Source organism: Toxorhynchites rutilus, chromosome 1 (genome assembly GCF_029784135.1).
Source record: "Toxorhynchites rutilus septentrionalis strain SRP chromosome 1, ASM2978413v1, whole genome shotgun sequence".
NCBI classification, from domain to species: domain Eukaryota; kingdom Metazoa; phylum Arthropoda; class Insecta; order Diptera; family Culicidae; genus Toxorhynchites; species Toxorhynchites rutilus.
The window spans coordinates 115,095,911-115,230,061 of record NC_073744.1 but is presented as its reverse complement, the minus strand read 5'-3'; the positions used below and the strand labels follow the sequence as shown (position 1 = coordinate 115,230,061).

Below are 134,151 nucleotides of genomic sequence, written 5' to 3'. Positions count from 1 at the left end.
CTATAAATATCTTGGATTCCGACAGCTCACCGGGATTCGCCACTCCGACATCAAGACGGAGCTGCGAGACAAGTTCTTGAGTCGAGTGAACTGTGTCCTGAGGACTTTCCTCAACGCGGGGAACAAGGTACGCGCGATCAACACATTCGCGGTTCCCCTGCTGACCTTCAGTTTTGGTGTAGTCAAATGGAGCAAAACTAACCTAGAGGACCTTGAGAGGAGGATGAGGAAAGCATTCAAAGAGGCCGGAATGCACCATCCTCAATCGGCACTGGAGAGAGTTTCACTACCACGCAAAGAAGGGGGACTTGGAATCGTCGACATTTCTGCACTGTGTGTTGCCCAGGTACGACAACTGCGCGAGTACTTCGCAGAACGCGCCAACCAAAACGCGCTATACCGGGCTGTCTGCGCCGCCGACAGAGGATACAGCGCTCTGCACTTGGCGCAAGCGGAGTACCAACTCAACTGCAATCTGCAGACAGTGGAGGAGAAGATTGCAGCTTGGAAGCAGAAGGCAGTGCATGGTGCCCACCCCCATCAACTGGACCGGCCACACGTCGACAAGGCCGCATCTAATCTGTGGCTAACGCGTGGTGAACTCTCTTCAGTAGTAGAAGCCGACATGATAGCCATCCAGGACAGGATAATGCCGACGAGAAACTGCAGGCGGTACGTCTGGCATCAAGACGTTGATGACATTTGCCGGATGTGCCATCAACCAGGTGAAAACATAGAGCACATTATGGGAGGCTGTCCCGTTTTGGCCAACGCAGCCTACACCGAGCGCCACAACAACGTGGCCCGTATTGTTCATCGACAACTGGCGCTCCAATGTGCTCTACTGGAAGACAACGTACCAAACTACCGGTACCTGCCTGCACCTGTCCTGGAAAATGACCGTTTCAAGCTGTACTGGGATCGCACTGTTCTGACCGACCTCTCGATCCACCACAACCGCCCAGATATAATGGTTTACGACAAGAGCGACCGCAAAGTCACCATCATCGATGTCGCTATTCCACTGAACCAGAATCTGGAGGAGACCCACGGTCGCAAAATCTGCAAGTACCGACCATTGGCCGTGGAGCTCAAGGAACTGGGGGGGTTAAGGGAGGTCCCAAGAATTGTTCCAGTCGTTCTCTCTGGAACTGGAATTATCCCGAAGACACTTCTGGAAGCGCTAAAGGTGTTGAACATCGAGAAGGAATTGGCCGGCATCCAAAAGTCGGTCATCCTTAGCACCTGCGCGATTGTCCGACAATTCCTCGGTCAGGACTAAAACAGCACGAGCATGCAGATACGTGCATTCCGCAGAGCCTAGTCCCCCTTTGGCATTCAGAAGCCCGGGGGCAGGTGAAAATTCTGGCTAGGTTCGCCTAGTTAAGAAGTGAGATAAGTCTGCCAAAATTAAACAATGAACAAATAATTGAATAGTAATATTAATAATAAATATGTGTACCTTAATATAAAAGTTGTTCCAATAATGCACTCTACTGCCCTAATCAGGGAGAGACAGAGGCTACGCGCTACGGAGACAACACAATAGCGCAAGAATAGCTTACGGAGCCACGTGATGATGAATCCCGTTTGCGACAGTCACGCGATGGCGATCCCGTTATGTCGAATCAATTCAACAGCCGCAATCCGGCTCGCTGCAAGAGCGCTGCTTCCTTTGTTCCTTCGTTCCACTTCACAAAAGGTCAGGTCGCGGACAGCAATGACCTTCACTCGTACACGATACACTCGTACCAATAGCACAATAGCAAAAGTGGCAACGCACAATACCGACACTGAACTTTACTCATCAAGAGTTGGATAGCGAATGTGAAAACTGTGAGTAGTAATAAATCATTTTCCAGGATTCTTTGTAATGAAGGAACAATTTTAAATATTAATTTTGTAACTTTTTTTATTTTTATTTCTTTTTGTTGCTCCAAAAACTTAATGAACTTTTCATTGGAATAACGAGGCTTATTTGAAGCTGACATTGGACTTCATAATTAATTAAAACAATTACATTATCCCCAACAAAGAATACTACTAATTTCCAATTTCATCCTGCTTGAGAAGTTAACCAGTAGCGATGCTGACAACGAACGATACTATATCTCAATAATTAACGCTTAATCACAGCGGAGAGAATGATTGTTGTATCGTAAACATCATCATCACGAGACATCAGAACGATAAGAGCCTGTTTAATTGGTGAGCCAAATCCAACATGATTAAGCGCCATTAATAAACCTCGTCCCAATTTGTCTTATCTCCGGAGTAAGCAGGAAGTATCTTATTTATAGCTGGGATGTGCTGTGTGATCCTCAGTTAGCGTTGCAAGGCGATATTAGCCAAGCAGCGTTTTATTTCACATTTACTTTCATTATCAACAGACCTGAATAGAAGTTTCCTAATGATAAACTTATCTAAATCCATACCAAAAATATTCAAAATTCATAAGTGCGGTAGAGAATCATTGTCAATGCATTTTTCATCTTGCAAATGAAATCACCATCTTCAGCCACCGCAGCCAAAATTTACCCACCCAACGAATGGATTAGGATTGGACGATCTTGGATCGATTTTCAGAAGATTGATCTTTTCCATTCCGATTTCCGATTTTTTGGATCGATCTTTTTCACTCGAGAAAATCGAGAGAATCGATTTTTTTTTTTTCAATCTCACCAAAGACCACCTATAAATTTTGTTCAAACATTATGTCAACATTTGGATCGCTTCTTCTACGATTTACTTCCGTACAAAAGCTGACAGAGACAGAATTAGCGGCAGCTACTGAAGGGAATGAACTGTAACTAGTGGCTCAAGGGATCACTAAACTAGATGTTAACATCAATTCCAGACGAAATGGTATTTTATGAACTGGCGGCCAAAATCAAGAATCGGCTTCGACTAAATGACAGACGTATGGCGCGATTGGCTTTTATGGGATCATTGTCAGCTGAGTTCAGGACAGATACCAGTTGTTGGATTTCCAATAATGCTTTTTCAATTAATGTATTTACTCAAACAACTCCTTTACGACTCAAGATGAATGTCCTGGAAAATGTTTATTTTTCTGGACTTATAAATTTACTGTGACCTGCATGCTGAGGAACAAAAAAATGCTTTTGATGTTTGAATATAAATATGAAATTTGCATTCCCCGTTTAAAAAAAACGACACTCCTATAGAGGATGCAGATAAATTGGGAAAAAAGATTTCGATGTTTCAAAGATCGATTCTTAAAGGGTGTGTCACATCAAATTGCATCACGGAAAAAACGCTGTAGAAATTCGCCCAGTAGACCGATCCTTTTGAAAATTTTAGACAGTAAAATAAAAACTATTAAACAACTTTTGGCATTTTCTTTTTACTCATACTTCGAGCCCAAGCCCGTATGCTCGCACCTTCCTCTTTATCCCGTCCATAAGGTTCTGTACAACGTCAGGTTGTAGTTTTTTTTGAACAGAAATCCATTTTCTCTTGAAGTCCGCCTCCGATTTGACAATTTTTGGGTTCTTCCGGAGGGCCTGCTTCATAATCGCCCAATATTTCTCTATTGGGCGAAGCTCCGGCGCGTTGGGCGGGTTCATTTCCTTTGGCACGAAGGTGACCCCGTTGGCTTCGTATCACTCCAACACGTCCTTTGAATAGTGGCACGAAGCGAGATCCGGCCAGAAGATGGTCGGGCCCTCGTGCTGCTTCAATAGTGGTAGTAAGCGCTTCTGTAGGCACTCCTTAAGGTAAACCTGCCCGTTTACCGTGCCGGTCATCACGAAGGGGGCGCTCCGCTTTCCGCAAGAGCAGATCGCTTGCCACACCATGTACTTTTTGGCAAACTTGGATAGTTTCTGCTTGCGAATCTCCTCCGGAACGCTGAATTTGTCCTCTGCGGAGAAGAACAACAGGCCCGGCAGCTGACGAAAGTCCGCTTTGACGTAGGTTTCGTCGTCCATTACCAGGCAATGCGGCTTCGTCAGCATTTCGGTGCACAGCTTCCGGGCTCGCGTCTTCCCCACCATGTTTTGCCTTTCGTCGCGGTTAGGAGCCTTCTGAACCTTGTATGTACGCAGGCCCTCCCGCTGCTTGGTCCGCTGGACGAATGAACTTGACAAATTCAGCTTATTGGCGACATCCTGGACCGAACTTCTCGGATCACGTCTAAACTGCTTAACTACGCGCTTGTGATCTTTTTCACTGACGGAGCATCCATTTTTGCCGTTCTTCACCTTCCGGTCGATGGTTAGGTTCTCGAAGTATTGTTTTAGTACTCTGCTGACCGTGGATTGGACGATTCCCAGCATCTTACCGATGTCCCGATGTGACAACTCCGGATTCTCGAAATGAGTGCACAGGATCAATTCACGACGCTCTTTTTCGTTCGACGTAATTTTTACAAATTTACGAAAAATTGACAGTGGAGCGTGGCCAACGTGATCTATACACTCTTATCTGATTATAAGCGAAAGCTGAAGTTATAATTCCTAAAAATTAAATTTCTACAGCGTTTTTTCCGTGATGCAATTTGATGTGACACACCCTTTAGTACCGATTAAATCAATGGATCGATTCTACGCCGTTTGGAAATTTGATTCGTCAAGATCGAGATTATAGAGATCGCCCAATCCTAGAATGGATTATCCGTTTTTTGTTCATTTTTATTCTGCGTCGCGAGTGACATGATATAACAGCAGCGCTCGCTCTATTCTGGGAGTCACCTCCTATTTTATACCAGAAGGGGACAAGACTTCGGATCTTATCTAATGACCACTAGTCACACCATTTGCCATCAAGAATAGGAGAAGCTGGCCCTGACACGACCCTCTAAATTGTAACGAAAAATGATCACATAAAATCCTTGATTTTTGGCCACTTCGGCATTTAAATGTATACTCTTCTACTGTATACTGTAGAAGCCTTAAACCACTGCGAGCATTAGTTTGATCTATTGTAGTTCTATGTATGCACTGTCGGTCCGTTCTATCACTCAGGGAATAAGTGATAGTCGCACTAGGTCTTCGCATATCCCTCCACGAAGGTATGACTTCCTTTATCAATTTCCTTACCTTTTATGGTTCAGCAGACCGAATCTCGTTAGGTATAAGAATAACCTTTCCAAGAATCCGTAGTCATCCGACAATTATCATCTGTCAGTCCATTAAAAAATGATCTGTGCAAAGTTTCAGCTCGATCGGACATGATTTAGGGGTGCCTTAAAGCGCTCAAAGTTTTGATTTTTTTATCCTCGAAAATCTTCCAAGGGGGAGGCAAAGGAAATTTGGAAAATAGATTTTTTTTCGATGCCAAATGACTCAAAAATGCATGAAACGTCAATATCTGGTGTCATCTCAAAAAAAAATTTTTGGCCGTAAATCGACCTTCTGGGATTTAGCCTGAGAGGCAATGAAGGTATGGAAAAAAATAATTATCGAATTTAAAGAGAACCATCCATGTACATTTTGTTTATTGGTCCAAAAAATGATCTGTGCAAAGTTTCAGCTCAATCGCACAAGATTTAGAGTTGCCTCAAAGCACTCATAGTTTTGATTTTTTGATCCTCGAAAATCTTCCAAGAAATTTAGAAAATTGAAATTTTATTTTCGATGTCAAATGATTTAAAAATGCATAAAAAGTCGAGATCTGGTGTTACCTAAAAAAAATTTTTGGCTGAAAATAGATTTTTTGGGACCTGAGTGGCCAAAAAATCAAAACATTGAGTGCTTTGAGGCACCCCTAAATCATGTCCGATTGAGCTGAAATTTTGCACAGATCATTTTTTGGACCAATAAACAAAATGTACATGATCGGTTCTTTAAATTCGATAATTATTGGTTTCCACATCTCATTGTCACCCTAATGTTCATATATGTGATATAATGAAAACATTATAATTGCTAGTAGTATTTCAGGTTTGTCGAAAAAGATTCATGAGATCACAAAAATGGGAAAGAAAAAATGTACTGTAGAAAACTGTGAAAGTTTCAATGGTTTTATTTCAAGAGTCGTTTCATTTTATAGTATAGAAAGACGATAAACTTTAATTTCGATCGAATGTAGACACGATAAAGATCATTTATTTATAGCCCTAGTCAATTTTGTTCTCGGTGGCTTGAATTCTGTGGAATAAAGAGTTCAGAAAACATTGTAAAATTGTATTGTAAATATAAGAAAATATAAATAATCAGTCATTTCATATAAAACCGATATAGTGGAATAAAGGGAAAGGGAATGTATAAAGAGAAAAAATGATTTTCGGACCACCGGTTACCATTTAAAAATAATATCTCAAAAACGAAAAAAAAACCTCTTTGCTATCTAGATATGTAAGGTAAAAAATCCTCAGCTTTAAAGAAAAAAAAATTAAAAAATATAGCACCCTTCAGTCATAGCCATGAAAACAATAAAGAACGACTACAATCAATTCATCAATCCATCCATTTTTAAAATCCATATTTTGCAAGTTATATAATATTTTTGAATAACAGTATGATCATTGCCTTCAATTTGATATGTCGATCATCTAAATCAGTTCAGTGGTTCAAAAGTTATGTTTTTTTTAAAGTTATTTTCGGAGGAAAGTGGAAACTATTGATCGGACCACCCTAAAATGGAAATGGCCACCTTAATAAAAAAAAACCAAAAAAATACGGGTTTAATGTTTTACGATAAAGAACAAAATGACCACTTTTGGCGAAAATCTGAGATCCACTATATCGGTTTAGCATGGAATGACTGTATTTATATTTTTTCAAATTTTTTTCGGATATCGCCATCCTAAATGTAATACGAGGGTCACTATTTATATTTCGGGAATTGGCAACACTGATGTCATGTGAGTCCATCTGACGGTTCCATCGTAAAGTTTGACATTTTTGACGATATACGTACTCAGAACATTTTGTCATACGGACGCTATTTGTTTATTTTATATTTAGTTGAAAGTTTGGTCTCGGCAAAAAAATGGAACTGAATCGTGAACATTTTCGTGCGATGATTTTTTACGACTTGCGACGTGGATTATCACAACAAGAGTGCGTCAATCAACTTAATTTGACTTTTGGCGATGAAGCTCCATCAAAAACCACTGTGTATCGCTGGTATAGTGAATTCAATCGTGGTCGTAGTTCGCTGCCCGACGAGTTTCGTGAAGGTCGTCCAAAATCGACTGTAGTGCCAGAAAACATCGATGCTGTGCACGAAATGATTAAGCAAGATCGTCATGTAACCTATTGTGAGATTGAGGCATCCCTAAGCATTAGTTCCACCAGCATATATGCGATTTTACATGAACATTTAGTTGTGTGAAAATTATGTTCACGTTGGATCCCACATAATTTGACAATCGCTCAAAAAAAGGCTCGTGTCGATTGGAATAAATGCTTTGAAAATTGGTTTAAGCGTATGCAAAAGTGTATCGATCATCGTGGCGAGTACTTTGAAAAACAATAAAAATATATTCGCAGCTTAACTATTTGTTTTTGTTCCTATTCCCGAAATATAAATAGTGACCCTCGTATTTTTTATATATGATTAAATTTTATCATATAATATTTTTGTATCATTACATTTCTTACAATCGAAAACTCCTTTTGTCGTTTTAAGTTAGGTTTTTTTTAGTTACTACTAAGCATGTTTACGGATTCATAGAAACATAAGATTCCATTTGCTATGTCGATCCTTGAAATAAGTTCGATGGTTTGAAAGCTGAGAATTAAAAAAAACATATAAAACTCATGATTTCATCCAAAAATTCATAACTTTTCAACCATTGAGCTGATTTCAAAAATAGACATATCAAATGAAATCTTATTCTTCTGTGAATGAATCATCTTCGATATGTCATTCAACAAACTCAGAAATTTAGGACTACAGAAAAACTTTTATTATAAATCTGAGAAAATTTGCCACTTAATTTTCCACAATTCGTTCTTTCACAACAAATTTCTATCTTGTTTCCTATTTCTATCTTGGGTGTGAATCTACTCAACATAACACAGTTCGATGTTTTGTCTTCCCTGATAATCTGAGACGAACCAGCCCAGGAGGCTGAAAGTCTCAAAAATAAAAAAAAACCCTGATAATGGTTGACGATACCAAGAAATCCAGTACCGACAATCTTTCACCAGTGTTCCTGAAAGAATGAGCTGAGTCTCTAAATAAATCCGTAGTCAACGATTCTCAATAGATCGCTTCATCACAGTGCACACTGGATCACCGAGTAGCTGCACTCATATCCGGCTGAGCTTAAGGTATACGTCAACACGGTTCACGTTCTCGTGGGTTCCTCATCACACCTGGTGTTCCACAGGTGAGAAAATAAACTTTTCATTGCGGATAACCTCCTCTGTGGACAATTAGTGGTTTGCACTATCATGCCGGGGGTTCGGGTTAAAATCCCGTTCTGGTCGGTGGACTAGAAAACTCTTCTGGCTTGCACTGTGGTCACGCGTATTCTAGAGCTTGATACTCCAGAGTACATTCGAGGCGTGTTATTCGGCATAGAATTCTCAACCAAGTACTACTAATAAAAATGACGCAAGTAATGCTACGTTGACAAGGCAAAAGTTCCACTGGAACGTTAGTGCCATCCAAGAAGAAGACACCAGTAATGAAGTCCGAATAAGTTAATATTTTGCATAGAGTATATTATCGCGCAAATCAACATTTCGTAGCATGTTCCGAATGAAAAATCGAGATAACTATTTTTATTGGCACCCAAAACCATATTTTTCGTTTCGTATTCCGGAAAATGTCCCAGAGTGCCGATTTTTGCAAAAAAAAATTTTTCGAGATGACCCTAGATCTCGACGTTTCAGGCCATTTTAAGACATTTGGCATCAAAAAATTTTTTTGAAAACCCCGACTTCTTTTATTCCCCCCTAGGGTGATTTTTCGATTTTCAAAAAAACCAAACTATGACCGCTTTGCGCCACTCTCCCTTATGGCCGATTTAGCTGATATTTTCGAGGTGGTGAACATTTTTATGGTGCAACCTTTTGAAATTCGAGATGACCATTTTCATTGGCACCCTAATCTCTATGTACGAGAGCAGTCCGATAAGTACTTAGCCTACAAAAAAAGTCACAGGAGGTTGTGTCCGAGACACGACTGCATAGTTGACGTAGGATTCCGTTAGGCTATCTGTTGATTTTGTATATGTTTGAAGAATTACATCGTTAAACACTTTGATAATGATTTGGTGACCCTGAAAAGGGTCGTTTTGTTTGGTTGTTGGATATTGTTTGTTCACTCCACCAGTGTTTACCGAGTGATGATGACATGAAGATGGCAAACAGTCGTTGGATGGTGCGTCCGAAGTGGAACGAGATATGATGAAAACCGCCCCCTGTGATCTTAGACGAGATGACTCCTATGTTATGTATGGATGAAATAAAGAAAAAAAACTAACCAATGTAATATAAGATAATTACCAATACCGAAAACAATTATCAATTTTTCTTATCAGTAAAAACATGTTACTTCAATATAGAGAAAACATTTTTGAAATGCGAAAGGTAATTTTCTTTTATAATTTTTACTTTTTGAATGTTTATTCAACCCAATGCAAATTTCAATTGGACTAACAGCACCTAATACTATATGCAGAGCTTGGTTTTGATGGGTCTGTTAGTGAATACATTTCGGTAGGAATAAAAACTTCCTCTACTTTCATGTTTTTGCAATGTCGATTTACCCAAGGCAGCTTGGTTTTGATGTCTCTGATGGGGAACACATTTCGGTAGGAACAAATACTCCCCCTACTTTCATGTATTTGCAATGCCGATTTCCGCCAGGCAGCTTGGTTTTGGTGTCTCTGTTGGGGACCCGCCGCATGTGTCGTCAAGTTCGATCAATCAGAAGTGGGCATCTCCGTTAGGATAGGGGTTGAGATTTTTCAATTGTTCGATAGTTAGTTACATGACATATATTATTTTCTTCAATATAAATAATTGTTATAAAGTGTCGAAATCGATTGACGCAAAAATTTCATCAATCCGTCATGAAATGACTGAGCAATAAGCGTTTGAAATTGGACAATTTTCACGATGTGCTCAATTTTCGATTTTCAATTTGTACCCCAATATGTTCCCGAAAGACGTAATCCTACGTCAAAAACAAAAATTATGGAAAAATAGCGATTTATTTTTCAACATAGCCTCTTTTTAGCTCGATACACTTGACCCAGCGATGCTCCAACATCTTTAATCCATCTGAAAAATACGTTTTCTCGAGGTCCTCATTCGACTCAAATTTCTGCCCGGCGAATGACTTTTTCAAGTTTGGAAAGAAAAAAACAGGAAGTGGGTTATATCTATGGTATAACCGCAAGGGTGACGTAGGACTATCGTTGATTTAGAGATCATTTGTTTGAAGTTGAATCAAAATCCATTCTTAATGAATGAATAAATGAATATTTGGGGGACTTCGAAAACGAGAGCGTTATGTTGGAGGCACAAGGTTTTATGCATCCAATATAGGATACGAAAAACCTTGTTCTGAAGAATAATCTTCAGAAGCTTTCCTGCTAACTGCACTTGATTGACAAATCACAAAACCAAATGTATTATATGGATATTTTATGGATAGAAAACATTAAAATATACTCTTTCGCTTGAATGTAATTTTCAATTTCAAGGGGAACTGGCAGGTTATTTTCCAGCAACGATTAGATATTTCCACATTTTCCTTGATACTGGAAGCCCACCAGTGGTTAATACTAACTCGATAACCACCTGTTAATAGCACTTGATTGAAAAATATTTGGTCACAGTGTTACATGGATAGAAAACATTAAAATAAACTCTTTCACATGAATGTATTTTTAAATTCCCAAAGGAACTGGCAGATTATTTTCCAGCAATGATTAGATCTTAGCTGAATGGTATCCAAACGGAAAGAATTCTGCGCGTGTATGTGTCTCCTCCAGCACGTTAGGCAACGTTGTTGTCTTGTCGATGTCCTCACGAAAAATGAATGCGTCTCACCACCAGAATATCGCTTAAGTATGATTTTTGTGTGTGATTGAATCGAGAGAAGGTGTGATTTACGATGGTAATTTGGAAGGCAAACTAGAGGGGAATGAACTCTCTGTGCTCGAAACTTTCGGCGACTGAGCAATAATTGATTGCGTGCGCATACAATATTGGATACGGAAATATCCTACTGATGGGGAAGAATAATCTTCAGGAACTTTCCTGCTAATTACACTTGGTTCAAAAATTACAAAATCAAATGTATTTGATCGCTGTGTTATATGGTTAGAAAACATTAAAATAAACTCTTTCACATGAGTGTATTTTTAAATTCCCAGAGGAACTGGCAGATTATTTTCCAGAAATGATTAGATCTTTCTGGAACTTTCTCGATGCTGAATGGCATCCAAACGGAAAGAATTCCGCGCGTGTATGTTTCGATCTTTCGCCGTCCACCTCCTCCAGCACGTGATTGGTGATTGGTGTATAAGAGGAAGGCGAGCGAACGAGTGATAGACAAATACTGCTGCAAAGCAAATAGTCCTCAAATTAACGAATGGAAACAAACGATAGCTCCATGAAATAACAAAAATAAGATGTCGGTATTGTCGTTTTCATAATAAAATGCAATATTTAAGAATACGATGGTTCTTGAATTGGATTGTTCGATTATTTATCAAATAAAGTTTTAATTTGAGGATAAATATTTCAGTAAGATATGCTAATCTACCTCACAAAAAATACAGTTGAAAGCGAAACGATTCAAACAGTATTTTTCAGCAGTAAATAAACAATTGTGTCGCTGATATGAATTTTTTTTATATTATACCATATCGGTAATTTCGAGAAAGTCTTTCGCGTTTTGGTACAGTTTTGCTATAGCAGTTATTTCAAAACATTGAAAAAAAAGGCAGCGCAACGCTAGTTTGTGCTGAAAAGAATGTATCACGGCTCAAGCTAAAACAAAATTTTGATTTTCTATTCTGCTAAGATATTTTTAACAAAATTCGGACATCTAATTATTGATAACAAACAGCATTTTATGAATGAAAAGAACAGTCCTACATAATGTGTATGTGTGTGTGTAGCGATGTCTTCCCGGGGAATCGTTTGTGGCATCACCCTCCTCCTGATGGATTCCCTTCTGGCCAAAGGTGCACAAACAGGCTCTTGGTGACACCGTTCATCCGTGCTTTCATGATAAACGAAGAGCTTCACCACAACAGCGACAACATGATCCAATCACTGTTCAATTAGAACTGAGTGAATTTCCGGGCGGCGTTCACTTATAAACCGATTGGTGATTTCAATAGCCTGTTTCGAGAACAATTTGAAGGCTATTGAAACAAGTTTTTGGATCAAAAAGTAACAAGTATATAACGCGTAGACATCTTATCTTTCGAATGAAGTGTTTATCATACCATTTCGTTCAGTTGTTCAGGAGCTATCAACGCTCAAAATCTCGGTCTCCGGCGTAACGCTTTCGGTTTCGAAACTTTGATTTTACACCCCGGTATAGAAATGAAAGACGTAGTCCTACGTCAAAAAATTCCCACGGGCCAAATCTGTAGGATACGGTGGATGGGGCAGCAGTTCGTAGTGCAATTCGACCAATTTGTCCGTGGCGACGGCGGAATTTTCATTTTTTTTCCATCTTTCTAAAATCCGCAGACACGCCCGCTTCCACATACGGTCAAAACAAAACTGATTCGGCTGAAATTTTGACAGTAGCTGTTTACGAGAATGTACTATAAGTAATCTAACTTGCGATACTGACACCATCGGGCGATGAGGCTAAGTACTTATCGAACCGCCCTCGTAAATTTGTTCATAAGTTATATTCAAGAAAATAATGAAAACCTAATCCCGAAGGGGTAACCCTCAATAAATAGCAACAAGCTTAAAAAATAACCTCAATTAATGATAGACACTTATTGTATTAAATGAGAATTAAGACCATAAATCATAAGATTATTGTAAAAAACATATCCAAATTCACATTTGCCGCAATTAGAAGAAAGACACTAAAAGAATATAATCTGAAATATTGAATAACAGTGCCATTTATCACCAATTATCGGCGAAGGAAATAGGTTATTGTAATCATTTGACACGCGTCATTATCTTCGTTGTCGCAATTTCTTTCGCCAGTCCAAAAGCAGCCTTTGTTGCGTCGTCCTTTCTCCTCTAAATGTGACATATATTGTACCACCTTTTTATCCGGATACCGCACATTTCTAAACGAAAATGGGTGGTTCTATAATCGTTTCCTCGCTTGCTTGCTTGCTCTGGCTATTGTTATCCCGCCTGCCAAGCAGAAAGGATCATCGCTTTTTCACTACTTTCCAAATATTTTTCCACCGAAAGTGCTTTTTCGAGCAGACAAGCTTATAGAATATAGGTTGAGTGCATTGAGTTTTTCTCTCCACTTCTATCGGTGTCAGAAAAACATTTGTTTGGACGAAAAATTGCATGTGGGAGCATATTTGTTTAGGAATAGCTCCCGGAAAAAAAGGTACGCGAAAATGGGACTGAACGAACTCAGGGAGAAAAAGCATTATGTTTTCGGAGAAATTATTCTTGAGCTACGTTGATAGAAAAACAAAAATGTTAATTTGAATTGGACTCGGATTTAAATTGAATCCGCTAGTAAGCTATTATTTGAAATGGATTAGTTGTTCGGTCATATATAGAATATAGACTAGCCGACGGCGTCCGAACTCTTATCGTTCGAGTATTATTATTCAGCTGCAGATCTATTATTCCAAGACAAACCGCTCATAATCTTGAAAATGGTTCCTCAACGGAAATACAAAGATATCAAAATAAAAACTGTGGAGTTTGGTCGTTATTTAGATATCATGACAGCCTAGCATCCCAGTTTATCTAGGCCTTACCCAAGGGTTTTGGACGGCGAAGAATTACAGATAGCGTTTCTTTCCGAGGGAAAAATCGAACTATTACCTCGGTTCATGTGTACTCTTGTTCAACGGGAGAAAAATGTCCAACTATTGTACGAAATGATTATAACCATAATCGCCGTAATGTAGACACACCACACATCACAATATTCTAAGGGAAATGGAACTGTGGGTTAACAACACTTTTACTCGACAAAAATATAAAAGCAATAACTAGATGAATACTTGAACAGATACTTTGACAATACAGATAGAGACAATATAGTAGTGTTTTAACAATTATCCAAATAAAATCGTAGTTTCCATAATATATCTGTTAATTGATATAGAGTAGTGCGGGGCAAAGGTGCGCACCTAACTGATGTCGTCCAATAACTCTTGAAATAGAAGCAAATAAAATTCAATTTGCTTACCAAATTGTAACTATATATATTACCTTCGAAGCGTAGTACAAGATTTTCCCGAGTTTTGTTTGTAGTTAGACAAAAACCTATTTTAATACAAAATGGCATATGCGTACTTTTGTCCCATAGTGGGGGCAAAGATGCGCACCGCACGCACTTATTGAATTGTACTGCTGAGGTGAATTGTAACAAAAATTAATGCTTTATCATTACCAACGGAAGAAGCATCATTACCAGAGTGTGTAGGCACCATCCAGTGGGGAGGAGGGGGTGCTGTATGATGTTTTATGGGTGAAGATGAGTGGGTGTTATGGTCGAACATACCACGTGGAAATTTTAGGGAGGAAGGAGACTGACAATATAAGATATCTGAAAATGTCCAACATTTGAAACAGAATTATTTTTTATTAACAAACTAGCTGACCCGGCGAACTTCGTCCCACCCACAATTGATATATTGATATAAATCATTTCGAACACTCAAGTTCCCACAGAAATTATTTCTATAATAATAATACATAATCTATACTCTTATATATTCTTTTTTGACATATAAACCTGATGCAGACTAAGACGCATCAATCCAGATACTGACTGTTTAAATCCGTTGCTCGTGAGGAACGGACATCGAATCATTTTGACGTGGGACTAAAGGGTGTGTCACATCAAATTGCATCACGGAAAAAACGCTGTAAAAATTTAATTTTTAGGAATTATATCTTCAACTTTCGCTTATAACCAGATATGAATGTATAGATCACGTTGGCCATGCTTCACTGTCAATTTTTCGTAAATTTGTAAAAATGTCGTCGAACGAAAAAGAGCGTCGTGAATTAATCCTGCGCACTCATTTCGAGAATCCGGAGTTGTCACATCGGGACATCGGTAAGATGCTGGGAATCGTCCAATCCACGGTCAGCAGAGTACTAAAACGATACTTCGAGAACCTAACCATCGACCGGAAGGTGAAGAACGGCAAAAATGGATGCTCCGTCAGTGAAAAAGATCACAAGCGCGTAGTTAAGCAGTTTAGACGTGATCCGAGAAGTTCGGTCCGGGATGTCGCCAATAAGCTGAATTTGTCAAGTTCATTCGTCCAGCGGACCAAGCAGCGGGAGGGCCTGCGTACATACAAAGTTCAGAAGGCTCCTAACCGCGACGAAAGGCAAAACATGGTGGGGAAGACGCAAGCCCGGAAGCTGTACACCGAAATGCTGACGAAGCCGCATTGCCTGGTAATGGACGACGAAACCCACGTCAAAGCGGACTTTCGTCAGCTGCCGGGCCTGTTGTTCTTCTCCGCAGAGGACAAATTCAGCGTTCCGGAGGAGATTCGCAAGCAGAAACTATCCAAGTTTGCTAAAAAGTACATGGTGTGGCAAGCGATCTGCTCTTGCGGAAAGCGGAGCGCCCCCTTCGTGATGACCGGCACGGTAAACGGGCAGGTTTACCTTAAGGAGTGCCTACAGAAGCGCTTACTACCACTATTGAAGCAGCACGAGGGCCCGACCATCTTCTGGCCGGCTCTCGCTTCGTGCCACCATTCAAAGGAAGTGTTGAATGGTACGAAGCCAACGGGGTCACCTTCGTGCCAAAGGAAATGAACCCGCCCAACGCGCCGAAGCTTCGCCCAATAGAGAAATATTGGGCGATTATGAAGCAGGCCCTCCGGAAGAACCCAAAAGTTGTCAAATCTGAGGCGGACTTCAAGAGAAAATAGATTTCTGTTCAAAAAAAGTCACAGGAGGGTTGTGTCCGAGACACGACCACATAGTTGACGTAGGATTCCGTTAGGCTATCTGTTACATGCTGATTTTGGATATGTTTGAAAAATTACATTGTTAAACTCTTCGATAGTGATTTGGTGACCCTGAAAAGGGTCATTTTTTTGGTTGTTAGGTATTGTTTGTTCACTCCACCAATATCCATAACCGATTGATAATGATAGAAAGATGGTGATTAGTAATTTGATGGTGCGTATCCCGATAGAAGATGCCTAAGTGAAATGAGATATAATGAAAGCCGCCCTCTGTGACCCTGGACGAGCTGGCTCCTGTGTTATGTATGGATGAAACAAAGAAATAAAACTCATCAATGTTGTATAAGATGATTATCATTATCAAACACAATTATCAAGTTTTCTCACCAGAAAAAAAGTGTTATTTTACTATAGAGAAAATATATTTGAAATGGAAAAGGTAATTTCTTTTATAATTTTTACTTTTTGAGTGTTTACTCAACCCATTTCCCTTTTCGCTTAAAACCCAACGGAACACGATGCTACATGCCCCAATGCGAATTTCAATTGGACATTGATATCGGTCATTGATATGAAATTTCACGAAGCAACCAACATAAAAGTTCCAAATTTAAATTTTATTTATATTCTATCAAACATAAGTTCTATTCAGTTCATTGAAATATCATTCTTCAATTAATCAATCGAAAGATTCTTATTGAAACGAAAATAAATAAAAAACACTCATTCATCACTCCCTACTTATTCGCCAGTACGTTTGCAATCAGTAATGTCCACGCTAGTTACAATGAGCACTATCCATTTGTACGCGTCGTTAGTTAAACTGTCGACCATGAGGGTATTTACATGCTGATTTCCCCCAGACACCTTGGATTTTAAATCTCTGTTAGGGAATACATGTCGTTGGGAACATAAGCTCCTCCTACCTTCATTTATTTGCAATGCCGATTTCCCCCAGGCAGCTTGGTTTCAATGTCTCAGTTAGGGAATACACTTCGGTGGGAACAAAAGTTCCCTCTACTTTGATGTGCTGATTTCTCCGTATCTTCAATTTCGACCAGTCAGAACGAGGTATTTTCATTTAGAGATTTTTTGATTGTTTGCTAGTTAGTTTCATATGATATATTATTTGAATTGTTCAAATATCTCGTAAATCTATCAGGAAATAACTGACCAATAATTGTAAGAACATGAGCCGCCGCTTGTGTCGTCAATTTCGACCAATCAGAAGTGGGTATTTCCGGTAGGATAGGAGTTGAAATACTCCAATTATTCGATGGTTAGTTTCATAGCATATATAATTTTCTTCAATGTAAAAAATTGTTATGGAGTGCCGAAATTGATTGACACAAAAATCTCAACAATCCATCCTGAAATGACTGAGTAATAAGCGTTTGAAATTGGACAATTTTCACGATGTGCTCGATTTCCGTTTTTCAAGTTGTACCCCAATATGTTCCCGAAAGACGCAATCCTACGTCAAAATTTTCTGCAGAAGTTTCGTAACATTTGGAAACCTTGCCGTGAATTATAATCCCAAGAATTCGACGAACGGGAAATTTCTAACAGAAAAACAGTACGTTTTCCAATAAGAATTATGTGAATTACGTTGGTAATGGGTTTATTTTTCTATCGCCGCATGAATCATGAATTGTTAATATATTGGATCAAACTGAAAAACGATTTCATTAAAAATGTATTATTTATTTAAAATTATATTTGACGAAACTTTTATCGATGTCTGATCAACGAATATTCGCTCGATTAATCGAATACTTATAGACATTTCCTCGAATGAATCGGTTATTGCAATATGCCCCTACGAAAATTTTAGACATTTCTAGATGTGATATGATGGTTCCCTGTTAGTTGTTAGTAGAAAATGTAAAAATAAACAGTATTTTTGTTCATAGTTTTATATAGTTTTTGTGGTAAGTGGAAAACAGTAAAATAAACTCTTCTGTTTCAAAACAAATTGATAGTCCTGAGAAGGACTGGAATGGTTTAATGGGTTGTACGGAATCTGCTGCGGATGTAGCAGTTTAGTTTTGGGAGCGGTAGCTTTTACGGATTCGCTGATGCTTTCCTTGACTTTGGCGCCATCGGCTTCTGTGCGTCGATTTGCGAGGGTTTGATTGGCACAACCACGACGAACTAAACGACGGATAGCGAGTGTGATACCATGCACTTCGCTCCTCGGCCTCCTTTGCCGCATTCAATTGTTGATGTGAAGAGGAGCGCACCAGCAATGCACACTAGATTTAATTCGATGCTCTCCGCTGCTTCCTCTTCTTTGCTCCCTTTGCCGCACCGCATCCATCGTTGGTTGCCGATGGCTTCCTCTCCTTTGCCGCACCGTATGGTGTTGGTTGATTTGTAGAGCACTGCACATTAGAAGCTCAGATGTTTGCCGATCTGAGCGTTGAACGAGAATGAGAAATCCAAAAATGCTACCGTCCTTTTATATCAGTTGGTATGTGAGAAATAGGCGCCCCCCACTCGCTCGCCATGCAAATATTTGACTTATCGGGGAACGAAAGAAGCGAAGCAGGTGAAAAAGAAATGACGTCAATTTCGACCAATCAGTACCGTTTGGATAGGGGTTGAGATTTTTCAATTGTTCGATAGTTAATTACATGATATAAATTATTTTATTCAAGGTGAAAATTGTTATAGAGTGCCGCAATGTTTTGATGTAAAAATCTCATCAATCCGTCATGAAATGACTGAGCAATAAGCGTTTGAAATTGGACATTTTTCACGATGCGATCGATATTCGTTTTTCAATTTGTACCCCAATATGTTCCCGAAAAACGTAATCCTACGTCAAAACTACAACCTGACGTTGTACAGAACCTTATGGACGGGGTAAAGAGGAAGGTGCGAGCATACGGGCTTGGGCTCGAAGTATGAATAAAAAGAAAATGCCAAAAGTTGTTTAATTTACTGTCTAAAATTTTCAAAAGGATCGGTCTACTGGGTGAATTTCTACGGCGTTTTTTCCGTGATGCAATTTGATGTGACACACCCTTTACGTCTAACCGGAGTATATGGGGGGTAAAATGGAAACCTAAACACAGAACATGCAGGAAAAAATGAAAGATTCCAAATACTTATAACTCGAACATTTCTTACTGGATCGGAAAGATGTTTGCATCAATTGATACGGAATATTTCTACGCTTCTATCGCAATCAATAAAATGTTATTTTTCATTAGATAAACAATTAAATAACTGTGAAATGTCAAGCGTTATCTAAACGTCCTAACTGCCTCGTTTTGATTGGCCCGATTTACGGTTTCCCGAACACAGACTTCAAAATCAATGTACCTGTGGGAATCCGCTTAGCAAATATACATGCAAGTAGGGGTATTTTTGTTCCAACGGAGCTGTCTTTCCCTAACACGGACTTCTAAATCAATGTGCCTGGGGGAATCCACTTTGCAAATACATGAAAGTCGGGAGTATTTTTGTTCCGACTGAAATTTGTTTCCCTAACACAGACTTCGAATTCATGGAGCGTGCAGAAAATGGCATTGCAAATACATGCAAGCCGGGTGCATTTTTATTCCGACAGAAATGTGTTTCCCTAACACAGACTTCAAATCCATGGAGCGTGGGGAAATTGGTATTGCAAATACATGCAAGTCGGGAGCATTTTTGTTTCGACTGAAATGTGTTTCCCCAACACAAACTTCAGAACCAGGGTGTCTGGGGAAATTGACATTGCAAATACATGCAATTCGAGGGCATTTTTATTCCGGTTGAAAGTTGTTTACCTATTACAGACTTCTAAACGAAGGTGTCTGGGGAACTCGGAATTGCAAATACATGCAAATTGGGGGCATTTTTGTTCCGACTGAAATGTGTTTGTCTAACAAAGATGTCATCATACCAAAAGTAAATGGACTGTCAATCAATTTACTTGTAACGAAGAACATAATCTATCCAAATGCATGAATTGACCTCACATGGCATTATACAACTTTTTACTCACAAAGAAAATATATTGAATTCAATTGAATTCGGAAATTGTTTCATTCAATCAAAAATTAAATCAATACAAACAAATGATTGCTAAGCTAAGATAGTCCCACGTCAACCTTGCGGTTATATCATAGATATAACCCACCCATTTTTTTATTAATATACATCAATTTTTCAAAAACATAGTTGCCTTCACTGAAACTCATTGTTGCAAAAAAAACATTTATTTTAAGTTCATTGTGAAAACATAAACGAAACATAACCGTGAAACGTAACATTTTTCATTTGAAATTCATTTTGAATTATTTATAAGCAATTGTTTATTTTTCTCCCTCATCTTGGATTCGGTTCTGAGGATTCCGACGCTTTGCCTTGGAGCGCTGTTGTGGGGATCGAAGAGACAGAAGATCCTCATGAAGCTAGAATCCCAATCTCTTCCTGCCAGTTTTGCAATCCGATACTTCGACTCCCTTCCGAAGTCTCTGTCGGGCCATTTGAGCATTTCTAGGGGGCATTTCTTCAAACCAGTTTTTCTTGCGGGTCCCGTTAAAAATTTGGTTGAAAACATTTTATATATTTTTTTTTCAGAGCGAACTTTTGCCCCACAGCCAGTGCGCACCTTTGCCCCACAAGCAATTTTTGAACTAATCGAAAAAGCTCTCGAACTTTTTCACAAAGACGAATACACACTATTATCTACTATAGAATGAAGGTTCCCTTGACAGTGTAGTTTCGAACTTTCCAGTTATTTTAGGTAAGTTAATCATCATCTCCAAAACTGAAAAAATAGATCAAAACATCGCAAAACCTTTTACCTCATAACTTTTTGCCACTTTCATGAAATGTATCTTGTTTATATGTGTGAGCTGCTGGTGTAATAATGTATCAAATGAATACACTGTTGTCGAAATTTTATGCTCGTTTGCTTCAAAAAAGCCAATGCGCACTTTTGCCTCGTACGCACTACTCTACTCACTTTCCATTCAAAAGGCATCTTCACCCAAAACTATATGCTTAAATTTTTTTAAGGTAATTTTAAAATGTATTATTTTACTATTCGTAAAAAAGAAAGAAAGTTCAATTTATTTGCAATTTTAATAGTTTTCCGTAGGTATTCAAAGGGTATCCTAGTCTACAAAATAAAAAAAAAATTGGTGGGTTATATCAATGATATAACCGCAAGGCTGACGTGGGACTACCTTAGCTTAGCAATCATTTGTTTGTATCGGTTAAATTTTTGATTGTAAATTTAATGACAATCCTTTTACGTTTGGTATGATGTGAACGGAAGAATTATCAAACGCTTATTTTATTTTACATTTCCGTCTGAAGTTTGCATCTCTCAAGTACATGTACTTCTCGAACCGCAAATTTGCTTGATTTGATGAACTCCAGGCACTCAGTTTCGATTTAGATATGTACGTCAAACGCATATTGTTTAATCAATGGGTGTTATCGCAGCAAATAGTTATCAACATTTTGCCTAATCATGAAATGGTATGCGTAGAAATTCAGTGAGCTGAAGATACGAAAGCATATCCTTCTATATCCTTCTATATCTTCTATATCTTGAATAACCGAGCCAAATAGTTGTATTCGTAATCGTTTTTGTGATCCGTGTTAGAAACACACTTTTCGGAGTCCAAAAAAATATTGCGGGTACAGAAGTACCCTCGGCTTGCATGAATCAACAACTTCAACTTTCACTTTTTATACTATAGAAGCTTTAAACTTGAAAGTTAATTTTCCTCTAGTGTCTGCACGATTTTCCCAGGTTCCTAACTTTAGGAGACCGTGTTGAGGAAACATATTCTAGTCTGCACAAAGGCAAGCCAGTACAGAAGCAGTTTGCATTTATTTGCAAAGCCGATTACCTCAGACATATTGTTTTGACGTGGGACTACGTCTAACCGGAATATATGGAGGGTAAAATGAAAACCTAAACACAGAACATGCAGGAAAAAATGAAAGATTTCGAATGCTTATAGCTCGAACATTTCGTACTGAATAGGAGAGATGTTTGCATCACTTGATAGGGAATATTTCTACGCATCTATCGCAACTAACAAAATGTTGTTTTTCATTAGATAAACAATTGAATAACTGTAAAATATTAGGCGTTATCTAAACGCCCTAACTGCATCGTTTTGATTGGCCCGATTTACGGTTTCCCTAACACAGCCATCAAAACCAAGCAGCCTCGGGGAAATCGGCATTGCAAATACATGAAAGTAGGGGGACTTTTGTTCTCATCGAAAAATGTTCCCTAACACAGACTTTAAAACCATCGGCATTGCAAGCACACGAAAGAGCCTAGAGGCGAGTGAACTGAAAAGTTTAAACCCTCTTAAAGCCAAAAAGAAGAAAAAGAACACACGAAAGTAGGGGGAGCTTTTGTTTTCACCGAAATGTGTTCCCTAATAGAGATTTCTAAACCAAGGTGCCTGGAGAAATCGGTATTTCAAATTCATGCAAGTCGGGGGTATTTTTGTTCCGACTGGAATGTGTTTCCCTAACACAGACTTCAAATCCATGAAGCGTGGGGAAATCGGCATTGCGAATTCATACAAATCGGGGGTATTTTTGTTCCGATTGAAATGTGTTTCCCTAACGCAGACTTCAAAACCGAGGTTTCTGGGTAAATCGGCTCTGCAAATAAATGCAAACTGCGAGTACTTTTGTCCTCGCTTGCCTTTGTGCAGAGTGGAATATGTCTGTCCTAACATGATCTTCTAAACTTAGGAACCTGGGAAAATCGTGCAGCCACTAGAAGCGAATGAACTTCCCAGTTTCAAGCAAATTCGAGATTCGAGAAGTATGTACACTTTTGGGATGTAAACTTCAGAGGGAAATATAAAATAAAATAATCGTTTGATAATTATTTTTTTTGTCTTTATTGGAAAGATTTTCAGCCTTAGGCTGGTTCATCAAACGTTTGATAATTCTTCCGTACATATATTTTGTTCTAGTCATCATACCAAACGTAAAAGGTCCGTCATTAAATTTACTTGTAACGAAGAACAATCAATCACAATAAATGAATTGACTTTACACGGCATTTGTTCATTTTTTTTCACTCACAGAGCAAATATATTGAACTCAATTGAATTTGGAAACTGTTTCATTCAATCAAGAATTTAATCAATACAAACGAATGATTGCTAAGCTAAGGTAGTTCCACGTGAACCTTGCGGTTATATCATAGATATAACCCACTAATTTTTTTTGAAGTCACATTTCAGTCGGAACAAAAATAACCCCGACTTACATGTATTTGCAATGCCGATTTCCCCAGACCCCTTGGCTTAGAAGTCTGTATTAGGTAAACACATTTCAGTTGGAATAAAAATACCCCCGACCTGTATGCATTTGCAATGCCAATTTCCTCAGACACCTTGGTTCTGAAGTCTGTGTTGGGGAAACACATTTCAGCCGGAACAAAAATGCCCCCGACTTGCATGAATTTGCAATGCCAATTTCCCCACGCGCCTTGTATTTAAAGTCTGTGTTAGGGAAACACATTTCAGTCGGAACAAAATACCCTCAACTTTCATGTATTTAAAATGCCGATTGCCCTAACACACTCTACACTAGAATACCTCCTTAAGCGAAACCGTTATTATGATATATGTTATACTATATGCCATTAAAAGGCAAATTTATTCAGCAAATTTTGCGCCTCAAACACAGACAGGGAAGATAGTAAAACAAGTAAACAATATAACGAATAAAGTACATATTTTTTTAGGTTTTACTATCTGCTTGCGCAACAAAAACCATGTTTGCATACAATTTGGGCGTTAGCCTTTATTGTCTGATTTCTTTATTCGTTCAATCCTATTACACTTTCTATTAAAACTATTATGACCACTTAAAAATACAATGATCATTTCATATTTCCCTCAGAAGTTTTTGCATATCTCAAGTATCTCTTGAACTTGTTTGATTTGATGAACTTCATGCACTCAGTTGACCCCTTTCACGTCCGGTGTTCCCCAAGGTAGTCATCTGGGCTCATTTGTATTAATACTATTGGTGAACGATCCCTGTCACTCAATCAATTCCCCAAAGGTCAACCGAGGACTTGAAGTTCTACCAGGTAGTTTCATCATTAGTTGAATGTTATGCCATCCAAGCTGAATTTCTTTGACTCTTTTCAAGCCGATCAAGGAAACTATCATCGCTAAGGAAAATGGAGTTCCACAATTCTTTGTCCAGAATGCAAAGCAAAAGCAAAGCTTGAGAGGTGCCAGGCGCACCAGCACATAGTTCACAGGATGGCCTTCTGTTGGCCCCAGGCCAATGGTTGCAAATCAGTGTCCTTCGAAGAGGGCGACTGTTCTTGTTCTCCTTTTCGCGAAGCAATGATATTCGAGGTGGTAATACACTATGAACATCATAAAAAGTATGTGCTTTTCGCGATTCTTTTCAACGAGAAGATAAATTGCTATGATTAATCTGATATCACATTTTTATTAGGTATATATTACTTAACAAACAAAAAAATGGTGGCAATTGGACTGTCCCCTGAATAGCCGCAACCAGTTTGTTGAACCCTTGCAGCCAAAACCTTGTAAACTGGTGGGAGTTCTACAAGTTTTTCTAGTGGGCCGATTTCGACCAATGATTTTTTTACGTAATCCTGGATAGATTTCCTGTCATCGTACGTAGAATATTTTCGAAATATTGATTTTTGACGAAATTGCGATACTTTTTGTAAAAAACATTCACCAAAATTATATTTATTAAAATATCGAAAAAAAATCCTGCGTACGATGATAGTAAATTTAGTGGAGAATCTGGGAAAAACTATTTCACCAAAATCCGATGGTAGATCTCCCACCAGTTTGGAAAACTTAGTTTCAAGAAAAACGCGTTTTAAATTTGGGATCCGCGCTCCATACGCAAATACTTAGGTCCTCTAATTGGCTTATAACTTTGGAACGAAGCATCAGACAAACCTGGAACAAAAACTACAGTAAAGTAGACATCCCAGAGAACATTTTAGGCCGATATTTTTCAATATTTTTTTTACGTTTCCCGCTTAAACCTTTCAATATAAGTCGTCATTTTTTAGGAAACACTACAGTGTAACAGCTCTCGAGCGGTCATCGCTCAGGACACCACGAATGCTCCCGTTGATCCTGTAAAATTCTGGAGGTTCTCATATTTCGGGCAAACACAAACGATGTGTTCGACTGAGTTGTGAACCTGGCAAAGATCACAAAGGGATGGAATGACCCTCTGTTGAAACTGTGTGATCGGTTTTTAGTCTGGACAAAATTCGGTGCTCTCTCATCGGTTTCACGTCTTCAAACCAGGTTATGGAGCTTTTGGTTTTTAAGAAGAAAGGTTTCTTCAGATTTTTTCATCACAAAGTACTGAAAGTGGTCGTATTGAGGTATTTGAGGTCGTCCAATGGCACTTCACGCTTCAGAAGCTTTCCTAGTTGTCCGATCCTAGCAAAGCAGTCAGCCGCTTCGTTGCTGAGTAAACTCGTGCCGCTGTGTCGAAGAGAATCTCAATCGGAAGCTCTCCTACTTCAGCGAATAAAGAGGTGGACCCGAAAGATTAAATGGGATTACAATAAGCAAAAAACTCCAGTAATGTGGACCCGACATGTTTCTTTTATGGTATCTGTTCATTTCATCAGGCTCATTCAGCAATTCAGCTGTAACAGAACCGGAATTATTCTTGTACATTTTTATCTAACGATAATTGTATTGTAGATTAACACAGTAGCCATTTAGGCGTAAGAGTATTTCTATTCTATCGATACACATGTCGCCTTTTTTTCGGCGTGAGAATATTCCTATTGTTCAAATTTTCACAGTTGGGACTGTGGGACTGGTGATATGAGGCTTTCATTGTTGTGTTATACATAGCACCATTTACCGATACAGCAGACCGTAATGAGAGCTGTAAGCGACTGGTATTATTGTCACATGATGATTGTTACATGGATATAGTAGCCAGAATAACACACAAAGATGGTCAATTGAGAGCCTTGAGTTATGAGCTCATGATCGTTCGCTTAGTAGCGGACATGCAACCAATTAGGCTACGAAGACCCCCTGAAAGAAAAATTGAAAAAAATTTAAATTTAACTTTAATTTTTGACGTGGGACTTCGTTTAACCGGGATATATGGGGGGTAAAAAGAAAACCTTAACACAGAACTTGCGGGAAAAATGAAAGATTTCGAATGCTTATAACTCGAACATTTGGCTCCGCCAAGCTTCTGCGATTGAGCCTTACAAATAAACGATTTGGAAAAAAACTCGAATATTTCTCAATAGATCGAAAAGATATTTGCATCAATAGATAAGAAATACTTCTACGCATCTATCACAATTGATGAAATGTTTATGTTTTATGAGATAAACAATCGAATAACTGTGAAATGCTAAGCGTTATCAAAACGCCCTAACTGCCACATTTTGTTTGTCCCGATTGACGGTTTCCCCAGCACAGACCTCAAATGTTACATGTTACATGTACATAATTTGTACTCTGCGTGGACTGCGATGCGATTCTGTCAACGTAAAGGATCCTGAGTGAACTTTGCCCTTCCTGATTGTATCTCGAAAAAATATTTGAAGGTTTTGTTGCGAGTTTTGTAAGTTCGCAGGAGAACGCTACGTACGATATCGAAATTGAGTACTGTACTGCCGTTCTACGCCGTTGTCCCATGTCACTTTATGACAATTTTCACTTTTCTTCATAAAACGATGTTTTTATGCATAATCTTCCGAAAAAATACAAAAAAAACTTATTGTCACACCATGCATTTTGAAGCAGGAAATTCAAGGAGGCTTCAACAAATTGTCCCCAGCTGTGCTATCACCAATTCCACGTAATCTTCAACTTAAGGCTCGCAGCATCACACCTAAGCGCACTCGCGACGAGGATGTCTCGGACCAAAATGATCAGCCAACAAAAATGTTTCGTGGCACTGGACAATTCGCAGAGGTCTAATGACAAGTGTGAGGTGTACTTAACCAGAATTCCTGAATTCCTCCTGAAATGACAACCTCACCTGTTGCAACTCCAGTCCAGCCAACAAGTTCCATCATAGGTATACATTCATTCGATCTTCGAAACCATTCTTCTTGTTTGTCTGGCACTTACTCTAAATACGATACGATTTACTACCAGAATGTTAGAGGCATTCGTACTAAAACGCAGGATCTATTTCTCAAGCTATCGTCCTGTGACTATGATGTTGTTGTACCCACGGAAACGTGGCTACGCCCGGATATCAATAACGCTGAGCTAGCTTCATCATACAGCATTTTTCGTTGTGATCGGAGTATTGCTACCAGCGACCTTCAACGTGGCGGCGGAGTTTTGATTGCAGTTAAAGCCTCCTTAAGTTGTAGCTCTATTGTTCTGGAAGACTGCAGCAATCTCGAGCAAGCCGTCGTTTGCATAAAGCTTTTGAAATCAACAGTCTACGTTTGCGAAATTTACCTCCAACCCAGCACGCAACCGTCGTTGTATTCTGCACACTCCGCAGTAATTCAACAACTTCCCGAACGCATTGCGGACTCTGAGATCGTTGTAATCGGTGATTACAATCTTCCACGTCTAATATGGGAAAAAGACGACGATGTCAAAGGATTGCTACCATCTAACGCATCTTCCGAACAAGAGATTGTGCTGATCGAAACTTTGGTTGCTTCTGGTCTACATCAAATCAACAACCTTTTAAATTCGAATGGTCGGATACTCGATCTTACTTCGTGGACGAACCAAGTGAAGTTGAATTGATTGAACCACCTTTAGCTCTCCTGAAACTAGACAACCACCACATGCCGTTCGTGCTTCGTATTGACGTTGATGACTTTTCTATGCAGTTTGCTGTGAGCCTGGATAATACTGACAACTAAGATTTTCGACGATGCAATTACACGGGGCAGAACACTGCCATTTCCGCTATAAACTGGGATATGATTTTCCACGGCCATGATACGGACGAAACGGTATGTTTAGTTTATGACAAAGTGTATGAAATCCTGGATCAGTTTGTTCCGCGTAAAATATGCAGACAGCACTCTAACAAGCATCCTTGGTGGACATCCGAGCTGCAGCATCTCCGCAATGTTGTACAAAAATCTAGAAAGCGCTTTTTCCGAGCAAGGACAGACGATAATCGCAATCATCTTCGTTCAATTGAAACTCTGTACAACGACTGCCAGATTGCATTGTTTCGTAGCTATCTTTGCCTTTTGGACGCATGTACGCAATCGTAAACCGTTTAAACAATTCCCCGCTGAGATGACATTAAGAGATAAGTCTGCTTATTCTCCGATCGGTATAGCCAATTTATTCGCAGATTTTATCGAAAGTGTACATAGCACTAACTCACCAGCATTTTCGTCTGTCAGCATTAGGGACTGTCCTGCTTTAATGTGAATCTACCACTTTTCAACATAACACAATTTGAAATTTGGACTACTCTGAAAAAACTCGACGCTTCCAAGAGACCCGGAACCGACAATCTTCCGCCGTTGTTCCTGAAAAAATGTGCAGAGTCTCTTAAAAAGCCGCATTCGACGCTTTTCAACGAATCTCTCCGTCACAGGGTTTTCCCGAAGCTATGGAAGACAGCTTCAATTTGCCCAATATACAAATCAGATTCGAGGCATCTCGTGGAAAATTGCGTGGTATCTCCATTTTGTGCTGCTTGGCTAAAGTGTTCGAGGAATTAGTCCACAACGTCATCTATTCAGTGTCTCAAACAACGATCTCCGAATTTCGACACGGATTTGTGAAGGAGCGGTCAACCACAACGAACCTGATGACGTTTACCAGTTTCATTTCAACAGAAATCGAGAAAAAGCACCAGATAGACGCCATTTATTTCGATTTTCCCAAAGCGTTCGACAAAGTTCCTCACGACCTCGCCGTTACGAAACTTCGTTACCTGGGTTTCCCTCTCTAGATCACCGAGTGGCTGCGTTCTTATCTGGCTGAGCGACAGGCGTACCTCAATATCAGCGGGTCACATTCTCGTACATTCCCCATCACATCTGGTGTGCCACAGGGCAGCGTGCTGGGGCAACTCATTTCTTTGATTTCGGGAAACATCGACTGTCCATTATTGTTGTCTAGTGTTTCGTTTTATGCGCCAGCCCGTCAACTTCGCGAGTTATTGTATATTAGACGACATAGACAATAGTTTACTGTTTATAAAAACCCGGTGTATTGCTAAATTGAAATGCTTAAAGCTTCTGGTTGACAAATATGCTAAAAACTTTGATTGCGTTTTTTTCAGTTGTTGATTTTGAAACATGAGACAACAATGCGTAGAACGGCAGTGTAGCTCGTGTGATTAAATCAATCAAAATGTGTCTAACAATCGAATGGAAGGATGTATGCTGTTCCGATTTTTGACACCACGAAATGGTTATAAGTACATGATGAATATGATGATGAATGTAGGGAATCAATCTGCTCATAAAGCGTGAAGGATGAGTAAGGCAGAATCACTATTTTCATGAAAATCCCGACAAGCCTTACAAACTTGGTAGTTGTCAGTATAAATGGCTATACGTATTTTCCGAAACCCGAACTGGATAACCCTATAGGAGAAAAAAATTATATCCGTGAAAAAACCTCGTTGTTCTAATGAAAACTGTTATTGATCTCTTCATTCGAAGAGGTTCCTTCGTGGTTTTACGAAGAGTAACGATAGCGACCATTGTTCGCGCATCAGAGTAAATCTCTGGGCCAATGGCTCCGGTATGCGGCTGTTTTCGGTAAATTAAGTATCTCATCTTGAATTTTTATCGATTTGTTTTTTTTCCTAAGAATATTCATAAAATATGCTATTACAATTTACATGTATAATAAGTCTTATTTAAAGATAAAATAATTTCATAATTTAAAGCTGACGCAAGTTGCCTTCTCATCAACTCACACACAATCAGCTGTTCGCTTGTGCTAAGATGGGAACCTATTTTCAAATATGCTATCTAGACTACACTCAAAGGCACTAAAACATACGATAAGCTTCTATCTCATGAATTTTGTTTTTCTGTTTATCTTCTCACAATCACAGCTGCAAAGGGTTTTGAACATCGGTACGCACTGTACAATACTGTTCTGGCTTTAATCTTCCGCACAACCATTCGTCACTTCAAAAGTGTCACGTGTACATCGATGATAATCTTTTGCGCATCCACACCGCTCGGTCGTGTACCGCTAGTTGCTGGTTATTTTTGGTGGTCATGTGGGTGGTCATGTTCATGGTCATGATCATCCTCGTGATGTCCACCCGATCCACCGTGGCTGTGTCCATGTCCGTGCCCATGAGCTGCAAAGAGAAAGGAAAAACAACAATCATTAATAGCATATCAATCATAAGAAAACACAAAAAACGACAGGATTTGCCTGACGGGAAATTCAGATACATTCTGTGTAGCCGGATGGACAGATGAAAGGGAATCCGGTACGGGTGTTTCCCCTCATGAAACGGAATTTGATGCATACAATTAAATTGTACACGTACAATGCTTACTCAAATTTGCATAATGATGAGTTTATATCGCATTCGTCTATTTCAATTGCAGAAATGCGAAATTTACTGGATGACGACTTGAATTTGTTGGGATACGGAGAACAATTCTGATAAAGTTATTACCACCCGACATCATGTCGTAAAAATGTGAAGAATACAAATTTAGCAACATTCTGCGACACCGGTTCTATGTCAGCAGCATCTGGACTGGAAGGAATTCGAAAAATTAAGTAATAAAATGGTAAACTGTATCTCGTGCACTATCCGCTTCCAGCAACAACGAATTGTTTGAGACAACGGAAGCTGTGTGGACCCAAAACAACGTACAAAACGAACGATAATATTTCTTCGTTGACGAGACAACATGTTTTGGCCTCATAAAACGGTTGCGAATGATGTCAGAGCTAGATTTGATAAACAAATTAGGTCTAACAAGGCGTGTCATAATGGCGAACAGAAAGAACCACGCCGCAGGCGTGCACTTTAAGGATCGATTGACCTTTCCGGCTGCTCGCTATTCTATTGTACCCAAACGTAAAGATAAACAAAACGCCAAGGTGTGTGCAATTAACTGTAGAACATACCGTTCTGAATCATATTTCGGACACTTTGTTCTAATATCTTGAAATGCTCAATGCACTGATGATATAACTATCAAATTAATATCACAATTGCTTCTTTAGAGTAATCCCTTGGTTTCACTATCATTTCACATGAGAACTACATTTGAATTATAACATAATCGGCAGAAATCTCACAACACTACTCATTATTGTTTGTGTTTGACGTTTCCTTAGCGTGAGCACGTAGAATTTACCCGTTCATAAATATTTAAATTTCTCCCGTATTTCATCAGTTCACATAATCGTTAACAGTTTACTGTGATTGCTTGGTAAGTGTTTCGCAGTTGATTATAAAATATAATCAAGTGTAATGTAATTTTCGTCCATAAAATTACAAAATAAAGTGTCCGAAATTTGAATTCAATTTGTCCGAAATTTGATTTAGTGTCCGAAGTTTGATTATTATTCGCTCCATTTGAAAAGCATTTTATTCGATGATTTTTTATGTTTTCAATCAAATAGGTACCAAAATAGAAAGCTTAAAAGTATATTGAACTAATTTAATAAAAATATCAAAACAGGTATTATGTGCATAAAGTTTAGATCTGTTCTCTGCATCATATGCCTTAAGCGTTCGAAATATGATTCAGAACGGTACTCAAATGTGTTAAGATCCTACTCGATCAATAGCGCAGTGGAAGGAGCAAAAAATAGAAACGCAAGATATCAAAGCGTCTAAACGATGTTGTGTCAACAGTTTCAGAGACCTGTGGCAATCAAAATTGTCTTGAACATGAACAGTTGTTTGCAAAATAATTGAAGATTCTCCATCAATCATAACACAAATCTATATGAGATCATGGTTGATGATCTCAGATGATGTAGACGTTTGCGAATTTCATTCAAGGGTCATAGCAGGTTTCATGATACTCAAGAGCACCATATTGGAGCTCATCCATCGTCTATCAGCAATTACTGTACACCATCTTTCACCGTGCTATGAGCACACTCAAAATAATCTCGTTTTCGGGTTCGAATACTATTGACAAAATAAACTTGAGAGAGTCCTTGGCCCATTTTTTAAACGACCGCATTTGGAAAGAAATCATGAAATGAAATCATGGCGGAAAGTATTTGTGTCAAATGCGTGCTGGTGATTGGATACCAATTATGGAAATCTTCCGAACAGCTAAATCTTATAACTGATTTCATTCCAAGAATATAACATGGATTTCTGCATGGATGTACACATAATAAATAAACGTTCAAAACGATCCAAATTGTTTTATTTCTAGCTTAGACAATATGTATCCGTACAAGAGGGCAAGATCAAAAATCTCAGAAATCAGGTTTAACCTTCATCAGTAATGGGATATAGTTGCTGTGGAGTTGTGAGATCGGTTGATATTATCGGGCCGTGTACCACTAGTCGACGGATCATGCGGACACCCGAGTTCATGAAAGAACTCATGGGACTTTCCGTGCGGTCTGCGTCTGTTCCAGTGGACTGACAATGGATTTTTTGTAAAGAGAGCGTTGGTCGCTGGAGCCGCAAGTTACAATATGAAAAAAATAAGTTTTTTTAAAAATGTTTTCGGACGTTATACTATATGTGACTATTTTGACGCAGGAGTACGTCTTTCATTTCCGTACCAGGATGTAAGTTCAAAGATCCGCAAAGATTCTGATTGGCGCTTGGTGTTTCCGAAGAGAAATCGATTCCTCTTTCAATTATTTTCCAGCTTTATGAAGTGGATGATTATCATCGTATTCGAAAGATAAAGTGTCTAACAGTTATATGCTTGCTACTCATTGGCCTGATTAATTGCTTAAAAATAGCTTTGAAAACTATTGAAAACACACGAATCTGTATATAGGCGGGTGCCATGTAGTAATAATTGTGATGCTGGTGTAGAATGTTCTCATTTACTAAAGCACTATTTTTCGTCTACATTCTATTCTACGATCTGAGCCTCTAGTTAAAACGAATTACATATGATATTTCGATATAGATTGTGCCATTGGCCATAGATTCGATTATGGAGAATACGAAATGTTTAATATAGAGAATATTCAACCAAATTAAAGAGATCGTACTGTTTGATAGAAACAACAGTGCTAATGTTGAATGTTCACGAAAGCTTTGAGTAGATTGGTGCGGAAACTTACATTCCTTGCATCGTTAGTTTTCATAGTGTTATTACCGGTATTACCAGTAAAACCGTTTAACAATCCCTAATACGAAGTCGTGGGTGCTCCCGCGGTCGAATTGTTTGTCACTGATTATCTTCGAAGGTCAACATGGGTTTATGCAGCATCGCTCTACTACAACGAACCTTATGTGTTACATCACTGTACTGTCACATGAAATTGAAGAGAGTCGACAAGTAGACGCGGTGTATATTGACTTCGCGAAAGCCTTTGATACTGTTCCCCACATTCTCGTTGTTGAGAAGCTAAAGTGAATAGGTTTTCCTGACTAGAGTACGGAGAGGATTTTTTCATATCTTCATGATCGTACAGCATATGTCGTGATCAACTCAGCTAAACCCTGTAGTTTCAGTATCACATCTGGTGTTCCGCAGAGGAGTATGTTTGGACCGTTGTTATTCAACATGTACATCAACGATTTGTGCTCATCACTTTCATCGTCCAAGCTCGCATTTGCAGATGATCTGAAGATCTACAAGGTGATTTCATCCCCCATGGATTGCCTAGTTCTTCGGGAAGATGTAAATAATGGCCAATAAGAAGAAATGCAAAATAATTTCCTTTGGTCGCTCGAATCGCTCCACCCTGTTTCAATATAAAATGGAAATGGCAACGTTGAAACGTACATCGTCCATATGTGACCTGGAGTCATGATCGAAAAAGATTCTACGTTATGCTCTGAGACGACTTCCATGGAACGACCCTACCAATCTTCCGACTTATTCCAACCGGTGCAAACTAATTGAGTTGGAGCCACTATCGACCAGACGCGTTACAATGCAGCGGATGTTCATTTTCGATATAATCCTAGGAGGTATTGGCTGCCCCGAACTTCTTGCACAGATTCCGTTGAACGTTCCTCCTCGACGTTTTCGGATACATGTTGATACATGTTTTCGTATGTTTCAATTTGACTAAAAATGTGTTTAAATCTAAGATTATAAACTATACCTAGTTTGTAAGCAAACAAAATCAGTCTGTACGAATAGTCGAAGACGGTGTTAGAATAAAATAAAATTTTGAGCTTAAACTGCTATATTGATCAAAAAGTGGTTTCACATAATATGTTTTGGGTGTGATAACCGAACCTGATAGAATTTTGAGAAAAACAGTTTTTAGCCTTTTCGCGCAAACGCGTCGAATGGAGGGTTTTATGGAGTTTCTCAAACAAACGATTCAATTGAAATAGACACTGTAGATGGCTGTTCATAACTTGAACCTGCAAAGTATTTAATTGAATTTCAACTCATTAACGACCGAGCTGTAAAAAATAGTTTTTTGGAGAAAGCTTTAAGTGCAATTTTGATTATTGGCGCTGAAGAAATGACGAGAAACAGAAAAATCTTCAAAAAAAAAACGTTGCATTTTTTCTCTTCTGGGAGATTTAATCCAAAGGATTTTTTCCTACATCACAATGTGTGTTCTTTCATCAAAGTAATTCTTTAGATAAATTTACATGTTATTTTATTTTATTAGGTTTTGTAATTTGTTAGGTTATGTACTTTCCGCACATGCACATGAAAAATTATCAAAATCATTGCTCGATTGTTCGAACATTTGGCTCGATATGGGTTAGTGAAAAAAATCGTCTATTTCCCAGTTAGTTAACTCAGTAACTTCTTAGACGATACATTATGCCGTTGAACATTGGTGGACATTAGGAAAATCTACTTACAGCTGCAACCCGTATGTCAAACAGAACAGAAAGCTCTAGAGATGATACACATAATGGGTGCCACACAACATGATCACTTGATATTATGTCATTTCCATAATAAACCAATTTAATTGCTTCATCAATCGTAAACCCGTTAACACGTTGAGCCTAGCGTCGGTCCCTGAGGGCAGACGTTAAGCTTTTTGGTAGGAAAGTACATGACTGACTGGGACTGACAGTTATAAAAAAATAAAATAAAAATATATACGGTTTGTTTTCAGATGTTTTACGACTACTTTCTAGTCGAATTGCTGACTTTTTTCTATTTATACAATAGGTATCTTTACGAACTGGGACCGACACTGATTGTTGGGAACACTGCACTGAGCGCAAAAATCCCGCCGCTGAAAATTAGGTATGTTTACTAAGTGATCGCAGACAACTTCGGGAGCTATATGTTCTGCGGTGTAAACAAAACAAAAGGAGGAAAGTAAACAAATGGAATTTGAAAAAAAAAGAAAAGTTGGAGTAGAGAAAGAATAGGTATTCGAAATCAAAGTCAAAAGAAGTTGGAAGTAAATGAGATAGAGGTTTTCGTAGAGATTTTTTATTAAGTAGTAATTATTTGAAATCGCTGTAAGTAATCATTATAAAATTTACTACACTATTCAATGTATAAATCAATTTAACTTACAGCAATAGAAAATTGAATAGCAGCAGGAGAATCGAGAATTCAATTCGATTATTAAAAAGCTGATAGTGAGTAATTAAAATATTATTATATTCATCCAAACTCATATAATTAAATCAAAACTAAACTCAAATTAGGTTTGAAAAATAATCCGTCGTTATTTGAGCGGCATCTGCAAGGAACTTTAGAACGAAACTATAATTGTAAGTTTTATTATAAAATTTGAAAACAAATTGTTACTAAACTAAATGCAATAAATTTCAGCTTCGATCTGTCAAAAACCAGACCGATTCAAGGAGTTTCGAACTAAGTCCGAACACTGATATTGTGCAAACGCTCTTGATACGCGCTGGAAAGCGCAGCAAGAAAAAATCGGAGTTCATCGTGTTAAATACGATTCTTCATTCTGACCTATATTTGTAGATGTCCCTGAAATATAGGCAAATATGTTTCTACACTAAAGAAAGGCAAAATGAGCCCTCATAAAGCATTTTTCGGTTAATTGCACCCGATATATAGAAGTTACTTGTTTTGGCATTTTTACACTTCATGTAACCCAAAAAAAGGTAAACCAAAATGGGAATGGACAGTAGGGTGAGACGGTCATTTCAATAGTTAACTGATGGATTTCACATTTATGTGGACGAAGTAACACCACTACCTTTAACTAAGTTAACATCAGAGACCGAAATGCTCTCCGATTTAAGAATTAGCCGAATTGGTAGTGTCATATACAAGAGTATAATTTCGAATTATTCAAATAATTCGGACTGATGCAGTAAGACGGTCAGCATCCAGCTCGCGCTCTCTTTTAGGCTTTCTATTTACACTTCAGTTGCTGAACAGACAAATGATGAGACAGACTATGAAATTATTCCTCTCGCGAGCGATAAGCCCTTACCATTCGCGTATTACATTGTCTGTCCGTCTTACCACCATGTCTTACCACTTGTCTGATTTTATTTCACTGAAAAGATTGAAAAACACGTGAAACATTTGACAGATTTAAGTTTGGGAAACATAGTTTATAAAGATACAATCGAAGTTCTTCTTGAACTGTTCATCTTACCCCCGGCCAATGCTCGTTCATAATTATTATTTGTTTCAACTTTGCCTGATGAATACGTAAGTACAAGTCGAGATGCTTTCATCGCGAGAACGATCTCACTAGAACATCATTCGACAAAATCGCATTCCCCTCCAAATGAATAAATTTGCAAATGCATTCCATTCTTGGTGTCAGTATCTCATCCGTCCAGCTTTATCTGTACATTAGAGCCCAAACCGCTCGAAATACCTCTAGAGCGTTTCCTAGCAAATATTGGCACTGAAAATACGTATAATTCATTAACAATCCACGCACTGCTGGCCGACTGGCCGAAACGGGCAAATGACAGCCAATTAGTCATCTCTTATCGTCAACCTGTTTCGTCAATCTCTTTCGATTTGCTTATTTCATCGACACGAAGGAACGTTTTTGTGGTGGCCGTTGACGCTCTTCAACAGTACATAAATACAGCGCCCGGACTCTTTCCGAATGTGGATGTTTTGTGCACTCGCGCTAATTTTCATCAACATGCAAATTGATCAAAAATGTGTTTTTGCTACGCTACCATTTCTTGCATCCCCCAGCTAGTGTAAACTGCGAATTTCGTCCGATTCCAATTTGTTAATATGTTTCCCTCCACTTGTTTCAATTTGCAGAGATAATTGATAAGGCACACTGGGGAAATGATTTTTTTCGGAAAAAAACTGAACTTGTGTTCCTTTGCGACCGAGATTATCAAATAGCAAACATTCGACCTCCGTGTCCTGAGCAATGCCGAGTCTGCGATTGATAGACATAAAACGAGCGTTGACGGTAAATTACATACGCATTTCACACCAATGTACAGGCAGAAGCGATTTGAAAAACTGAACGGGAACGCCCGAGAGTTGTATTCCGCTAGCTCGACGAAACGGAATGTATCGTGGGACTCATTTCACTTAACAGTTTTTGTTCAGAGAGAGAAAAAACGTGTTTTGTATACTGAACACAACCCTCGCACTTGACAAAAGGAAATCAAACTGAAAAAAAGGCTAAACCAGAATCAGTACGAACCGCAATATACAGCGAAAGTTATTGGGCGTGCAAATGTACGTTCATTTGAATACTCAAATTTCCTGGTTTGGTTCGTTCACTCGCATAAATTTACAAATCCCATTGTTACCGATCAATGGTCTAATAATGACGGGGTCATGAAAGGTACAGTGCCACAGTTTTGTCGCCCTTTATGAGTTCAAGTGAGAATGTTTCAAATATAATTCGGGATTGATTCTCGTCATACGAACAAGCGTATTTTACACAAAACTTATCGGAGCATTTTACCTTTCTTTTCTCTACAAGATAATTAAAATTCAAACACATAAAAAATCAGCTTTTTATTCATAATATGTGTAAAAATTTTCAAATCCGCTCGTGAGTATGTTGAACTGTTGAATTATCCCAAAATGATTGCGCATTGCCCTGGATCGATTTGGGAAACGTCTGACCATCGACGGAATGTCCGGAAATAACGAATAAAAGACAACTGATTCTAAAACTCATTCAAAAGTGGTGGCTCTTTTCAAATGGAACCCAAAGTTGTCATCTAGTGACGTATTTGAGAAGTTTCAAAGCAAAAGTTGAACCGAACCATTACGCAAAGCAAGATTTGGAGGGACCGAAACGCTTAAGAAAGCTTTACGAGAAACTACTGTCAGAATACGTTCGTGTCGTTCTTGGATGATAAAACGTATTGCTAGACCGTTTCCGTACAAGTTCCTGGGCAAAATTTTTATACCTCGTTCGAACGCAGAGTGCCCCGGAGAACCACAAATTTAAAATAGGTCGAAGTTACCACAAATGAAACTTAACAGGAGTTACTTTCTGGATGATTGACGAGCCGTATTCGGGGAAAAGTTGGAGCAATGGGCTATGATTAAAAATAAGGCTGAAACCATGGTCTTACAATAAGCACTAACATTCAATATTGTATACAAAATACTTAAAAAATTTAAAATAGAACGCATCATTTCGAAGCTAGTTTTGTTGTCCAATTTTTTTCGTACTCATCCTCCTGTAATATATTTTTGCTCCGTATGCGTTTATCTAATATATTTTTGCTCCGTATGCAATTCTGATTCAATCGATATGTCGCGTATTTCGAGTCAGAATTAGAGCCAATCCATATAACTTGCGACTCAATTAGAAACCGGAATCATGAAACCAAATCTAAATACTTGTCAAATTCGGCCAAACCTCAACAGGTTTTTGTGCACACCAAAATCTACTAAAGACTCAAACCTGAATTTTTTGACTGCAAATCCTTTTCCAATCAAGAAAAAATATCAACGAAAATGAATTAACTACGGACCTGTGCTAGAACAAAAATCTTATAGGGAATGGCCCAAATTCTTCATATAAACCTGAACGTTAACTTAACCTGATCGTTAACTAAACCTGATCGTTAACTAAACCTGAAGGTTTAAACCATTAATCATAAGCCAACCTTTTAACACTTTTACACTTTAACTCTGCAGTTTCTATTTAAGCTTAAAAATGAACTGCTAGATGATGGCTCTTTATCCTCTTTGGTCAAATTTGATAAATAAAGCAAAATAACGTTAGTACACATAAGTGACAGTAAAAATGCAATCATCTCACATCTACAAGAGATATGCAAAACAAGACAATATGCTCTCAAGAAGATATGCACCATCCATCATTAAAATCACACAACATAATCAGTTGGTATTGTGTCATTTTCATAATAAATCAATTAAATTATAAATGACAATAAGTTTCATGACCTTCTCAAGTAATCGCTTCATCAACTGTAAACCGGTAAACTGGGAGTATCTAAAACTCTTCATTCTGAGCTATATTTGACAATGTCTAAGAAATTTAGGTAAATATGGCTACACTATAGATAATACGTCCATAATAAAGCACTTCATGATTAAATGCACCCGAGTTATAAAAGTTATTTATTTTTGGAAGGTTTCACATTCTAAGTCACCGGATAAGATAAACCAAGATAGATTTATTGTTAACATTTTTGTACCAGTCTTTGGCCTTTCAGCAAAAGAGTTTATTTTGATGTTTACATTTTCTCTTTTGTTATAAAAATTACGTTCAATCAAAAGGAGCGGCGCAAAATCCAAAATTTGGCCAAATATTCGCCAGCTTTCATATGTCGTTCGAAAATAAACAGTTGCCAGTAATTTGTGCTAAATCTTAATTCCAATCAAATTGTTTATAGAGTCCAAACATGCCTATCATGATAGTGTTCTATTACTTATCGTTTTCTAACAGAAGAAACCGTTGGAACGTTGCACATATAGTCAATATTCTCTGTTCACCACGGTGAACGTAAAGAAGCAATCCCGTTTTTTATGTTGTAATTCCTTCAATTTTTGCATTTGAAACTTCAAGGTAATAATGAAAATAAACAAATAAGTGATTAAATCAAAAAAGTATTGATGCGGCCGGTGAATTGGTTTTACCAATTTCCTTGCTCGGAACTCGGAACTATCGTAGACTCGCAGCAAATTCAGAGCCTCTCTTCCAGACATTTCATGAAATTTCTTCCAAGCCTATTGTTTTTTATTCGACAGCCATTGAAATTTCCGACGGAGACGTTTTGATTATTATTGGAATGGTAAATACTAATACTACATATGAAGCAATCTGGCGCTTACGTCAAGCTATGCGAACAAATGTTCTTTGAAGTGATTGATTATCCACATAAATTGATGAGAGCATTTTTCAAATTGCACAAATATATTCTAATCCACAAAATCTCTCAGCCCATCTTTTTACCGATAATATTCTTTGTTCACACATCACATTTTTATCCAATTTATAGCAACGATGATACAGATTATCGGTAATGGAAAATCATGCACGGGAACAAGGGCATCTTCTTGCACCGGCAACATAAAAACAATTCACAATTCTTAATTTTTTATTATTTTTTTTTATTACCGAGAAAATGATAGATTACTTTTTCCCCAACCTAATATTATTGTAATTTTTATAACAAAGCAACTGATGTAGCGCAGTGTAAACAAGCATGCCCTGGTAAATTTGTGAACTTCCATTACACCTAAATCGAGCGTTGTATTTTTACTACAACTCTGGCTCTACGTGGATATCATCAATATCGTGGAAATCATAATAACCATCAATGATACTAAATCTAAGATTATGCTTCAAAATTGTACATATAAATTTATTACAGATTTCAATACTGATTTTCTGAGCAAAAACTAAGATAAAAAGATTTTTTGGGACCAAACACACAGATTTTATTATGGCAAGCCATGGGTCTACAGGACTTTATTATGAGGATTTTTTAATAAAAAGTATAAAAAATATGGAACATCAGATTTTGATCTGCATCCCGATGTTCCGATGAACATGATATAAAACATCAGAACGAGAGCTCGCTTTTGTCTCAGGAAAATAGTTGAGAATATTTAGAAAATTTAAGATAATTCAACAGAATTTAGAATATTTGTAAAAAGAACCGCTTCATAAAACCATACAACTTTTCAATAACTATCCAGATTTATTGAATGAAGACTGAGATGGAAAACCCTGCAAAAATTATTCGATGAATTTGAACCCAGAAACAAAACAATTAAATATGGCTTCTAACGTGTCAGAAATCATTTCTGTAGAAACTGAAGCATGATTTTCAAGGCTTCTCTATTCAATCTCGACACATTTGACGGCGTTGCTAACGCTTCTTTCGTTCTCCCAAAAGCTCACAGTAGACTGCAACATTTGTGCAAAATGTTTCCAAGCAGGGATCATTGAAAATGATTCCCGTAATGAGAATTTGCAAGGCCACTCCAACATTCGCCCGTCTGAGGATCCATTCGCACCGTTTAGCTCATATGTTTGCATCCACATTTCTGTATTCAAACCGAGTGTTTCCGGTACATCAAAGGGAGTCGTGAATTTAAAAGAAATATTTGAAGGGTATCAGATAATATACAAAATCAAAAAGCACAACATCAAACATCTGAAACATCTTTCATGAAATTGGTAGAGCAAAAAATTGTAAGAAGATGTACTAAGTGCTTGGTATACATTTACACCAGTAGAAAGAACCAAGGGCTTTCCCATTATTTGAGCGAAATATAGTACGAAATTACGAACGTTACAAATGCCAAGCCCACATTCCGAAACACGTGAGCAATTTCAACATCTTCTTCCAGCTCTCATTGCACGCCAGGCAATTAATTACCTCAATCACAAAGCCATTTTTCGTTTACCTTGTTTGTGTGTTTCATTTCGTTTTTCCCACTAAACGGCATTAGCTCACCATGTCTGTTCAACTCTCACGACGCTATCATTTGAATAATGTCATTGATTGAAGAGGCGTGAACGATTCAACAAGAATCCGTAGGTTTTAGCGCAGAATGCATTTAGCACCGTATCGCTTATCCATTTCGATACGTAACGTTTGTTCGCTTGATAAGCAGAATGCATCTAACTATCCAACACTGATTGACAGACCATTGAAAATTATTTTTTGTTTGGAAACAAGTTGACATGTTCGATAAGTAAAACGGTTACAGAAACAGATGTTTCCATAGTCACGCGAACATAACCATTTACCATTTGTTTGTTTGTTGTGGAATGAATGAGGCGCTAGAGAACGCGATATGAGTGTTTAACCAAGCGGCCGAACACACCATCGAATAAGCTTGTCTACTGACTCGCAGCTGATGCTGTTGAGAACAGAACAGAGAAGCCAGACTGTGGATTCCAATTATCACGTTCACTGCTTGAATACGACAGCTTCTCTGGGGCATTCCGACTTCCAACATGATAAACCCTCTAATAGTCTAACAGCCGTTCATCACTCAAGTCTGTCACCAAACTCGCCCCAAGGTTGACGTGAGTTCCGGAAATCCCGGTGTATAAACTTCACCGATCCCAGGTAAATGTAATGGTCGTTTAATTCGTGCATCCGAGAGAAATGCATAATCTCCGCTGAGTCACAATATCAAGTGCATTAACGTCAGTTTAATGCAACGATAATATGGTAATGTAAGCGCATATCTCAGCAATTAATTCAACTCGCATCAGCTTCTAGTCCCATTATGAAGGAATAATTCTTTCAGCATTTGGCCTCAGATGAGGCCCTAGATCGACACATCAAATAAGGTGAATCCTGCCTGGCGGCAAACGATCTAAATAAGACTGCAGATATTGTCATGCACAACGCTTCTCGAAGCAGCGTTCCAATTTATGAATGAGATTTTTCCAACGTGATATCACACGCAGAAGTACTTTTATACGACTAATTGGATATTTGCGCTAGGCAAATAAGTGTGCTTTTGAATATTATCTAGCCCCATGCATCCACGATATGAGCTGACTTTAAATTGAACCTAATTAAACGGATAAAATGGTAATTCAGAGGAACAATAAGTATAGGCAAACACCGATAGAATTTAATTAGTTCGGGAGATGAAATATATAGTATTAGCAAACCTTATGCAATTTATGAATTTGCAAACAGATATATTGAACGCATACCGGACGTCACATATCGACGAAGCAGGAATATTTAGAATGCAAAAGCACAAACGACGGGACTCACAATAGTTATTCTGAACAAGTTGCAACAATTATTCTATTAAAACAAGACGAACAACTAATGCTTCGCGAAATGCCAACGTTCCAATGCGGTCAACAGAAAGCCCAACAACCATCCAATGATTTCCGCCAGCGGAAATCACCTGGCGCGTGATACGGAAAAACAATTCCCAAAAGGCCAACTATATCATCACAGGCTGTGAAGAGAGGATTTAATGATACTGCCGCCGAGAGCCAAGAGTCGGAAGAACTTCTTTTTTTTCTTCCTTTATTAAAGAGATTTTCAGCCACAGGCTGGTTCATCTCTAAGAGGAAGAACTTCGGAGCAAGGTTATTCCCACCTATGAGACAAATAGGAGGCATTTTTGGGTTTGAATGGTGGACAAGATGTCAACGAACTTATTATTGTTGTGAGAGCTTATAGTATAGCTATCCCTCGATTCACTTGGCCGAGCGCTGCGCGAATTGTTATGATGTCAGCGATGGATAGTTTAATATTTTTAATTATTTGATTACTCAGACCATTTCGTGAGTTTGAAATGAGTTTGAAAAACTCATCTCAGATCAAACAAAAAATGAAAGATTCGCGCGTGTTTGGTCCATTAGAACGAGCGGTTTGTACTCACTAAACAGAACCATCTTCTTCTTCTTCTTCTTAAATGGATCTAACGTTCCTAGAGGAACTTCGCCGTCTCAACGTAGTCATTACTTGCGTCATTTTTATTAGTACTTAGTTGAGATTTCTATGCCAAATAACACGCCTTGAATGCATTCTAAGTGGCAAACTCTAGAATACACGTAACCATAGTGCAAGTCGGAGAAAATTTCTTTGACGAAAAATTCCCCCGACCAGAACGGGAATCGAACCCAAACCCCCGGCATGATAATGTGTAACGCTAACCACTCGGCCACGGGAGCACAACAGAACCATCAAAAAGTGATAAAAGTGGCAGGAGCACAGAAAGAAGCGGCAAAGAACAAATTTTGTAAACCAATACAAATTCGAAGCCGATCCTAAAAAAAAAGACGGGGTAATGTCTCGTATATAACCGTAGATACGTGACCGAGAATCAAAATATTTTTCCTGTATATCTTAGCAAAATTACATCCCCAACGCTCCCATAAACATAATTCCCAAATAAATAATCCTTTCACAGAACGGCAACAGAAAATCGGAATTGTTTGCGGCAACTACACTGCGTTTCACAACTATAGAACCACTCATTTTTTCTGAGTTTCCAAAGATATGTAAGAAGTTGGTTGAATTGAAGTATATAGTGTAGAATACAATTACTATCTTAATTTATGAGACTGATTATCTCAACTTTATTGCTGTGTCCAGACGCGAAACATTCAAAAAACTAAAATTCCAATGTTTCATAACTATAGAACCAGATGGAAACACTCTCACTCCTTTATAAAATTAACGTCAATTTCACATGAATTACGATAAGTTCAGTGAATACGGGGCTTCGGATTCTGGAGTGATCAGCTTGTTTACCAAATCAAAACCCTGTCAGGAACTTATGAGGAGTGATCGGACGAATAGTAGATGTAGCTTACAAGCAGTATGAGTGATTTGAAGAGCTTGAACGAGGAGTATCCTCTGCGTTGAACGAGATATACACTACAACATAACGCAGCATGGTCGAAATCACCCCGGATGGGTTATTTGAACTGATTGATAACTAATGATGACCTACGAATTAAAAACTGATCGTAATTCATGTGAAATTGACGTTAATTTTGTAAAGAAGTGAGAGTTTTTCCATCTGGTTCTATAGTTATGAAACATTGAAATTTTAGTTTTTATAATTTTGGATATCACTTTAGAAAGCATCGGACCGTTGCGTTGACTAGTATTGAAATAACTCTTCAATGAAAGGTTCGGTGGCCCTGAAAAGCACCAATGTACAATGGTCCAGGAAGCACATTTATGTGGAAATATGCATCTAGAGCTCGACAGTTATTCTCTAGACAAAAACTGTCTCCGACAAAGTTGTTGCATATGATAGAGCACTCATTTTCATATTGTCAAATTTTCGATGAAATAAAAAATCTAACTTCAAACATTTTGCGATGCAGCATTTGTCAATATCTAAAATACAAAGCTATTGAAATTTCTTCCCCAAAAATACGCCCTCTTGATTAGTTTGTCGTTCATTCTGGCCCAAATATATAATATTTTTATTGGAGGCATTTGGAAAAGCATATTTGTTATTATTTTATTCTAAATATTATATGTTAAAGAAAGTTATTTTTTGTGTTTGAGTAAACTGAAATTGAAATCATGAATTTTTGGTGACAAACTAGACAAACTGAATACTGTCACAGGCAATTTTCCATCGGTATCATCACTGTGTGCCAAATCGATTACACGAAATAGTTGTCCTCCGAATGCTAGGAAATCTGAAACTCGTTGACGACTGCTAAGGTAAATGATTTTGGTTTGTCCAGTCGAAAATATGATCATGGTTTGTCCACTTTTTTGAATGCTCTAATTCAGCACACCTTTGTCAAATCCGGTATTCGAATATTTCAAAACATATAAATAAAATTGTTTTTATCATGATTTACAGTAGTTTTATAGTATATTTTAACGGAATCACATGTTTTAAAGGATTATAAAATACACCATCTATTGGTGTCAATGCGCCCCTCATTCGAGCTAATTTTCCAGTGTGTTATAATCCAGACCTTTTCTGGATTATAACACTTACAAATATTGTAAACATCATTCTTGCACACCGTTTGTATCAGATTTACATAGCTAAACCATTAAATTAACGCATTTTAATGAACTCTGATCATGAGTTGTCCAATGTTGTTTTGTCCACATAATTTCTATGGAAACCGTTTGGCGCGCTTCAGTTTGTTTATTGTGTCCTTCGCGCATTGCAGAAATAAAGTTTCTCTGTGTTGAGTGTGTTGAGGAGAATACTTTTAAAATGTCCAAGAAAATACAATATTCTGAAGAAAGCCCAAATTATGAATGGGTCAATATGATGACAGTAAACTCAAGCAATGATAAATGCAACATCTACTTGAGAATTCGAATGTTTTCATTCAAAAATGGACAAACCATGATCATAATTCCTCTTTGAACATAAAAAAATTAATAATTTCAACGTCTTATGGTAGTATTAGCAACTAGAGACTTGGAGCTTTTCAACAAACCCAAACTCATTTCGATTATATGTGATTTTCATGAAAAAAATCGATTTGCATTTACTAGTTGCGTAAAAATACCCCAAATCGAACAAATCAAGTACATTTACCCTACCTGTTGCTAATAATATTGATGGTACTGCTGCTATGTGCTGCAGTATGCAGGAACTTCTTTGCGGTTAGAAAATGAATGATCGGTTCGGAACGGTCCAAGTGAAATGTATTAGGTTTCACTGGCTGTAGAATCACAAAGGGGGTGAGCTCACGATACAATGTTTCGCTTCTCTATTGGTTTCCAGAGTATTGAGAATGAAATGCACGGAAGATAGCTACGTTGATATTCACAATAGTATTGATGTATTAAAATTGTATTCCGCTGTTACTCTAGCTGATTGTTTCGGTCGGTACAATTTAAGGAGCACAAATTGAACCAATCAAAACGTAGGATTTAGCGCGCATCGATAATGCTTGAAGTTTTACAATTATTCGATTGTTTATCCGAAAAACCATATAATTTTCTTTATTGTGATAGTGGAAGACGAAAGCCTTCTACAATGACCTTTTGGTCTAACAGCAACGTCCTAGATATGAGCGCAGATAAACCGATGGAAACGTTAGAACAATCATGTGATGCAACGATGCCAATGGAAAGAGAGCCTAGATACAAGCGACCTCCAGCCTCCAGTTGAAGCGAGACATTTGACGTGCTTCGTACCAACTACCTCTGCGCCAGAAGACGCTTCCGAAGATAAAAAAGATCAAATCTGATTTCTTCAAGGAGCTATGTCGAGACGTCTGAGACAAACCAGCCCAGGAGGCTGAAAGCCTCAAAAATAAAGAATAAAAAAAATTGTAAGGGGTTGTGTCTAGGACACGACCGCGTATTTTCGACGTAGAACTACGCAATTATGTTATGATTTTCCCAGGCTTCTCAGTTTAAAAGTAGGGAAACGCGTTAGGGAAACATATTCCGGTCTCCACAACGACAAGCGAGTACAAAAGTACTCAAAACCAAAAAATATCCCCGACTTGCATGTATATTTGCAGGGCGTATTTTCACATGTACATCGATTTTTACGTCTGTGTTGGGGAAACCGTAAATCGGGCCAATTAGGCGTTTAGATAACGCTTAACATTCTACAGTTATTCAATTGTTCATCTCATGAAGAATAATATTTTATTAATTGTCATAGACGCGTAGAAATATTTCCTATCAATTGATGCAAACATCTTTCCGATCTATTAAGAAATGTTCGAGTTATAAGCATTCGAAATACGGGTAGGGCTAGCACACAAATCGGCAGAACAGATGTATGGGAAAAAGGAAATTTTTCCAGTTTTCATGAATTAAAACCGTTTGGAGATTAGCGAATTGTAATGTATGGCATATCAAACAAATCTTAGAGAATTTCGGATTCGATTGGTGTGTAAATCATGAGAATTCTTTCACAGTTAAAATAGCTATTAACGTTAACTTTATTTCATTAATTATTTTCTGATTTGGCCCCCTTCCTGAAAGACGCAGTTCTACGTCAAAATAAATATGTCGAGACGTAGACGTCAATCCATGGGGTAATGCTTACCGTGTGATAATAGCGAGGCTCAGGCACCCAACGACATCCGCCGAAATAGGTCCTAATAAGCTGAAGGTTATCGTAGGAACAAGGAACTGGCGACCGAGTCGAAAAACATGATTAGGAGCTGGAAGCAAGGTGTGAAACTACAAATAGCCACAAGGCAGAAAGTGTTCAGGAACGGTGCAACGGGCCGAAATTGGTGAGCACTCGTAAACTTCGAAGCGATAACTAAAATACCTGAAGATGCTGATTGATAACCAACTAGACCTCAAACGTTAAAAAGACAACGAATGCAAACATACGGCAATACAGAGGGTCCAGATTCACCGCAAGGGGCGAGGGACTGCCTGTCCTTTATACAGGAAATATTGTGGAGGAAATGTGACGTGACGAGGGCATCCGGAATGCCGTGAACAGTGCAGTTATTGCTGTTATTCTTGCTCTTGTTCTTCTTGTTCTTCTTGTTCTTCTTGTTCTTCTTGTTCTTCTTGTTCTTCTTGTTCTTCTTGTTCTTCTTGTTCTTCTTGTTCATCTTGTTCTTCTTGTTCTTCTTGTTCTTCTTGTTCTTCTTGTTCTTCTTGTTCTTCTTGTTCTTCTTGTTCTTCTTGTTCTTCTTGTTCTTCTTGTTCTTCTTGTCCTTCTTGTTCTTCTTGTTCTTCTTGTTCTAATTGTTCTACTTGTTCTTGTTGTTCTTCTTGTTCTTCTTGTTCTTCTTGTTCTTCTTGTTCTTCTTGTCCTTCTTGTTCTTCTTGTGCTGGTGCCATGATATATATGCTATTCCATAGTTTAGACGATAAACCTTTCCAAATTACTCGGTTATACGTGTATAATTTCACTCGGATGGAACAATCAATATTAACGGGAAAATAGAGACAAAAAACATTCGATTTTGACTACATGAGTTTTTTCCCACAATTGAACAAGTAATGTACTAACACATCCTAAAAATCCAATGCAAACAAAATTGATATGGTATCCTAAAATGAAATTATGAACTAGGAATGCTATCAACTTCCTACGTGAATCCTTGATGATTCGAAGAATAGCACTGAAAGTCCTCATAAAACGCATTAAGTAGTTTGGACTTTGTAAGTCAATCTTCACCTCAACAAATTGTTTCTTCTTCCACAACTCGGGTAATCTATTGTGTCTTCAAGTTCAATACCAATTCCCATGGTTGCTTTACTTCCGGCGAGCACTTCACCGAACTTATCGAACCATACCATATCTGGTTAGATACTTATTTTATTTCATTGTCATTAGTTTTTGACGTGTAAAGACGACTCAGGCGCGAATCTTCTCATCGTTTTCTCAGCCGTCTTGAAAATGTCACAACCCCTAAAAACAGATGCACTCAATAATTATTCATCGCCATATTCTTCTTTTGCTTCAATTTGACGTAAAATTTCACAACTATAAACAACTGACAGTTGCTGGCGTGTGGCATCGCAGTTCTTCTGTACAAAAATGTGAATATGAACTAAATATACCTTTCGATTCAAACCTCATGCTTTCAGTAAGCAATCAATCTCTTTGTCACATTCTATCAACATGCTTCGATAATAATGCACGTGCTGAGCTTTCCATTATCATTAATATTGTGCCGAAGCATTCGAGAACGTGTTCGAATGTTGATCTGTGGCAAAGATAACTGAATATCAATGTGATTGGTTCAACAGTCCGACGAACAAGTGTGAATGGACTATGATATTGGGTTTAACGACGGAAAGAAGATATAACACTCTGAAATCCGATTGGTATAGTTTTAGAATAACAAAACTACAACCCACAAGGGCAGCAATTATTATATGGTTCTTCTTCTTCTTCTTCAATGGCACTAACGTTCCTAGAGGAACTTCGCCGTCTCAACGTAGTATTACTTGCGTCATTTTTATTAGTACTTAGTTGAGATTTCTATGCCAAATAACACGCCTTGAATGCATTCTGAGTGGCAAGCTCTAGAACACGCGTGATCACAGTGCAAGTCGAGGGAATTTCTTTGACGAAAAATTCCCCCGACCAGAACGGGAATCGAACCCGAACACCCGGCATGTTAGTTATGACGCTAACCACTCGACCACGGGAGCACTTATTATATGGTTGAAACTTCTCAAAAACTTATTCTGTCTACATGATGATGTATTAACCTTTGTACCAAAAATTTAATTGAGTTTAAGAGTTTAAGCTTTTCGGTGATTTTCTAGGCTGGTTGCACACCGAGCAAGACCGGCTAGGGAAACGGCTGACGTTCTCAATTCGAATCAACTATCATTTGTTTTCATCGATGGAACACACAAAACTAAACAAAGAATGTTTTGTGTGAGACATTCATAAATTGTCTGAACATTTTTGAACGAAAAATTTCAAACCATTCAAGAACAATAAACGTGTATTTTTTAATAAAAAGAAGTTCTATATGTGTATGCATGTGAAACTATTATCATTATAATTATTCACTCGTTTATCCACATTACGCTGAGGCGATATTTCAAGTTGAAGCGAACAGTGAATTTAAACCACAAAAAGCAACAGTTTACAATTTACATTAATGGACCACTTATCACAGAAAAAAATCACTGTATTTTGATTACACCTGTACAACAGAAAATGAGATTAACGACTGCTATAACATAATAAGAACTAGTTTCATTTAATACGATTAGTTTGATGACCTTAACTGAAGATATGTCTAGCTCTAATGTCCCACCATGGGTTCTCTTATTAGATGAACACGTGACAAAATAACATAAATCACGCATACGCATTTATACCTGATTCGCTGTAATTTACCTTATGCACGGAATGCTGAAACCCTTGGATGGAGACAATTGTCCTTGACAATGTGGTGCAAAATTATGTAGATTGGAAAGGTGACAAAAGCTTCTGTTTGGGAACCACAAAACCTTCGAAAAGTGCCACAGGCGCTATGCTATTTTGTCCACACTGTTTAAATTGAACATAACTGTTAAAAAGTCAAGGAGAAATTTTGGTTCGTTTCTCAAAGTGGGCTTAAGTCAAAACGGCCCGTCGAATGTCAAAACCATGTATGCTGAAACAAAAATACACATATTTCATCATTTTTTCATAGTGTAGACCCCAAGGGATTTGTAAAAAATATAAGGAGTTTTATTTCTCAAGATTTTCAAGATATCCATATTCCAGAGTTGTCTCCATACAACTTTTGTTTTGTTATATCATAAAGAATCATTATCCGGATGAGCCCTCAAACTATCTGAGAAAAAATTCTTTTTGAATAAACTAATCAGTCGTCAGCAAAATAAATTGAAAAAAACAATACATACAAAAAAAACAATGACTCGTTATAATGGCTCAACAATTTTCTAAAATGAACGTTTTAAAATTTGGTGATGAGCAATATTTATATCGACCGCTGATATAGGGGAAGTGGAGGTAAGACGAACATGTTAAGAAAAACTTCAATTGTACCTTTGGAAACTTATGTTTCCCAAATTTACAATTTACAATTCCTTACAATTCAACATACTGTTTTCCGGATTAATCGGTCAAATGTGTGTCTTTCAATGTTTTTTACTGAAAATAGAACAAACCGAATAGTAGAACATCGATGCCACTAATATGGACATACACTCTGTCCAACTTCTATAAGACCAGATGATGATCTGGCTGCTTCGCCCTTCGCCATGGAAAACAAACAATGCTTCAACTTATGTTCTAGTGTATTGGTATTGGTGACTTCCATACACTGCATGATTTTCATATGTGTGTGTGCAAGCGCTGAGCGTAAACCAAAGGTTTTGTATTTTTCAAGTGTCATGATTCTATAGACCAGTTACATTTTTCCGTTTTTTTAGTTGTTTTGATCAATAAATCTGGAAAATGCCAAAGGGAAAAGTGCTAACGGAAAGAAAAGAAAGACAAATCGATGCATTTCAAAGACAAATAGAAATGTTGGTATCAGAGAAATTTCTCGTCGGATTGGACGATCTCATCAAGTATTGCTCTATTATTTGACGAATCCTCAAGGATACGGTAAGAAGGAGAGAGCTCCACGTAAATCGAAGCTCTCTGACCGGAATGAGCGGGAAATAGCTAGAACAGCTTCGAATGCCTCAAAATCGATTATGCAAATGAAGCAATGTATCAATTTAAATGTTACTCGGGTGACAATTCGTCAAGTTTTGGTAAAAAATCCTCACATAAAGAGGGTTAAAGGGTTAAAGTTCCTCGTGGTACACCATCTCACATCGGAAGACGCCTGAGTTTTACCAAAGCTCACATGAACCGACAGTGGGAATGTTTCCAAAAGAATACATTTTGCTTATACCATAACGAAAACTTCTTCAGTGTATGGGTTATCTTGACTGAGGAAAAAAAATTCAATTAGGATGGTCTTGATGGTTTCAACGGGTACTGGCGTGATTTACGGAAGAAGGAACAGTATTTTTCAACCAGAAATTTTGGTGGAGGCCTCGTGGTTTGGGCGGGATCCTGTGCAACCGGACAATCAACGGAATTGAACGCCCGAACTGAGTCCAAAAAAGCAGGAAATAACCCCCTCAAGCTAGGTAACACTTTAGACTCTGTGTGACATCTATTACCGAGGAATCACCCAACGAAATTGGCAAAATACGGCTCAGCTGTAAATCAAATAAAGGCGAAATCAATAAGCCAGTTGCAATGAATAGGCTGGTGCATATATGGAGGACAGGGCATAGCTACAACCAAATCGTCCTTGAACGTACACGCATGTGACTGTTCATCGGTGAAATGATTCTTCGCGACGGAGGACATCGGGTCAAGACCAGCCGAGTCGATAATATCGGATGAAGATAGAACAGCTTGTGATCTACTGGAGCACACAATAAGAATATGAAACCTACTACTATGGCGATTCGAAGACTTTGAGCTACTTTACAGTTACAGGATGGCGACACGAAGCGGGATGGTGCTCAACCCGAAGGAACCTGGTAAATTGCGTATGATATGGGATACAGTAGCTAAGGTTCGTGGAACATCCGATGAACGACATACTTTTGAAGTGTCCGGACGTTTTCCGTTTCCGGCAGTTCACCAAATTATTATAGATCTTCATCCCCGTGGAGAAGCATCCCGTCCGAAGCACCTGGAGTGTTCCTGATGAATGCCGCCACTATCGGATTAACATGTTTACCATCTTCCGCTTAGTATATAAATAACAAAATTGCAATGGAATTCGCCTAACTGTATCCCGATTACGAACCATTTTTTATTTGTTAGAGAGTTTCAAAAGCGTCGAAGAAGCAGCTAGAGTTATTCAAGAGGTACGAGTGATCTAAAGCAAAGGTGGCGTTTAACACACAATTTCCATTCGAACAGTTCCGTAGTGCTCACATGTATTGGAACTACGCAGGCGTCCTCTGGACTATTCTACATTACTGCAACCGGAAATCCGAACGCTGATAACTACAGGAAACGGCACGAATATCAAAAGACTTGTGTTTGTTGTGTGTCTTCTACAGGCGATTTGGAGATCCGATATCCAGTGGGATGAACGGGTAAATGAGACGTGTCACGAGGAAATCCTGACAGAAACCAACATAGGTCATACCATCGTGAATGAATGGAGATATGTACCGTAGGAAAGAACGTAGCAGATGCAGCAGACCTAGCAAACGAAGTGGGGAATAGGACCAGAACAATCATACCAGACAGTAAATAGCTGTCCAAAGCTATTGTGGAGTAATGAAGGCTAGTAAATTTGGCACCGTGGGTTGTTATGGTTGAAGAAGAAATACGATCGATTCACGTGCACTAATTGGAAATGCGCGATACGAGTTGCAACATACGTCTAGCGCTTCATTGGGAGAGCTCGTACGAAGACAAACGTCAGTAATCCACTACTCTGAAGCCTCGCCCAAGTGTAACTAACTCAAGCTTGACGGTGCAATGAAAAGCCTTCTCGGACGAACTTTTGCCATCTACAACAAATTCAATTTAAGTGCCCCTGGATTAGGCTGACCAAACGTACCGTTTTTAGATATATTTTGATTGTCTCGTCTTTTTATCAATCTGTACCGTATTTTAAGTTTAAATTATAGAATATGAGAATATTTATTCCAATGACCTTATTTTCAACACATTTATTCGAATGAACATATGATTGGAATTTAGATTTAGAATTATGCTCAGTGCTTTCGTATTCATGTAGAACAATTGAAAAGTCTTTTCATCCTGTGACAACCGGAATGCTCAAGACAGCTTTCATATCATTCAGGGATTACATACATGTTCTGGGATCCTCTCTCCTACCGTTTTTGCGAGGATATCGACACAAAAAATACACATATCATATCATATTCATATCAGCAAGGAAACTAAGCAATGAATTAAGGACCAAAAACTTATTTTTATTTGGACTGGCCGGCTCGCTCTCCAGACTTGGCAAGAAATGGAATTTTTCATTGATAATACTTTTGAATTTTGAAATGGTCTTATAGAAACTGGACAGCTGAAATTATCATTTTTAAGCACAATAAATGAACAAACAACTCTTTTAAACGACGTTAAAAATGCTTTATTCTAAGCATTCAACAATGTATGAATGTATCTTGTTGAAATTGTAATTGTTTGTGTTGCAACGGAATAGAATCAGGGTGGTCTTACAGAAGTTGGACAGAGTGTATAGGGGAGGGATATGGACAGGCTTGTAATATACGAAGCGTAGAAGTTTATCGCTCGTGAGAGGAAGAATTTTATTCAACCAAGGCCTGAACTCTTTCCGAATTAATACACCTAAGAAGTGTATGTAGTAGTATAAACGGACAGACCCTCAACTTTTTGTTTTGGATCCATTCTGCTTCTAGACAGTTCACCTTTGGCGATTTGATTTCCATTTATAGACGCAGGGCATTCCTTAGGCATAGAATGAACAATCTTTTCACAGCTCATTTCACTTTCACTGGTAACTGTCCGCTTCTCTCCACCATCTCCCCTACTTGAATTGATATCAAAACTACGGATGGAAAACACTACATTGACGTTTTAGCGCTTTTGTGAACGTGTTACATTGTCTCCAAGCCACGATCAGTCCATTTGAAATCAATGAAAAATCTGTGTTTCCAAAAACTATTCATTTGTATAACTGCTGCAAACTAGACAAACTGCCACTGATTCCGAAGCGCTAAAACAACGTCGATTCAGCCTTTGCCCAACAATCAACGGAATTGAACGCCCGAACTGAGTCCAAAAAAGCAGGAAATAACCCCCTCAAGCTAGGTAACACTTTAGACTCTGTGTGACATCTATTACCGAGGAATCACCCAACGCGCTCTGAGAAGCCGAATCACTCTATCGTTACTGTTGGTATGTCAATAGGTGCCACACAGACCCTAAGCACCTACGTCCAAAAATGCGAACGATATTGCCAACCTTGCCAACCTTTCCAAACAATTAAGTTTCGACAACACTGAAAAGTTTAGTCTTCCGACCAATACAAACTTGTTTACACCCTCGCCTTCGCAATTAGCAGCAAGACGAGTTATGCCCCGCGACCTTCCATCGTTTTCTGGTTGAACGACTGACTGGCCAGTATTTGTGAGTAGCTTTATGACCTCTACGTTGACATGTAGCTACACCCCTCTCGGAAATTAGATCAGATTTCAACGCTCGTTGAGGGGTCCTGTTATGGTGGTGGTTCGCAGTCGCCTTCTCTTTCCTCGTATTGTTGAAACGCTCCGCTCATTGTTCGGAACTGTTCTACAAGGCAGCAGCTCCTAGTGGAAATTGGCAAAATACGGCTCAGCTGTAAATCAAATAAAGGCGAAATCAATAAGCCAGTTGCAATGAATAGGCTGGTGCATATATGGAGGACAGGGTATAGCTACAACCAAATCGTCCTTGAACGTACACGCATGTGACTGTTCATCGGTGAAATGATTCTTCGCGACGGAGGACATCGGGTCAAGACCAGCCGAGTCGATAATATCGGATGAAGATAGAACAGCTTGTGATCTACTGGAGCACACAATAAGAATATGAAACCGGACTACTATGGCGATTCGAAGACTTTGAGCTACTTTACAGTTACAGGATGGCAACACGAAGCGGGATGGTGCTCAACCCGAAGGAACCTGGTAAATTGCGTATGATATGGGATACAGTAGCTAAGGTTCGTGGAACATCCGATGAACGACATACTTTTGAAGTGTCCGGACGTTTTCCGTTTCCGGCAGTTCACCAAATTATTATAGATCTTCATCCCCGTGGAGAAGCATCCCGTCCGAAGCACCTGGAGTGTTCCTGATGAATGCCGCCACTATCGGATTAACATGTTTACCATCTTCCGCTTAGTATATAAATAACAAAATTGCAATGGAATTCGCCTAACTGTATCCCCGATTACGAACCATTTTTTATTTGTTAGAGAGTTTCAAAAGCGTCGAAGAAGCAGCTAGAGTTATTCAAGAGGTACGAGTGATCTAAAGCAAAGGTGGGGTTTAACACACAATTTCCATTCGAACAGTTCCGTAGTGCTCACATGTATTGGAACTACGCAGGCGTCCTCTGGACTATTCTACATTACTGCAACCGGAAATCCGAACGCTGATAACTACAGGAAACGGCACGAATATCAAAAGACTTGTGTTTGTTGTGTGTCTTCTACAGGCGATTTGGAGATCCGATATCCAGTGGGATGAACGGGTAAATGAGACGTGTCACGAGGAATTCCTGACAGAAACCAACATAGGTCATACCATCGTGAATGAATGGAGATATGTACCGTAGGAAAGAACGTAGCAGATGCAGCAGACCTAGCAAACGAAGTGGGGAATAGGACCAGAACAATCATACCAGACAGTAAATAGCTGTCCAAAGCTATTGTGGAGTAATGAAGGCTAGTAAATTTGGCACCGTGGGTTGTTATGGTTGAAGAAGAAATACGATCGATTCACGTGCACTAATTGGAAATGCGCGATACGAGTTGCAACATACGTCTAGCGCTTCATTGGGAGAGCTCGTACGAAGACAAACGTCAGTGATCCACTACTCTGAAACCTCGCCCAAGTGTAACTAACTCAAGCTTGACGGTGCAATGAAAAGCCTTCTCGGACGAACTTTTGCCATCTACAACAAATTCAATTTAAGTGCCCCTGGATTAGGCTGACCAAACGTACCGTTTTTAGATATATTTTGATTGTCTCGTCTTTTTATCAATCTGTACCGTATTTTAAGTTTAAATTATAGAATATGAGAATATTTATTCCAATGACCTTATTTTCAACACATTTATTCGAATGAACATATGATTGGAATTTAGATTTAGAATTATGCTCAGTGCTTTCGTATTCATGTAGAACAATTGAAAAGTCTTTTCATCGGTTAATATTATACAAAATTGCCTGAGCATAGTAACACAAGCATAGTCTTTGCTGAGCATAGTCTTTCCTCTCTGACCTTCTATCGAGAGGTTTAGTATTTTTGACGAATTGCATTTTTTTTTCACAAGATAAACAAAAAAATGGTTGTATTTGGAAACCCGTGGCTATTTTAACAAGAAACTGGATAGTTACCATTCTAACATTTATTGGCGTTGTTGAGGGAGAATGATGCTGAAGTTGCTGTTAATTTTTCATTATTTTATAAGAATTCTAAACATATAGGAGGATGAAGTATTTTTGACCAATGAAGTGCAAATTATTTTTAAAGGACTAGTTAATGCGAGTGAATAAAGGAGATTAAATTTCTTAAAACTGAGGGTTTTTTACGATACTTTTACGATACTGCCTACACTGAAAAATTATTTCAAATCTATTTTAAGAGAAAAACATTGGAAAAAATTGATTTTATTCAAGTCCACTCCGGGGTCATCGGGGTCTTCGTAGCCTAATTAGTTGCGTGTCCGCTACTAAGCAAACAATCATGAGCTCATAACTCAGGACCCTCAACTAACCATCTTTGTGTGTTATTCTAGCTACAACGTCCACGCAACAATCATCATGTGACGGTAATCCAAGTCCCTTACCGCTCACATTACGGACTGCTGCATCGGTAATTGCCGTTATTTATAACACAACAATGGAAGCCTCATATCAACAGTCCCGCTGTGTCCAACTGTGAACATTTGAACAATAGGAATATTCTTACGCCGAAAAATGCGACATGTGTTGTGCATCGATAGAAAGGGAATACTCTTACGCCTAAATGGCTACTGTGTAATATACAACATGAGAAAAAATATACACGATGAATTCGGTTCTGTTACAGCTGAATTGCTAAATGAGCCTAATAAAAATAAAAAATAAAACTGATTGGATAAAAAAAAGTCTATTCCGGAATGGTATGAGATTCAATGTAGCATTAACGGGTGTTAAATCAAAAATAAGAATTTTTTCAATCACACATAGAAAAAAATTTTTTTTTCATCGATTTCAGTATTTTTTTTTAATAACATAATGTATTTTCTTCAAAAAAATGTCAGTGAATGTTTGAGTAAGGGCCGTGGTCTGCTGTTCGACGCAACTTTGTCGCGATGCTCTCACAAGAACGTTGTACGGCACTTACGTCCATTTTCCGGATACAATTCCGGATTCTTGTAGTCAGGTGCTTCGTGTCCTTGGCCCTCCAATTGTTTTTATACACTAGGGCACTGAGTGAGCCAAAGAAATCCTCTATTGGGCGGCACTGGGGCAAGTTTGTTGGGTTACGATCTTTCGGCACGAACGGTATCTTTTTCTCCTCAAGATACGCCAGCGTCTTCTTGGCGTAATGGGAAAACGCCTTGTCCGGCTAGAAGACGTACTTCCCATCCGCGAGATGCTCGTTCAGGAACGGCAGCAGGATTTTATCGAGGCACTCTTCTCGATAGATTTGTTGGTTGATTACCAGACCGTTCGGCTTAAACCAAGGCTTTGAAATGCCCCGGTCGGAAATGGCGATGTACAACATAACCTTTTTGTTCAAACTTGTGCTTGAACTTGTATTTCACTTCAGGCGGTGTGGATAACTTGTCGCTGGAGTAGTAATTCTCATTTCCTGGAATATGCGTTTTGGACAGCGGAAAATAGCTTTCGTCGACCAGAACGAAAGACGTCCCGCAGTATTTTTGGTCATCCACCGACACTGTGATTTAACCGTCTCAATCTGCTCCTCCGTGTACTCCGGCGACCTCGTCTTCTTCCTGCAGACGATTCCTTCCATCTCGAGGGTCCGATGGATCAATACGTGGGAGCAGCCATATTTCCGACCAGCGTCACGCAGACTGGTTGCGTCCTTGTTGTCAAACAGTTTCTTTAACGATGTCTTCTTCTTCTTTCTTTGTTTTTAAGAGGCTTTAAACTTTGCAGTTCATTCGCCTCTAACGATGTCTTCCTCTGCTTCGTCATTATCGTCACCGGACGACCACTTCCGACCTTCCGCTCTACGTTCAGGGAACCCAGGATACGATATACCGTACTGACAGGTACATTTTCTTCCTTAAAATGTGCCACCGTGAACTTTTTTCCTTGCTGGAAATGCGTTTCGTAGAACCGTACAATGCGTTCGCGGAGCACGCTCTGTTTCGACGCAAAACGACGCAAACTAGCAAAACCAAACACGCCTACTGTTTCTAGGGAGCCCAAAGAGCAAAGAGCTCCCATACAAACCAAACACCAATACACTGAATTATTGCGTGCGCGCAAAATAATCCCGTAAAAAATTGCGAAATTTCAAAATAAAATGCTTGTATGATGGTTTGTCACCCCTCCCTTCTCTGGGAAGAGGAGAAGGATCCCATAAAAATATTACACATATTTCAACCAACCATATTCCAACCAAACATGACAGTTGAAAATTTTCGAAAAATTCTGAAAGTAGTTGAAGTACTAGGAAATTCAAATTAAAACAAAATTATAAAGAGTCAATTAAAAGATCAGTTAATTATTAGTTCTGCAATTGTCAGGGGTCCAACACTTGGTAAGAAAACGAGAATGTTTCAAAGTATTGATAACAAAAAATACATTTTGTGCGGGACAAAATTTGCTGGGTCAGCTAGTTTTTCATTATTTTTACATACAGAGAAAAGAAGCTAAGGAACGATGTAGTATTCTATAGAATATTTAATAGATATGCACTGTTTCTTCCAAATCTAATCAGAACTATAATTTGAAGTAAAGATGTGTACGATGTTAGATGATAGATCTAACATGTGTGCCTAACGGCTTCCAACGTTCTCCGACACAATGAAAGAATATCACATTTTGATCACTGCAATTTGATAAAGATACAGGGGTTGAACTTCAAACACTTCACAATTGATGCGGAAACACGCGAGTAGTGACATCATTGCTTTTGCTGCAAACTCTAGTGAGAAAGAAATTAATTCGAAGATAATACTAACTGCCAGGAGAAGGCGTAATGACATTAACTAGGTGTAGTTATCTGGCAAACAGCTGAATTTATGAGCAAAAAAATGAATACCGATTCATACATGAGCATAGAAACTACGTCGTTTTATATTGAAGCATCTTCCGAAAAGTGTCATACTCTGAACAGCATCCAATGAATAGCAGGGTAATTAATTGTAGTGGTAGAATGATGATTAAAGTTACTTCATAACAAATTTTGAACATTTCTTAGAAATCAAGTGGGTATTTTAATACACTGTTCGGAAGCTGAGATAATATACCATCATCAATTGCTCTCTTCAGCATGTATCATTTTATTCGCTATCAATTATACAATTCAATTTATTTTATCTGGAATATTAGTAATATCTTTTAGTATTTGAAATATGAGTAAAATGGGATATCATCAATTCTACAGTTTTCATGTCTACATTTCCGTTCATTGTCAGACACTTTATCAGCCACATATTGCGTGGTGGAAACTCCTGGTAAGACGCTAAAGAAGCCCACAATAAATGCTCGTTATTATCATATGTCAATAATAAGTAAAAAAAAACTCGACACTCCGACAATATTTAATCCATTTCATACAAAGAAACCACCTCGATTGCGACTAACCCCAATTAAAAGCTTAGATGTGATCAGCCACGTCGCGTTATCATTCGTACATCGTGGTTTATTATCAGTTTATATTGAAGTTACTTTCACTATATATATAGGAAGGAGTGAAATATTAATTTCCCATTTCAAGATAGATAGTAACAAGTCGCTACATTTTTCTGTTTGTACAGGGGAACATTCCTCCAGCACTATTTTATTCCAATGAGAATTGTGTATTATTTTTATTCAACTATCATTCCACATTCAAGTTGTAACTGAAAAAAAATTGGAGAAGTAGTTGAAACTAAATCGACACATTCGAACCGGGTATTGAGAACAACGCAACGAAACTCAAAATGCACAAATTAGAAACGTCGATTGTGCCATACTGTGAGTGGTGTGAATAATGGATCAGCGGTGCGATTCTCTAGAACCAGGATTAAAACAATAGTAGGAAAAAAATTGTCACAAAAGTAGGAAATTGAAGATCGGATTCGATATTCTCTTTATCGACAAACAGTCAGGAGAGCCAGGAGGATTTCAGAACAGAAATTCAGAGGCTCGGTGCGCAATCATGGGCTAAAGAGAATAACTAGGAATCCGCCAACTTCGTTGTCTCCAATAATAAACTAATACTAACCACACCCGGCAGAACCATGCCTGATCACAAAATTGATCCACTTCATTACATAAGATAAATAGAAGTGGGAATGGTGGCTCTTATAAAAAAAAGGAAGTGAGTGTAGAAAACGTCGCAATGTGCAACCAAGAGCATAAGAAAGCTTGACATAAGGTGATCGAAGAGTTTGCAATGCGTTATGGTAAATGGTGTAAAGTTTAGAGAGTGACGATGAAATCTAACAATCACTTGATGAGAATGTCCTGACGCAAATAATAAGAAACAGATGACAAAGTTCCTCCAGAAACATTAGGTCCATCTAAGATGAAGATAAAAGTTAATTGTTTTGACAGCAACTAATCATCAATAGAAATGTGACGCAAGGTGAACGCGATAAGTGCATACAAAAAATTGAGAGGCATCGGAATTCGTCAAGATAGCCCATATCTTGTGACGCATATGACAAATACCATAGGCAAACACTGTCGAAACATCATCACACGCAATGCACCGAGTTCCCCGCAGCTCAAGGGATAGAAACCGATACGCAACAGTTAATTTTGAAGGCTCGCCGAACTAGTCTTTGCTCTTCCCGATGGCATGAACTGCTCAAACGCTTTCTGATTCAAATTAAAATTTTACTGCCAGAAAGTTTCATAAAACATTAGAGGCTGAAAATATCCATTTCCAACAAATCGATAGAATGTATTGACGCTTTGTGCTTCAAAAGTTATGGAGCGAATGGTCAACTGACAATTGAATGCCGGACATCAGTCCACAAGACCGAAATTCTTGTTAATTCAAGACATCGCAATCCGAAAAAGACATTGCTGTATCAGAAGGGTAACGAGGAAACCTACCGTCATGCATTGCTTGGCCGATGCTCTGAAATGTGGGAACTTGACATACCGAGTTTAATATTTGCAGAGTTAATGCAAAACCATTTAACAGAGTGGGAGCAGTGACTTCGGAACAAAGATCTCTTCTATAGAAAATAAACCGGAACCGGCACAAAAAAAAACAAGAGAACAACTCCCAAAACCAGAGCCAACCCTTAGGATGAAATCCTAAATAATAAAATAAATACGTATAAGTTTACTTGATGAAGTGGTTTGTGACGTTAGATCTAACCGAGGGCTTTTGGTAAAATTTCCGTTCGCATCGCTAATATTTATTCATTGGAAAAAATTCCTCAAATTCGCTTTTATTTATGATACAAAAATGACACGAAAGATATTTCATTATATAGGTACGCTAGGGAACATAATGCAATTTCATGTAAAATGGAAGGAGAAGGCAAAGGAAAAGAATGAATAGAACAAAAGAACGAGATAACCCAGAACATGATGACGACGAGTGTCTCTCTCCATTTATGAAATAAAAGAGGTAATACGGATTCTATAAACTATCGTGCTATCGCAATTCTGCAAGCCAAGTTATATCCCAGACTAGTCTTCATCTGTAATAGATAGATCCATTCTCAAATCTATAGACAGCAAGAGATACTGAATCGGTGGTAACAACTCAGGGGGAAATTCGACACCACTAAATCAAGTAAATTTATCATCTCGTAATGAGAAGTTTATGGCACAAAGAATCGATCTAGAGCGATCAACGGATTCGTTCAGAGACCTCTGTCATTCAGTACAATACTAGAAAGAAAACATTGTTCGTAGAATTTGATTATTCTGAATTGGGAAAAAGCTGTATTTACTGGACTGGACTGATATCCCATCAGTTTTTCTTTTGCTCTTTTGCTATTGAAGTCTTCAAGCCGAGAAAGCATTTTTTCGTCGAGATCGATCCGTTTTCCGACCGTAATTTCAATTCGTTCTGGATCGTATTGACAGCCCTCAACTTTTTGGCGCTGGAGCATCGCAGGACACATGCTCCACTTCGTAAAGGGCTACCTGAGCTTCCGTCCGAGTAATGGCTATGAATAATCGAGGGAATTTGCTGATGAAACGAGAATCCTCCCAGTATCCATTCTAGATCATTGATTCATTGAGACATTGATCAAGTTTTTCGTACAAAGTTGAGCTCTCACTCTTTTTATACACATGCGCTCTGGCGAATGAGCACGCTCCGAAACACAGATGTTTTGTTGTCGCTTCACATGCGCTTCACATGTGAGAAGCCCTTTTGGTAATTTTGATGTTTGGTAATTTTGCGCTCTCCTGTTTAATTTTGGAACGCTTCGTACCAAGAGAGAATAGGTCTTTGTTATGAACGCGCGCTGATGAAAATTAAACTCAAGTGCAGCGCAGCATATGTTTTTTGAAGACTGGTGCTTGTGATACACTGAGAAGATCTCTTCGTGATTCGGCAGGTTCTGCAGTCATGCCACGAATGCCTGGTGTCATTCGATTCCCCTACTGTACTACAAAACGGCTAACTCTTCGAAATATGTTTGTCAGCCAATCTGCAGACTGCCTATTTGGCTCAGAAATGTGTTAATGGATCCAAGATTCATCCATTGTCACAAAACGTCGAAACAAGTCCACAAATGTCATGAAACTTCACACATAAGCTAGTGACGGATGAACCTCCGAAGTTAATCTTGTTTATTTTTTAGTGGCGCCATCTGTTGACAAATCCCGGGACCATCTGTTGACAAATCCCGGGACTTTTCAACCCATGTAGCACGACACAATCGATTGAGACTAACAATGACATATTATGCACAACTATGGTTTCTCAGATAAATTTTGTTGGATGAATCGTGTGATCGTGACGAATGACACGATCTTTAGAAAGTCCGTCCAGCTTTTTTGCTCCTGGCTTTCCAACTCGTCGAAAACTAAGCACATGAGAGAAAAGTCTCCAGAGATCCTCCCACCACGGTACAAGATTGACGGAGATGGGATCAAAATGATCGATGAGTTCGTGTACTCAGGCGCACATTGACCATGACTCCAGCAGAGAAATTCGAAGACGCGTTATAGCAGGAAATTATGCTTACTTTGGACTTCAGAAACGTACAGATGGAATGAATCACGCCGTCGCACAAGGCCAATCATCTTCAAAAGACTGATAAGACCAATACGCCGATTACGACCGATTGCAATCAGACCCAGTAGAACCTTTATATTAGCATTATCTATGTTAATGCTTTTGTCATGATGCTTTTAAGCATCATATGGTAAGGCTGAATATACATTGTAACCAAACATTGGGTTACAATGCAAAATTTGGTGGAAGGGCCGACCATCGGTTTGGACCTTAACAATTTTGTAACAACAAATGTAAAATATTTGTTAGTGCTGTTATGTCATAGGAGAAACCAACAGTCCATGTCCAGAATTTGTTTTTGACCTCTCTGTAGTTTCGCATATGACAATTAAAAGTTTCCAGAGATATGTAAGAAGTCGGTTGAATTGAAGTATATAGTGTAGGATACAACAACTATCTTCATTTAAAAGACTGGTCATTTGAACTTTATTGTTGTGTTCAGGCACGAAACATTCAAAAAACAGAAATTCCAGTGTTTCATAACTAGAGAACCAGATGGAAAAACTCTCACTCCTTTACCAAATCAACGTCAATTTCACATTAATTACAATAAGTTTCTAATTTATAGGTCATCCTTAGTTCTCAATCAGTTAAAAAAAACTCATTCGGGGTAGTTTTGACCAAGCTGCGTCATGTTGTAGTGTGTATCTGGTTCTACGCAGAGGACACTGCTCGTTTAAGCTCTTCAAATGACACATACTGCTTGAAAACTGCATCTACTATTCGTACGATCACTCCTCATAAGTTCTTGATAGGGTTTTGATCTGGTAAACAAGTTGACCAGTCCAGAATGTGAAGCCCCTATTCATTAAACCATGGCATGACTTTCCGGATTTTGTGAATTGATGCCAAATTACCCAATTATCTCATTGTTTTTAATGCAAAAACAGCAGTAAATGATTCTGAAGTACTTCTTGCACTTCTGACTGTTCATTCGTGTTGATGGTAAGCTACCTAAACCAGACCTTTTTAAGAGAATACTACCCAAACCATAAAAATCTCATCTCCAAAGCTGCGAGTTCAAAAACTGATGTGGAAGCTAATGCCATGAGTTTGACTATTTCAGGAGAACTTCTTTGATAAAAAGAAATCCAACTTGAATAGAATTTCGTCATACTTCATACTTACGGAACGTGTCATGTAATTTTTCAATTCCAAACTTTGCAGGCGGCAGTCTGATGGTTTGAGGAAAATATTTTCTAAACGACCTGGTTCAGATAACTTTTCGTCAACACCAATGTACAGTCAGAAGTGCAAAGAAGAAGTTTACTGCTGTTTTTGCATAAAAAACAAGGAGATAATTGGGTAATTTGGCATCAATTCATAAAATTCGGAAAGTCATGCCATGGTTTAATGAATAGGGGCTTCATATTCTGGACTGGTCAGGTTGTTTACCAGATCAAAACTCTATCAAGAACTTATGAGGAGTGATCGCACGAATAGTAGATGCAACTTACAAGCAGTATAAGTGATTTGAAGAGCTTAAACGAGCAGTATCCTCTGCGTAGAACACGATACACACTACAACATGGCGCAGCTTGGTCAAAACCACACCAAATGAGTTATTTGAGCTGATTGAGAACTAAAGATGACCTATAAATAATAAATTTATTGTAATTCATGTGAAATTGACGTTAATTTTGTAAAGGAGTGAGAGTTTTTCCATCTGGTTCTATAGTTATGAAACACTGAAATTTCTGTTTTTTTTAATGTTTCGTGCCTGAACATAACAATAAAGCTCTAAGTGCCAGTCTTTTAAATGAAGATAGTTATTATATCCTACACTATATACTTAAATTTAAACGACTTCTTACATATCTCTGAAAACTCAGAAAAATTGAGTGGTTCCATAGTTGTGAACCGCAGTGTATAGTCCGCCATTTCATGTCCACCATTTTGTTGTGTTCCGCATCGCGAATAATTAATTTGAAGTTTTCCCTGAGATCCCTCATCAAACGACCCAAGCTGCGTTGGTAAGAACCAGCTAAACAAAGTAATAACTATCAAAATATAGAGCTACCGACATTTGTGGAAGATAGCTAACACTCTATGCGCATATAACGCTTTCATCAATTCTGATTTTCATTAGTGTTTATATGTATTAACAATGTTTATATCAGGCTAACAAGCATGGATAATGCTGGTAAGCTGGCTGACATTCGGAGATCAGGGTTGCCACAATAAAATCTGTGTTTTTGGCCTGAAAAAAAATCTTTTCATCTTAGTATTTTCTCAGAAAATCTGTATTGATATCTGTATTGAGTTTAAACTCACACAACTAGTAAATGCAAATCGATATTTCTTAATGAAAATCAATCACATATAATCAAGACGAATTTAGGTTTATTGAGAAGCCCCAAGTCTCTAGCGTTCAAATTATTCAATTTTTTATGTTTGTTAACAATTTTCTTCAAAGAGAAATTATGATGATGGTTTGTCCACCTCTGATCATGGTTTATCAGGAAAACGATCATGGTTTGTCCGGTTTTAGAAATCACAATTTTTGAATGAAAAAATTCGAATTTTCGAGTATATGTTGCATTTCTAATTGCTTAAGTTTACTGTCATCATATTGATCCGTTCATAATTTAGGCTTTCTTTAAAATATTGCTTTTTTTTGGGCATTTTAAAGATGAACATCACTCAACACAGAAACTTTAAACTTTATTTCTAATTTTTATTTTTGTTATTTTATTTTCTCGTTGAAAAAAAACTTGAAAACCACATACTTTTTATGATGTTCATAGTGTAAGGGGGGACAATTCTCTAGGGGCCTAAACATACAGGATTTGCGTGATTTTTTTAATGTTCTAATTAAAGTTGGTGTTGGGACATTTTGGTGATTGGTTAACGTATATTCGAAAATGTATTTTTTTTATTTTTTGGATTCCAATATAGTGATTATTATGATGTTGGCAGTTGGGCGCGTGGATGCTTTCTCTAAATGTGATGGTACGTTTTTTTAGAATCTAGTAGACCAAAATTGGCATGTAAAAATAATAAAATGAATTATAAAAATTGTTAAGGAGTCATTTTTTTATATTTCAAATTTTTAATTTTTTCTGACTTTTAAAAAGTGACTTTTGTCGAAAAAAACAGCCGATTTTTTATTCGAATGACCGCCTTATTTTGAAGTTTCTAAAACCGCAACAATTCAGAAAATTCATTTTCATATTTTTGTAATCCAAATTCAGCCAAATCGGTCAACTGCCAACAGCATAATAATCACTTTCTTGGCATCTGTTGGAAGAATAGTCGCGAACGCCACACACTCAACTTTGATTCCAAGATCCGATAAAAAATAGCAAAAATCCGTTGTTTTACGACCTTTAATCGGGTATGTTTTGATTTGAATAAGTATATTTATTCGAACTTTTGTCGTTCAGTCATTTGTGGATTCACCAGCTGGTCTGATGGATAGCTTCTGTTTCTACAATTTCAACACCAACTGACATGGAGTCACAACAGCTCCTTCAAATGCTGTTCAAATTTTCCAAAGCAAGCTTTTGCTACCTTATATTTGATGTATTTTATGGACAGTGCGCAAGTGTTCTGGTTTCCGAATAAAGCTCGATCTCCGTTCAGCCATTGTTCAAAATTATTGTGAATCCATAAATCTATGAACCCATGTATAAATAAAATAGGTAATATGGGGAAAATATTATTAACATCAAGCCATAACTACAATTAAAAAGTTGTTTTATGAAATCTGTATGTTCTGTATGAAACCCAAAAAATCTGTACTCTGTAACTATAGGATCTTGGTTCGAAAAAGTCTGAAAAATCTGTAGAAATACAGATTATTCTATAGATATGGTAACCCTGTTAGGGATACGAAATTCCGTCCACGCCCCTACACCTAATCTAGCGTTGGCAGAAAACATTTTATCTTCGGCAAAAAAAATGCTTTTTCGTGTGCGGAAGGGTCCAATGTTTCAAAAGCTTTAAAATGTTTGTATGTATGGGAGCAGACATCTCTCTGTTTTTTCTGTTTTCTTCTTCTTTGAAATTGTACCAAAAAAAAATCATACTATGTCAACGGGGATCGAATCAAGGCCGAATCAAGATGGAATGTAAGGCTGTTTTATGTGCGATTCACATAGAACGTTACGGAAAAGAACGTCCACGTTCCGTCACCGTCTCCACCAATTCACACATGCAGTCTACGCTTGCAGCAGCACCGTCACGTCAAATGTCAAACAAATGATTTATTCAATGTTATTTATGGTATCGCCACCTACAACAGCCACCATCTTTTGGATCAGCATACCTAGAATCAGTTCTAAATTTGGAAAAACATAAATGAAAATCATTAAACCCCGTAGTCCCAACACTTATTCAACAAAAATAATAATATGTACACTATTTTTCTCAGCTAGTCGCGAATGATTTTGACTCCGAAATTTAGAACTGAAAGATATGTTGGAATGAAAAATACAACCAAAATCAAAAGCCGAGACACAAGGCCCAGACAAAAACCCAACAAACCGTCCCCCTCCGTCAATTATTCTTTTCTACAAATCCCGCTGGTTGCTTTCATTGAACGTATGCTGACGGGTCGTTACGTTGCCTGTGTATGTGAATGTTTTCATAAGAATTGCATGGCAGAATAACTGACGTAACGTAACGTGACGGGACGTGAACGTGACGTGGATGTTGTATGTGAATCGCACTTTACACGACCACGCTATCCACATACCTACTGGTGCTGTTGCATAAATGCGTGATAACACCTCATTGTAAAATGAAACTGGAAAGTGTTTTTAAGAGTAAAAAGAGAGTTTAAACGTAAATCTATATCTTTCTCGGTCTGGGCCGTGGCAAACTCTATAAAAAGCTTCAATACATGCTTATCTGCAATGTGTCTCCTGTTTCGCTCGCTCATATTGATCTTATATTGCTATAGCACATATATAATACAAATGATATACCAGTATAAGGCAGTAGCGTTATTTTTAGGCTGATTAAGGTTCTCTATATGGATTCGAGTATTGATCGAGATACGGAAAAAAGAGTAATAACCAGAAATGATCGATGTTTAAATCGAACTGTTTGTGAATTTTGTATTTGGAATAAATGCATTTTTGAACTAAAAAAATCGGATCAAATCAACATGTCCTCAAAATATAATCAATTTTTTAGACAGAATCAGCAAAAGAAAATTATGTAGAGCTAGCATAACCTAAATCATCAGTTTTTCATTGTATATTGATAACATATGTTAAAACATACCTAAAGTAACTCCCGAAACCATCATATACATCCGTCTAACATGTGAAATACTGTATCAAATACTACTCAATTCCCAAAAGACATGATTGTTACACCAGCATGGTGATAATAAATCATGATACACGTTACCACCCCATCTGACTTATCAAAATACAAACAAACCGGCGACTGCAACGCACGACTCCAGAAGCTGTATTGGATGGATGAACAAACTGCGGCAAAAATGTTTATCGTCTTTCCGCAGCTCACAACTCGAATAAAATTCCAGACAGACTCAAACATAATGTATTCATAAATGATCAAGAAATTTGCAAATTGAGAGTGTCCACAGAAGGCAACGTACGTATCGAAAATAATACTGCGTCACACGACGATATTGACGAGTTTCCGTTTTGTAGCTTGAACATTGTGGACGAACTCATTCGCGAACTCAAATGAACTTTGTGGATTTTCCATAATGAAAATCAATAAACTCAGTACACATGCTGACCGGGCAGCCTTGATGACCTACACTGTTCGCGAATGACACAGTTCCCACGTCGGGGATTGGAAACAAAAAGTTGCTAACAACTACAATGCAGCCTTATGTCCATCCTGCAGCCGGTTCAAGCTTCTACAAAAGGCTAGCGGGCTTCATAATGATGCGCATTTGTTCTCATGAACACAGCCAAAAATGTGCACCATGTGAGAGAAAGAGAAATCGCCAAAAAAAACTGCGAGGCATTATGAAATGCATCGCCGCCACTTTGTTTCTGCCAAAGGACCGGTAAATTTCCATCAGTGTATGGACATTCACTGCTTGCACACGCATCATCATTTTCCGCCGCTCACTTTGTTTTCCATACTTTCAATCATAAATTGTCGATCAAGGTTGTGGCAAAACGGTTGGAATAACGCGCCAAGCCTTCGAGAGAGCTCGCGCGCGTTTTGATCATAGCGAAACTGGATGTAAACACAGGTGCATAACACTCGACAGTGTTTGTGTGTGTAAAACCCATTTCTCACCCAAGCTGCTCAAATTGGAAGTTGAACGTAAGTGGTTTTATTTGTTGAGTACAAGAACGCGATTTTTCGATGAATCAAATAATGGTAGTAATTGCGAACCTGTCACAAAGCTTTATTTTGATATTTCTCTATGTTTGAATTTTCACTATGATGTTTGTTTTCAATTTACCTACTAGCCATAATGACATTATGAGAACTATAACTATGATTACGCTTTGGTCAGTTCTTTTATGCTATCTCATGCATGAAACATCAAAGCAGGAACTGTATCTTCAAACGTGGAGAGTGAACAGTCTTCATGAGAGATATGCAACACGGCTTACACTATCAATTACAAACTTGCACAGCAAGCTACTCACTTGCAAATTGGATTCCAAACATGAAGAAGAATCCGACAAATACCGCCAGGTATTGCCACAGCCCGGAGCGATCCTTGGAGAGCACTTCGAAGAATATAACGTACAGTAGGGTACCGGACGCGAGCCCTTGTAGCACGACCGATATAACCTCCATGTCATCCGCATTGGAGCCGTTGCTCAGGAAAATTCCAATTCCAATACCCAGCGGACTGACGACCGAATAAATGAAGATATATCCGATGGCAAGCCAGAACGATGTGCGTGCGACAATCAGCTCCACCCCAACGCAGAAGGCTATGACAAATTTATGTGCCGCCACAGCACCGAACATGTACCACACGGTGGCAGTGGTTCCCTCTAGGCCCACCGCGAGACCCTCGAACAGTTCATGCACCGACAGAGCTAGCACAATGAGCAAACCACGGATAGAGGAAACTATCTTTCCATCGGCCTCAACTTGCGGGATGTGATGATGAACATGATGGTCGTGGGGATGTTGAGAGCTGACAACTACTGCGTCGTTTGCAACCACCGGAATTCCCCGCTTTTGATTCTCTAAATCATTCGAGATTAAATCTGCAGTCGAGATGCTTCCGCTGCGAGCTTCGCTATTTTTCTTTCGCATTATGATGCTTTCTCTCGCGTGTGTTCCTCGGATAATAGCGCCACCGGCAGCATCCAGCTCATTCAGTTTAGCCTCCTTCATTTTGCGTTCATGTCTATGCAAATAAACATGCACCAACTCTTCCACCAGATAGATGATGAAAAACCCGGCACACATCAGAAATTCTCCCAGGCTAAAATTCATCTTAGGCATAAGTCCCGCTGCCGTCAGCTCATGAATGGTCTCGTTAATCTCCGGTAGCAGATGCTGGAATGTGGTGCACAACAGTGCACCTCCCCCGAAAGACAACAGCACCGACACAACCAAACCTGTTTTTGCATCGGACGCATTATCGGACCATTTAAACCATTGTGCCAATTTAAATGGTGCGGTTCCACAGATCATGCTCACGCCGAACAGAACCACCATCGTGGTTGCTTTGGCCACAATAATCGAATCATTTTCGTCATCCTCCTGTTGATCTTGATCGCGTTCATGGTCATGACCATCTGCCCTTGCAATCCTGAGCAGATTTTCGAATGTACTGTTCATCTCCATCTCGAACCACTTCCTGGTGAACGCCTCACGATGAATCAATCAACCTCAGGATGCTGTGTCGTGACAAGACTGGTCGTAAACACCTAGCGGCCCACACTTCCGATCACAACAAGTTTAATATACTTTGCGGCCCTTTGAAACCAATAAAAAACAGCAACACGCGCCAATCGAAAAGAATCTCCTCTGGCAACCGTACTCAACAGGACCGAGTGTAAACATCAACTAGCCAGAATAACTACAAACTTAAGCGTCTTATGGCCAGCCAGGTAAAGAGTACGGAGAATTATTTCATCGACTATGTTTGCTCTCCTGTTTCTCCGAGACGTCCGCTTAAGATAAGTAGTTGTTGATGACGGTCTGATGACTGCACGAGGCTCTCGGCATCGGTGTTAGTGTGATGCCAACGGCCCAACCGTTGTCTTCTACTACTAGCTGCCACTCGATGAAGTTGTGAATGCCCGGGGTGAGAATTGTCCCCCGTTGGCGGTGCCGTTTTTATTATTTCTCTATCCGAGCAGAAAGTGGTTTTGCTGCCGCCAAAATGTGAATAATTTCCGCCTCCCCGTTTGTAAACGGTTTTATATTATAACCCCCTAAACTAAAGTGTCTCAGCTGCAGATGAAGATCTGAGTGCTGCACAGACGGTTATCGGAGTACGTGAACCGATTATCTGTGGTTTGCCATACGACATGTAGCGCGAACCGGGGCGATGCATCTAGTTTTATAGCTCAGTGGGGAAGGTCAAGATCGCTTGCGCTACCTTTCAACACGGATAAATAATGGGTTTAATTTGTTAACGATCAACCGCGAGCGAGGTAGCAGGAGTATCATTCAACGCTGAACGGGTATTTGGATGTGGAAAGTTGCAAATCCACTTGAGCTAACCGAGATTTGATCGTTATTTTGCTTTGCGAGATCATTCACGATTGTATCATTAATAACAAAAGGGTGACATAATACAGTGGAAATAATGAAATGGAGTCTGTAAACACACCGTTTAATTTGTCAAATGTAGAGGCGAATGAGCTGAAAAGTTTGAAGCCTCTATAATTTAACACGTTCGTTGTCAGACGTGATAATCAAGGAAAAATTGGGAATGGTGTGTACCTTGAGTACGCCGTTTTGAACGGAACAGTACCGTTTTTTCGATTATAAATTTTCAATAAATTGTGTCCGACTAAACATAATGGAAGAAAAGCAGTTGTCAAAAATTAACTGAACATTCAAAATAGCTCTACTTGTCAGCATAAGTGAGAGACATGAGTACCAACATAATGCTACAAAAAATCTAGAATCGAATATACATAGCCCGCGTCTTCGACTAGTCGTACAGACTGTAATTTGCTTATACCTATGATAGACTTAACATTCTTTGGGTTATGGGCTTCGTTTTAACATCATTTACAGGTATCGATGCAGCCTATAATTTATAATATCAAGCTTTTTCAAAAAAGTGCCAATCAAGACCAACGATAAAATGTTTACATTAGCAAATTTCGTAGAAAACAAGCAAGATTAATTTTTCAGTTTTTGTAGTTTTTTCAACAATTTTGTTTGTTGTTTCCATGTTATGTGCTAGAAACGGTAAGAATCTACAATAAATGGATGAAATAAAATGATATTTTATACAGAAATGTTCATTAAAATTGGGGTTTGGAATATGAGTCAAGTTTCTACGCATGATTCAAATTGCGAACACTTCATTTTTAAATGTGAATTTACTGGACTATAATCACGGCAGTGGAACTTCATACAAATCGCTCGTCGAAAAGTGTCTCCTTTTTCACCGCTTGTTTACATCGACGAATATATTTTTTTCCACTATGTTTCGTAGGAGAGTGTACGCATACTGACAGATTTCTACTACGAGGTGTTTAATGAAGGATGAAGTTTAATGAAGGTGGGAATCTTTATGTTTATATATGATTTATCGTACGATTTAATTGAATGCATAAAAGATGTCAACAAAACTGGAGTAAAGCACCTATTTAAATTGGAACAAATATTGGTACGAGATTCCCAGCAATTCTTGATGTTTATTGCGTGATTTGGTTACTGTATAAGTTGTTTGAAACGAAGGTTTAGTGTAATGATTTTATTTTGAGGATTATATTCACAAACAAACAAGTATGATTAATACAACTTGCATGTATATGATGCGCCTAGCCGCCCGTACATGCAAACGTGGAGGCGATATACATACATCCTAGAAAAAAAATCATATAATTATCGTTTATATTACATCATATACCCCATATACATGTATACGGTCTCCAATTTCATATGCATATGCCAGTTATACACATCATACAAGTAATGTGTCTTGGATGTATGTATATCGCCTCCAATTTTAAATTTTTGACGTAGAACTACGTCTTACATTATCAGATCAGAAAACAGGTCACGTTTTTATGAAATAAAGTTAACGTTAATAACTATTTTTGCTACGAACGGATTCAAACGATTTGCATACAAATCGAATTGGAATTTTTCTAAGTTTTTTTTTGTTCGATATGCTATACATTACAATCCCATAGCCATATGGTTTAAATTGATGAAAATTGGAAGTATTCCCATTTTTCCATACATTTGTTCTGTCCATTTGTGTGCTTTCCCGAACAGAGCTGTCAATAAAGGGTAACTTATGCAGCCGCTAGAACAGAAACAGCGAAGGGCGATAGCGAAAAGAGAAAATTTGCGAAGTAAACCCCACCCTTGCATAATAAGTGAGCTATCGCTAGCGTATAAGTATTGCATCTCCTCTGAGGAAACTACTAAGAATCTTTCTGTGCCCGAAACAACAAAGGTCGCTTATTCTGCTCGTTTTGTGTTCAATGTTCTCCTTGAGCTGTGAACGCTAGCGAATATTTCACTTGAAGTGCATCTGGCATTGCAATTAACACAACCATCCGAGTCATGGCAAAGCAGGCGAAAAAAGAGAAGAGTGCAAATGATTATAGGTCGCTTCTAAACATCGATATTTGGTTTTTTGTGTGTTGCTTGTTTTCGTTGCGCGAAACTTAGAACTTAGAAACTTTGTTGACGGTTTTGACCGAGAGTCGAGAAACGATTTTTCATAAACGGTCTTTCTCGCGATGTTCCATTTTTAGCAACTGTGTGCATCTTCTTCGCGGCCGACTCGACCGCTCCGGCATGACGTCATCGATGCACATTGAGCGCATGTGCGGCGTAGTTTTTATACATCACCGACAGCACCTTGCACCAACGAGCCATCGCTAGTGTCACACGTTCCCATGCACATAAAAAAGGATGCCATTCGCGGATTGAAGTTATTCTGTTTTCACACGCTATATGTGCAACATCTTTCGAATAAAACCTAGTAGTAAAAAGTAACAAGTGTTTGACTTTCCAAGTGCACTCTTGCCTTCCAGGAGAAACCTTCGCACCATCGATATCTGGCTAGTAGACTGCTGTGGGAACCAATACCTGCCTTTCTCAAGGCGGAAGAAGGAGTTTATTTCCACACAGTTGAAACGTTCTTTCCGCTTTACAGTCCACTGCCTTGGCGCTTAGGAACGCGCCAACACATCTGTTAGACGCGTTTTTGATGCTTGTTGAATGACGATCCACTTCTTCTTCTTCTTTTGAATTATAGACACTTGAAACTCAGAGAGTTCATTCGTCTTTGATGGCGATGCACGGAAGATGCCTCTCGTTAATATTCAGTGCAATGCGTGCATTGATATAAAGAAACAAATTGCGACATATGACCAATTAGTGTATTGTTCTCGCAAAGGCAAAAATGACCGTTGCATCTCGAAATGATTCTACAAAACTACGTAAGCCATTAAACCTTTTCAGGGTCCCCGGAACTTTTTACTAAAGAGTTATTTACTAAATTTCAACGTATTCGCAAATAATATTCGAAATGATAAAACATCAAATTAAAAAAAAAAAAGATTGCGTAGTCCTACGTTCTAAGCGGTTGTGTCTCGGATACAACCCCTCGATCTTTTTTACGATTTAATGTTTGCTGAGCAGGCCCGATGGCAGTTTTAAATTAAAATATTAATGAAATTTTTTACTTCATGTTATTTGATTACTTGAAACATGTGGTACTAACCTTTATTGAACCATTTCTATATAAATTTTGCGATATTTCCACTAAAGCACAATAAACAATCAGGAATGACGTATCCGATTACAACGCTTTCGTATCATATGTAAGAGCTTTAATTGCCCTAAAATCATATTTCAGATAGCCGTACGTGATAGCTGCGGCTTGATAATCCAAACAACCGGAGTTCAAATCCCATCAGAGCAATTTTATAACCGTCGCCACCACTCATATCAAACATTTATATCCCTAAAAGTCAATTGATTAATTCCTTTTTGTACAAACATAAATGTTTGTAAAGGTTCTATATACATACAAAAATGGTGATTCCCCGGGTCGAACATTTTACTTTAATATTTTCCGCCATTTGTTTTATGGCAGTAATGAATCGTATATTCGTATGACAACAGACTTATTATGTTATTAGGTATTGCCTAATAACCTTGCATGTACAGTAAGTTACCTCTAATTCGACATTTAGTTAATTGGACAGACCTGTAATGGGACACAAATAATTGGACATTTTCATCTCTAATTGGACATTTTGTAAACATCGAGTTTGGTACCAAAAATAAGGCCACCAGACTTCGACATTGTTCTACTATCATCGTGTTCAATTACAGGCCAATCACCTATAATGCGACACTGAGTAGTGCCTCGGTATGTCGAGGATTAGAGGTAACTTACTGTATACGCATCATATACCACAAAAATATTAGATATTCGATGCTCCATATACGATAGTTAAACGATTTAATGTTTGCAGGGTTGGCACACTTGGCAGCTTGGTATGTCAAGTTCATAATCTCATGTTTACAGTTTTGAGTGCAATTGAATGACTAAGTTGAACTAATTTATTTTTATCACTATGATTATCAGAACGTAAAAGACTGGCAAACAGATAATCTTTCGTTCTCAAAAGTTAAAAATAAAAAAAAATCAACTTTAACTTTCACTTTTCTTGAAATCGGAAATATTCGGACTTAAAAATATTTTTTAACGTAATATTCCAAACATACATGTATTTACAAAAATCTATAATAATTATTATAATTATCAAGAATGTTTTCCGCCATTCGTTTTTTGGTTGTCTGTAGTAAATCGTATATACGCATGACAATAGTCGTACCAGATGCATGTATAAGTCGTATATTCATCCATCCAATCATCGTGAATACTGTTGCAAGTGGAAAATAAATGTGTGTTCGTTGCCTATGATGCGAACATAAATAACAATATAATACAGTAATTTAAATTTAATACGACATGCCGAGGCACCACTCAGTGTCGCTTTGGAGGCGATTTTGGCCTGTAATTGAACATTGACGATGTGAGTGGTACAGTGTCTACGTCTGGTGGCAACTTTAATGTGGCGCCATAATTTGGGCCCCGAACTCGATGTTTACAAAAATGTCCAATTAAACGTGTCACATTACAGGTCTGTCCAATAATTCAAACGTCGCATTAGATGTAACTTACTGTATATGAACAATATTTATTCCCAGCTGTTTTGAGGCATCTCGCACAAATTGACAATATCATTCAGTTGTCAGTGCAAGTCGGTGCAATTTTTAGAGTGTAAAAAAAGTTCACTGTTTACATAAAAGCAATCTCGAATCGGTCCCACTTTTTAGCTTGAAGTTACTATCCCCTGTTATAATGGTATAAATAATATAATATTCAAAACCCTGACATTTTTTGGGTTATAGACTTCATTTTAGCATAATTTTTGTGATTGGATCTGGAAATCCCATGTGCTTCATTTTCTCGATGAGCAGAGTATGCGGAACCGTATCGAACGCTATCGCGAAGTCAACGTATACTGCGTCAACTTTTTTTTTTTTTTTTTTTTTTTATCTTCGCTTATTTTTCGTCGGCCTATTTCCGCCACTTTAGTGCCAATCACCGACATCAGGGAGGCGACTCCACCTGTTCCTACCTATCAGACTCAACAACTCATGAGCCGGGCCAACTTCTTTTACTTCCGCTCCGAAGGAAGACGTAACCAGAGATTTTTCGCCTCAGAAAATCCCAACGACACCAGCTGGGATTGAACCCAGGCCGATCGGATTGTGAGGCTGTTACGCTAACCATACAACCACTGGCGCCGTCTACTGCGTCAACTTGTCGTCTATCTTTTACTTCGCGAGACAGGGCGATGACGTAGCACATAAGATTCGTAGTTGTAGAGCGATGCTTCATGAACCCGTGTTGTCCTTCAAAAACAATGGGAGACATCACGTTGTACATAACTTTGTGCAGCAACCTTTCAAATACTTTACTAATACAGCACAGTATAGTAACGCCACGATAATTCTCCACTTTTTTGTAGTTGCCAGACTTGTGAATGGGAACAATGTAGGCAGCTTTCCAGGCTTCCGGAAAGGCCATTTCACGAAGTGTCTGGTTAAACAAGAGGGTAATCGGAGCCACTAATTCCCTCGAGCAGTTTTTCAACAGTAGGGGAGGCAAGGTTTTCGTCACAAACAAGACAATGGACTCCAAAATGTATTGGGGAGAGTGCCTGCAGAAACGTCCGGTAAAATTTTGGCCAAATTTGGTAAGCTGCCACTACAGTCGAGGGGTGCTTCAGTGGTACCCCGTGACAGCAGATCTATTACATTGAAAAAGTCCTCTATCCAACCACCCCCTTGAATTTTTCCACATTCCTCGTCAGTACACGCTCGTAAGTTGGCAGCGCATGTGGAGTGGAGATGAGTTCGGTCGTTGGTTACACACGATTATCCCTAAGGTCTCGACGAGGGCATGGTTCAAGGGATTGAATGTAGGTCATGATTTCTTTCGCGTGATAATCCGGTTATGTCCAATCACTACAACTTAAACGCGCATCTCTATCGTATTGGGCTCGCAGCAAACAATCTTTGTGATTGTGGCGATGGCTACCACGACATCGAGCATGTTGTCTGGTCGTGTATCCGGTTCCATACTGCTCGCTCTCAGCTCTCTAGAGCACTGAGAGCACAAGGCAGACAATCGGAGATCCCCGTCCGGGATATCTTAGGTAGCCGTGATCCTGATCTTCTGCTTCATCTATACCTGTTCCTCAGAAACGCCGATGTCAACGTTTAATGATGTTTCCTTCGTTGTGTCCCCGTTTCATCTCCCTCCTATCCGATTGATAAACTTTTACTTAGTCGCGGCAATACATACACACACTCTTTACAGATGCACGGGCCAAAGGTTGTGCAGTCCACTGATCATTCAACAAGAGCCAAAGGTTGTACCGCTCATGACAACTCTACACGAACTGATGATTGCGCCGGCTAGTGACCATTCTATCCTGGATTGCTCGCGTCGAGAAAGACGCATCACGCTAGATATGAGGTACAGACTAGGGGGGCGTTGCTGATTAATGGTCAGCTGCATCCCAATAGGAAGTATCCCGTGTCGGGCACACGTACAGAGCATTGGAGACAGCAACATCCCAATTACGAAAACACTTGTAATACTAACCTCGAACCAACCGCGAGTAATCGGTTACATATTACTAACATAGACAATAAGAAAAATTGTCAAAGTATTGAACTCCCGGCCCCGTGAGGCTAACGCCATATGAGCCTTTATAAATATATATATTTTGGAAAAAAAACCACCCCCTTCCCAAACACCCCAATGCCCCACCTCCGCTCAAACAAAAAATCTCGGGCAATTTTGATGCGGAATTGTGGTATTGGTGCCACTTGAGGGAAAACGAAGATGACACAAAATGAGCAGAATCAGAAAGACAATCCATTCTCACTCGACGCTCGTCGGCAACGATGTTGTTTCGATGACCACCAAACGGAAAATGAAAAATTTCCTCAGAGAATATGTAATATCTATACGTTAGTGACAGCGTACTTACTGTGCAAAGGTGGTGTTTACGTCGCAAATATTCTCTTTATGTTATCCCCTTCGTCGTTTATATTCTCGCAGCGGCATAAGTTGCTCTTATTAACATCACAATTAGGTAAGCATACAAATGGACAGATTAAATTTATGGGAATGCTTTCAATTTTTATCAAACTAAACCATTTCAAAGCTATAGGAATGCAATGTATAGAAATTTTAGAGAATTTCCAATTCGATTGGCGTGCAAATCGTCAAAATCCGTTCGGAGCAAAAATAGTTATTAACGTGAATTTTATTTCATAAAAACGTGACCTGTTTTCTGACTTGGCACCCTTAAAGAAAGACGTAGTCCTACGTCAAAAAGAAATATTGTTCAAACTGATTTAAACTCACTTTACACTGAAAATCCTTTCATTTGCATATTAAAGTAAAAAGTAAAAATATTCAATTCAGTTGAAGTAAAAAGATTCAAATTGATAGTGTTGATAGTGAGAAAAGACACTCTAAACCAGGGGTGGCCAAACTTTTGGGCATCACGGGTGACTAATTGTTCAAATGTTAGGCTGCGGTCTGCCAACGTTAACTATATCACAAAGTCATTAGTAAATGAATGTAGTACTAGACAAGAGAACAAAGTTTTAACCATCCTGTACTCGCGCACAAAATCATAACTCGTATACTCGCGCACGGTGTCACAGGCTGTGCGTGTCTCTGTAATTTTTCCATTGTGTATTTTAGGCGTTATTTGTATAAAGAAAAAAAATATATCTTGATTTACCTCTAATGGGACATATCGAGTCACATCTCAGTGTCGCATTAGTGGCGAATGTGATCTGTAATTGGACATATCAACAATCTGAAAAACAAGTTTAAACAGGAGGATCATTGAAATATAACAAATAAAAATAAGAATTTTGTGCAAAATATATAATCTAGTAAAATGGTTTAAAACACTAAACTAAAATTTATCGTGTTGTAGAAACTTGCACAAAGGATGTTTACAAAAATGTCCAATTAGCTAGATGTCTAATTAGAGGCGAATCACTGTATAATTAAATAGTTTTTCTTCAACTTCATTCAGTTTCAATAGTCATTTAATTCAACCTCCTCAAAACAATATTATTGATTCCCGGTCTGTAACACCGAGACTGTAAGAGAGTTAATTAAAGTAAAAACATAGGTATTGCAAAAAAATATTCAATGATAAATTATTCTAAAAAATAAAAATATTTATCGATCGCTAAATTGATTTTTCTTTATTTTCTGTAAAGTTTCATCAAAAAATATCGCTGAATTTTTAAGAAAATTATGATTTTTGATCATACACAGCATCTATTTTCGATAGAAATACATCCAAGATGATTATTATATTCCTCAACTAACTAGAAGTATAAGAACTATCTATCGGAAATATTGGCCCCTATTATGTAAATTGAATCGAACGGTCAATTCGATCACTATAATCATCACATCGAACAAATTTTCATATTTTGTAAATCAATAGAATCTTATCAAATCGAGTTCTTTTTCGAACGTCGGAGAATTGCATATTTTGAAAAGTTGCCAAAATGTTTCTTAATGCAAAACATCAGGAGTGCAACAAGCAAACCAAACAGCTCGGGAAATTATGCCGACAGCATTCATCCGACGGCGTCTATAACAGCAAAATAGAACGAACGAGCAAAATTCTGTTCAACTAGAATTGCATGAGGGGCTTAGAATGCAAGGGGTGTAAGTGACTTGATCGATTTCTCTTCATCAACTTTTTCTTTAGTTAATAACTCAACTGCAAAAACGTTCCAATGTGAGTTTTCTATAGAATCCGATAGATGAGGTTCTGACCTATCTCCCACATTGTGTAATACAGCTGGAAATGAGTTTGCAGCTAAGTTATGACCAAAAGAGAGAGTCGATGTAGATAAATCGATCAAATCACTTACACCCCTTTCATTCTAAGCCCCTCACATAATAGGGCCCAATATTTTATTATAGAAATTTATAAGTTCTCATTCATCACTGCTATTCATAACTATGTTCATTGAAAAAATATCTGCAAAATTAATTCACATTACTTATCATAGTTTAACAACTAAACTAACAATACTTCATTAAAACTCGCATTTGCAGTCATCAAAGGTGAAGTTTTCTTCAAAAATGTAGTTTTTATTGATTTTCGAAACCTTATGCCGGATGTTTCCCGCATTTTCAATAGGTTATTTAACAAATGATATGTCTGGAGAAAACATCGTTTAAATTGTTCCTAGTACCATTTTTTTGCTTCATTACAAGTTATGGTCGAACTACTGGATGTGTTAATCTCTATATCTATATAAATAAAATGATTTGGTGTCCGTTCCTCACGATTTAACTCAAGAACGGAACAACGGATTCGTACAGTTAGTATCAGGATTGATCTGCCTCAGTCTGCGTAAGGTTTATATGCTAAAAAAATTATGGAAAACCATTCGGAAAGCTGGAAAATTGGAAAGTAGTTTTTTAAGCAAACTTTGTATATCTATATAAATAAAAATGATTTGGTGTCCAATCCTCACGATTTAACTCCAGAACGGAGCAACGGATTAGAACAGTCAGTATCAGGATTGATGTGTCACAGTCTGCGTCAGGTGTATATGTCAAAAAAGAATCCGCGAATATAGATCGCGCACAGAAAAACAATTTTCGGGGAACGTGAGTGTGTGTTTGTGTACGCGTCAAAAACTCGAAAAGTACGGAATCGATTTTGAGCTCAATCGATTCCGTACACAATATACAATTCACTTCAAGGAATGTTGTTACAGCATAACAAATTGAAAAAATCGGAGAAAAATGATTTTTATATGGTCATAGTTCTTCTTCTTCTCAAATGGCTCTAACGTTCCTAGAGGAACTTAGTTGAGATTTCTATGCCAAATAACACGCCTTGAATACATTCTGAGTGGCAAGCTCTAGAATACGCGTGATCACAGTGCAAATCGGAGAAAATTTCTTTGGCGAAAAATTCCCCCGACCAGAACGGGAATCGAACCCGAACCCCCGGCATGAGTGCTATGGGATGGAAACATCTTTTTTCCACAGGTTTGACAAAATCGTGAACTGAAATTATGTTTCGAAATGAATTAAAATTTATCGATCATCTATCTCTATAATATATAAAAATGTTCTGTTCGTTTGTGTACGCGTCAACAACTCGAAAAGTTCGGAACCGATTGAGCTCGAACAATACAATATACAATATACAAAACACCCAACACATCAACATAACATCAACATAAAAAATTGAAAAATTCAACTCAACCATACAACCAAAATGTGCCACAGCAAAGCGTGGCAGGGTACAGCTAGTATTAAATAATTAACAATCTGAAAGAAAAAATAAAAACGGAAACATTAATGAAGAAACATCTACTCTTTAGTATGTTTTCACAGTAAAAGGGGAAGGGATATTTAATACATTGCGCTTGGAGGTGACACTATCCTAGACCAGCTGACGGGCACCTAGGAATACCTACGCGGGCGACCGGTAGACCACGGACTACCGTTTGGCCATCGTTGCTCTAAACGTAGCAAAAATCAATTTTTATAATGTATTCCATGTAATCGATTGTTCCAATTAAACTTTTAGGATTTTTTAAATCAATTTTTCCTCCACTCCAAAATAAAAAATAAAACAGTTGTTTTGGCGGTTTGCTATCTGAAAAGAAAAAAATATAATATTTGGAAAAAAAAAACCTTTGTTCTAAGCTGGGCTCTGCATAGTCATAGTCAACTGAGGATAGTCAGCTGACTATCTGACTGACTATGCCCGTATTCAGTTAGTAGTGACTTTTGGCTTCTTCACGTAGTCTCTCCGCCAAAACGACTAAACATCCAGTCGGGCTATCTCCCTCTACCGACTCAACTATATAATTGCATTCTTCCCAGTCAAATTGTCCTCATTGCATTCCGAAGTGACTTCCCCCAAAACGAATTCGTTCCTCTGTTTCTCTCTCCCATGGACGTGTGCATGCATCGATGTTTGAGTTCAACGAGGTTTGACATACGCTACAGGTGAGCTAGATTCTTTTGTATCATACACGAAAATTACTCACATGTATAAAATAGCGTCAGTGTGTATACGCTGTTTTGCACGCTAATACTAACGCGAGGACCTTTATAGCATACTTGATAAATGTTTAAGTTCGATGGTTTCAGTTCACGATGGATAGAAAATAAACCGTCCATTGTTGGGGTAACTTCTTTTTTTGCATCAGAAATCATGTTTTCGTTCCTCTTTATATGGACGTAAAAATAATATTGCGTACGCGGGTATTAATTAGTGTCAGGGGGAAATGGAAGTGTGGGTTCAAGAATTTGTATTCATTAGTCGAGTCAGTTAAAATAACCACTGACTGGACTAGTTCACCAGTCATCCTCGCTAGTCAACGCTAGTCAATTCATTTTCTAGTCAAGTCACTTTTTGTTGCCGGCGACTGCCGAAGTAGTTCTAGTCGAAGCGAAGCTACTAAGAGTAGAGTCATCAGAGTACTCATTTTTCACCTTCGAAGATTCCGGGCCCTGGTTCTAAGTGTACCCGTAATTAACGATATGGTCCTTAGGTTTTACTTACTCATTGAAACTCATTAAAAAATATTTGGTCTGCCTAACCTTGAATAAAACTCAATCAAGAAAGAAGTTTATCCAAAATGCAACGGAATTGAATTTCGTCACTGTATTTGCTCATGAAACACAAGCTAATTACAATTGAATTGGCACGCTGTTGGTTGCGCGAAACAAAATATGTTTTAGACGGACCAATTCACAATGCTTTACTCGGGCTGTTTGCTTCGGCACGTTTCTCCTCTTTCTTTAAAGATGATGATAGGCTAGGCAAACAGAACACTAGCCTATCGTAAATCTACACCGAGAAGCACATGAACCTAGCTCATCAGCAAGTCGACACGTTGAACCATGGGAAAGCATATGTGCAGCAAAAAGAACGGGAATTCCCCCTTCAAGGAACACAGACAATTCTCGGAATCGGACTTTGTTAGGCCTTATCTTGAACAAATTCAGTACACGATTCGACTGATGATTCAATTATCCAAACTGCGCATCTATCGCGTGCTTCCTCTTAGTGAACAAGTGATTTGATATATTTTATAGCAAGTATTTCCTTTCTTATCAGCAATTATGGTAGTTGACATAACACTTATTACCGATGTAATTGCATACATTGGATTTTTAGGGCTTAATTTTGGTATTGTACGCAAGAAATATTTTTAACTTAAACGAAATGAAACGAAATAAAATAAAAATTTTATGATGATACAATAATGGAATTCCCGATATTTGTCACGCGAAATTTACAATTTTAATGAAGGATTGTCCTAAAAAAGCTTCGAAAAGTGATGTTATAAATACGAAACCCACTGTAGGATGCCATCCAGCTGAACACAGGCCGCCCACATAAGAACACAGTATGGAGCGTGATGTTCATGTTAAAAATATGTTTTCGCCTCCTTGCAATGTAAATCTCTCAAATCTCTCCCACCGCGGAGCCGTACGCTTCTGCACGTTCTAGTCAGAATGTAATTCGTATGTTGGTCTACGATGCCACAACTTACTCAAATTGATTCAATATTGACATATTATGTACGTACACTCAGTAGAATCCGAAACGAATCGGATTGACTTTGTGCATAGCGGCTTTGTGTGATTCAAAATTCAAATCACAACGTTTCATTTGCAGAAACTCCAGGAATGCAAGAGATGACAATTTGCTTCTTACCGTTTAGCGAACAGATGAACTCGACAGCCTGTAAAAACTGTCTCAGACATTGGGGGAATAAAAATGAGAAAATATGATGCGAATTCAAAATTACAGAAACAATTGCTCTACATCAACCTATTCTAGCAACATTCTATCTAAATCTTTTGTAAGGTATGATTAAGGATTTTTTGTCGTAGGTCTTTTGGGAACACATTGAGGTACAAATTGAAAATTGAAAATCGAGCACAACGTGAAAATTGTCCAATTTCAAACGCTTATCGCTCAGTCAAGATGGATTGAAGAAATTTTTGCGTCAGTCGATTTCGGCACTCCATAACAATTTTTTATATTGAAGAAAATAATATATGTCATGAAACTACCTATCGAACAATTGAAAAACCTCAACCCCAATCCTAACGGAAACACCCACTTCTGATATCAATTGACGACACATGGGGCGGGACATCAAAACTAAGCTGCCTGGTGGAAATCGGCATTGCCTGGTGGAAATCGACAAATCGACATGAAAGTAGGGGGAACTTTTGTTCCTTCCGAGATGTGTTCCCTAACAGAGACATCAAAACCAAGGTGCCTGGGGGAAATTGGCATTGCAAAAATATGCAAGTTGGGGGCATTTTTCTATTGCAAATAAGGTGAGTGATACGATTAATTCTAGCAAAAAAAAATTAAATTTGAAACTTTAATGTTGGTTGCTTTGTGAAATTTAATATCAATAACCGATCGTGTATTGTGAAAAATTTAACACAAGTGTAATTGTAAAATTGTATAAGGTAGCAGTTGTGTTAAAAATGACTTGATATATGAAACGATTTATTTCAATTTTCATAAATAAAAACCAAGGTGTGTTCCCGCTCGAGAACGAGTCGTTTGGTTTAAGCTGTCTGTTTTTTTGTGTTCATTTTCACCCAAGGAAAGATTATACAGCAAGAAAAAAAAAGAAAAGTGAAGAAATATTAGAAAAAGTGATTTCCCATATGCTCTACATATAGTATTGAAAATTCGCATTGGGTTGATAAACACTCATAAAGTAAAAGTTATAAAAGAAAATTACTTTTTCCATTTCAAATATGTTTTCTCTATATTGAAGTAGCATGTTTTTACTGATGACAAAAATTGATAATTGTATTCGGTATTGGTAATTATCTCATACTACATTGGTGAGTTTTTTTTCTTTATTTCATCCATACATAACATAGGAGGCATCTCGTTCCACTTCGGTAGTTTTTATCTGATACGCACCATCCAACGACTGTTTACCATCCTTCTGTCATCATCACTCGGTAAACACTGGTGGAGTGAACAAACAGTACACAATAACCAAACAAAACGGCCACCGAATCATTATAAAAGAGTTTAATGTAATTCTTCAAACATATCCAAAATCAACAGCTAGCCTAACGGAATCCTACGTCAACTATGCGGTCGTGTCTCGAACACAACCCTCATGTGCCTTTTTTCAACCAAAAACTCATACTTGCCATCCATGTTCAAGTGTAATCTGGAAGTAGCGAACATCATCCCATTCATGATAAATGGTACAATGTCTTCAACTTTCTGATTCACTAAGTCCCAATGTATTTTCTACAGAACATCACCCATATCATGTCCATCCTGAATAAGATCATAGTTACGGAAGGATCATTCAAAAATGGATTCTAGACGGATAACTTGGATATATCACGCTCACAAATCGTAATTCAAAGTTCAGGAAAAATGGATATCGATATGGAGGTTCTTATATTCCAGGAAATGTGTATTACCTAAATTCAATCTAATTAATTTATTAGATACAAAAGCGATCATCGAAATTTATTCACGTCTCTATGTATAACATGATAGCATAAGATTAAAAATTATAATAAGTCTTGATAATGTAACCATGTGTAGCATACTCAATCTCAACATCTGGAAAAGATAAAAACCTTCTTCATTCAGTACAAGCCAGTACAAGCCAAGCGTTATCCCATTCCCGAAAACGCTTTATCTTTGTAACCGGACACTGGTGACTTTTTGTCAAGCCACTCAAGTACATCCACCCCATAGAAATTCATTGCATTGCTTAATTTACATTTGATTGCTTACACATGTTCCCATACCGCAAAGAAGCGAAGTAATTTGAAAAATAAACAATTCTGAAATCAAACAAGACTCTGTAGTACATTCACAAGAAATTCAACCAGGAATTTTTCTGTGGAAACACTATAGTATCAACTGATAATCCCTTAGTCAAATTCATTAATACTACAAACAAAGCAGTTTATATAAACAAGACCAATTTTAAACCAATTTTAGAACCATTACAAAATTATCACCTTACGAAATTTTCAAAATCAAAGAATGAATCACCATCAAGAATTATAGAAATATTGAAGGAAGTAAACGTAGCTAATATACCAGATAACTCAAAAGAGGAATTCACAAAACTAATAACACAATATGCAGATATATTTTGTTTACCCACTGAAAAATTAACGACAAATAATTTTTATTCACAAAATATAGTTCTGAATGATAGTGTTCCTACTTAGATACAATTCCCCAATACTTCTAGTTCCCAAGAAAACAGGAGACAAAGAGAAGAAATGGCGTTTAGTGGTAGATTTTAGACAACTAAACAAAAAGATTTTGGTAGATAAATTTCCTTTGCCAAGGATTGACACTTTTCAAGATCAACTTGGTAGAGCAAAGTATTTTACAACATTAGATTTGATATCTGGTTTCCATCAAATTCCCTTAGAGAAGGAATCCAGAAAACATACAGCTTTTTCCACTCAGTCTGGACATTATCAATTCACGCGTTTACCAATTGGACTAAATATCAGTCCAAACAGTTTTCAGCGTATGATGACAATTGCAATGGCCGGATTAACCCCAGAATGTGCCTTTATATACATCGATGATAATATATACAGTATATGTATATATACTGTATATAACAGTCGCTATAAATCATTATAGGCGCATGGCAGTCTAGTCGCAAAGGATTAGTGAACGAAAACTGAAAACATGTTAACTTTGGAACTTTATTAACTCATAACTCGAGAACAATAAAAATCACATCTCTGATTTTTTTATATGTTATTTAAAGAAAACCTCAGCTTTCAAGAAAAATATACGACTAGTGACCATTCTATCCTGAATTCCTCGAGTCGAGAAAGACGCACCATGCTAAATATGGAGTACAGACTAGAGGAGCGTTGCTGATTGATGGTCAGCTGCATCCCAATAAGAAGTATCCTGTGTCGAGCACACGTACAGAGCATTGCAAACTGCAACATCCCAGTTATAAGAACACTTGTAATACTAATCTCGAGCCAACCGCGAAATTGCAAACATTGTCGAAATATTGAACTCCCGGCCCTATCAGGCTGACGCCGTATGAGCCTTAATAAAAATATAAACTTTGGAAAAAAAAATAAATATAAAGAAATATAGCGCCCTCTTGCCAAAACCATGTAAGTAATAGAAAACAAATACAATCAATAATTACAAAAACGAAATCCGATTTTGATTTGCAAGTATAATTTTTTTCTTCAAAAAAGGCTACTCGAATGGGTACGGTAGTTCATAAGTTATGAATTTTTGAAAAAAAGTCATTTTTGGATAGATTTTTCGAACGAACCTAAAATGGAAATGATAAAATTAAAAAATACGTATCTAATATTAGGTTGGGGATAAAATTATCCATTATTTTCTCGGTAGCTGGCTTTAGTGATCAATATCTCGCGTAATATTGATCATACAATTTCAAATTTAAGCTCGTTGTAAAGGTGACATTTCACACTAAAAAAACTCTTCTGCTGTTTTTATTTGTTCCATCCAGTTGGGAGCTACAGGGTGTTAACAAAGAGAAAATTCGGTACATTTTACACTTTTTCTTTTATAAATGTGAAAATGCAAACCAGTTCGCTGAAATTGTGAATTTTGTTCATAGTACCGATACTGTAACCGGAAAACACGTGCAATTTATTTTTTTTATTTTTATTTTTTTTTTTTTTTGGTAATTTTTTAATTTTTTTTTTATTTTTCTTTTAGTGCAATACACTAAATTATGATCTCTACAGTCAACAAATGGACCGTTTGAATCTAGCGATTGGCCAGAAAAGTCCAGAATAGATTAACAGAGGAGGTGCTGTGTTCCATCAGGATAACGCAAGGCCACACAACTCCGGAAGCTTGATTGGGATGTTTCAATGCATCCATCATATAGTCTGAACCTGGCACTAAGCGATTACCACCTTTTCCTCGCATTGCAAAATTTCCAGAGTAATAAGAAATTGGAATCAAGAGAAGATAATAAAAATTTACTGCTCGAGTTTTTCGCCAATAAGGACCTACACTCTGTCCAACTTCTATAAGACCAGGTGATGATTTTGCTGCTTTGTGCCATTAAAAATAAACAATGCTTCAACTTATATTCTAGTGTGTTGGTATTGGTGACTACCATACACTGCATGATTTTCATATGTGTGTGTGCAAGCGCTGAGCGTAAACCAAAGGTTTTGTATTTTCCAAGTGTCAAGTTTCTATAAGACCAGTTATATTTTCCGTTGTTTTAGTTGTTTTAATCAATAAATCTGGAAAATGCCGAAGGGAAAAGTGCTCACGGAGAGAAAAGAAAGACAAATCGATGCATTTCACTTTTTTTCATCGGACTGGACGATGCCATCAAGTAGTGCTCCGGAAGCTTGACACATGTTCTGGAATCCTCTCTCCTACCATTTTTGCGTAGTCACAAAAAATTCCAGCAAAACAATACTACTATTTATACCAGCAAGTAAACTAAGCAATGGATTAAGGACCAAAAACTTAATTTTTTGGACTGGTCGGCTCACTCTCCAGAATTGAATCCTGTTTAAAATCTTACGGGGATTCTTGTACGCAGAATCTAGACTGAGGGAAAACGGTACACCACGATTGAAGAACTCAAGGTCGCAATTTCGGAAACATGAAAAAATATCGAGAAATTCGTTCAGCAGCATTTGGTAAATAGTATTCCAACACGAATTTTCCAAGTTATTAGCCGAAATGGCAAGCCTTCCATGTAAATCAGCCGATCGTTTTGAATTTTTCATTGATAATCCTAATGAATTTTGAAATGGTCTTATAGAAATTGGACAGCTGAAATTATCATATTTAAGCACAATAAGTAAACAAACAACTCTTTTGAACGAAATTGATGTTAAATAAACTTCATTCTAACCATTCAACAATGTATGAATGTATCTTGTTGAAATGCTAACTGTTTGTGTTGCAACAAATTATAATCAGGGTGGTCTTATAGAAGTTGGACAGAGTGTAGACCTCTACGATAGAGATATTATGAAGCTACCTTTAGAATAGCAACAAATTTCTCAACAAAACGGTGCATATTTGACCCAAACCAGACAATCCGAAGCGTATTAAAAATAGTTTTTAATTTCACCTAAAAATAATGGATTACCTTTACCCCAACCTAATATTTTACGATGAGAAACAAAACTACCACTTTTCACAGAAACATGAGAAACAGTATATCGGTTTTGCATGGATTGGCTATATAACTATACCAATTATTAACAGATCGTAGAGATGTTTTCATCAATCGATTACAAATAATTTTTCATCTATCACAATGAAGGAAGAGAAACGAGCAACCATCGTAGCAGCGGTTTGAATATATTCATATCACTGCGAATACAAACGAAACCTACCATCTTGCATTATTATATCCAAGTTAAATAGAAAAAGAAAGAGCAGAAGAACAATAAATACTGCGTTTGCTCCAGTCATTCGTCAAATTCCTGTTATGATATCATCCTACTTAAAGGCAAATGAATTTCTAAGTTTGAAGCCTCTACTATATAAACGAAGACGAACTCGGTTGCCATCTCAAGTTTTCCAGAAATGACTCTTCGCCGTCGCAATTGGAGTTCCATAAAGAGGTACGCTCGATAATGAACGGAATATATCGCTGGTTTGATTGGTTTTTAAAAAGTTCACTCGGTTCACCTTCTTCCAGTGGTCGAGTGGTTAGCATCACACATTATCATACCGAGGATTCGAGTTCAATCCCCGTTCTAGCCGAAGGAGTTTTCGTCAAAGAAACTTCTTCCGACTTAAACTACGGTCACACGTGTTCTATAGCTTGTCACACAGAATACAATTGTGGCGTGTTATTTGACATAAGAAATTTCAAATAAGTACAGTATGTGTCCTCTAATTCGACATCTAGCTAATTGAACAAAATTGTAATGCGACATAAACAACCCTCCTATACTCGCGCACTGGTCTCACAGACCGAGAAATCAACAATTCGTTCGTTTCTCAGAAAACATCAACACTATGACTTGGCGATTCTCTCTACCTTCCTCATTCGTTGTTCGTCATTGTTTAGCGTATCGCATGTGTCGGTACGAAAGGGACGTGTGTCACTTTTTTACTATAATCGATCTGTGGCACCGACGCGAGTATATGAGTAACTTTTTTTGGACAATTCTCGCGTAACTTTTGAAAAGGTCCAATGTAACATTTTCGTCAACTCGAGAAAAACGAAGTTGAACACCCGAACATTAATCTGCGAATTGTATTGAAAGGTATCGATCTCTATCGCTACTTTCACCAGTAGCAGTCAAGAATAACTCTGAAAAACCAATCGTAACTGTTGTTCAGTGATTTGAGCTCAAATTTGAAGCCTAGGAACGAAAAATGTTACATTGGACGTTTTGACTGCCGCGTTTGCACATTGGACATATTACGTTGCACGATGAGAATCTGAAACTAACTACTAAACAGCAATTCAAATATCAGCATTTCGTTCTAAAGACATATTATTGTTGTTATCACTCGTTGAATTGCACTGAAATCGCTAACAACGCCTGTAAGAAACAAAAACCCAAAACGACCGAAGTACGACTTTGTGTTGTTTTGACTGCTTTGTTACTTCGGACGTTCCGAGCGTCGGAGGAAAGTGGCGTCCGAAGTAACTGCCGAGTGCTTAAAATACGAATCTGCACATTGGATATTTTTTGTATCGGCGATAAAAAGATGAAGAAGATAGATACATGAACGATTGTTTTTGTAATGCATTCAATGATTGAAAACTAAGAGCGTGCATCCATTAACTCGATTTGTTTACTTTTGTTACATTGGACCTTTTCAAAAGTTAAGCGAGAATTGGCTTTTTTCCTATTTTAGAATAATATTCAATAAAATATATAAATTAATGTTAGTGGTGTAGAATATTTATTGCGTTAGGGGAGATGGGGGTGAGACAGAAATGTTAAGGAAAACTTCAATTGTATCTTTAGAAACTCATGTTTTCCAAAACTTAAAAGCAGTTGCTTACAGTTCAATATACTGGTTTTTTCCAGGTTTTTTACTGAAATTAAAACAAGCCGATAAGTAGAACATTTTCATCGATGCGGGTATAATGGACATGTAGTGGGGGGAATATGGACAGGTCAATAATATACGAAGCGTAGAAGTATATCGCTCGCGATAAACGATTATCTCTTACGAATGAATTTACATTTCCGCACATACCTAATATCGCTTCTCTATCAATTCACAAACCGAAATGTAACCATCAGCGAATTCAATTTTGATATTAAACCACTCAAAATGCTTAAAATCGGAGCTGCAAAAATTACATCCACACGCGGAATCATGTTTGATTTTCGGTTTTTGTTTCCCTATTTCACTTTTGATCAGTATTCATTGTCATAGGAAGGTTTAAATATTCTAGAATAGCATGTAGAAGGGGTTCCCATCAACAGAAATTTGAAATTCTCAATGCAACTATACAAATCAACCACCTGTCCATCATATCCCCACTGTCCGTCTTACCCGCGGTTCCTCTACAGGATTTTAGTCCTTTTTGTCACCGGATTGAACAGAAATAAAATAAAGACATCGCAAGTTCCATGGGTGCAAAAGCGAAATACAAATGTTTGACTTTCGTATACTCGCTAAATACAATGGTCACAATTATGCACACTTGCGAAAGAATTGCACTTGTGGAAGAATGGTGAACTATAACTGCACTAGAGAAACTAATCGGTGGCTGATGGTTATTTTTTACAGGTACAGTTTCGTGGATATTTTTTAAAAATATATGGGCTGAACTCTATCGACAAGAAAGCAAATTGCAAGAAAGGGCCTGGCCGGGTAAAGGAGTAAAAAGTGCCTCCAAACCAAATCACCATATGTATGGCAAATATTGTATAGGATATCAAATAAGACATTTTAGCGGTTTTTTTGAACCCCTATGTGGTTGTACATAGGGTCTATGGTGACAAACGTACTTTTTCGTTTATTTCACGTCATCCTCAAAAGATTAAAGATAAAAATTTGAAAAAATAACTGAATGTGCATTTCTACGGTGTTTCAAGAAAAATTATCAAAAAAAATTTTTATCAAAAATTGAAGTACTAAAAAAAGTATTGAAATCTTGAAAAATATTTCTTTTAATTTAGAGATTCAATACTACTCTGATTAATATTTAACTGTGTTCCTACGGCTTTTCCAGATATGTGCGATTTTTTCAGTATTGCGCGGTACAAAAAATTTGTTTTTCTTCAAAGGGTCTGGCTGGGTAAGGGAGTAAAAAGTGCCCCCAAACCAAATCACAGCTATATGGAAAATATTGAATAGGTCACTAAATAAAACATTTTGACAGTAGTACCATATATTTGAGTCACCGTAGGATCTATGGTGAAAACGCACCATTTCGTTTTTTTCACGACATTCTCAATAGCTTTGAGACAAAAATAAGAAAAAATACTGCAAGTAAATCCTACTAAGGTGTATCGATAAATATCTACAAACAATTTTTTCATCAAGAATCTAATAATAATAAAAAATAAATACGCGGTACAAATTTTTTTTATATATTTTCTGGCATTTCGAAATTTCAAAAAAAAAATAACTTTGAGACCCACTTCTGCTCTAATTTTTATTTAAATGCGTTCGACTTTTTTTTTTCCATGTGGCGTAATTTTTTCCTGAATTTTTAAGAGCATTGAGAGATACAAAAATGATTTTCTTCATCATCTGCATTATTATTTTTATTTTTTTGAAATCGATTTTTTTTATTGTATTCGTGGTTTTCAAATGCAAGATTAAAATAAAAAAATTACAATAATTTGGATCTTTTCAAGTGTTCTTCTCATTAATCCGAATGATCTTTCCACAAAGACTTTATTTTTCTCAGAGCTCTATCGTACTGCTGACTCTTATGAGTTTGGTAAACCATATAAATCCAATGTAAAAATAATCTCATATATTTTAAGATACGAGAAAAAAAAATATTTGTATAGCACAATGCTCTAAATATACCAACGCAATTTAGACATAAAAAAAAATTTAAATTAATGTTAGAGCAGTACTGGGTTTCTAAATTCAAAATAAATTAAAAATGGCCAAAGGCCAAAAAATAATTTTTTTTTCGCGCAATCCTCTTAAAAATTCAAGAAAAAATTACGCTACATTTGGGAAAAACAACACATACGAACTCATTTTGAAAAAAATTAGAGCAAAAGTGGGTCTCAAAGCAATTTTTTTTCAAAATTTCGAAATACCCGAAAATATATATTGGTGGTTCCCACCATTAAGGAAAATGGTGATTCCTTTGGCTGAAGGAGGCCAGAATGGTGATAGCTCAGATTTACAGGAACACAAATTAACACAAATTAAACACTTTACAGTACTTCTAAACACGGATTTATTGCGCGATGTTCTTCGGCAATTGGTTGGATTTGGAATGGAAATAATATTCGTAGTGATCTTCTGTATGCGATTAGTGTTTTGCTGCTGTTTGTATTTGTGTTATGCACCACACACTGCATTTTGGAAAAGAGGGAGAGGCTTGGAAAGGAAAATGGATAGGAATAGAAAAGGAAAGCAACTTTGATGGATACTTGCTCCTCTTTCGCGCTGTGGGTCGCGAACATATTTTTTGTACCGCTAAAAACACTCTAAAATAGACGTAGAAAGAAATTGAAATACAAACTAGAGTAGTACTGAATCTCAAAATAAAAGAAAATTAATTTAAACTTAAATGAAAATGATTTTAATTTTTTTTAAATATTTGATTTTTTGATGAAAAAAATTTTTGAAAATATTGATCGATACACCTTAGTAAGATGTACTTTCAGTATTTTTTTCATATTTTTGTCTCAAAGCTATTGAGAATGGCATGAATAAAACGAAAAGGTGCATTTTTCACCATAGATCCTATGTTGTACCATATAAGAACTTAAATATATGGTACTACTGTCAAAATTTCATATTTAGTATTTTCATATATTTTCCATACAGCCTTGATTTGGTTTGGAGGCAGTTTTTACTCCCTTACCCAGCCAGACCCTTTGGAAATATAAAAAAAATATTTGTACCGCGCAACACTGAAAAAAATCAGAAAAAAATCACACATTTTTAGAAAAGCCGTAGGAACACAGTTAAATAAGAATTAGAATAGTACTGAATCTCTAAATCCCAAAAAAAAAATTCAAAATTTCAATATTTTGTTTAGTACTTCAATTTTTGATGAATTGTTTTTTTTTTTTGATAATTTTTCTTGATACACCGTATTGAGATGCACATTCAGTATTTTTTCGAATTTTTATCTCGAAGTTTTTGAAGGATGACGTAAAATAAACGAAACAGTACGTTTTCACTATAGATCCTATATTAAACCACATAGGGGTTCAAAAAAACCGCCAAAACTTCTTATTTAATATCCTGTCATTTGCCATACAGCTGGTGATTCGGTTTGGAGGCACTTTTTACCCCTTACCCGGCCGAGCCCTTTCTAGAAATCCTTTCATACCATCTTATTACCAAGAACACAGAGACAAAGAATATTCGAAATATTTAAACTTGATATTCAAGAATCTTTATCATCTGATAACTATGTGGAAGGCCGATACATTCTGCTCTTCGCAAAAAAGACCCGAAAAACACTTTACAACTGCATGAAATGTAAAAAATATGTTTGTGCAATCATGCAATTATGGTACGTTCTGTTTCCTATACCAATGATACCTCAGTCGACTAAAAGCATTTTTAGGCTATTTCATAGCGCTTTATATTTTCATGAATTATATTCAGTTGCTTACTTTCAGTTAATAACAGGAAAAAAGTCAAATTTCGTTATTTGTGTTGGAGTATCAAAAATTACTCTGTTTTGAGGAGGCCGAATTCGATGACTATTAAAACTGAATGAAGTAGACGAAAATACAATTTCTGGATATTTTTCATTCAACTATATCCTCTTCTTCAAATGAATATCCATAACACCTAAAAATACACAATAGCAATATTACAGAGAAGTTCAACTTTCGGTCTGTGGCACCGTACGCGAGTATACAAGTTATGATTTTGCGCTCGATTACAAGAGGTAAAGAGGCACAGATAATATGACGTCAAGTCAGGAGAACCAAACATAGCAATCCGCGATGACAGCTCTACAATGTCGACGTCTGATGACAACCTTCAAGTTTGAGACCATAATTTGGTACCTAAACTCGTAAGCCCAATCTATCACTATCTGAGCCAGTTTTAAAATGTAAAAATTTAAATGAAAATTCTCATATCATGTTATTTAATTACTTAAAATACATTATCCTGACTCTTATTGATTATACTGTTGTCTATACGTTTCCGATATTTGTACTGAAACTCTTCATTAGAATATATAAATCATTATCGAACACAATTTTCGTTTTTTTATTATATCAAAATGAAAAAAAGTCTATCACATAGAACATTTTCCCGAATTTGATTGAATTCAATATATTTGCTTTGTGAGTAAAAATATTGTATAATTCCATATAAGGTCAATTCATGCATTGTGATAGATTATGTTCTTTGTTACAAGTAAATTTAATGACAGTCCTTTTACGTTTGGTATGATGCCTAGGACAAATTATGGGAACGAATGAATTATCAAACGATTATTTTATTTTACATTTCCTTCTGAAGTTTGCATCTCTCAAGTGTACGTATTTCTTGAACCGCGAATTTGCTTGATTTGAAGAACTTCAGGCACTCAGTTTCGATTTTGACATGTACATTGAACGCATATTGTTTAATCAGTAGGCGTTAATGTAGCAAACGATTATGAAGGCATATCCTCCAATGTAATCTTAAATAACCGAGCCAAAGCATTGTGTTCGTACCTGCTTTTGTAATCCGTGTTAGGAAAACACTTTTTGGAGTGCAAAAAAAACATGCGAGTGCAGAAGTACCCCCGGAAGACCGTTTTAAGGAAACATATTCTAGTTTGCACAAAGGCAAGCGAGTACAAAAGTACTCGCAGTTTGCATTTATTTGCTGAGCCCATTTCCCCAGATATCTTGGTTTGAAGTCTGTGTTAGGGAAACATATTTCAGTCGGAACAAAAATGCCCCCGGCTTACATGTATTTGGAATGCCAATTACCCCACGCTCCATGGATTTGAAGTCTGTGTTAGGGAAACACATTTCAGTCGGAACAAAAACACCCCCGACTTGCATGTTTTTTTTTTGTTTTTTTATTATAGTGACTTTCAACTCATTTGGCTGGTTCGTCACTTTTACTTCCATTTTTGGAAGAATGTCGGGAGTGAGAATTGAACTCGTGACCTTCAGCGTGAGAGGCATGGATGTTACCACTACGCCAGATCGCCTCCGACTTGCATGTATTTGCAATGCCAATTTCCCTAAGCTCCATGTATTTGAAGTCTGTGTTAGGGAAACACATTTCAGTCGGAGCAAAAATACCCCCGACTTTCATGTATTTGCAATGCCGATCTCTCCAACGCTGCTTGGGTTTGAAGTCTGTGTTAGGGAACTCATTTCGGTGAGAAAAAAAGTCCCCATACTTTCATAGCGATAGAAGCGTAGAAATATTCCCTATCAAATGATGCAAACATCTTTCCGATCCAGTAAGAAATGTTCGAGTTACAAGCATTAGGAATCATTCATTTTTTCCTGCATGTTCTGTGTTGAGGTTTTCATTTTACCCCCCGTATACTCCGGTTAGACGTAGTCCCACGTCAAAATAATTTTCATCCAAAATTTCCTATTAGGGGCTGTCCACATACCACGTGGACAACTTTAGGGGGGGTAGGGAATACGAAAATGTCCACGCTTGTCCACGGTGAGATAATGTCCACGTGGACGCGTTAAACAAATATTTTTGACGTAGGACTACGTCTCTCATTTCTATACCGGGGTGTAAAACCAAAGTTTCGAGAACGAAAGCGTTACGCTGGAGACCGAGATTTTGAGCGTTAATAGCTCTTAAACAACTGAACGAAATGGTATGATAAATACTTCATTTGAAAGATAAAATGTCTACGCGTCATATACTTGTTACTTTTTCATCCAAAAACTTGTTTCAATAGTCTTAAAATTGCTTTCAAAACAGGCTATTGAAATCACCAATCGGTATATAAGCGAACGCCGCTCGTAAACCCACTCAGTTATGATTGAACAGCGATTGGAGCATGTTGTCGCTGTTGTTGTGGAGCTAATTTCGTTTATCATGAAAACACTGATGAACGGTGTCACCAAGAGCCTGTTTGTGCACCTAAGGCCAAAAGGGAATCCATCAGGAGGAGAGTGATGCCACGGTTCCGCTTGAAACATCGGAGCAGCCGCCACACACACACATACACGCGCGGAATTCTCGTTGCTATCATCGTTGCTGAAAAATAATCTGTTCCCCTGGGAATTGAAAAATACATTCATGCGAAAGAGTTTATTTTAATGTTTTCTATCCATATAACACTGCAACCAAATACATTTGGTTTTGTTATTTTTCAATCAATCGCAATTAACAGGAAAGCTTCTGAATATTTTTTTTCCCCATCAGTGGAAATTTTCGTATCCAATATTGGATGCATAACATGAAAAACGGAAAATGTTTCACATCGCGAAAATCAAGCCATTTTCGAGCGATTATTTGCTTTCTACTCATATAATGCTGCGACCAAATACATTTCGTTTTGGATTTTTTCAATCAAGTGTGATCAACGTAAGACCACGTCTTTTGGTAATTTATTAGAGGTGCAATGAATCTTTAGGAATTCCCGCTCTACGCGCACTGGCAAACAATGTTTACTCAACAATTTCTCAAACGAGAAATGGGTGTTGTGAGAAAGGATTAGCGAACGCGAAAACGACAAACGGCAGAAAGATACGTTTGGAGGTTGAAGGAAAGTGGCAGAAAACTTCTTCATTCTATCATTCAAATAATGTGATTCATACCACATCGTTTTGCCAGAAAGAGATTATTAATGTTCAAAGGAGGAATCGAGTCCTCCGAGGAAATTACCCAGCGCAAATTAGAGTCGACTATCGATTGCGGCATTCGTACACAAATAATTTTATAATGCAGTTTCACCAAAGTGATTTCTTCGGATATATTCACTACATCATGTCATGTATTTCATATTCTTCAATAAGAAATCCATATCCATGGCACCTATCGGTAACGAATTATTATCGAAACCACGATTTTCGCTAAATGCTCCTTTCAGTTCGGCCTGTAAAAAACTTTTGACGTAGGACTACGTCTTTCATTTCTATACCGGGGTGTAAAATCAAAGTTTCGAAAACGAAAGCGTTACGCCGGAGACCGAGATTTTGAGCGTTAATAGCTCCTAAACAACTGAACGAAATGATATGATAAACACTTCATTCGAAAGATAAAATGTCTACGCGTTCTATACTTGTTACTTTCTGATCCAAAAACTTGTTTCAATAGTCTTAAAATTGCTTTCAAAACAGGCTATTGAAATCACCAATCGGTATATAAGCGAGCGCCGCTCGGAAATCCACTCAGTTCTAATTGAACAGTGATTGGAGCATGTTGTCGCTGTTGTGGTGAAGCTCTTCGTTTATCATGAAAGCGCGAATGAACGGTGTCACCAAGAGCCTGTTTGTACACCGTAGGCCAGAAGGGAATCCATCAGGAGGAGAGTGATGCCACAAACGGTTCCCCGAGAAGATCTCGAAGCAGCCGCTACACACACACACACATACACACGCGGAATTCTTTCCGTTTGGATGCCATTCAACATCGAGAAAGATGCGGAAAATAATCTGCCAGTTCCTCTGGGAATTTAAAAATACATTCATGTGAAAGAGTTTATTTGAATGTTTTCTATCCATGTAACACTGTGACCAAATATGTTTCAATCAAGTGCTATTAACAGATGGTTATCGAGTTAGCATTAACCACTGGTGGGCTTCCAGTATCGAGGAAAATGTGGAAATATCTAATCTTTACTGCAAATAATCTGCCAGTTCCTCTGGGAATTTAAAATTACATTCATGTGAAAGAGTTTATTTGAATGTTTTCTATCCATGTAACACTATAACCAAATACATTTTGTTTTGTGATTTTTCAATCAATCGCAAGTAACAGGATAGCTTCTGAAGATTATTCTTCCCCATCAGTAGGATATTTCCATATCCAATATTGTATGCGCCCGCAATCGATTATTGCTCAGTCGCCGAAAGTTCCGAGCTCAGTTCATTCCCCTCTAGTTTGCCTTCCAAATTGCCATCGTAAACCACGCCTTCTTTCGATTCAATCACGCACAAAAAGCATGCTTAAGCGATATTCTGGTGGTGAGACGCATTCATTTTTCGTGAGGACATCGACAAGACAACATTGTTGCTGAGGATGCTGGACGGCGAAGGATCGAGATCTGCCCTGAAACGCAAGCAGTTTGTTTGAAACTGTGAGGGAGCACAGAGAAGCCGATCCTTCAGGAGAAGAGAAGGTGACCATCGAAGCAGCCGTTACACACACACATACACGCACGGAATTCTTTCCGTTTGGATGCCATTCAGCATCGAGAAAGATCCGGAAAATAATCAGTCAGTTCCTCTGGGAATTTAAAATTACATTCATGTGAAAGAGTTTATTTTGATGTTTTCTATTCATGTAACACTGTGACCAAATATTTTTCAATCAAGTGCTATTAACAGGTGGTTATCGAATTAGCATTAACCACTGGTGGGCTCCCAGTATCGAGAAAAATGTGCAAATACCTAATCGTTACTGAAAATAATCTGTCAGTTCCTCTGGGAATTTAAAAATACATTCATGTGAAAGAGTTTATTTTAATGTTTTCTATCCATGTAACACTGTGACCAAATATGTTTCAATCAAGTGCTATTAACAGATGGTTATCGAGTTAGTATAAACCACTGGTGGGCTTCCAGTATCGAGGAAAATGTGGAAATATCTAATCGTTACTGAAAATAATCTGCCAGTTCCTCTGGGAATTTAAAAATACATTCATGTGAAAGAGTTTATTTGAATGTTTTCTATCCATGTAATACTTATGACAGACATACAGCTGTACTTGCGTTGTACTTCGAAAATTGTATGTCTGTCACCATGTACAGCGCTAGAACCATGCAAGCAACTCGGTACAATCGCTGTACCTGTACCGCTGTACATGGCTACAGTTGTACTGTGCGCAGCGCCATAGACGGTTAGTGGTGGGTAGCATGAACAAGCAGAATCAAATCACTTGATAAACGTTCTTTTCATTGACTTTCTTTTAAGTTAATAACTCAGATTGGAAACTTTTTTGTTGTGTTGGATAGTTTAGACACTAAATAAAAACCTTTTTCATTGAAATATGTGGTGAAAATTGGAAAAATATCTGTTTGTCAGTTTGACATACGGTACAATGTACAACCAAAGTATGTCTGTCATGGTACGATGGTACCTGTACAACGCTGTACACGTACAACGCAATTACAGCTGTATGTCTGTCCCTGGTATAACACTATGACCAAATACATTTAGTTTTGTGATTTTTCAATTAATCGCAATTAACAGGATAGCTTTTGAAGATTATTCTTCCCCATCAGTAGGATATTTTCGTATCCAATATTGGATGCATAAAACCTTGTACCTCCAACGTAACGCTCTCGTTTTCGAAGTCCCCTAAATATTCATTTATTCATTCCTTCAGAATGGATTCATATTCAACTTCAAACAAAGGATCACTGAATCAACGATAGTCCTACGTCACCATTGCGGTTATACCATAGATATAACCCACTTTCTGTTTTTAAAAGTACATTCAGATTTGTTTTAAAAAATAAATGAAATCTGTTCCGCATTTTCAAGAGTGTTGAAACTTTCCGCCCATTTTGAGTTCTTCATATTTATCCATAGAATGGTCATGTCGAATATTTTTCCATATCATCGAACTTCTTCACTGAAATATGTATTCTGAATGAAACTTACATAAACGGTTAACGATCAAGCTTCCATTGGTAGTGGAGGATCATCGTTTTCAACTTCTAAGTTACGTCATATTTAAGCATAAACAGAACTCTGTGTTCTAGGTCCAGGTGTTCACGAGCGTAAATTTAACATGGCGAACTGCTGATACATTTTTATCCGCAACATCCCATGTTGATAACTTGATGAAATGAAGGACTTAGCGAAACGAGTGCTATCCAAATCTCTATAATACCTACTCAAAACAGAGTTCTGCACTTTTGTATTGGAAGAAGCAGATTTAGTCCACCTTTTCTGATGGACAGTACTCTCGTTCCCGAGCTTCCCGAATTCGGCGACATTATCTTTGATACAGCTGAGTTAGGTATGCTCATCACCGGGGAGCAGCTTTTTAACACATTGCGGACCACTCACGAGATTTCTAGTGTTTCGTGTTCCGTCTGTTACGGATGGATCACGAAATAACCCGCGTTTTCTACACTTGAAAGTTAAATCCTTGGTTTGCTAAGAATCTAATGAGGCCTACCGATGGCTCGCCTTCGTCTCATCCACATCGAAGGAAACGAATAATCCGAACAAATGAAGTGTTCAAGTTTGCCCCAAAACGTGCGGTCCTTAATGTGTTAAGAATCACTTTGTCCTACCGAAAGAAAGATTGGGGTGCTACAAGTGAGATTGCCGTTCATCAGCATATGTTTTTACGACATTTGTTTTTTTTTAAAAAGAGGTTTTGAATCCGGGGTTGGACTACATATTCTGTACCTCGACCAAGAGGAAACTCTTATCAAAACGATCAATAGCATGGTTGAAATCACAAGCAATAAGTCTTCCTGCTCTATATTTGAAATTGAGCTTGACAATTCTACGTTTCATGGAATTAGCCGCATTGAAAATATTTTCTTCAAATTGGAGCATTTTAGGCATTCAAAATATTGTTTTCTTTGTTCTAATTATCGTTTCAATATCTTAACTAGCATCTAGCATCCAAAGTTCAGTAAAGAAGTATGCCTAAACCCATTGGTTGTTTTTTATTCGAATGCTTTAGACACATTTTTTTTGAATAGTACCTCGATTAGCTTCATTTTTCGGAGATTTTCTGCAAGCGAATTACATTTCTTCAGATATTATTTTATTCTTTTTTTTTCTTGATTGTGCAGTGTTTACAGTACATTGAAGTCATCGAAGAAATGTTTCTAATTTCAGTAGGATTATTTAGGGTGCAAATGTCGGATGGAATCAATAGTGTTTTCGTTTTTGCTTTGGAAACATCTTTAGAAAAGCAGATATGTATTTGTTGTTGGTTCTCTCAAATTTCCCCGAAAATCGATTTTGAAGGAGTAGTATTTTAGGCTTAGCACCAGTTATTATAGTGGGATAATTATATAAATGATTAAATAGGTTTACATACGTATTAGAACAAATGCGATGAAAAAGAATGAATTTTTGTTATAGTAACTTCAACCCACCATTTCATACAGTTGCCATAACCGAGCTTTTCCTGCAGCCAACGATTTCACATATTTTCAAACTCTAAGATATATTGGTAGGAAGAGCGTGATGCAATTATTTCCATTTTTTCAATTAAAATATATAGAAGAATGTCCACGTGGACAACAGGGGAGGGGTATAGTCAATGTCCATGCTTGTCCACGGTTGGGGAGGGGGGAGTCTAAAATCGTGCTTTTTGTGTCCACGTGGTATGTGGACAGCCCCTTATAAGTTTTTTCATTTCACATGAAAAGCCTTTACCATTTTTGCCCCACTAAAAGACGAACCGTCAATGCCGTCTACGCGAAAGCGGATTTTAAACATCTACTTCAACAATCAAACATGCCGGTGATAAGGACAACGACTAATGCCATACAATTTCCGTATTGGTTTCACACATTGTCTTTTCAAACGTTATCGGGACCTAAACGGGCGTTTATTGATCACATGAGAGGTACAGCTCCAATGTCGCTATCGCTAAGCTATTGACAATCAAATGTCTCTATTATAGGGAATGAACGAAATTCGTTTAACGGCGTTAGCAACAAGATTGTTCTTGTTGGTGTTTTTCGTTCGCTTGAACAACGGCAGCGGGAATAGATTAGATCATAGAGATTGTTCACTCATTTTTCATATGCGTTTGTGCTACATCTAAGCTTTATTATTTTATTACCTCCTAGTCATCGGCGACTTGTGATATATCAAATTATTAGGTGCCGGGGAAGGCACGTGGCTAATACGATAATCGCTCGATTTTGGCAACTTATTTAGAAATACATATTTCCAAAATGGTTTTTTTAATTCAATAATATTGACTGTGAAATAAGGTGTCATTTGTATTGAATGCCTACCAAACATCATCTACATCAAAGATTTTTCTGGCCAAGTTTTTTGAAACATCAACGGCGGTCTACCGAAACAGTAATTCTTCATTTTATGGAATTTTATGAAATCTCGTTCTTCGGCAACTCTCGTATAGTTCAAAAAACGTAAACATATGGGCTGCCCACATACCACGTGGATAGAAAAACTCTGTTATAAACTGCTCCTCCTCCGTGAACAAACGTGGACATTTTCATACCCCTCCCCTGTTGTCCACGTGGACATTTTTCCTTATTTTATTAGAATAATTAAGATGTGTGAAAAAATGAGAAAGTTTTATACGGGATAGAGTTGTGGAACTTCCAAATATGTGGATTTAAAAAACATTTCAGAAGTGAAAAAATTAAAAAGTTAGTGGTTTTTAAGGTGTTATTCTTTATATTATTCAATAAATGCATAATAAACTTGAATCTACAATTCGTTCTTTGACACCCAACTTCTATCTTTTTAAATTTGAATTGAATTTAAATACTTAATTTTTTCTTTTTTTATTTTTTATTTAAGAAATTCCTGATGAATTTTTAACTAGAATCTACCAAAATCACGATTTTTTCTTCGCTGTACTCATAAGTGCCAATTAACTTTCACTTTAACGTTGAAATATCACATTTTCGAGTTCACGATTTTCTAAAAACACTTGCAAATAAATGTGTTGCTATCACATACAATACATGTTCAATACTAGAAAGTTAATTTACGTTCACAGCTTCATTTCAGAAGTGTGCTAATTATATCTGGAAATCTTAAAGCTTCCTGTTGTGTTGGCAGTAACAAGAACAATCCTTGAAGTGGATTGTATATTGTCTCAGTTCACTGAGCTCCGTCAATGCCGAATTATAGGGGTCTTCGTAGCCACTTGGTTACGCGTTCTCTTACTAAGCGACCGATCGTGAGTTCAAACTCAGGGCCCTCAACTGACCATCTTGGTGTTGTTATAGAATCACTACGTCCACGCAACCATCATCAGCGATGGAGATCGACCCACGGTGGAACAGAGATCGATTCATCCATAGAACTGCTCTGCTCTGCAAGAAACATCGGACTGTTGTTCTATTAACCCTTTAACGGGTACTGGAAACTATATTGCCACCAACAAAAATATTCTTTTCTCTGCACTTGGAATATTATTTCAATATTTTACTTAGGCAAAATCTTTTAAAGGTCTCTGGCAATACTCCAATTTTTTTTTGAGCTGCTAAAAATGTACGATATTAATTTGGGAGTCATTTTTATGCATCAAAACCACGATTTTAGAGCGCCGGCTGAAAATTCTGTATAAATTCGTTGAAAATGCAACAAGTTGAAAAGTTATTCACTGTAAACGTACTATCTAGGATCTACTGTGTAAGGCCATGTAGTTTTGACGTAGGACTACGTCTAACCGGAAGATATAGGGGGTGAAATGAAAATCTAGGCACTGAACAAGTAGGAAAAAATGCAAGATTTGGAACGCTTATAACTCGAGCATTTCTCAATAGATCGCAAAGGTTTTTGCATCAATTGATAGGAAATATATCTACGCATCTATCATAACGAATAACATTTCATTTTTCTTGAGATAAATAATTGAATAATTATGAAATATCAAGCATTGTCCAAATGCACTATGTGCCCATTTTTGATTGGTCCATTTTGTGCTCCTCAAATCGTACCGACCAAAACGGTCAACCAGAGCAGCAGCGAAATACAATGAAGCACGATTGGAAAGGAAAAAGAAAAAATATGAACGAAACATTGGTCGCAGTCTCACACATGCGTAATTCTCGAGCCAGCCAATCAGCTTAAAAATCCCCGCTCCGCTGCCGTAACGCTCATTCTTTGTGTGGACACCGACTGGACAACATCGTTGCTGGACGAGCTGGATGGCGAGGGATCGAGTGCCTTTCTCAAGGCAATGGGGGCGGAGGTGTAATGAAGGAGTTAAAGTAGAGTTTTAAGGGCCTTTCTCAAGGCTAGAGACGAATGAACTAAAAAGTTTAAAGTCTCTATAATACAAAACCACCACCACCGTAACGATCATTCTCATCCGAACCGTACACCACATCGTTTCGCATGACATCACATCAACAAACCAACACAAGCAGCCATGGTTGGATATGGCAAAGGAGGAAAAGTGAAGGGAAAGGCAAAATCCCGCCCGAACCGTGTTAGTCTGGAGTTCCACGCAAGGGTAGCTAGGCCGAGCGCGTTAGTACCAGTGAATCAGTCCACCTAGCCGGCGTTATATAGTTTCGGCCGCCGAAGTGGAAAAGCTGCTCGCGACGATAAGAAAACCCGCATTCAGAACAGACCACATTCGGTTCGGTGGACATCAAGACAACAGGCAGTTGCAGCGAGTGGCGAGTGGCAAACGCAATCGCAAAACGGCATCAGGTAGCAGAAGAAAAAAGTTTGTTCTTTATACAATCTGCTTTGGTGGCAAAACCAGAACAAGGCGGCATCGAGGGCGTTCGAAATGTTTTTTTTTCAAAACCACGAGTACTAAGTTTTCTAAATTGGAACCATTCCATAAAACACGGCGCTCATCAGGGCCATTAAACCTTTCAAAAAAGAGTTTACGAAATACAGTTCAATGCATTCTAAAATAATATCCAAAATAATAATAAAACACAAATTGATTTTTTTATAATTTGTTTGCCAGGATATGATGAGTATGTGAATTTGGCAGTTGTTCTGAGCTTATTGATGGTTGGGGACTTTCCCGATTATTCAATTTTCACCAATTCTTAAATTGCTTCTAGATTGAAAGTACAGTAATTTATATTTAGCTCGACATTGAGCTAATTATCGAGTGATTAAACAGTAAACTAATCCATTTTTCAGGTAGATAGGTAGGTATTCACGTAGGAGAAGAAAATAAAACAATATATTTAAAATATATATTTAACAAAAGCTGTCCCCTTTGTATAGTCCTACGTCACTCCGGTTATGTCCCCGACATTACCCACCCGTCTTTTTTTTTTCAATAAAATAAATGGTGTATTTGATGAAAAATTCAAATTTTTATTTTTTCCTTTGAAACTCTATACAGTGGTAGACATTCGTTGAGCCGCACCCTATTTTTCCTCAATATTTTTAAAAATAAGTCAATTCTTTGTACAGTTTTGCTCATAAAAGAGGATTATTGTTTATTTTCATCGAATTCATTCTAAAAAAGACGGGCGGGTAATGTCGGGGACATAACCGGAGTGACGTAGGACTATACAAAGGGGACAGCTTTTGTTAAATATATATTTTAAATATATTGTTTTATTTTCTTCTTCTACGTGAATACCTACCTATCTACCTGAAAAATGGATTAGTTTACTGTTTACTCTTTATGAATATGTTGATGGTTCTGAAAAGAACCTTTGGTGTTGTGTTTTTGTTATCACTCGATATTCCCATCTTGTTCGGTTAAACCTTCCTGTTTAGCTATTGCGTTTGCCACTCGCCACAGCTTTCACAGTTGGAAAATTTCTTGCTATCCAGCTTGTGACATGTTGTTCAGTAAATTACATTTAATGCGACGTGCCGGAGAAACACTTTGCCACTCACTGAAACTAATTGTTGCCTTGATGAGCGCCGAATCGAAGCTACTCTGTTCTTTATGCGGGTTTTCTGATTGTCGTGAGCAGCTTTGCAAGCCAACTCGAGCACTCCGACGGCCGAAACTCTATAATCGCTGTTAGGTATACTGGTGCTCCGGCACCAATCCGTTCAGCCTAGTTACCCTTGCGGAGCAATCAGTGAATGCGACCAACAGGGAACTGGAGACCTGCACGGTTCGAGTGAGACTTTGCCTTTCGCTTAACTTGTCCTCCTTTGTTACGTCCACGATGCCGATGCCGTACAACCACACGGGTTTACGGTTTGAAAGAAAATAAGATATTTTTTTGGGGTCCGCGTGTTTTATACTCTAGCGGTACACACTCACAGGATAGAGACAAATCGGCAGACTCAGCCAGAGGGGCGAGTCCAACGAGACGAACGAATGAGCGTTAAAAGGGAGCGATGGCAAAAAATACATTCATAGAGGCGAATGAACTGAAAAGTTTAAACCCTCTTAAAGCCAAAAAGAAGAAGTAGAAGAAAATACATTCATTACGATTTGTTCGCTCGTTGGATTCACATGCAGGCTAAAAAGGGTCCTTTTCAGGATCACAAAATTATCTTCAATCTAAAAAGTTTATTGTTTTGTTATCACTCGATATCCCCATCTTGTTCGGCTAAACCTTTCTGTTTAGCGATTGCATTTGCCACTCGCCACAGCTTTCACAGTTGGAAAATTTCTTCCCATCCAGCTTGTGACATATTTTACAGTAAATTACATTCAATGGCACGTCGCATTACCACCACTCAGTATCGGATTGGAGGTAATTTTAACCTGTAATTGAACATTTGCGATGACAGTGGTACAGTGTCAACTTTCAATGTGGGGTCATAATTTGGACCCCGAACTCTATGTTTACAAAAGTGTCCAACTAAATATGTCGCATTACATGTCCGTCCAATTAGTTAAATGTCGAGATAAGTGTAAATTACTGTACTTTCAATCTAGAAGCAATTTAAGAATTGGTGAAAATCAATAAGCTCAGAACAACTGCCAAATTCACATACTCATCATATCCTGGCAAACAAATTATGAAAAAATCAATTTGTGTTTTATTATTATTTTGGATATTGTTTTAGAAAGCATTGAACTGTATTTCCTAAACTCTTTTTTGGAAGGTTTAATGGCCCTGAAAAGCGCCTTGTTTTATGGAATGGTTCCAATTTAGAAAACTTAGTACTCGTGGTTTTGAAAAAAACCATTTCGAACGCCCTCGATGCCGCCTTGTTCTGGATTTGCCACCAAAGCAGTTTGTATAAAGAACAAACTTTTTTCTTCTGTTACCTGATGCCGTTTTGCGATTGCGTTTGCCACTCGCCACTCGCTGCGACTGCCTGTTGTCTTGATGTCCACCGAACCGAATGTGGTCTGTTCCGAATGCGGGTTTTCTTATTGTCGCGAGCAGCTTTGCCAGCTAACTCGATCACTTCGGCGGCCGAAACTATATAACGCCGGCTAGGTGGACTGCTGCACTGGTACTAACGTGCTCGGCCTAGCCACCCTTGCGGGGAACTCCAGATCAACACGGTTCGAGCGGGATTTTGCCTTTCCCTTCACTTTTCCTCCTTTACCATGTCCAGACATGGCTGCTTGGATTGGTTTGTTGATGTGTTGTGATGCGAACCGATGTGGTGTACGGTTTGAATGAGAATGATCGTTACGGCAGCGGAGCGGGGATTTTTAAGCTGACTGGCTGGCTCGAGAATTACGCATGTGTGAGACTGCGACCAATGTTTCGTTCATTTTTTTCTTCTTCCTTTCCAATCGTGCTTCATTCTATTTTGCTGCTGCTCTGGTTGCCCGTTTTGGTCGGTACGATTTGAGGAGCACAAAATGGACCAATCAAAAATGGGCACATAGTGTATTTTGACAATGCTTGATATTTCACAATTATTCAATTATTTATCTCCAGAAAAATGAAATGTTATTCGTTATGATAGATGCGTAGATATATTTCCTATCAATTGTTGCAAAAACCTTTGCGATCTATTGAGAAATGCTCGAGTTATAAGCGTTCCAAATCTTGCATTTTTTCTTACTTGTTCAGTGCCTAGATTTCCATTTCACCCCCTATATCTTCCGGTTAGACGTAGTCCTACGTCAAAAAAGTATAAATTCACTTTTTGTTAGAACACTTAGAAAACAAAAAGTGAATTTATAATTCTTTTTTAGAATGAATTCGATGAAAATAAACAATAATCGTCTTTTATGAGCAAAACTGTACAAAGAATTGACTTATTTTTTAAAATATTGAGGAAAAATAGGGTGCGGCTCAACGAATGTCTACCACTGTATAGAGTTTCAAAGGAAAAAAAAATTGAATTATATTGCCACCACATGGACATTCGTTTAGCCGCATCCTAAAATTTCAATAAAAGAAAATTTGTACGGCAAATTTCGAGTCCAAGCGCTAGCTAATATTTAGTATGTCCACCTCCATTTCGGATCACTTTGAAAACTCGATTTGGCATCGAGTCAGACAGCTTTTAAAGTGTTGCCATATTGATTATAGCCCAACATTCCTGAATTACTGCATTGAGACTGGAAATGTTGTCAAATTGTCATCCGTTTACATAGACCATCTCGGCCAAGATTCTCCATAGGTTTTCTATGGGATTGCAATCGACTGCCAGCAGATCATTCAAGAAGCGGAATGTTCTTCTCGGCAAACCATGCCTTCGATTGCTTGGAAACGTTAATCTATGCATAATCCTGCTGATAAAACGAGATCCTCGATAGCGTTATTCTCAATATGGCCAATCAAAACGTCCTCCAGTAATTGAAGATACTTTTCGGAGTTCATTCGGGTGAAAATGAAACAAATGAGATGCTTGCTGTGATAGGAAACGACTCCCCACACTGTCAAACTTCCGCCCCCAAAGTTTCGCTTCGATCTCACGACATGCCGTTGACTTAAATTGTACCAATAGCAACTGTAACTGTTACGACTGTGTCACCTTAACATGACACCATTGCTCCAGCAACAAAGTCGTCGCACCTCTCTCTAACATTTTGGTACAGGAACGGTGGAAATTAGAAAGGGACGGTCTGTCATATAGAGGTAAACAAGCAAACCAGAAGCTGAAAGGAAAACGATTGATTAGAAAACCTGTAAAGAAAGTGATTGATTGGAAAACCTGAAAAGAAAATTGGATTAGCTGAAAAGAAAAGAAAATATTGTAAATTTGAATATAAATACTAAACGTGAGTTACGATGAAATTAATTATTTGTATACTTACCTTGTACTTAATTGTTATATGTAGGAATTTTTTAACCGTCTGTAACCTTCGTATTTGGAATAAAAGAGGTTAAAAAATCGGAAACGGATTTACATTTGAACGTGAAGACAGTTCACCACAATAAAAACAGGAAGTGAGTTATATCTATGGTATAACCGCAATGGTGACGTAGGACTATCGTTGATTCAGTGATCATTTGTTTGAAGTTGAATCTGAATCCATTCTGAATGAAGAATAAATGAATATTCGGGGGACTTCGAAAACGAGAGCGTTACGTTAGAGGTACAAGGTTTTATGAATCCAATATTGGATACGAAAATATCCTACTGATGAGGAAGAATAATCTTCAGAAACTTTCCTGCTAATTGCCCTTGATTGAAAAATCACAGAACGAAATGTATTTGGTCGCAGTGTTATATGGTTAGAAAATATTAAAATAAACTCTTTCGCTTGAATGTTATTTTCAATGCCAAGGGGAACTGGCCGATTATTTTGCAGCAGCGATATCTTTCCGGATTCTTCTCGAAGTCCATCACCAGTGGTTAATGCTAACTCGATGACCACCTGTTAATTGCACTTGATTGAAACATCACAAAACCAATTGTATTGTATTTTAAACCAATTGTATTTGGTCGCAGTATTATATGGATAGAAAACGTTAAAATAAAATCTGATAATTGCACTTGATTGAAAAATCACAAAAACAAATGTATTTCGTCGCAGTGTTATATGGTTAGAAAACATTAAAATAAACTCTTTCGCATGAATTTATCAATTCCCAGGGGAACTGGCAGAATATTTTTCAGCAACGATAATATTCTTCCGGAATCTCCTCGATGCTGGATGGCATTTAAGCGAAAGAAGTTCCGCACGTATATATGTGTGTGTGTGTCGGCTGCTCTGATGTCTCAAACGGAACCGTTTTTCGGTGCTGATACTCGGTCGTCTTCTCTTCTTCTGATGGATCGGTTTTTCTGCGCTCCCTCACAGTTCCAAACTAACTGAATGCGTTTCATGTCAGGTAATGAATCTGTTGATCCCTCGCCGTCCAGCTCGTCCAGCACGTTCAGCTCGTTCAATAACGATGTTGTCTTGTCGATGTCCTCACGAAAAATGAATGCGTTTCACCACCAGAATATCGCTTAAGTATGCTTTTTGTGCGTGATTGAATCGAGAGAAGGTGTGGTTTACGATAGCAATTTGGAAGACAAACAAGAGGGGAATGAACTCTCTGAGTTTGAAACATTCGGCGACTGAGCAATAATCGATTGAAAATTATATAATTTTCGCGATGCGAAACATTTTCCGTTGCGCGCGCATACAATATTGGATACGAAAATTTTCTACTGATAGGGAAGAATAATTTTCAGAAGCTTCCATGTTAATTGCGATCGATTGAAAAATCACAAAACAAAATGTATTTGGTTGCAGTGTTGTATGGATAGAAAACATTAGAATAAACTCTTTCGCATCAATGTATTTCTCAATTCCCAGGGGAATTGGCAGGGTATTTTTCAGTAACGATTAGTTCGTTCCAGATTTTCCTCGATACTCGAAGCCCATCAGTGGTTAATGCTAACTCGATAACCACCTGTTAATAGCACTTAATTGAAAAATATTTGGTCGCAGTGTTACATGGATAGAAAACATTAAAATGAACTCTTTTGCATGAATGTATTTTTCAGTTCCCAGAGGAACTGGAAGATTATTTTTCAGCAACGATTGAATCTTTCCGGAATGTTCTCGATGCTGAATGGCATCCAAACGAAGAGTTCCGCGCGTGTATGTGTGTGTGTGTGGCGGCTGCTCCGAGCTCTTCCCGGGGAACCGTTTGTGGCATCACTCTCCTCCTGATGGATTCCCTTCTGGCCTAAGGTGCACAAACAGGCTCTTGGTGGCACCGTTCATCCGCGCTTTCATGATAAACGAAGAGCTTCACCACAACAGCGACAACATGCTCCAATCGCTGTTCAATTATAACTGAGTGGATTTCCGTCGGCGCTCGCTTATATACCGATTGGTGATTTCAATAGCCTGTTTTGAAAGCAATTTTAAGTTTTTGGATCAAAAAGTAACAAGTATATAACGCGTAGACATTTTATCTTTCGAATGAAGTGTTTATCATACCATTTCGCTCAGTTGTTTAGGAGCTATTAACGCTCAAAATCTCGGTCTCCGGCGTAACGCTTTCGTTTTCGAAACTTTGATTTTACACCCCGGTATAAAAATGAAAGACGTAGTCCTACGTCAAAAAAATTCGTTTAATCACTTGGGAGATCATCCGGAAGTTAGCGATATGTCGCGACGAAACAAACAACAGCAGAAGGAGACCACTGTCATCGAAACGACCACCGAACACCATTGTAAACTGTGTAAAAATTTGGACAATAGTCGCATGGTTCAGTGTGACAAACCGAAACGACGACTGGTTCCACTTCGAGTGCATGGGAGTTACCGCGGACGTTCAGCATCACGATTTCTTCTGCTTCTCGTGTGAAGTAGCCGCGGGAGCAATTAGGAAGAACTGCAGAACGTTGACAAGAACCCCACCAATTGTTCTGCCAGTAAGTACGAATGTAAATGTTCCAAGAACCAGTTCGTTTCAACTACAAACACGTCAATCAGAAGAGATATCCGAAAGAGCAGTAGTAGGAATTGCTCTATACTGTTCACTGATGCTAAAAAATGAAATATTCTTCCATAACGTGGACTTCATCTTAACAATATGAAATTAACGGATCGGGTCCATTCCGCCTAAAATAGTTCGTCGAGTTAATTGAAACATTCTCAGTTAGGAACATTGGGCCCTATTATAGAAATCGAGGCGAAACGAATTTTATTCGATAAAATAGGGCTTACTATTAGGGGAGGACGGGGTAAGACAGCCAACCGGAGTAAGATGGCCACTCTCTAGATTATTGAAACAATCAACTATTGGACATTTATAACACATTAGTTTGATGTATTGGATTACACTCAATCATGTATACCTATTTTTGCGTGTGTATAGGTGAAACGTCATGATGAACAATAAAAATAAACTTTTCAGATGGCGACGAGCACCGATTTGTTATTTTGCTTGCAAGAAATTTAGTGTTTTAGTGGTGAATATGGACATGTGCTGTGAAACCATTGTTACAATGTTACTCAAAGCGGGGCAAGGTGGCCACTATTGTAAGAGATGAGATTTGCCATAAACGCACCTAATTGACGAATTGAATGAGAACATCATGTAGATTGAATAACCCAAGGCGCATTCATAATAAATTTGTTGTTTTTTTTTTCTGATACCACAAATAATAAATTTTAATTATGATAATTTCGCAAGGGTTGCACATTAACCACGTTATAGTTACCTGTAACCCATGAATAACACCTCCCACTCTTGTCACGCTTGATCTGAAATACAACGACTTCGATATGTAGAAAAATTTTGCCGGAAACAATCATCTTCTAAACGCCTAGATTCACGAGTTACTTCATGTGGCCATCTCACCCTTAGTGTCATGATTTTAGTATCACCTTTTCATACCTTTTATAATTTATCATATAACATTATGAAATAAAAAGAAAAACTTTAAGAAGTCAACGTGATTGCGGAAAACATCCTAAAGATCGATGCTGACATAATAAAATGCCTCAATTTTGTATGCATTGTGTTTAATTATACTCTATGCTTAGGGTGGCCGTCTTACCCCGTCGTCCCCTATAGATACCGAACAATTCAATAGGTCGTATGAATAAAAAAAGTATTTACTTATTCTGCCCGTTTCCAAGTAAAGTAAACTTTCCTAGTATTTACTTGAATCCGTATGAATGAAAGTTTACTTTACTTATTTCATTCTAACGCATGTTCGAATTCGAACATAGTTTTTACTTTGTCAAACTCCTGCCAACTGATTTGGTTTTGGTTTTAGAACTTTTTTTTTTTGGACAAAGCGTATATAGGCGTTTCATCTATACCTGTTCCTCAGAAACGCCGATGTCAATGTAGATCGAAAGCAATGAAACAAAATACTTATGTTACCTGTCCATACTTCGATTGGAAGTTTTCTCTGTGTTGTTTTACCGAGCAGTATTCCAATTGAGAATAGAATCCCTAAAACCAGCTGATATTGGCGACTGTTTCTTTAACACTTTCATGTTTCATGTTTTGACAGTTCAACCAGAAGGAGAAAACCTATCGCTGCAGTGATGCCTTTTCGCTCAGTATAAATAATCGCATACAATTATAATTGAAAGTGTAGACAGTGCTGCCTGTGGGGAGGCAAGGCGGGGTATGGTTCCAGCACTTTTGTAGCACTTTCCGTCGCTCGGTCGGGTATCGGTGCAGCTTTCAGATTTTTTCGAGTTGTTCGGTTTGCTTGTCACATACCTTCAGAGAATTATTGTGTTTTGGTTTGCGTCCCTGATATTTTCCTTTGAGAAACATTTCTGAAACGCCTAAATATATGCAATCGCAACACATGAAATTTGAGCTCGGTTCGATGATGATGATGATGTTGGATTAAAGAGGCTTTAAACTTTTCAGTTCATTCGCCTCTAACGGCTCGGTACGAGATTATCTCGATTCACAAAATACGAGATTTTGCTCGGTGTGATAGTGATAGTCAGCCCTATTCTGCATTCCGACGGATTTCCACTTCGTTCTAAACCGTTATTTCGTTCGAGTTATAATTAGGCATTCCCTATTTCGAACGTTTTGCTCATTTAATGTTCGAAGAAAACAGAGTGAACGAAATGCAAAAACAACTGGAACGGAATACAGAATGAAATTTTATCAAGTCGTTCGAAATATTTCGAATCGATCGCAATACAGAATAGAGACGAGTGATTGTATCGAATCCTCGATTCGTTTTATATAATAGGCATTATTACAGAAATAAGGGGATTTGAAATTGAACAAATTAGGAATACAAGTATTCTCTATTTCTGTTCGAAATTTTCCATGTGAAAAATAACTACCATGAATTACATCGGCTTATTCATTTCTATATTAAGGAAATCAGGAAATCAAATAATAAAGTCATCTCAGTCAGGAAAAGATAGTTGAGGCTAGACTGTTAATGAAATTGAAGAAATGAAAAAAACAAGCGTTTTGAATTATAAAATATAATAGACGGAACTCAGCTTATAAACAAAAACATAAACCTAATATTTAGAGGTAAGTATCTTACATAAAGAGTTAACTGAAAACGGCTATTATTTCTTCTTTGTGGGATATGGTGGAGTAGCGTAAAATTTGCGTTCCTTCCTTCCACTTTTCAGCAGCGGTGTCCCTATTTGGTTGGAACGGATTACTATAGCTACAATTATTACCAGCGGCGTTTTACATACCCATATAAGACTTGGTATTTAGCGTTGCGAAACGCTTTTGGTCATCCTCCCGGGCAGGCTCTTCGATAGCAATAAACTGGGACCAATAATCAGTTGGAATATTGAGCAAACTCTCCAAGACCTGCCATGAAAATCATAACATTATCTACCTATTAATATGAAGAAAATATGCGATTCCTACATTGAATTGAATAACGGTCTCAGCGAAGGTGGCGTGCGCGTCCAAATCCGGACTGGAATAACCAACAATGGTCGGGGCGAAAACTCGTGCCAGGTTCTCCAGCGGCATTTTTACTTCTTTGCACTGATCGATCCTCTGGAAGTGTTGTATCAAGTAGGCCAGAGTATCCCGATTGGGTTGAGGCATTTTTGCGATAGCTTCAAACAATTCCTGCTGCTTTTGTCTGGAGGAAATCGCTTGTACGGCATTGGAGAAGTCTTTCCACAGATCCAGCGGAATGAGAGGCTCCCGCAGGGAACGCAAAAAGTCCTTCACACACCCGCAAAGTACATTTATATCCATATTGCTTAAATTTGGGACTGTCTTGCCACGCAGAAATTTCTCCTTCAGTGTGCGAACCTCGCGCTCAGAACCAGGCACTCGGTATATACCCACTTCGGTGAGGCCTCTCATCTCTATTTCGTTAACACAGTGGACTATCAGCGCGGGGATCATCGGACCCACGTTTGGCGCATAGTCAGCTAAGTTCCCCAGTGCCTGTTGATTTTTATTTGTGGGCGTTCCAGAACTTTGTGGAATACAAGCAATTTTCATCTGATCCCGACAATCCGAATGGACGACTGCCTTACACTCTCGACAACGTAATCCGACTGATCCGAAACGAATCCTGCAAACAACCGGGAGACTGTAACATATTTTTTCCATTTTTTGATAAATTAGCATACCTTTGCTGGCACTGAGTACATGTTTCGGATTTGAGGAACGTCTTGCCAGTGAACGAATGTTGTTTTAGAACACTTCGCTTCATTGTCGGAGTCCGCAGTGCACTTCCATTGTAGTTTTGGTTCATCTCTTCGATTGGAGGAGCAGACGGTGTAAACATGTTCATCTTCGAGTACTTGGAGTCAGTTCTGGAACATTTTCATCATTGCATCAAAATAAAGCTACATACAAACTCTACAAAAAAAATACTTCGTTGGTGTTTTGAAGCGATTCGGTGAAATATTTTCCTTTGCCTCCGGATCTTTTTTCGGGACTGTCTTTGCTTGGGACATCGATTCGACAAATTGAGGCTGCTGCGAAGGCATCGCTTGAATGATCGATTCCGCCAAAATAGGTCCATCGTCCTGAGGCACGGAAACCTTTGTGTGGGCCACTATTTTTTCGTTTGGACCTAGTTCTATAATTTTCTTGCTTTCATTAATACTTTTCCTCTTCGATGCATCCTGACTGAGCCTAGTTCGCTTGTGTCCGGCGTGAACTGCACCCGAAACATTGTACGAAGGTCTATGATCACGGCGGGATCTATTACGATACATCTTCACATCGAGTAAGTCGTCCTCTGACTGAGTCAGCGATAGATCCGATAGAAAGGAACCAGTGGAGTTAATGTCATTACCCATCTCGTCGGTTCGATTATGCGTGGATTTCCGCTTATAGGAATAAGCGTTCATAAACGCTAGTCTTTCTCTTGTTTCATCCTTGATAAATTGTTCGTTTTTGAGGATATCGCAAACCGCGAACATTTTCTTTTCCTGTAGAGAAACATTAACAATGTTTTCAGGACAAGAATTCAATTTTAAAATGTTAAATAGAAGCACTAGAAATTACATTAATTGAAACGGAAACAAGTGCAATTCTAAAGCGTGTATGGTCAATTAAAAACGGTTCAACAAACCACACTATCTTATCAGAATTGTCCCTTGTTTACATACCATCGCATCCCGTTCGTGCTCCGCATGTTTCCTGGCTTTGCTTTCTTCCTCCAGCAGCTTACGAGCATGGAAAATGTTTGTCTCCAAGTCGGACATACCACGGATAGCAGCGTCGAGCTCTCGTTGCAGCCTTTTCGCCTCCTGAACGGCCTTCAGCCACTGAACTCGGCATTCTTCCTGTAGCTGCACGAACCTTAAAAATTCTGAAAAGCACAACCCACAGTGCGTTAAATATGTACGTTGAAGGCGTGAAAAAAATATATACTCACCTATTTCGGCAGTTCCATCCCGGAGAACATCCGAGCACCTTCGCAATTCGTCAAACTGAGCGACGATAGACAGTTCCATCGCCATTTTTTCGAAACTTTCAGTTTCGGCAATAATCGGCAAACTTCTCACAACGATAATAAACTGAACTGTTCCGTGAAAACCAGAATAAAATTATTTTAACACACTTGGCGTCAAATAGAAACACAGCCCGAAACGACGGTTACATTCTTTTCTTGAATCTGTAGTGAATGAGGAGGCGGGATTCAAAATAAGGTAAAATCCCGCTTCATTTTGTTATGTCACATGAACAGTAGGGGTGCACATGGCTTTTATTCAAAGGTGTAGGTGCAGCTCAGTGATGTCATAAATTTTTTCAACGACAAATTTGCTAATATGCTTACATATTTATACAAAGCAATTTATTGTGAATTTACTTGACTGTTGGATTCTGAGGTCCTTTCAGCTTTCTATTTCAACCGTCGCTTTTTTCGAGGGCTGATTAAATTCATGGGAAAACCTCATTGATTACCCTTTCAATTTCCTTTCAAATGTCAAAACACAAATTAAAAACAAGCCGCGAGTGAGTTGAATCAATTATGGATCAGTAGGTCTGTGCCAAAGAGAAGAAAAAAAAGAATGAATTGAACTGGTGAAAAAGTGGTTTGAAATTGAATTTTATGGTTGAATTACAATAATTTTGCTGTAATTATTTTGTTATAAATATTTTTTTTGCTTTTCAGAAGATGGATGAGTCCCAAACGAGTTTCCCGGAGAGAACGTTGAATTCTGTGATTTGGATCTCCTGGAGTCAGCATATAATGAAAATACTGAGGGAAATGATGAATCTTCCGAAAAAGCGTAAGAAAATATAAAATATCATTACTATCCAACTGTAACTCTAAAGCGGACCTTACACGGTCAACTTTATTGACAATATGATGACATTTGTGAGCATAATGACAGCTGAACATGGCCGACGACGCAGAAATCCGGATTTTCTGATTTTCGAGCATCAATATCGTGACATTTCATATGGATGCATGATGTTGACGTTTTACCTCACGGACTTCCAGACTGAGTTGCCAGATATGCAAGCGCACATTTAATTTTTGTTAGTCTTTTTTGCGATTGCAATTAAAATTTATAAACTACTGAAATTGTAGGAATCATAAATGGAAGCTTTTGGTTTGGAAAACCGATACTTTGAATAGCAAAATACGGTACTTTTCACGATACAAATCAAAACTTCAAAGTAAACTGACAATGTGATGGTGAGAGAGAGGATGAAACTTAACAACGTTTTAGGAATTTTTTAACGTTGAACTCGGTCATTCTTTGCGCTAGTGAGCGCGTTGTGTATTTCTTCACACTCCGCTATAAAATTTGGAGAATGAGAAGAGATGGGAAAATCACAGATGAAAAAACATCATGTGTTAATTCAAGCTACAGTAGAATCCTGATTATCCGCGGAATAGTCGGGCTAACTCACCGCGATTAACGAAAATCGCGGATGACCCATTAAAGGACAAAAAAAAATGCAAACACGAAAAGAGATGTTTCAACATAAAAACTATGTTCTATAAATACAGAAATCAATCAACTATCCATCTATAAGGTCGTGTACACCAGTGGCTAAATAGTGTAAAAGCCATGACCACAACAAAAGAGCATGGGCCTACAACTCAATAACAAATTCCGGAAAGGCCTATTGATTTACTATGGAACTCGCAGTCACGAATAATCCGCAGGGCTCGCCGCTCGCGGGTAATCGGGGTTCTACTGTCATAGTCTCATTTATGGAATAAAAACATTTGCTTACAGATAAAATAACTTGCATATATTTTCGCAAACTAAAAGAATCTGGCATCTCTGAAACTGAAAGGAACAGTCTGTATTTGTGAAACGAGTATTATGATGTATTTTTGAGAAGAAAAACCGAATTCTAAAGTGTAAATTATGAATGAAAATTAACTTTTACGAATCAAATTAGTATTCTATGTGAATGCAAATCACTTTTTTTCTGCAAGTGGTGAGAAAATCCCATACATAAATTATGTCTGAAATTGACGTTATATTATAATAATACATTTTAGTAGGAATATCTGAAAATTCAGGGGAAATAGGTTATGTTAAGGTTAGGACTATGCGCTTCAACTAATTAAATAATACCAAGTAGATATTTTCATTCAGATACTTCACTGATGGGTCTCGCCTCAATGGATCCACTGGCTTCGGTGTTTTCAATGAATATTCAAGCGCCTTCCGTAAACTGCAGGAACCTTGTTCCGTTTATGTTGCTGAGCTGGCAGCAATCGACTTCGCATTGGGGATGATCTCCAACAAGCCTGCAGACCATTACTTCATTTTCTCGGATAGTCTCAGTTCGCTTGAGGCTCTCCAGTCGATGAAAACTAGTAGGCACCCATCTTATTTCCTCACAAAAGTGAGACAGCAGATGAGTGCACTGATCGAAAGATCTTATAAGTTAACCTTTGTTTGGGTCCCCTCTCATTGCTCAATTCCTGGCAATGAGAAGGCGGACACTCTCGCAAAGGTGGCTGCCCAGGAAGGCGAATTGTTTGATAGACAGATTTCATACGATGAATTTTTCCAATTACTGCGTCAGAGTTCCCTCTTGAGTTGGCAAACCGATTGGGACACTGGAAGTCTTGGGCGGTGGTTATATTCAATTATCCCAAAGGTTTCTTCGAGAGCGTGGTTCAAAGGTTTGGACGTAAGTCGTGACTTCATTCGTGTAATGAGTAGACTTATGTCCAACCACTACTCGCTAGATGTGCATCTCCACAGAATAAATCTTGTTCAAAGCAACGTCTGTCGGTGTGGAAACGGTTACGATGACATCGATCACGCAGTTTGGCAATGTACGGATAATTACGCAGCCAGAGAGTACCTTTTGAATGCCCTGGAGGTCCAAGGAAGACAACCCTATGTTCCTGTTAGAGACGTGTTGGGAACTCGCGACATCTGCTATATGCAGTTGATCTATATGTTTGTGAAACGGTCTAGTATAAGTATTTAATGCTTTTGTGTTTTTCTTTTTCGTTATTAGTTTGTTTGTCTTGTCCCCCCATCTCACCGTCGCCCACCCTCGACAGATAATCGAACACCAGATGCTATCACTGGTCATTATGCACAATGCTACAGTGCGTGCGGCAACTCTCGGTTGAGACAACGATACCTCATATCCATATCCCTAACCTGACCCGTCCCACAAAAATGTTGCCCTTTTAACCTCGAGTAAACCGCGAGTATTCGGTCGAATCCTACTAAATATAGAAATTAGTTGAAACTTTGTATAAACAAACCTTGAATTAGCGGCTCCGCAAAGCTTATGCGATTGAGCCTTACAAATAAATGAACTGGATAAAAAAAAAGGTATTTTCATTCAAATTTTACCAATTGAAAATTGCCATTTAGCCTTCTAATCTGATAGAGAATAGTTTGGATCCCAAACTCAAATGTCGCCACTAGCCATCGCGGATATTTTCGTTGTCTCGGGTTGAGGGCGATATTGACCGTGTAAGGTGGAAAAATATTGATTGAGGTTAGATCAGATGTTGAAAGCCTAGCTGTCACGATATTGAAGACACTTATTGTCAATCCGGTTGAACGTGTAAGGTGCCCATAAGGAAACCAGTGATACCAATACCCTATCTTTTTTTTGGATTCGATGGAAGGTACAGCTGCAAATGAAAGATCTAGAGAAGCGGGTACACAATAACACGTTTGTCTATCTATCAGCAACGGAACACAGAAAGTGTCGATTTCATTTTGTTAGAATATTTTACACAACATTTGACGGATCCGATATACAAAAGAGGTGTGTATGCTGCCCATGTTTGCATAGGAGACGTAATCACCAACAACATTAGTGTTGGGAAAACGCATTTCTGTTGTTTTTGCCTACCATGCGTAACCATGCAAATTTCCAATGAAATTATCTGTCCAGTTGTAGGATATTATCGGAAAAAATAGGCTTAGGTGATTTTGCGGAATAAAACAATTTTTTCCATTACGAAAACGCTTGCGTCTATTTATGCGGACAATCAATCGTTTCAGTGAACATTTGTTCGTACAGCTAGACGTAATCACCAGGTTGCTCTGTCGGTAGCGTTAGTATTTACATTTCTGATAATAGTCAAAACTTCCCCGTCGGTGGTTTCAATTGTTATCGGCTAAAATAAAATATGTTTGGAAGAAGTTTTAGGGAAATGTCTGGAAAAGGTGCTCAGGATTTGTTGCGAGTCTATGGTAGTACTGTACTTTGAGATATAATAAGAACAGCAGGTTCGTGTTTTTCAATTAATTGAATTTGTAATGTTGGTAATTTTAGCAACATGATTCACCGATATCACGATCAATCGCATAAAGATGATGGAGTGACTTACACCAAGGGTATGAGTGAATGCTGAGTATGTGGAATAATACGATGTCGAATTAGTGGAGTTCTAATGCGAAAAAGTCGAACCATTATTATTTTTATTTTACTACTGATCTGATTGTTTCGTTATCTACTTGAATATTCAAATGCAGAAATTTAGGTATTTATAACATTGAAAAACACGCAGTGCAGTGTACAAAAAATATTAATTGTATGAGCAGCATTTCAATGGTTTCATATATTCATCGTTTGGTGGTTTCATATATTAAGAAACGCTAAGTGATAAGACTGTGGAAAGATAATGGCCACAGCAGAGAAAAGCAACCGCAGAGGAACAAACCGCGTGGAAACGTGAAAAAGAAAAACAATAGCGAATGTGAAAAACACGTCTTTATTCTGCTGGTATATAATTTGAACTGACGTAAGGAAACGTTTTTCTCTCTCTTCATATTTTCAGCCCTCGTGGCTGATGTTATTTTGACAGTGTATCAGCGCCCATTAGCTGAACACACCGACACTCCTCGCTGATCACTGGACGCCGTCTTCCTAACGTAGTCCTAACTTCTCTCTAAACTGCTGCATTTTCGTTGGACCTAGCGGCTTCGTGAAAACGTCAGCCACCATATTGTCTGTAGAACAGTAGCGTAGCTGAATCTCTCCACGAGAACAGAGATCCTTGGCGTGGTAATACTTCGTATCGATATGTTTACTCCTCTTATTCTGTCTCTCCAGCGATACAAAGTCAATGCAGCTTCAATTGTCCTCTGCGATGACTGTGGGTAGCTTCTGTTCGTGTCCCAATTCTGCCAACAATCTTCGCAGCCAAACTGCCTCCTGTGCCGCTTCAGAAAGCGCAACATATTCCGCTTCCATCGTTGATGTTGTTACGCAACCTTGCTTGCGACTTGCCTAACTTACGCTCGCTTCGCCGATCTGGAATAAGAAACCACTGGTAGATTTCCGATTAGTTGAGTCTCCAGCCCAGTCAGCATCGCTGTACCCGATCAACACGAGGTCCTTCGTTCGGTCACTGCTCAAGCTTAGCTGATGATCCTCGGTGGCCACAAGATAGCGCACCACTCGTTTCAATTCAACCCAATCACGTTGCGCCGACTGGTTGGTCCTTCTGCTGAGAATTGATATTGCTGCTGCTATATCCGGTCTTGAATTCATTGCTATGTACAATAGCGCACCGACGAGGCTGTGATATTGTACGTTGTCAGCCAATGCGTCACCTTCCTGCTGTCTGAAATATCCGGGATTCAGTGGATACTTAGACGTCTTCGCACCATCGAGACCAAATCGTTCCGCAACTTCTTTTATAAAACTCCTCTGACTAAGCGAATACATGCCACGCTTATTCTTCGTCACTTTGATGCCAAGAAATTGACTCACCTCTCCGAGAGAGGAAATCTCAAAACGCTGCTGAAGCTTTTTTTCAAGCTTGGAAATCTGCTGTCCGTCTTTGCAAACGATAATCATATCGTCGACATAAATCAGTAAATAAATTCACAAATTGTTACTGCTCCGTTTTGCAAACATCTGCTTCAGACTGTTGGAACCCGAGACCGATCAACACCTCCTTAACGATCGAGTTCCAGACTCTGGCTGCTTGTTTAAGTCCGTATAGACTTCTATTTAACTTGCACACTAGATCTTCTTTACCTGCAACCGAGTAGCCCTGGGGTTGCCGCATATAAATATCTTCGCGCAACATCCCGTTCAAATACGCATTCTTGACATACACGTGTCGCACTTGGAGTCCCTGATGTCCTGCAACAGTGAGCAAAACTCTGAATGTCTGTTGCAAAGCTACTGGCGCGTGCACTTCACTAAAATCTTCACCGAATCGTTGAGCGTACCCCTGTGCAACCAATCGTGCCTTGAAACGCACAGTGCGTCCTGTCGAACCCTTCTTTTGTTTGTACACCCATATCGACCCAATCGCGCGTCTTCCCGGTGGTAACGGAACTAGTGTCCACGTATTATTCGATTGTAGTGACCTATATTCTTCATCCATCGCATTCACCCACTCTTTCTTATTAACACTCTTCATCGCTTCTTTGTAACTGTTCGGATCGCGCTCCTCGATCCTTGCTACCCCCACGACAAAATCACTTAAATTCTTCGGTGGGATACCCGCATTCGGCCGCTGGGATCTTCGCACTTCACTTCCATCTTCGTCGTCTTCACCGTGATACACATTTTCATCTTCTATTTCGTGGTATTCTTCTATAGTAGTATCACTCACTTCATCTGGATTTTCTTCATCTTCCTTGTTAACAGACTGGAACTCTATCACTGCTCGCTGCTGATTCATCGAATTTTCATCACGTGCTCCAATTCTCTTCTTCGGAATACCTCCAGACTCCTCCTGCAACTCAGCTCCGAGTTCGAGAAGTTTCGCCCCTACTGATGATGATCTTTCCCGTCCGCTTGTTTACGAATCTATATGCCTTTGATCAACAGGCGTAACCGACGAAAGTTAACTTTTCAGCCCTGTTCTGCAGTTTACTTCGCTTGACATCCGGCACGTAGACAAATGCTTCGCACCCAAAAACATTCGGGTGAATCAAATCCGGTCTTTCACCAGACCATAACTCCATCGGTGTCTTCTGTACCACCCGCGAAGGTAAGCGGTTCTGTATGTAGGCTGCTGCCGCAATCGCTTCACCCCAGTATCGCTTCTCTAACCCCGCATCAAGCAACATGCATACCTCCATTTCCTGTAGACACCGGTTCCGACGTTCAGCGACGCCATTTTGCTGCGGCGAATACCCTGCTGTTAGCTGCATCTCAATACCCTCGTCACGATAAAATTGTTTGCGTTCCTTATTCACAAACTCCGCGGTCAGAACGGATGATTTTCGACTTCCGCTCGAACTTGTTTTCGACGAGCCTCACATAGTTCTTGATGCACAATTTCGCCTCCGCCTTGTCCTTCAATAGGTACAGAACTAAATACCTACTGAAATCATCGATGAGCACCATAAAATACTTGTTTCCACCATGCGTGACGTTACTCATCGGTCCACATAAATCTGTATGAACGAGCTCTAACGGTTGAGTAGTTTTCCGGTCTGCATGCTGCGGAAATGGCAAACGAGCCATCTTCCCCTACGGTCCAACACCGTGTGATCTCGGTGTCCGAATCTCCTGTTACACGTATGCTGACAATACATAGTGTGACAACGTCCTGCTGCGATAGTTGCTTGCTCTAAATTCTTCAGCGTATACACGCCTCCATTACTACCACCCACAACAACAACCTTGCCCGTTTTGTCAATAATTTCTACACTGTTCCGTTTGAATAACACTTCGAAACCTTTGTCGGCAATTTTACTTACCGACAGGATCCACTGTCGAGATCAGGCACGTACAGAACGTTTTCCAGTGGAATATCCACCTGCTTTCCAGCACCGCTGACACCAGTCACGGAGCCAGAGCCATGTCCGCCAGACTGCGTACAATTTCCGTTCGCCATCATCACCTGTACACTCGACTTCTCTAAATCGTTGAAAAAATTACCGCAACTAGTCATGTGACACGATGCGCCGCTGTCCACCTTCCACAAACGATTTTGTTTCACCGCCGCACAGCTGATTTGCTTCTCCTCCTGTGCGAAAAAACTCACCACTTCAGAATCCGTTGCTTGCTTTACTTTCGCCTGGGTCTGAATATTTTTCTGAACACTGCTACCTCCTGGCTTGCTTCCGGAGAATTTACCATCATCCTTTACTGCTTGCCACTTCCGGCAGTTCTTCTTGAAATGGTCGGGTTTTTTGCAGAAGAAGCAAGTTTTATCTTTACTTACTCCTTGCGTCTTCAACACCTGCTCACTTCCAGCCAACTTCCCTTCTCGCACCAAACGCCTCTGATACTCATCAACTAGTTTTGATCGAATGAGCTCCATCTTCATATCCGTATCTGGTCGCGCTTCCAATGCCGATGCGAGATGGTGGTACGACTCGGGCATACTACGCAATACCATTGCCACTCTAAGCTTTTCCTGCAGCTCGAGCCCTGCATTCTGCAAACGTTCGAACAAAGAATCCAACTCCAGCAAGTGTTTTTCCACATCGTCTCCATCCGAGAGCTTAGCATCACATAACCGCATTAACAGGGATAACTGTGACGTCGTCGTTGACTTTTCATGGTAAGCTTTTAAAGCATCCCACATTGCAACCGCACTGGTACAGTCCTTTATTATCATGTACTGGCTCTGTTCCAAACACAAGCCGATTGTTGCACGTGCCTTCTTGTCAGCTTTCTTCCAAGCATCCGTTTCAGGTTCCGGCTTCGGTTCTCCTACCACATGCCAGAGATCCTCCCGCACAAGGAACATTTCCATTTGAAATTTCCATGTAGCGTAATTCGTGTTGCTGAGCTTCACTAGCGAAAATTTTCCTGCATCCGCCATTTTTCTCCTGACCGACAATACGCCGCCGATGCAAACAACACTTCCGCCAAGCAAGAGAAAACACGCCACTCCGACGACCGACAAACTTTTAGATTTTCCGATATCAAATACTACACTTTTTCACGTTCCTCTGGACCCATAACCTGTGGAAAGATAATGGCCACAGCAGAGAAAAGCAACCGCAGAGGAACAAACCGCGTGGAAACGTGAAAAAGAAAAACACTAGCGAATGTGAAAAACACGTCTTTATTCTGCTGGTATATAATTTGAACTGACGTAAGGAAACGTTTTTCTCTCTCTTCATATTTTTAGCCCTCGTGACTGATGTTATTTTGACAGTGTATCAGCGCCCGTTAGCTGAATACACCGACAAAGACACTATCATAAAAGGCATGTTTGGACTCTACAAAGAATGTTAATAATACTGACAATTGTTGATTTTCGAACGATGTATGAAAGCTGTATGGAACTACGTCTGTTATGCGGACAAACATTTTTCGGAAACGTTTTTTCAAAATTGCTCAAATGTTTTCGAACAAAAAATGTTTGTTTGCATGCTAAACAAACGTATTACATTGCGTAGAATGCAAAACGGCGAAAAAGTCGATTTTGTTCATTTTGTCGCTTATGTCACCTATACAAACATGGGCAGTATGGACGTACACTGTCCGAATTACGCCGGTGCATTTGGGAAATTTGCAAGGACTCTGTTTCTCACGAAGTCATTGTTGAACATGTTGATGCCGAAAAAGGTGTAAGATAGGCAGGCCAGCAGACTTCTGATGTGACTGATATTAAGAAATACATTCTTCTGAAACACGGTAAGCCAAAAAAGCTATACAAAGTACATGATTTGAGTATGAACACAAAGTTGTTATCGAAATGGCGTGGAAGTGAAGTTGAAGTCCACATATTTGAATATTCCGTTGCGATTACATCCCATACATTATGGCATATGGTGAGCAACAAATCACTGCACTTCGAACAGAAAGACAAAACAGAAGCGCAACGAATTGACTCTCTCGTTATTAATATTTTATATTATTTATTGTTGGAAGCAATGAACTCTTCGATGCCGCCAGAAGAAAAAAAATAGCAGAAATATAGCATCCAAAGTTACAGATGTTTACGATAATAATCATTTGATTTAATACTTTTTTTTTTTGCATGGATTCAACTGATGAATGAAAACAGACTTTTTTCAACAGAATTCGAAAAATTTTTGACGCGTGAATGTACCCTGTTTTAAAACTTTCTACTATGCCAACTTACCCCAAAAAAGCAGATACACGAAATTCGTGGTTTCCTGCCAAACTCTCCTCTAAACATTAACTTTTGTCCTATAATTCCGTTTCCTCGGTTGCGCATGTTCTCAGCATTTGCAAAGGTAACTTCGTCAAGAAACAAGAGTTGGTAAAGATCCTATTGAAAACAGCTCAATTCATTAACATATCTTTCGATGTCTACTTAGCGTATCTGAATAGCTCTCCTCTCCAAGACTTTTTAAGTCATTTCATATACGTGTAATATTTTACAAATTGATGATGCGTTGATTAAAACTCCAAAGTGCATGACGAACTGTTGGCGAGCTTCGTCGAGATACGAGGTAGAATTTTTATCAATCAAGTTCGTTTGTCTACATCAAACTTTCTAAAAGTACTCTAACATTTGCTACGAGTTATTATTCCTTCTCGTTCATAGTCCACAATCCAGGAACTGGACTTCTTGTAGATCGTGATAATCCTAGGAAGTAGTAGCCATACAAGCAATGATATTTTGTGTTGATGTTAGCGCGACGATACTGAACGTTTTCAATAATTGAATTTTCCATGTTGCGATGAATCTAAAATACTTGCGAAATACGAATGATTAGCAATGACGATAACTAGATTTAGCACGCTTGACATGTTTAGCTGTCAACAGCAAACGCGACAATTTTAACGACCGTTTCAAATGCGACTGTTTCGAACCATCGTGTCCAGTTAGGGAATAATCGCACAATATATGGTAGTTGAATAAACTTGCCAGTTTGTAACCAAATTGGTGTTTATGATGAGGAAACTCCACCATTGCTTCTGAGATAGAAACTTGTTTCCAATGCTCCAGTACTATGAACCAAGGATTCTTCGGTTAACCATCATGAGATATTCCTTCTAATCACTTCTAATGAGTCGTTTCTTTTATGTCACTTTCCCTCTTATTTTTTTAGATTGCGCAATTTGCCACCGGGATTATTTTTCGATCGCCCTTTCGTGGTATATAATAGTTATCCTATGGAATCATACTTTAGTTTTAAAATTTAGTTATTGAAATATTTGTCTTCCCGTTTTCTGACCTAAACAACGCTTTCAATATTTTCTGGGACTACAAATTCATGTGTATCTCTATTATTCTTATTTTTGATAAATCTTCCTATTCGATTACCGCCGTCACTCATATTGTTTAACGAGTTTTTCCGGTTTTATTCGCTATTGCTTCGATTCTTATTACCACTGGATCTTGCTCCAATAACTTCTCTATTTGTATCTAGTAAAGAAGTGAGAAGTATCTAGTAGTGAAGTAGAGATGAGCAAATCAGCTCATTATGATGAGCGGCTCAGAGCCGTTCAGCTCATACAAGTGAGCTGTTCATTTGGAACAGCTCTTCAGCTCAGTTGAATTTTACGGTCGTTCACACAATTGTATCTGAAACGTAACTACCTTGAGACATTGTAAAGCGTATGTGTTCTTAATAGACAGCAAGGAAAAAAATAACCAATTTTATTTGTAATTATATACAAACTAAAACTGATCTTCTTCTTCTCAAATGGCACCAACGTTCCTAGAGGAACTTCGCCGTCTAAACGAAGTATTACTTTCGTCAATTTTATTAGTACTTAGTTGAAATTTCTATGCCAAATAACACGCCTTGAATGCCCGAATTCCACTCCATTCCACATGTAAACAACCCAGCACATGGATGACAGATATGATAACATATTTTCATTTTGTAAACAGTTGAATTGTGAGATCGATTTTATCTGTGAACATAGTAAATGGATAGCCCTGAACGTAACGTTTTCACTTTGTGCATTATGCAAATTAGAAAACACTCCACACACAGTTTCGCCGCATTGAAATCGCGTTCGCATCGCGTTTGCTATGTCAGGTCCAGGCGGTTGCATTTGATTTCCGCATTCGTGAATGAATAAGCTTCCCCGCAAACGAGCCCGCGCCCGCATCGCATCGCGTTCGCTATGTTCTCGGCCTAAGCCTTTAAGCAATCGAGACGCCATTGTAAATTCTTTAATTTTACACACAGAAAATAAACATCTGCGATGACAAATGTATAGTGTCGACGTCTGGGGGTGACATTCGAGTTTGGGGACAAACTATTCTCCATCAGATAAGAAGATCCGAATGCAGTTTCAAAATGTTGAAATTTGAATGAAAACTTTAATACCATGTTATTTGATAACTTAAAGCCGGGTCATTTATTTATTTATTTATTTATTTTTTGGCTTAACGTCTTTACAACATGGCCTGATTCACAATTTTTCTCCAATTAACTCGGTTCGTGGCTATCTCTCTCCAATTCCGCGGGCACCCCGTGCTCACCATGTCATGCTCCACTTGGTCTAACCACCTTGCTCGTTGTGCTCCTCGTCGTTTCGTATCAGCCGAATTCCCGATGGACACCATTTTTGCAGGATAGTTGTCCGACATTCTTGAAACAAGTCCTGCCCAGCGTATCCTTCCAGCTTTGATCACTTTCTGGATACTGGGTTCGTCCGGGTCATGCGGATAGAATCAAATTGATTGTCAAAAAGAATCCAGAAGAAATATCGATATAGATCCAATGAGTTGCTCGTTTATGCCTTCGAATATTATTATATAATGCTGTGAAATTTTAGAAACAACTGCTTAGTAGAATAATGCGGTTTTTTCATTGTAGAATCAGTTGACAATAATTGATTGATGATTCATTCTTGCTCTGGCAAAACAATACACTAGCTGATCATATGTCGCAATTTATTTCATGTCAATGCATTGAAAATTTACCTCGAACGCTATTCCGGTGACCTTTTTCGCAATTGACATAGACTCGGCTACAGTCGATTATATACATATTGCACCAGCACCATTATTCCACATCTCATAACTACATCAATATTTTTTTTGGCACTACATGGAAACAACAACAACTTTTCAACAATGACAACACTTGCAAGTATCAAATATCATGCTACATGTTATTTAGTATTGCCTCAAAGGAATTGCACCTCTAGGCATCGTTCGTACAACGTAAACCAAGCGCCAAACAAGCGTTCGCCATAGTATGCATACAGAGCCATACATTGGTGGCTTGAAACTACTAGGAATATAAACACTTCTCATCATTTTGCGCTATTCTCAAAAGAAACGCTTCTATTATATTATTGGCCTCGAGAAAAGTTGCATTACTTTCTCATGCTCGAGAGAAGCGCAGCTGTCATCCTTAGTGGAGGAAGTTCTGTTACTGGCAAGCGAAACCTAATCACATACAAAATTCCAGAACGACATTTACTTTCTTGGTGACTAAACAAGCGAAATAAACTCTTTTTGTTAATAACAACCTCGAAAATAGTAGCAATGCTTTATTATGATCAATATTAGCGCAAATGCAATCCTAGTTGAAGGCAGTTTGGCGACTGGCACGCGAACCCAAATAACTTATAACATTCCAGTAAGACATTCAAGATGATTGGTATTCCCCAAATAATTTTTTGGTGCACAACCTTAACATCTGCTTCGCCATAACGTCAGTTTAATGCATTGATGCATTCTCAAAGGCACCAACGAAGTGATGACGAAAAACAAACAATGTTAACTGCTTGGAAAAAGACTGAATTATGGCACACAGCTTCCCAGCAAACATTAAATCGCATAACAAGGGTATATATAACATCATATGCCCTAAAATGTGGTTGGCATATAATGCGCCTAACTGGCATATGCATGCAAAAGTGGAGGCCATATACATACATGGCAAATGCTTACCGAATTTGTTTGGATGAATATGCAACTTTGATCGGCTATAATAGCGATTATGTTGAAACTGAATTGCGATCTAATATGAAAATATTCATGAATTGTCAAAGCACCAAATACGACTTTTGCCATACTCATATACGATTTTTTACAGACATAGAAAAAAAACAAATGGCGCAAAATATTTTCGTGAAATGTTTATTATAGCCTCACGAAAAAATAATTGTGTTGGGAGTGGTATATGAATGTTTAAAATAGCACAGATTGAT

General features: G+C 38.3%; 3 protein-coding genes across 3 annotated transcripts; all 3 read right to left on the bottom strand.

The window, feature by feature from the left end:
• Positions 1-29,853: 29,853 nt before the first annotated feature.
• LOC129766168 (zinc transporter ZIP1) lies at positions 29,854-72,682 on the bottom strand. Its single transcript, XM_055766639.1, has 2 exons — positions 71,243-72,682; positions 29,854-30,361 (listed from the first exon to the last, which is right to left on the bottom strand). Exons 1-2 carry the CDS (start codon positions 72,402-72,404, stop codon positions 30,261-30,263), a joined length of 1,263 nt encoding a protein of 420 aa, XP_055622614.1. The 5' UTR covers positions 72,405-72,682; the 3' UTR covers positions 29,854-30,260.
• Positions 72,683-117,659: 44,977 nt separating this feature from the next.
• Positions 117,660-120,288, bottom strand: LOC129779043 (rac GTPase-activating protein 1). Its single transcript, XM_055786295.1, has 7 exons — positions 120,050-120,288; positions 119,781-119,983; positions 119,038-119,600; positions 118,791-118,976; positions 118,066-118,732; positions 117,885-118,005; positions 117,660-117,826 (listed from the first exon to the last, which is right to left on the bottom strand). The coding sequence occupies exons 1-7, from the start codon at positions 120,132-120,134 to the stop codon at positions 117,750-117,752; spliced, it is 1,902 nt and encodes a 633-aa protein (XP_055642270.1). The 5' UTR covers positions 120,135-120,288; the 3' UTR covers positions 117,660-117,749.
• Positions 120,289-125,361: 5,073 nt separating this feature from the next.
• On the bottom strand, positions 125,362-125,934 carry LOC129761357 (uncharacterized). Its single transcript, XM_055759075.1, has one exon. The coding sequence runs from the start codon at positions 125,932-125,934 to the stop codon at positions 125,362-125,364; it is 573 nt and encodes a 190-aa protein (XP_055615050.1).
• Between the last annotated feature and the right edge of the window lie 8,217 nt (positions 125,935-134,151).

What these genes read in the sequence shown, in the direction of transcription:
- LOC129766168 (XM_055766639.1), bottom strand. Translation starts at nt 72,404, where the DNA reads ATGGAGATGAACAGTACATTCGAAAATCTGCTCAGGATTGCAAGGGCA. An exon ending in GTTTGGAATCCAATTTGCAA is followed by an intron (nt 30,362 to 71,242) that starts GTGAGTAGCTTG and finishes TTCTCTTTGCAG; the next exon opens with CTCATGGGCACGGACATGGA.
- LOC129761357 (XM_055759075.1), bottom strand. Translation starts at nt 125,934, where the DNA reads ATGATTATCGTTTGCAAAGACGGACAGCAGATTTCCAAGCTTGAAAAA.
- LOC129779043 (XM_055786295.1), bottom strand. Translation starts at nt 120,134, where the DNA reads ATGGCGATGGAACTGTCTATCGTCGCTCAGTTTGACGAATTGCGAAGG. An exon ending in GGATGGAACTGCCGAAATAG is followed by an intron (nt 119,984 to 120,049) that starts GTGAGTATATAT and finishes TGTGCTTTTCAG; the next exon opens with AATTTTTAAGGTTCGTGCAG. An exon ending in AGCACGAACGGGATGCGATG is followed by an intron (nt 119,601 to 119,780) that starts GTATGTAAACAA and finishes GTTTCTCTACAG; the next exon opens with GAAAAGAAAATGTTCGCGGT.